Genomic DNA, 144,179 nt, shown 5'->3' with positions numbered 1-144,179 from the left:
TAAGCACAACAGTAATCCTCAATCCTGTTTATTTGGTAACTGTTTCTCTCCAACATTTCTGTTGGTTGCAAGGCTTCCTTTAAAAAAAAATTAAGAAGTTTATTTAAAATCTTTGCTAATGGCAGGATCTGGCTTGCTCTTGCTCTATTAAATTGTTTACCCCAATGTGGCATTTGCCTGCTATCAGTGCAGTTTTTTGGTTTTTTTTTTTTTGTTTGTTTTTTTACACATTTTCCCTGGTACCAGAGGTGTTCAGGCTCATCAGTTGTTGCCAAAGGTGAGAATGGATGACTACAGGACCATTCTCTCACCTCTGGTGAGCTAAACAGCTTCTGTATATCCTAATTAAGAAATATCACTGACTTGTGGTATAGTCTCTGCTAGGGGTATTTGTCATTGCTCTCTCTTTTTTTATGGGATATACACACATCTACCTGAAATTAAGCTACTCATTTTCCATATGGACAGCCACATTGTTTGACACTAGTTCTCTGTTAACTATGTGTCCTTTGAACATGAGCTGGACTTGGTTTGCATTAATTGTATATTGTAATAATAGTGTTTACAAAGAAGGGAAAACCAGAACTAAGGAGCAAATATAAGAGCAGGTTGCATGTTTGATTTTCAAATATATATATGTTATGTTTTATTGCATTTGATATGAAAAGCTGCCCTGCCTGGTGATGGCTATCTATATTTGTGAGTCCCCTGCGCTTGGGGGACCGGCTTCAACCCTGAGGAAAATATCTTAAATTCTGATGTGGGAACGCTCTAGCACTTAATAACCAACCTCTCGGGGGGCTGTCAAGGTTAATTAATGTTTGTGTACAGCACTTTGGACAAGGGAAATGCTGGACTGCATACGTGTTAATTATCATCATTGTTCTTTAAAGAAGTGCTATTTAGCATAATATAAGTAACAGTCAGAAGCAACTAAATACCAGGAAACAGTAAGACAGGAGAATTTGACAAAATACTAGAGATACAACTGTCCATTTTTCAAAAGAGCATTGAAGGATCTTCTGGGTTTGGGAAGAATTTTGAGACCACAAGCATGTTGCATAGACCAATCCAGTCATTAGAGGACGATTCAGAGCCTGAAAATATACAGTATGGACCATATTGTGTATGCAAGAGAAACAGAGTGAGATTCAAGACCTGGAAGTGTGCAAAATGGACTATATGAATTGGAGGACATGAGAGCCTGATCGAGTTAGGAGGACAGTGATGTCTGATGCCCTGTGTGCGTGATTCAGCAGTTAGACGTGGACAGTATTTTGTGGGTGCACATACTTGTGTCTAATTCAGATTTTGGAAGTGTGCAGAATGGGACATTCCATGTAGATACTGGGGGGCGGTGTCAAGCTGAAGTTTGTAATATGGACCAATCCATTTGTTTGGAGAGTCCATTACTATTCCACATGACTCATACCAGATGGGGGAACAAAGGTTGCCCAATACCCACACCTCTCATTGCTGCTGAGTTGGAAAGAAAAGGAAAAATTGAAAATAAAAATAAAAACAGAGAAAAGGCTGATATAGGCCATTTCCTTTCACCCCCTTCCCTCTTACCTTTCTTTTCCCCAGCACTGTTTCCAAATTAGACAGGACTTTTATTTACATGTTTAAAATTCATGCCACTGTGCTAAACTTGTGGTAAACCATGTCTCTGGAGTAAACCACAGCTTTGAAGATAGAAAATTCTTGAAAACATTATTTCATTGGCATTGCTAGTACATTTTATAAGCATTAGATCTATGATTCAAGTTATTTTGCAAGCAATGTTAGTTTGCTAAACTAATAAACATTTGGGAAAAAGATGACCCTCCCACCAAGCATTAATGATAAAATAAACATAAGAGGCCACTCAAAATACCAATTTGCAAACAACCTAAACCACTTGAAAAAATATAGTTTTTGTATTTGTGTTTTCTATGTTTCAGGAAATGTACTACGTACATCAAAAATAATCAGACATGGTATAAGATAAATGCAAAAAACCTGAAAACATTAAGATTGAAAATATAATCACAGAATGTGTAGGGGGCAATGGAATTCTGTGCAAGAAGTGGCATTTGTTTCTATATAAAAGATTTGCCAAACAATCTGTATTGTATTGTATGATGGAGTTACAATGTTACTGGACAAACAGAATGAAGTAAATGAAATATCTTTGGATTAGCAAATCAATTGATATAGTATTTTACTCTCAAAGAATAATCAAAAGTGGCTTGAAAATGAACATCTCATGGATTGGAAACTGGCTGAAGAACTATAAACAAAGAGTTATGATGAATAACAAAGCATCCAAATGGACCTGCCTACAGAGGTACTGCAGAGAACAACTTTACTAATGCTCTAGACGAGAATAAATGGCATGCTGATAAATTGTGTAGGTGTTACTAAACAGATGTTGTAAACAGTAATGGGAATAGAGACAATCCAAACAGAAAATTTAGAAACATGAACAGAAAATAAAACGAGATTCATCTTGGAAAAATAGTCTATTAATTGTAAGGAAAATATTCCAGAACATATGAGAGGAAGAGACCTGGGAAGCAGATATGCTGAAAGAGATCTAGAGATCTAGGGAATCCTCAGATCAAAGCAAAATCATGCTCTCAGAAATTCCAGAATGCTAATATAGAGTCCCATTTGTCCTTCATGGACGGAAGTACATCATTCACAGCTATTTGACTTTACCACGTTTCTTTTTCTTTTTACATTTGCTATAATATCAATAACATTCACAGAATGTGCATTTTTACTCCAGTAACTGTCTGTAACTGCTTTAAAAATGAATGTCAATACTTTATTAGTCACCATAAACAAAAGCATGTTTCCCACGTTAGTCATAATACAACAGTCTAGGATTGGTACAGTGCTAAATTTTGCCAATTTGAACCTCTTCTGAAAAGTGCTGAGTGCCCATTCCAGCCATTGAGAGCAGAGGATGTTCAGCAATTTACAAGATCAGATATGTAGCGTGCAACTCTCACTTAACTATCTGCAGCAATAACCATCAGACAAAATGATACCCGCTGTACATCAATCAATTTGTATAATAGAAAATAATTGTATTTATAATGAAAGTCTTTCAGAGATGTCATCTAGGTATTAATTTAGTAGAAGGATACTATTATTTCTTAACAAAGTGGTTTTTCCATTGACATGTCTCACAGTACTTCCAAGTTATCAGCGGAAAAGGCTGCTTATAGTAATCGGCATGATGAGATTGTTACCTGTCTGTCTCTAGCTTTTTGACATAACTATCTGAGATGGAAAGCTGCTGTTGCTTTTTGAAGCACCTGTGTATTATTTATCGGCTAATGTTAGGCCCTTATATTCCAAACAACAATAAAACAACTGAAATTATGAATGTGCAAATCAAACATAACCTTAGCCACCCTCAAACTCTTAGGCTAATAGTTTTAAGAAATGTTTGTTTGGTTATGCACTAGGATAGACCAGTATTCTGGAACATTTTCAGCCCCAATTTTGTTTATATTGTTTGTTTATAACAATTTGGGGCAACTGAGTGGAGCCAGGCAATTACAACTGCATCAGAAGATGTTTCTCTTCCCTGGCATGCACCAAAGATGCGAGCTAGCGGTTGGAATTATGACCCCCCTTGGTTTCAAAGGGAAGGAGCTGACAGCAGGGTGCAGGGCCGGCTCTAGGTTTTTGGCCGCCATAAGCAAAAAATTTGCCACCCCAAGCTCCGAGAGCGCAACTGCCCAAGCAAAAAAAAAAAAAAAAAGGGGGTGGCTGGAATGCCACCCCTGGAATTGTGCCATCCCAAGCACATGCTCGCTTTGCTGGTGCCTAGAGCCAGTCCTGGCAGGGTGTTCTCAAAAACCTGAGTTCTTTGGTTTTGGATTTCACTGATGCCCTGACTTGTGTTTTTTTTTTTTTTTTTAAGGCATGCTACACGTCCCATCTATTTTACCAGGCTTTTGAGGAGGGATCAGAGACACAAAGTGGCTGTATTATTTTTAGGGGTGATGGGGTACTGAAATGAGCAGTGGGGTCAGCACCTCCACCACTGGATGGTGTGTTCTATTTCTCTTAGTGTTAAGTTGATGTATCTGACCTGCAGTGTGGGGGTTAGCAGGAAGTTCTGTCCTGCCTGTCTGTGGTGGAGTTGGTATTTGCGGTGTTCCAATAAATCTCTATAAGTGAGTAGTGCAACTATTGACAGTGGCTTCAAGATGGCAAGACCACTTTTTCCTGAGAAGAAAATTACTTGGTCACACAGGGGAGACTGGAATCTGAGTATCTGACATACTTTGAGCTGCTGTTCCTGTGAATGAGTGGTCTAGTGAGAGAACAGCACAATACCTAGCAGTGGGTTTTTTTGGACGGCGATGCCAAAGAATTTTACCAGGAGCTTTCCAGTGAGAATATGGATCTCATAGACTGTTAGGTGAATATGACTGATATGAGAGGGGATTGGCCCTTTTGAAACACCAGAAGAAATGGCAAAACAGGATGCGGCAAGGAGAACCCCTGCATAGTCATTCGGGTGCATTGCAGAGCCCGTTTGATGGGGTTTTCTCTGCACCACCCAGGCCAGGAGATGGCTTGAGTGAAGCAGAACCTGCTGCACCAAAACTGTAACTGGCAATACAGCGGGCCTATGTCCGGTGGAAAGCCATGAGAGAATCCTGTGTGAGAAGTCAGTTTATAAACTGTTTAACGGGAGACCTTCAATGACCTTCAGGTGAAGGAAGAGAACATAGTGGATAAACCTCTGGACCAGATTTATATGGAGAGTTCAAAATGTGGAAGAAGAAATTGGTGTTTCCTTGAAGGTATCAGATGTTAATTCCCAGCCCCAGGATGATTCCTTTGCAGGTTTTCAAGAAAAGATTGCTAGGGAAGTGGCTAAAAAATTGGAAGAGGCCCAGGTGCAAGCTATTTGTAATCGTCCCATGTGTCAGAGGAGAAACTGTTTCTCAAGTGGCTCCTAGGCCAGACAATATTTGCAGGAGATGTGGCGACAAAGGCCATTTGAGACAGAATTGCCCAGGCAGAGGGAAGCCACACCAGGGGAAACTAGAAGTTGCTGATGCAATGGGGCCACCATCAGCAACTATTAGAACAGCTCACGTGAAATGCTGCCCAGATACTTGTCAGTATGTGTCTGGAAAAATCGATGGTTGGAAAACCACGATGCTGTTGGACACAGGTCTGAAATAAGTTTGATCCCTGGAGAACACCCAGTGCTGAAGAGGAAGACTATTTATACTGCAGGAGTTAAATTGGTGACTGTTAATCTACTGCAGACAACAGGAGAAATCCAGCTTCCATTGAACTTGGGTTCTCTGCCTACTGAATGGACTTTTGTTGTGGTGACCGATATTTCTAGTGCTGTTGAATTGGGAGCAGATTTCATCCACGGGAATCACAATCTCTTGTGGCATTAACAGAACACAAGTCACTGAACAATATTCAGATACCACTGCTGGAAGTGGGGGACAAGTCTTGGGGCCTGAGAGGTGCCTCTCTCATGCCTACAGGGTGACAGAGTAACTGCTCCCTGTGGTGGCTCAGAATAAAGCTGTGGTGAAGCCAGGTCATCAGGCAAGAATACCCTTATGGATAAATAACTGTTGCTGTGAATCTGTAGGAGTGTTTGAAGCTACAAATACCCGGTCAGGATTGCGTTTAGCAGAACCCTCTTTCTAGCAGGACCAAAGGGTGAGTTCTGGGTAAGAGCAATTAATGTGACTGACCAGGAAATGCAGTTAGTGGAAAAGATCAGATCATGTTCAAGGTAGGTGGTGTGTCAAAGCCTCTCACAGAGGCAGAAGTCAAGAGCTGTGAAGCAGCCTCGTCAGTAAAAGACCTAAGCAGAAGCAGCTGTAGAAGGCAATGAAAAGAAGTGATTACAACAGCACCTCTTACAGTATGCTAGTGTGTCTCCAAGAATAGTGAAGAGCTTGGGAGATATGACTGGGGTTACCATTAGATTGTGATTAAGCCAGGAAGTGCTTCTGTGCATCAGCCCCAAATTGGATTCCCCTAGCGTATCAGGTAGCAGTGAAAGAGCAGCTAAATTGCATGCTAGGGGATGGCTTGACTGAGCAATCTGCATCACCTTGGGCATCCCGCATTGTAACTGTGAAAAAGCCCAATGGAGACTTGAAGATATGCATTGGCTACAAGAGAATTAATTCACAGTTCAAGGTAGCTACTCTCTTCCTCACATAGCAGACACCCTGGATAAAATGTCAGGAGCAAAATATTTTAATTTTTGATTTGGTATCTGGATACCATCAAATTAAAGTGGCACCTGGTGACTGAAAGAATACTGCCTTTGTGACACCCTATGGGTTGTTTCAATTCTGCAGAGTGCCTTTTGGACTCGTGAATGCACCAGGGACATTCAAAGGGTAGTAAATGATCTAACACAATTTTTGAGAATTTGAGACCTGTTCATGTACTTAGATTATTTCATTGGTTTCCACAAACCATGAGAGGAACATTTGGTAGAAGTGGAAAGGATTCTAATTTTGAAGGAGTCAGAGTTTAAACTTGCGGGAAACATGTCAGTTTGTGAGGAATCACATCACTTTCCTAGGACATATAGTCAGTGAGAATAGGTTGGAATCCCAACCACAGAAACTGAATATTATCAGGGACTGGAGGGGTCCTACAACCCTGAACCAGGTACAATGGTTTGTAGGCCTCTGTGGATTCTATGGGAGATTTGTTTAAAAAAAAATACACTGAGCAGGGAGCACCAGGCAAGTAAGAGCGACTTTGTACAGTGCAACAGGAAAAAGCATTTGAATCACTGAAAAGGACTTCTAAACTATCTTGTACTTAAATTCCCAGATCCATCCCATCCATTCATGGACCGAAGGACGCCTATGGAGTTTGATTCACAAATTGTCTGAATATACATTCACAGCTCACCATAAACCTGGAAAGCAAAATGTGGTTGCGGATGCTCTCAGCCAGGTAAGGGCAGTGAGAATAGACTCAGCCTCACAAAACCAGGTTGTGGTCAATGTGTGCAATCAACAGATCTACCAAAGGAGACCCATACTGGGGAGGTTCAATGCAATTCAGGAACGATTATCAATTGATCCAGGTGCCAACTTGCTGGTGTATGAAAGTAACAGAAATGTCTTTCCAGCAGTCTTGCAGAGAACAGTATTGGAAAGTCTTCATGGTAATAAAGCAGCAGGCCATCGAGGGTATGAAAAAACACCGAGGCAGGTATCCAACAGATTTTTTTTGTTTGGTTGGACATGCCTGCAGATGCTAAGGATATTTTCCTATCTTACCTGTCAAGAAAGGAAAGCACTGGCAAGGAGAGGCAGAACTCCTTTAGGGGAAATGCGCCAACCTACTGAGCCCTGAGAGTTCATACAGATTGACTTGAAAGGCCTACTACCAGAAACATCACCTGGATATTGGTATTTCTTGGTAGCATGTGAGACCTTCTCAAAGTATGTGGTGGCACAGCCACTGAAGCATAAAAGGGCTTCAACAGGTACAGCTGCTTTGATGAAACATGCAGTGTTGCAGTTCGGCCCACTAAGCTGCATCTGCAGTGATCAGGGAAAGAATTTGAATCAGTTATTACACAATGATTGCTGATAATTCCAGATAACCAAAGTGAGGACCACTGTCACCCATTCTGTGAGCAATGGGAAGTGGAAAAAGTAAACTGCACCATTGGATCTAGGCTTTCACTCTGTGAAGATCAACAAGACTGTGATATGAAGACACCTTTTGTTGTCTTTGCATATAACACCAGCCAGGTCTCAAATATCCATTACTTTCTTACCAGAGTCCAAAAATAAATAATCTCATAAAGCCATGCCTCCCTGTGATTTGATGTTCAGGCAGCAAGAACAGGCAAGACACCCTGCACGTACACAGTTGAGAGATATGGTGAAGTCTTGTATCAGTGACCTGAGGAAACCATTCCATATAGTGGAGGAATGGATGAGCCACAAGCATGCTAACCACAAAACACCAGGAAAAAGGAAGGAGAGAAGGTATGGCTACACACCTGGAAAAAGCAGCCTGGAAAAAAATCCCATATTTACTCCTTTTTGGCAGGGATCTTACACATTAAGTAACAAACTAAACAACTTATCCTTGCTGATACAAAGTGACGAGCTCTTTGGAGAACTGGTGCACAGATTCATTGACAGAAAAGGGAGAACTCAACTGCCATTCCAGAGGGATGCAGAAGAGGATTTGGAGGTACCCCACCAGGTTCCTGTGACTCATGGTTAGAGATCGCCATCCAGTTATAGAGGAGGAATTGCCAGGGTGTCCTCAGAACCTCAACACACAGCAGTGTTCAGTAGACCGTCTGTCCACAACAAAGAGGCCTGACCTGGCAAACCCTGTCCTCGCTGATAATCTAGATACAACTACAAATGATGTCTCACTGACTGAATATAGGACTTGAGCGAGCAGGCAGGAAACCTGCATGGATGGTAGACTGCCTGGATTCCTAGGAGTTGTTGTTTTAAGCTCTTATTTTAATCAGAGGGGAAAAAGTTGTAACAATCAGCGTAGATCTCACCTCCGCCAATAGACGGTGTTGTACCTTTATATTAATGTTAAGTCGTTATCATGTGTGTTATGTTTTTACCTGATCTGGGGTTTTAGCTGAAAGTTCAGTCCTGCCTGTGTGCGCTGGAGTTGGTAGATACTTCAAAAATCCCTGTGATTCCATAAAGTGAGTATAATATATTCTTCTGTGCTCTGTGGTTCAGTGGGTTGATCAATTTTGTTATGTAGGCAGGCTTGATTTGATGGATTGCACATTTTACATTACGTGCAAGTGCCTGGAGTTTTAAAGAGTTTTTTTAACAAATCAAAGCACATACCTTAACTCTTTAAACCATTACTTGCTGTGCAGGGAAGGTGTTTCAATGTGAATTTTACAGTGTCACTAATAAAAATATATTACAGGATGCTATAGTGAAGTTCCAGACACCATGGGCCTACTTCTCATTTTCATTAAGGCCTCCTTACACTTCCTGGCAGTGTAAATGGGACTTAAAGGAACCCCTACTTAACAGTCCCTTTACACTGCTAATGGGATCTAAAGGGGTCTTAGTGTAAATGAGAAGCAGGGTCTTATACCTGACAATAGCAACTACTATGTAATACTCAGTACTGTGGAATTTGCAGTGTAAACTAGTCACACTATGGAATAGGGCAATTTTATTACTATGCCAATGGAAACCCTCAAACTAAAACAAAGGGCCATTTCCTCAGCTGGTGTAACTCAGTGTGACTCCTCACTATCACCGAAGTCAATGGAGGTATCCTAACACACATCAGCTCAGGATCTGGCCCACTGCTCCTTTTCAAATGTGTCTGTTAGGCTAGAATCTTCTGACTTACATCTATTCCGCCATTAAGGAAATGTGATTTATGAACATCCTGCAAGTTAAAAGTGAAGCAGAGGTTTCCTGAAACATTTTTTTTATGCATTTGTGCTCCAGTCTGGAAGAGATACTGGTGACAAACGAAAGACAAAATTGAAAAGGTTTGGGTCTGACTGACAGCTTGATATGGGAAATAACATCGTGTTGGCAGCTTTCTACTTTTCCTCAGTGACGCAATGAGGTGACATTGAATTATGGAATCCTTCAGCAAATAACGTTACAAAGCATTATATAAAGTACTGTGCTAAAAAGCGGATTATGTGACATCACTGTCAGTTCTGTTGAACATAGCAGAAGTCTTTTGATGATATGAAAAATGAGGGATTATTTCATGCTGCAAACCATTAACAAGCCTGCAAAGTATAGGATATACATTTACATGCATTTTCATTACGGTTCATTTGAAAGGAATTTTTCTGCAGACTTTTGGTTCCTTAAAATTGGCCTCTTAAGCACGTGACTTTGCCAGAATCTATAATTTACTCATTTTTCCGACAGGCTTCTGGAGATCAGCATTTTCCACTGATCTATAATTCTTCTAGCCAAAGGCAAACCTCTGCTTTACAGAAACAAGCAGTGAACCCTCAGTGGCGGCAGAATCAAGGTGCTAGTCCTTTGATTACCATTTCTAGTTGTAAATAGAGGAAACTGGCCAGCAAGTTAAAGTATGGATTGGATGAATGGACTATAAGGTGGATAGAAAGCTGGCTAGATAGTCAGGTTCAACGGGTAGTGATCAATGGCTCCACGTCTAGTTGGCAGTTGGTATCAAGCAGAGTGCCCCAGGGGTCAGTCCTGGGGCTGGTTTTGTTCAACATCTTCATTAATGATCTGGATGATGGGATGGATTGCACCCTCAGCAAGTTCGCGGATGACAGTAAGCTAGGGGGGAGAGAGAGAGGCTCCAGAGTGACCTAGATGAATTGGAGGATTGGGCCAAAAGAAATCTGAGGTTGAACAAGGACAAGTGCAGAGTCCTGCACTTAGGACCGAAGAATCCCATGTACTGCTACAGGCTGGGGACCGACTGGCTAAGCGGAAGTTCTGCAGAAAAGGACCTTGGGACAACGGTGGACAAGAAGCTGGATATGAATCAACAGTGTGCCCTTGTTGCCAAGAAGGCTAACAGAATATTGGGCTGCATTAGTAGGAGTGTTGCCAGCAGATTAAGGGAAATGATTATTCCCCTCTATTCAGCACTGGTGAGGCCACATCTGGAGAACTGCATCCAGTTTTGGGTCCTCCGCTACAGAAAGGATGTGGACAAATTGGAGAGAATCCAGCGGAGGGCAATGAAAATGATCAGGGGCCTGAGGCACATGACTTGCAAGGAGGGTCTGAGGGACCTGGGTTTATTTAGTCTTCAGAAGAGAAGAGTGAGGGGGGATTTGATAGCAGCCTTCAACTACTTGAAGGTGGGGCGGGGGGAGTGTTCCAAAGAGGATGGAGCTAGGCTGTTCTCAGTGGTGGCAGATGACAGAACAAGGAGCAATGGTCTCTAGTTGCAGTGGTGGAGGTCTAGGTTGGATATTAGGAAACACTATTTCACTAGGAGGGTAATGAAGCACTGGAAGGGTTACCTAGGGAGGTGGTGGAATCTCCATCCTTAGGGGTTTTTAAGGCCTGGCTTGACAAAGCCCTGGCTGGGATGATTTAGTTGGGCTTGGTCCTGCTTTGAGCAGGGGGTTGGACTAGATGACCTTCTGAGGTCTCTTCTAACCCTAATCTTCTATGATTCTATGAAAGGACTTTCTATTTAATAAATGCACAGCAAGCTTTGTGATCCTCATTTAAGCCCTTCTGTCAAGTCCTTGTGGGCTGGTAACTAATCTTACAGCCAATTGTTATTTGACAACTGCTAAAGTATACATGAGAGGTGTGAAGGCAATACACTTACATATTGGACATAGAAGATCGGTGCTGTAGGGCATTTCACAGTGATTAACTATATAGCAAGTTTTATCTTTCCATGGGTTTGCCTGTATTATGTGTACATTCTCCTATTTTTTCTATGCTAATACATCTTGATCCTGTTACACTGATGACCGCCTGTGATACCTCACATTAAATGAATTTTAAAGAGGTGTTGCATTCTATTGTTACAGTAAATGACACTACATGTGCCAATATCCACATCGACCGTGGTATTCTGCATGCATCCCTTTATTTTATATTGACTAATTATAAATTCCCAACCCTGTAAGCCCTCCACAGGGAGAACTCTCATTGAGAATTGGCCCCCAAGGTTCCAATATAAATGCATCAGAAAAACGTCAAGTTTCTTGAAGAAACACGTCTGGCTTTCAATGAAGTCCGCTTACTATTAAGTACAGTTTTTAGTACATCCAATTATTCCTTTGCCAAGAATTGTTGTTTCTGTCTGTTGTGCCTACTGTTCCTCCCACTCTCCATGCCAGTCGCATACCTCTCACCACCTCCTCCCTTTCCCTGGCTTCCTAACATCTGTCACATTGTTTCCATGCTTGGAAGTTTCCCTTCCCTCCTTTGCTGAGTGCCCCATCTTGTAATCATTTTCCTGTTTTTAAAATGTTTTCCCTCTCCCCTGTTGCTATGTGAAAGATGCACGCAAACAGAAGAAACTGTACTGGGAAACAGTGGAAGTGACTAGACCGCAAGGGTATGTGTACATTGTAGCTAGGAGTTGTAATTTCCAGCTCCGGTAGACATACATGCGCTAGCTCTGGTCCAGCTAACACACTAAAAATAGCAATGTGGCCACAGTGGCTCAGGCTAGTCATCTGAGTACAGTCCAGTCTTAGGTCCTAGTTATGTATTTGGGTGGCTAGCATATGCTGCCACAGGCACACGACTATTTTTAGTGCACTAGAGCTAGCAGGTATACATCTACCCAAGCTGGGAATTACACTTCCAAGCTGCGGTGTAGACATGAAGTAAACAAACTGGGGAAAAAAGAGGAAAAATATTTCTTCCCTCTATTCCCTTCCTGTTACAGTCAACCTTGGTGTTACTGCAAGGGTGAGGGACTAGGAAAGTCATGATTCAGCTTATGCCATTCCCAAGCAGGAACTAGTTGACCAATGCAAATAGTAACTTGTAACAGCTGCACAGGTCACTGACCACCAGTGGTTGAAATTATGGCAAAATCCCAGTGCAGCCATGGCTTCTGAGGCAGACACAGTGCCTTAACTCTTCATTCTGTGAACAAGAGGAAAATCAGAAGTGGATTGTTTCTCATTGTTCATACTGTTCTGTGCCTCTCTGCAGCCTGGTACAATTAGTTCAGTACAGCTGTGTTTCAAATTTAAAAATAGACAAAATAAGATAATTATCACTATAAAGCACGAAACTCATCTTTCTCAACTACTGAAGTGGAAAGAACTAGCAATTACACCTTATACAGCTACTTGGCGTTCATTTCTGAATAAATGGAAAGCCCTCTGGTACCAAAATTGTTCCTTGAAATTTTGTTTAACCTTTAAGTCCCCTAATATAAAACTTTCCAGTTCACAAAATGATTTAGATTTTGTGGGTACAGTATCATGAGAGGGAGCTAGTCCTGTATCAACTGTCCTGATGCAGCCCAATGACAGTTGCCTGCATTCCAGGTAATCAGGGCCCTGTATACACTACATGCAATGTTGGAACTTGCCACAGAACATGGCATTTTGCCACAACAGCACAGAACCCATGACTTTGGCCGTGGAATTCTCTTTTTTGGCCCAGCCCATAGTTCCTGTCCCTCTTGCCCTGGGAGCTGGGGAGAGGAGCTAGTCCAAAGCTCTCAGTCCCTCACACACCTAGGGTTTGTCTAGACCAAGGGTGGACAAACTTTTTGGCCGGAGGGCCACATCTGGGAATAGAAATTGTATGGCGGGCCATGAATGCTCACAAAATTGGGTTTGGAGTGCTGGAGGGGGTGAGGGCTCTGGTTGGGGGTGTAGGCACCAGGGTGGGGCCAGAAATGAAGAGCTCAGGGTGCAGAAGAGGGCTCTGGGCTCGGGTTGGGAGATGGTGGGTGGGGTGGGGGCTCTGGGGTGGGGCTGGGGATGAAGAGTTTGGGGTGTAGGAGGGTGCTCCGGGCTTGGACAGAGGGGTTCGGGGGGCGGGGGGGTTAGGGCACAAAAGCTCATTATCAAAGCTTTGTTCCCCATGCAGGTATTTAAGGGCCGTAATCAAGTCGCCTTCTCTTTGATGAACTAAATAGATCGAGCTCTTTGAGTCTATCACTACATTATCCTAGCAGATCAGCATTTAGTTTCAACTTCTGATCTGCCAATCTAGCTAGTTCAGTACTATGTGATCTGATGGATCTCTGAAGAAAAAAGGGAGCTTGCTACTGGCTTGGACAGCCCTTCTCCCTGGGTCTCCAGGCTTCTGCTGACCTCATCTTACCATGGCCTAGCTCTATGTGCATGGGGTAAGTAAGGCCCTTCATTTTCAGATTTTATTGATTTTGATTGAAAATTTCCTAGGTTTTACAAAATCTGTTTGTTTTTTACTGATTTTTCCTCCCTCCTACTGGCCCAGTTTTGGACCGCTCAAGTACATGAAAATACTGATTATGTTAAGAAAATCCAATCCATTACATTAGGTAGATGTGTTGATGTTAGTAATAAAGTCATCTAAGTGCAAATGTGAGGATGTCTGTAAAAGTAAGGCAATTTAGTGGAAAATACATACACACATACACACACGTTTGCATACATTTATGTACTGTTAATGTACAATTCATGAAATAAACTGCTTTTACTTTAAATACTCTTATTTTTCTCTATTTGTTGCTTTATTCTGTCCTCCCATCTGCCAATATTAACCCTGATATGTACCCAGAAAACTGAATTTTAGTTTTTCCTCTTATTTTCACTCATTTTTAATTTTTGAAATAAATACTGATAAATTACAAGGAAATTTTTAAACAAAATAAAAAATGAAAATGAAAGGCCTTGGGGGGAATGGAAAAGCTTTAAGTGAGCGTCAGTTGCTTCTCTCTCTCTCTCTCTGTTCCTATTACTATTTAGATGTGGTTCAAAGACTTACATCTGCCCTGGCAGTAGGTAGTAACTGGGTAGAGATGCCAACAGCAGCATACCACGTGGAGCCCTGTATACTATATAATCATTGTCGAGAGCAATGAAACAATTCAGCATGACAAAATGTGCAGAACAGAAATCTTTGAGCATGTGATGGAGTGTATAAACCACACACTGGCAACAAAGGGTTAACAGGATCCTGAGGTCCCAATTAGCCCACCTCGTGGCACTTGGAGGGAAGGCCAGACCCAGTGTAGTATTAGGCCTAGCAGAGGAGCAACTAGGGTTATCACCTGCCTAGTATTTGATCCGCCGGCCAGTTTTTTTTATGGATTTGCCAGTTGCCAGAAAAATAATATAATTTGCCAGGTTTTTTTTTACGTGGGTCAAAAGATTTGCATTATTATCACAATACACTGGGATATCTAATGTTAATGTCCAGCTAAAGATTCTGCAGCGTTCCCACTTCCACAGTTTAAGCAACAACTGATCAAAGCTGTTGAAAATACGCAGCTGTCTGCCCACTAACACACAAGTGCACCGCGCGTGTGTGTGAGAGGGTTTAAGTCAAATGACTGTGAGGAGACAAGCGATCATAGAATCATAGAATATCAGGGTCAGAAGGGACCTCAGGAGGTCATCTAGTCCAACCCCCTGCTCAAAGCAGAACCAATCCCCAATTTTTGCCCCAGATCCCTAAATGGCCCCCTCAAGGATTGAACTCACAACCCTGGGTTTAAGCAGGCCAGTGCTCAAACCACTGAGCTATCCCTCCACCCAATGTTATCAATCTTATCTATATGTGTTATCTCTCCAGACACTGTAAGTGACTGTTGAAGGGGGTTTTGTGGAGTTGCCTTGTGGCTGGGATTTGGGGTTGTGGTGGGCTTGCCTTGTAGAGTGAGAGGGTGTTGGGTTTTTTGCATTTCAGAGGTGGTAACCCTAGGAGGAATTGACTGGTTAGTGTAGAGGCAAGGCAGAGTTATAAAGGAGAAGGAAAGATGGAAGCATGCCCCACAACAGTGCTTAATTTGTAATGAAAGAAGTGCTGGGGCTTAAGTAATTTTTTTACTTTCGTAACTGTGGTGTTTAGATGCTGCTTGTAATTATTAGAACTGGGAGCACTGGCTGTTGGGAGTCTGAAAGGACAGGAAGGAGGGGGAGGAGTTGTGGACAGTTGTGCACAGACCACAGCCCTTTGATGATGTTGCTCACCACGAAAGGACTGGGAAGAGCAGGATATCGTATTGCTAGACTACTCTCTTTCAGTTATGAACCGGAATATAGGCCTGGAAACCAAAATGTGGTCGCTGATTGCCTTTCTCGCCTGCCTTTGCCTTCACCAGATGGTCCAGAGGAGAATAGGATGTAGTAGTTGTGCTTATTACAAGCACTCTCACTGCAGTTACAAGAGAACAATTTCAAGCTGCTTGTTCAGCGTGTCCAATTCAACAAAAACTACGGGAATTTCTGACAAAGAGATGGCCCAGTCACCCTAAAAACCTTGACCCAGTTTTGCTGTCTCATTTTAGAGTTCGGGATGAACTTTCTTTGCTTGATGGCTGTGTGCTATGAGGTACACAACGGCTACTTGTGCCAGAAGAATTACAGTCAAAACACATACACCTGGCACACAATACACATCAAGGAATTGTCAGAACCAAACAATGACTATGGGATCTATATTGGTGGCCAGGGATGGACTCTCAAACTGAAGCACTCATAAAATCCTGTGTCACTTGCCAAATGCATAAGACAGCAGTGACATGTACCCCTACATTACAGCCTGTTCCTCTTCCTGAACCTGCAAGGGAAAAAGTGGCGATTGACATTGTAGGACCCTCTGATACTGCTCCAAGTGATTGCTGTTATGCCATCACTCTAATAGAGTATTTCAGTAAATGACCTGAGGTAGCGTTTACATCGCAAATCTCTTCTGCCTCAGTAATTAAGTTCCTCTCTTCAGTCTTTAGCAGGGAAGGTAACCCCAAAGAACTGGTTTCAGTTAATGGTAGTCAATTTACTTTCCTGGAGTTTGAAACTTTTCTAGCAGAGAGGAACATTTTACACAGAAGGTCATCCTTATATTACCCTCAAGCCAATGGGGAAATCGAATGGTTTAACAGAAGTTTGAAAGAGAGTTTGCAAATGGCTAAACTGGAAGGGTGATTGTGGATAACCTTCACTACTGATTTCTTGCAAGCATACCAGGCTACACGACATACCACAACGCAAAGATCACCCGCAGAGTTACTGCACGGGAAACAGATGAATACTAAATTGAACATTGCTGGATTGTTACAGGCATGACCTGATGCCCCAGCCGAGGATGATGTGAGAAAAACAGTTGAACAGAACCAAACAAAGTATAAGGCTTTCACAGACAAGCGGCGGGGTGCTAAGGAACCAAAGCTTGAGTGTGGTTCCTTCGTTAGAATACGAAAACCTGGAATTTTACGAAAAGGGGACCATAAATTCACAGCTCCTCTTAAAATCATAGAGAAGAAGGGACCTTACACCTATCGACTTTCTGATGGGCGGGTATGGAATGCTTCTTATCTTGCACCTGCCTATGCACCAAGAGGAGATTATGCCAATCTGCATTGGATGACATCGTAGTACCACAGTATCAACACAACAAGACATTGCACTGGAACCGGGGCTTGAGAGACAGCCTGTCAGACCCAGATGACGACCTGTCTGGACTAGAGACTATGTTATGTAGTATCTACTGTTTTTCAGTGTAATATTTCTGCCAACAGTATAGTGTCTTGTTTCATATTTGTTCCTGTGGTTAGAACAACAATGTTTATTTTAATCGGGAGAGTTTCTTAAGAGAGGAGGGAATGTGGTGTTTAGATGCTGCTTGTAATTATTAGAACTGGGAGCACTGGCTGTTGGGAGTCTGAAAGGACAGGAAACAGGAAGGATGTGGCGGGGGGGAGTTGAGGAGGCTGAGTGAGAGCTACCAAGGGTGCAGCAGCAGCTTGGTAAAGAGGTTTCCACTTTAAGAATAAAGTCCTGTTGAAGTTTGTTAGTACCTTGCCTGGCTGTTACAACAATAACTGATGTGGCAAGCCCAGAGGTGCCGGAGCTCAGCCCTGGCATAAATTAAGCACTGGCCCTACAGTTTTCTGGTTGAGAGGCTTACAGGGAGCAGGAAGACTCCTGCATGGTCAGGGAGTGACCTGCAAAGGAAGTAGGAAAGCTTGCCTGTAGCAGAGCAAGATGGGTGGGTATGTGTGAGGAAGCCCTCTGCTGTGAGCCTAGAGAAGAGATCTAAGCCTGCCTTTGAACAAAATCACCTTTAGTGTACTGTAACACACAGGATATCATGACTCATGCTGTAATGAACCTGTAGGCTAATTACTGGACGCTATCAACACCATCCATTTCAGCATCCAGACATCAGAGGACTTCATAGCCTCCTGAGTACAGGGAAGTACAACCTGAAGTCAGAGGGGAGCAGGTTCAGGAGGGAGCCAGAGTCTGCATAAGCGCAGAAGCCCCAGGTCGGATAGCAGGCCACATGGGAGCTGGGACTGGAGGAGCTGAGAACTGGAACTCTGCATTGTCAACCCCAAGCTTCAAAAATCATGAGACAGCTTGAGACAGACATGTCCTTTTGCTGGCATTGAGAACAGCAGAAAAGATGTGAGAGGAGAACACAGGCCAGTAGCAGAGTGATTACACCAGGACTCATGCTGGTCATGAATTTTTCCACTGGAATGATTTTCCGATGGAAAATTCACTTTCCACAAAATCAAAATTTTCCACAGGAAAATTTCAGTTTTGCCAAAAAAAATTGATTTTTTTGTTGGAAAATTGTTCATAGCTTCACGGCTTCCCTGCTCCTTGACCACCCATTTGGTGGGCTGCTGGAAAGCCTGAGCTTCTAGGCTCCCCATCTGCCAAGCTACTAGGCTTCCTGAGCTGCCCAGCTCCCTATCTGTGGCAGGGCTCCAAGCAACTTAGAGTCTTGGAAACAATTTGAAAATGTTCAGAATAAAATGTTGTTTTTCCTTTTTCAAAATGACATTTTGGAATTCTCGGTCTGTGTGTGTGGGCGGAGGGAGGGGGGGGTTGCGTCGCGTCTTTTGGATCTGTGTGTTTCTTTTGGTTTTTTAATTTTGGAATTTCCCCTGGAATAGGATTTCCAGTTTCCAGCTAGCTCTAATCAGGACCTTTTTATTTTTTATACCCTGGACGGGATTGTCCCTAGAGGCTGAGTTAGGAACTGCTGAATTCCTCTCTTTTTAGTTGTAACTACTGAAGAAATGGTGCATAGGCATTTTATTGCTGGCTGCCTTAGTAACGTGGATAATCAGACAAACATGATCTGCCAATGTGATGCTGTGTAATATATTATGTAACAGGAGGAAAGCTGGCATATATGGGCCCATCAAGAATTACACATTAATAACAGGAATGTTATTGTAACTAAAATGGGAAGGTATTTGTGTTGCATTAAGAATAGAGCATCTTTGTTTTGTGGTTGATGAGCCTTAAATTTATGAGAAACAGAAAGCAGTGATTTTTCAGCATGTTGACATCAGCTGTCAAGAAAAAGTAAAGAAATCCCTTGTGAACAAGGGACCTTTTTCATCTGAAAATACTATATCCTGATAAAAAGCAATCACATTATCTACCTTGCTCAAGATTTATTTCAGGTGGTGGATTCAGCCTCTCTAATTCACAATCTGGATAGCTTTTACTGGAAGTGTGTTTAAGGACCCAGAGGGCCATATTTTTTTTTTTTTGTCAGTTTGTATTTTTAACATTCTGATGGCTTGTATTTTCACTTATCAGTCCCTAGATTTACCCTTTTCCATTCCTTTTAGAGGAATCTTTTATTATAACATCTTGCAGGGCTGTCAAGCTGTGACAGCCTGAATATGAGAGAGAGAGAGAGAGAGAGAGGGGAAAAAAAGTTATGGGTGAGATTTTTAAAGGTCCTGTTGAAACACAATACAAAATCCTTCGCCACAAGAGTGAGATAGACATCCTCCTGCTGACCATGGCTCCATGACGAAACAGTGACATTTTTCATGTAGTTGAAAAATGTAGTTGAGGGCCTGATCCTCATCAGGTGTAAATCAACCATGGTGCAAGCTATCTTGAAGTCTGTTAGTTCCACTGAAGTCAATGGTACTTTGTTGATTTACCTCAGTTAAGTAGGGGGTTTCTTGAATCATATTGTTTATGGGCTAAATAGCACTCTCCATGATTTATTTCTACTAGGGGACAGGAAGTTTCACATGTTCTGAAACGTGGAATTTCCAGTTGATTGTGGGGGAGCTGGTGGGGTTTGCTGTGCTGAGAGGAAGAGGGTTTGACTTCTGACACCCATAGATCTCTGGAGATACCCCAGAGGCTAGGCCCATCTCTTTGGAGACTCTGTGTCTCCAACTAGTTCCTACCTCATTTCTCTCTTGGCAGCTCCCACAGTGTTCCCCACCAGCTGTTGGTTCCCAAAGCCCACTTGTGGTATTGTCTCATTGTAAGGGAATCCAGGTTGACTGATTTGGCATTAACCACCTTGATAATGCCCCACCTCCATTATCTGATTGAATGGTGACAGTGCCATAAAGTACAACAGTCCTCTGCCTCAGCCCTCCCTGTGGTCACCTACAAGGCCACTGTACAGGCAAGCGTTGAGTTTGAAGCCAGCATTCTCCCCTCTTCTCATTCCCACTCCCAGATCTGCTGCTTTTCCCCCTCCTTCTACAAGAAGAGGAAAACATTTAGTGCAGTATGTGTGACCTAAAGAAGCTTGTACACTCAGTTTTTCACTTGTCTAACTGAAATCTTTGTTTTTCGCTAACAAAGAGATCAAGATCCTAAATGAATTTACATGATTATTTCTTTATTAGTTTTGCATACTGGCAGGCTAAATAGTATAATATTATGATAGTACAAATATGGTACATGTGCCATCACCTGGCTTCTTTGAATCACGATTGGATTCCTTTCTAAAAGATGCTGTAACTCAACTGCAACTTATAGGACTCGATGCAGGAGTCACTGGGGGAAATCCTCTGGCCTGTGTTATACAGGAGGTCAGACTACATGATCTTTCAGCCTTAAAGTCTATGAACTGTGAATTAAAATATTTAAAATATATGAATAAAAATAATTTAAAATATAAATAAATATATTAAAAAGCAAGTGTGCACCTGTATGTCCAGGCTTTACATACTACATAGGCATGTGTGAGCTTAGATAGTATTTTTCAAAGATTGTTATAACTTGCCTTTCTGCTACTAGCATAACATTGCAACTATGTGTAATGCATAAGCCAGAAAGAACTATGTTTGGGTATGTGCAGTGATCGGCCTTTGCCAACTTTTTTCTTTACATGTTCAATATAACTAATTTGATATTTTTGTCATGTGAATTCCATTAACATTAGAAGGAGACACAGAGTGAAATTTCCCCACCTGTTTATAGATGTAGGAGGTTTGCCTTTGCCTTCAACACTAAAGACAACACATCAGTTATGGTCAGTGTCAGTTTTGATTTTCTCTACAGTTATGTAAACTTTTTTTGTTTTGGTTTAATTCACATAGACTTGTGCTCCTATCTTCAATTGTCACCTTGTGCAACTGTAATATAATGGCAGTGTGGGTTTTGTCCCTCTCTAATGGCTGGTCAGCTGAGGGATAACAGCCTATTATAGTGACCCGATGGTGGAACTGTTCCTTTAGCTCAAGTTGGTGAGGCCTGTGCTTTCAGCTCTAAAGGTCCCAGTTTCAATCCTTGTTGCTCACTCAGGAAAGGGCTTGTTTTACAATTCAGTAGAAACCATCATAGCAAAAACATGCATTATTGCTAATTTGCAAAATCGTAAGTTGACCCAGAATTGAAACTGGACACTAAAGGGTTTCAAACATTTTTATGACCCTAATTTTCCACCTTAAACTTACTTTGGCCTATGCAGAACTATTATATAATTAAAGTAAAAAGAAATTAGCCTTCGAAAATCTACTTAATAGTCTTCCACTTTTATACTGTCTTTCAGTGGAATTATAGCTATGTATGTATGTATACCACATGAAACTGTGATGCCTTTTATTTACATTACACTGAACATGTTCATTTCTAAATATTCTCCCTGTGTGTAGAGTTCAGCAGCCATTTTGTTCTGAGAATTGCTGTAGCCTGTAACAGGAGAGAGGCACATACTGCACTCTCTCATGCAGACTTTACTTTTGTTCTTTCTTCATGTTGTTTTCCTTAAAATAAATACAAGTAATTTTAGAGAACCTGTGTTGCACGTTATGTATGGAAATGTAACAAGATTGATAGGTTCAAAATTTAACCTGCCTTTCCCCCACATTTGTTTGTAAAGACTATGTAATCTGTGCATATGTTTTTCCCCAAAAATACTACTTGTGGTTTTTTTATTAACTTAAGGGGGGAAACAAAACAAACAAACAAAAACCCAATCCTGGCACCCTATCATTTACCATGTACAATAACACTCATTATACTCCAGGATGGAGGAAAAACATTTAGCAAGGAAACCGATTTCAGTTTCAAGTTTCCAAACCATCATTATAAACAATGAGGCCAGAAAATATATTTAAAAACGTTAAAACACTTTGACAGCATAATTTTAGGTGAGATTCAAGAGGATATGTGGATAATGCTTGTTTCTTTATACTAACGCTGTCATCCTGCTTCTCTTGAAGTCAGTGGGACTTTAACTATAGATATCAAATAAAGTAGTGTCTGGAGCTCCATAATAATTAGTTTTCTGATTAAATCAAATGAGCAAAGGGTCATTGCTGTTTAAGTAAATACTTTCTGGCAGAAATCGAAACTTGAATTACTCCAAGATTTGAGCTTGATAAAAAGGTTTACTACTGAATCAATGTAAATATTAAACCCTCTTTAAAAAAAAAAAAGGCAGCAAATTATCAGCCCTCATGGTTTACTTTATTAAAAATTACAGTTATATAGCACAAAATGACCAACAAAAAATTAAACTAAATGCATCACCACTTGGAAAAGACTCATTGTGTGGTTTAAATACATTTTATAAAATTCTTTTCTTTCTGTTACATTACTTTTGTTGGCACTACACTTGAATTTTGTGTGCCAGAATAATCTTCCTGCTATAGTCCATATATATCTTGCTACTGAAAAGATTATTTTCACATACATTATTTTATTAGTCAGTGTTATGTTGCTCTGTTATAAAGAAATAACAATTTATTGAACATATGGAGTTTATTTTTCCCGTCCAAGAAGCAAAACACTTAGCCCTTGATTTAAAAAAACAGTGAAGGTAGCAAAAGCCTTGGGTGTCCAAACACTTAAGGACATGCATAACTTAATGCATTGGAGTACTCCCACTGAACCCAAAGGGAATAAAGCTATGCAAGTGCTTAGCATTAGCAGGGTTAGGGCCTAAATGACAACTGAGTAGTTTCCTCTTACATCCTTTACAAAACCTAAGCATTTAAAAATAGGAAAAATGAAAAGTTTAGGGCATGTTAAAACTTACATTGCCCACATTATATATAAAATATATTAGGGCTGTCAATTAATCACAGGTAACTCACGACATTAATTCAAAAAAAATTAATCACGATTAATTGCAGTTTTAATTGCACTGTTAAACAATAGAATACCGACTGAAATTTATTAAATATTTTTGGATTTTTTCTACATTTTTAAATATATTGATTTCAATTACAACACAGTATACAAAGTAGACACCGCTTACTTTCTGTTGTTATTTTTTGTTACAGATATTTGTACTGTAAAAATGGCAAACAAAAGAAATAGTATTTTTCAATTCACCTCATACAGATTGTCATAAATATAAAGGGAAGGGTAGACACCTTTAAATCCCTCCTGGCCAGAGGAAAAACCCTTTCACTTGTAAAGGGTTAAAAAGCTACGATAACCTTGCTGGCACCTGACCAAAATGACCAATGAGGAGACAAGATACTTTCAAAGCTGAAGTGGGGGGGGAACAAAGGGTTCTCTCTGTCTGTGCGATGCTTTTGCGGGGACCAGAGCAGGAATGCAGGTCAGAACTCCTGTAAAGAGTTAGTTAGATATGCGTTAGATTCTGTTTTGTTTAAATGGCTGATAAAATAAGTTGTGCTGAATGGAATGTCTATTCCTGTTTGTGTCTTTTTGTAACTTAAGGTTTTGCCTGGAGGGATTCTCTATGTTTTGAATCTGATTACCCTGTAAGGTATTTACCATCCTGATTTTACAGAGGTGATTCTTTTACTTTTTCTTTAATTAAAATTCTCTTTTAAGAACCTGATTACTTTTTTCATTGTTCTTAAGATCCAAGGGTTTGGGTCTGTGTTCACCTATGCAAATTGGTGAGGATTTTTATCAAGCCTTCCCCAGGAAAGGGGGTGTAGTGCTTGGGGGGATATTTTTGGGGGGAGACTTTCCAGTGGGCACTTCCCCTGTTCTTTGTGTAACACTTTGGTGGTGGCAGCTTTTAACCTAAGCTGGTAAGAATAAGCTTAGGGGTCTTTCATGCAGGTCCCCACATCTGTACCCTAGAGTTCAGAGTGGGGAAGGAACCTGGACATGGTGGCAGAGCGGTGGGATTAACTTGAAATCATTTTGAGATCAATTTGAGATTTTTTTTTGAACCAGAAGCACAGATTTTAAAAGGACCTTTTTTTTTTCCTTTGGGCTGCTTGAAAGCAGGTTTTAAGCTGAAAGCAGTTAGAGTTTTTTGTCTCTGCTTGGGGGCCAGAGCAGAGAGAAAAGGGATTTGTCTTTTGTGAGCTGGAGTTTTCTCTACCTAAAGGCAGGATAGTTAACCTCCTGCAGGGAAATTCACAAGTTCTTCACAGACCTGAAGAGAGGGCTTTTTTTTTTTTTTTTTTTTTTTAAGCTAAGAGCAACTAGAGGGTTTTTCTGTCTATTTGCCTGGAGACAAAGGTGTTAGTTTTTTTTTTTTTTTAAAGGATTTTTCTGTAGGCTGACGATCACTATCAGAGAACATCAGTATCCGGTTACAGCGCAACCTTTTTTTTTTTGACAAGCCAGGTTTTTCTTTGTTTGTTTGTTTTATTTCTAAGTCTTGGGTGTAAAGTTAGTTAAAAACAGAGAGGCAAACATGACAGAGCCCAAGGCAGAAACAGCCAAAGAGGCTGCCCACAGGAGAGAACTCGAGGCAGCGAAAGAGGCAGAAGAAAACCAAGAGGCTGCCCACAGGAGAGCTATGGAGGCAAAGGAAAAAGAAATGGAGGCAAGGGAAAGAGAAATATAGAGGAAGCATGAACTGGAGTTGGAGAAGGTAAGGGCTGAGCGGAATCTACTGGATAACCCTAACAATCCTTCCCCAACAATCTACAAATGGGAGCGACTATGTCCACAGTATGATGAATCCAGTGATATTGCTGAATATTTTCTCACCTTTGAGGGACTGTGCACTCTCCATAAAATTCCTGAAGCTCACAAGATGACTACATTGGTCTCAAAATTGACTGGAAGAGCTCTGGACATATTCAATAAAATGCCTATTGATGAGGCTTCTGACTATAATAAGTTCAACGATTTGGTTTTAAAGCAATTTCAAATTACATCTGAAACGTACAGAGTAAAATTTCGAACCCTTAAGAGAGGGCCTGGATGAAGTAATGTGGCTTATCTAAACCAGATGAAGGATCTATTAGATAAATGGGTCCAAGGAAGGGGTGTCACTAGCTTTGATGGAATGTGTGATTTGATAGCTCAGGAGCAATTCCTGAATATGTCCAAGGAGGAAATAAAACAGTGTTTATGGGATAAGGAAATGGACTCAGCAGAAAGTTTTGCTTCTTATGCTGATTGATATGACCAGTCCCAGACTGCCAGAGAGGCGGGGCAAGCCATAACAAAATGGGTGGAGGGTGGAGACAGGAACAACCCTGGTCGCAGTTGGAGCGGATACCAGAAGGGACAACCTCAGACCACACCCTACTACCAGGGGCAGTCCAAGGCCCCAACTACACACCAAAGAATACTCCAGACACCTTATCGTCCCGCCACACCATTCTCCAGCAACCCACCTCGCCCCAGTGACCCGTCAGCTGGATGATGTTTTAAATGTAATGAACCGGGGCATGTAAAGGCCAACTGCCCCAAGAACCCCAACAGATTACAGTTCATTGCACCAGAATCACACCAGAGGTCCTCAGGCCCAGATACCTCCCAGATACCCTCGGAGCAGAGGGAAACTGTGAGTGTGGGCGGGAAGAAGGTCACCGCGTGGAGGGAACCAGAGCACAAGTGTCTGCTATCCATGCTTCCTTAGTGGATCCCAGTTTAATCAACCCAGAGATCCAAGTGACAATTCAACCCTTCAGGTCCAACTCTTTCAATTTGCCTACAGCCAAGTTACCGGTCCAGTACAAGGGCTGGTCAGGAACGTGGACGTTTGCAGTCTATGATGATTATTCCATCCCCATGCTGTTGGGGGAAGACTTGGCCAATCATGTGAAGCTAGCCAAGAGGGTGGGAATGGTCATCCGCAGCCAGGCTAAGCAAGCCGTCACGCCTAGCTCTGTTCTGGAAACTTCTACCAGGACCCGGTCAGAGGTGATGGGAACCGGATCCCATGCCAATGTCTGCAACAGCAGTAGTGGATCCAGTCCCAGAGACCCAGACAGAGCCAGTCCCAGAACCAGAACCGGCGGAACAACCAGCACCAAACCCGTTGTCAGCACTGAATCCAGTACTTGCAACCCCAACACCAGAGGGCCCCACCGAACCTGAACCGGCAGCAGTCGATAACCCTACACAAGAGGCTCAGCCGGAGCCTGAACCCCAACATAGTGAACCAGCGGAGAGCGGTTCACAGTCAACGGAAACAGTCCCATCCCCTACATCGCTTCCAGAGGAACCAAGTGAAGGTCCACAATCCAGTGAGGAACTGATGTCTCCAGCATCAAGGGAACAGTTCCAGACCGAACAGGAAGCAGATGAAAGCCTCCAGAAAGCTTGGACAGCAGCACGGAGCAACCCACCGCCTCTCAGCTCTTCTAATCGATCCAGGTTTGTTGTAGAAAGAGGACTTTTATACAAGGAAACTCTTTCTGGTGGACACCAAGAAGACTGGCAACCTCAGAGACAGTTGGTAGTTCCAACTAAATACCGGGTCAAGCTCTTGAGCTTAGCCCACGATCATCCTAGTGGCCATGCTGGGGTGAACAGGACCAAAGACCGTTTGGGGAGGTCATTCCACTGGAGGGAATGGGCAAGGACGTTTCTACCTATGTCCGGTCTTGTGAGGTATGCCAAAGAGTGGGAAAACCCCAAGACCAGGTCAAAGCCCCTCTCCAGCCATGCCCCATTACTGAGGTTCTATTTCAGCGAGTAGCTGTGGATATTCTGGGTCCTTTTCTGAAAAAGACACCCAGAGGAAAGCAGTACATACTGACTTTCATGGATTTTGCCACCCAATGGCCGGAAGCAGTAGCTCAAAGCAACACCAGGGCTAAAAGTGTGTGCCAGGCACTAACAGACATTTTTGCCAGGGTAGGTTGGCCCTCCGACATCCTCACAGATGCAGGAACTAATTTCCTGGAAGGAACTATGGAAAGCCTTTTGGGAAGCTCATGGGGTGAATCACTTGGTTGCCACCCCTTACCATCATCAAACAAATGGCCTGGTGGAGAAATTTAATGGAACTTTGGGGGCCATGATACGTAAATTCGTAAATGAGCACTCCAATGATTGGGACCTAGTGTTGCAGCAGTTGCTCTTTGCCTACAGAGCTGTACTACATCCCAGTTTAGGGTTTTCACCATTTGAACTTGTATATGGCCGCAAGGTTAAGGGGCCATTACAGTTGGTGAAGCAGCAATGGGAGGGGTTTACACCTTCTCCAGGAACTAACATTCTGGACTTTGTAACCAACCTACAAAACACCCTCCGAACCTCTTTAGCCCTTGCTAAAGAAAACCTACAGGATGCTCAAAAAGAGCAAAAAGCCTGGTATGATAAACATGCCAGAGAGCGTTCCTTCAAAGTAGGGGACAAGGTCATGGTCTTAAAGGCACTCTAGGCCCATAAAATGGAAGCATCATGGGAAGGGTCATTCCCAGTCCAGGAGCACCTGGGAGCTGTTAATTATCTCATAGCATTCTCCACCTCCACCCGAAAGCCTAAGGTGTACCATATTAATTCTCTAAAGCCCTTTTATTCCAGAGAAAGTTTTGTCAGTTTACAGCCCAGGGAGGAGATGACGCTGAGTGGCCTAAAGGGTCTACTATGAAGGGAAAAGTGCTGGAAGAGGTGAACCTCTCCATGACCCTGGGGCATATGCAGCGACAGCAGATCAAGGAGCTGTGCACTAGCTATGCGCCGACGTTCTCAGCCACCCCAGGACTGACTGAACGGGCATACCACTCCATTGACACAGGTAATGCTCACCCAATTAAAGTCCAACCTTACCGGGTGTCTCCTCAAGCTAAAACTGCTATAGAACGGGAGATCCAGGATATGCTACAGATGGGTGTAATCCGCCCCTCTGGCAGTGCATGGGCATCTCCAGTGGTTCTAGTTCCCAAACCAGATGGGGAGATATGTTTTTGCGTGGACTACCGTAAGCTAAATGCTGTAACTTGCCCAGACAACTATCAAATGCCACGCACAGATGAACTATTAGAGAAACTGGGACGGGTCCAGTTCATCTCTACCTTGGACTTAACCAAGGGGTACTGGCAGGTACCGCTAGATGAATCCACCAAGGAAAGGTCAGCCTTCACCACACATGTCGGGCTGTATGAATTTAATGTACTCCCTTTCGGGCTGCGGAATGCACCCGCCACCTTCCAAAGACTTGTAGATGGTCTCCTAGCGGGATTAGGAGAATATGCAGTTGCCTACCTTAACGATGTGGCCATATTTTCGGATTCCTGGGCAGACCACCTGGAACATCTACAAAAAGTCTTCGAGCGCATAAGGGAGGCAGGACTAACTGTTAAGGCTAAGAAGTGTCAAATAGGCCTAAACAGAGTGACTTACCTTGGACACCAGGTGGGTCAAGGAACTATCAACCCCCTACAGGCCAAAGTGGATGCTATCCAAAAGTGGCCTGTCTCAAAGTCAAAGAAACAGGTCCTATCCTTAGGCTTGGCTGGATATTACAGGCGATTTGTACAGCAATACAGCCAAATCGCCGTCCCACTGACAGACCTAACCAAAAAGAAACAGCCAAATGCCGTTCAGTGGACCGAAGAGTATCAGAATGCCTTTAACCAGCTTAAAGCAACACTCATGTCTGACCCTGTGCTAAGGGCCCCAGACTTTGACAAACCGTTCCTAGTAACCACAGATGTGTCCAAGCATGGTATGGGAGCAGTTTTAATGCAGGAAGGACCGGATCAAGAATTCCACCCAGTAGTGTTTCTCAGCAAGAAGCTGCCTGAGAGGGAAAGCAACTGGTCAGTCAGTGAAAAAGAAAGTTACGCCATTGTCTACACTGTGGAAAAGCTACGCCCATACGTTTGGGGACAGCGTTTCCACCTGCAAACCAACCATGCTGCGCTACAGTGGCTTCATACCTCCACAGGAAATAACAAAAAATTTATTTGGTGGAGTTTAGCTCTCCAAGATTTTGATTTCGACATACAATACTCTCAGGAGCTTCTAACAAAGTGGCTGATGCACTCTCCTGTGAAAGTTTCCCAGAATCAACTGGTTAAAATCGTCCTTGAGATGTGAAAAATATCGTTAGTCTTTATATACTTGGTAGTATATTTAGAGGTGCATGTGTCTTATTAACTCTGTTTTTTCCTAGAGCTCCAGGAAGAAATCCCAGCCAGCGTTTCACCCTATCTGTGATTTGGGGGGCGTGTCATAAATATAAAGGGAAGGGTAAACACCTTTAAATCCCTCCTGGCCAGAGGAAAAACCTTTTCACCTCTAAAGGGTTAAGAAGCTAAGATAACCTCGCTGGCACCTGACTAAAATGACCAATGAGGAGACAAGATACTTTCAAAGCTGGAGGGAGGGGGAACAAAGGGTTCTCTCTGTCTGTGTGATGCTTTTGCGGGGACCAGAGCAGGAATGCAGGTCAGAACTCCTGTAAAGAGTTAGTAAGCAATCTAGTTAGATAGGTGTTAGTCTGTTTTGTTTAAATGGCTGATAAAGTAAGTTTTGTTGAATGGAATGTATATTCCTGTTTGTGTCTTTTTGTAACTTAAGGTTTTGCCTTGAGGGATTCTCTATGTTTTGAATCTGATTACCCTGTAAGGTATTTACCATCCTGATTTTACAGAGGTGATTCTTTTACTTTTTCTTTAATTAAAATTCTCTTTTAAGAACCTGATTGCTTTTTCATTGTTCTTAAGATCGAAGGGTTTGGGTCTGTGTTCGCCTAGGCAAATTGGTGAGGATTTTTATCAAGCCTTCCCTAGGAAAGGGGGTGTAGTGCTTGGGGGGATATTTTTTGGGGGGGAGACGTTTCCAAGTGGGCACTTCCCCTGTTCTTTGTGTAACACTTTGGTGGTGGCAGCTTTTAACCTAAGCTGGTAAGAATAAGTTTAGGGGGTCTTTCATGCAGGTCCCCACATCTGTACCCTAGAGTTCAGAGTAGGGAAGGAACCTTGACACAGGTACTGTAGTGCAATGTCTTTATCTTGAAAGTGCAACTTACAAATATAGATTTATTTATTTTTTGGTTACATAACTGCACTCAAAACCAAAACAGAGTAAAACTTTAGAGCCTACAAGTCCACTCAGTCCTACTTCTTCTTCAGCTAATCACTCAGACAAACAAGCTTAACATTTGCAGGAGATAATGCTGCCCGCTTCTTATTTACAATTTCAGCTTAAAGTGAGAACAGGCGTTCGCATGGCGCTTTTGTAGCTAGCATGTCAAGGTATTTATGTGCCAGATATGCTTAACATTTGTATACCCCTTCATGCTTCGGCCACCATTCTAGAGAACGTGCTGATGATGCTCGTTAAAAAAATAATGCATTAATTAAATTTGTGAATGAATTCCGTGGGGGAGAATTGAATGTCTCCTACTCTGTTTTACCTACATTCTGCCATATATTTCATATTATAGCAGTATCGGATGATGACCCAGCACAGCACATGTTCGTTTTAAGAACACTTTTACTGCAGATTTGACAAAACGCAAAGAAAGTACCAATGTGAGATTTCTAAAGATAGCTACAGCACTCAACCCAAGGTTTAAGAATCTGAAGTGCCTTCCAAAATCTGAGAGGGATAGGTGTGGAGCATGCTTTCAGAAGTCTTAAAAGAGCAACACTCCAATGCAGAAACTAGAGAACCCGAACCACCAAGAAAGAAAATCAACCTTCTGCTGGTGGCATCTGACTGAAGTGATGAGAATGAACATGCATCTGCCCACACTGCTTTGGATGGTTATCGAGTTGAACCTGCTATCAGCATGGAAGCATGTCCTCTGGCATGGTGGTTGAAGCATGAAAGGACATATGAATCTTTAGTACATCTGGCACATAAATATCTTGCAATGCTAGCTACAACAGTGCCATGTGAATGCCTGTTCTCACTTTCAGGTGATATTGTAAACAAGAAGCTGGCAGCATTATCTCCTGCATTGTCTGAGTGATTGGCTGAACAAGAAGTAGGACTGAGTGGACTTGTAGGCTCAGAAGTTTTACATTGTTTTATTTTTGAATGCTGCTATTTTTTGTACATAATTCTTCATTTTTAAGTTCAACTTTCATGATAAAGACATTGCACTACAGTACTTGTATGAGGGGAATTGAAATACTATTTCTTTTGTTACAGTGCAAATGTTTGTAATCAAAAATAAAGTGAGCACTGTATACTTTGTATTCAGGGTTGTAAGTGAAATCAATATATTTGAAAATGTAGAAAATATCCCAAACTATTTAAAAAAATGATAAATCGCACTGTTAAGCAATGATAGAGTATCGCCCGATGAATCGCAATTAATTTTTTGAATCGCTTGACAGCCCTAAAATATATAATATAAACATATGGGGTTGGATTCATTGCAATTGTGCACTCCAGCTGCTTTGCACTGCTCTGGCAACGTGAAAGAGCTGTAAACGTGGCTTAACGGGCCACCCAGGGTACGTCTACACTGCAATTAGACATGCATGATGGGCCCAGGCCAGCCTTTGTAGGGCTTGGGCTAAGGGGCTGTTTAATTGCAGTGTAGACATTTGGACTTGGGCTGGAGCCTGAACTCTGGGATCCTTCCACCTCGCAGGACCCGAGAGTTCAGGCCCCAGCCCGAGCCTGAAAGTCTACACTGCAACTGAACAGCCCCTTAGCCCAAGCCCAAGTCAGCTGTCATGGGCCAGCCGTGGGTTTTTAGTTGCAGTGAAATCATACTCTTAATGTAATAGTAGGGGCTGGGTTTACAGCTGCTTTGTCATGCTAGAGCAGTGTAATGTAGCCAGTGCACCAGAGAATTTGGTCCAGTATTATCCAGGACAAAAAATAGCATCGTTCTTCTCAACACAACAACCTGAACTGTGGCCCAAAATAAATATTATTTTTCACAAGCAATTCCCAAATGTAAACACAGCACAAAATCCCTTCTGGAAACAAAAAGCAAAATAAAGTACACATTACTGATGCACGTTGATCAGCCTCTAATGCAAGATATGTCACCCACTGTTGCATCTTAAATCAACAGTTCTGCCCTTTTCCTGTTAATTAATCTATACAACATTCTTGTCAACAGCAGCAAGCATAAGTACTTTACCAGAACTTCTGCTGTTACTTGAGGTATATATTAAACAGACATGATTAGCTCAAATATGCTGGGTTATGTGGAATCCCTGTCCCACGAGCTGACAGTTTAAGTTTCTATTTTCTTTGACTTTGCTCAGAAATGTGGAGTTCTGGCAGGTAAATCCTAGGTTGGTGTTTTGAAGGCCCTTGGAAACATAGGCTTTGTAGTGAGCAGCTGCATTTGAGTCATGACCCTCAGCAACATTTGTTCCTCAGGCCCTGGGCTGCTGTCACATGCAGGGCAATGCCAAGAGACAAGAAGAGAAGCTCTCAAGGAGCTGGGCCAGTTCTTCACAGTGCATATTTCTTCAACAAATCTAACCCATTTTCTAGTCACAAATTATTCAAAAATACTAGACAGCTGGTGTTATATAAACGTATTTCAGCTGATGAGTTGCTCATAAACTTCTCAATGTGTCAATCGCTTCAGGTATTCACTGTTTGTAATGGGTCTGATCCAGCAAGGTGCTAAACGCTTCAGGGGGAGGGGGGAAATGATGAGCACCCTCTATTTGTCTCAGACCAGCCCCAGTTTGTAACGTGTGGTTCATCACTCTAGACACACAGCACTGTTTCTGCTCCCTGAGTGGAGGATTCTCAAGCCTATAGGCAAGCTTATTTCTGGCATTTCCTCACTTTTGAGTGCTCAACTTTGCAACTTTAATAATGTTGTTCTAATGTAGGTTTTGTGTGCAACTTTCTAGGTTTTTAAAAAAAGCAAACTGAAAAAACATCCCAGTTCCATTCTCCTCACAACCCTGGGTTTAGCAGGCCAATGTTCAAACCACTGAGCTATCCCTCCCCCGTCAGTCTTGAATACGGCTGAACCATTAGATCTTAAAAGTTCCAGAAAAATTCAGTCTGATGCAGATAACCATCATGGGAGATTTCAGAACAAACAGTTAAAATCTGGGATGTAATAAGCAACTGAAAATAGGACCTAATAATGGAAAGTTCTGAACAACCTTAATAATAGTCTGTGCTACCAGTCTCCTCTATAATGTACTGTAGACGAGTGCAGCACCAGCTGGCATGTCCCCTTGTGGCTGGGTGCAAAGTTTCAGGACTGGCTCATCAGCTGTGCCAACTTTCACAATTTTTTTCACTTGTGACATGATTTTGGCTGGTGCCGGAGCCAGTCTCGCAATGACAGGAGAAGTTCCAACTCGTTAGTGAATTTGAGCTCTCTGGGTGGCTGCCTACCCTATTTGCCCACCCCCTAGGGCTGAGCAACCAATCAGAGCTTCTACAAGAACAGTGTGGTCTCCTGGTCCTCCTCCCCTGGGCAAGCTGAAGCTGCTCTCACAGGGGGAAGGAGGGAGCTACAAAGCCCAGCAACTCAGTGCAGCTCTGCACCCTCTCCTCTTGTGAGCAATGGGAACAGGATGGTGGCACTGCTCCTTCTCCGCATAGCCCCACCAGGCCTGGGAGAGAGGGATAAAAAACCCAGTTGGAGCAGAGGTGAGGCAGGGTGGGGGCGAACTGATGTGGGGGTTGAACTAATGAAGGGCTGGGTGATGAAGAGATGGGGGTTGCACTGACAGGTTGGGGGTCGAGGGGGGTGCTGAACAGATGGGGAGGGGGCTGAGTGGGTGAAGGATTAATTGCTGGGCAGATGTGAGAGTGAGAGCTCTTTCAGCAGGGGCCAAAATCACCTTACCCAGTCAATCTGGGAACGAGGGCAGCACTATCTGTCACGCACGCACTGGGGATGGGGAGGGGGTGTTAAGTAATCAACAGACAGACCAAAAACACAATAATCTTAAAAAACATCATGATTTGGGGGGGTCTAACTCCTGGTTTTTGATCTCTTGAGGTTGGCAGTACTGTGTGGCAAGCAGCCAAGGTCCATCCACTCAGTTCCCTTGCTTCCTCCCTGAACCACTTCCTGCCTGGGCCTGTCTCCAGGCCTTTCCCCACTGTCCCTTCCTGGGATCAGTATATGTTCTGTTTTTAACTGCAGACGTGTAACCAGAAAACTAAACCTGATTTATGCCTTGTAATTGAAAGGCTCTATTCTGAAGCAATTGAGCGACTCTTATGAGGTCCTCTGAGAGTCCTGTCCTCTCACTGACTTCCGCAGCAAGGGTTGGGTCCTAACTCCTCAGAAGTTTCTTGAAGAGGATCCTAAATGCCCCTGAAATGAGCTCAAATTAGAGTCACTGAGTTAGATTACTGATCGGTGGCTGTCTGCTGTTGGATGACAATTCAGCCTAATCAAGTACAAGTTTAAACTTAAAATGTGCATATTCTGGAAATACTTGAATACTTGGTGGTATGTTTCCTAAAAGATGGCCTCCCATTTTACAGGGGCACCTGCATTTTGTGCCCATAATTGAATTGTAGACACTGTTCTAAGTTCTTGGATTGCTAGCCACTTGATTGTGAGCATAAATCGGGTAGATGAAGAAACAAGTACTCAGATTTACTCTAGACATTATACCCATAAATTGGGAAAACTAGACCTAAGCTTATCTGAAACGTTACCCTTTAAAGTCTAATACTTGGCTCATATGCCAGGTCCCTCATAGATGAATTGCCAGTTCTTAACTTTAAAACTGTAATTTTTAATTTGTAGCTGAAAGCTGAAAGTGTAGTTTTAATCTGTAAAGTGACTGTACAAAAATGGCACCTTGTCCCTACACAGATTTTCTCCATGTGTGTATGAAAAGTCCTAGCTGCTTACTTTAGTGACACAAATGATGTTTTACTACTTTTAATGCTGCCAGACCAGTAGAGCCAGTACATTTCTGGGAGAGGGAGCTGTAGGCTGCCCTTGTGCATCAGCAGCAGAATTGGGTCACACTTTATATTAGCAGTACATTTATAAAGAGTCAATAAATGATTAACAGCTGCTATAAGTTAAGATGAATATGAGCACTGCACTAGAAAATGTTATAGATGGTTTTAAGCCTTGTTTATTGGACTTTAAAACAACAGATTAACTGTTTGTTAAGACATCCATTAATTTTTTATTAACCCTTTTTATAAACTACTTACTAATCTGTCCTTACTAGAGTGGGTCAGGGGGAAAAATATTTCACTGCAAATTTTGATTTTTTTCAAAAAAACAATATTTATTTGACAAAAAAAACTTTTTTCTTTCACTCAAAAATGTCCACAGAAAGCAGACATTTTCCAAGAAAAATTTCATTTTGTCAAAAGTCCAATTTTCTATCAAGCAGTTTTGATTAAATGTTTTCAACTAGCCTAGCCCATACTATATAAAGTGTGACTGACAAGGGTTTAGTGAATTCCATATTAGTTACATTGTGCAAACCCATTAAAGCATGGTGTGAAGATAGGGTTGCCAACTTTCTAATGCCACATCCGAACACCCTAGCCCCGCCATGCCCCTTCCTTACCCCTTCCCCAAGGCCCTGCCCCCTGCTCATTACATTCCCCCTCCCTCGGTGGCTCACTCTTCCCCACCCTCACTCACTTTCAATGGGCTGGGGCAGGGGATTGGGGTGTGGGAGGGGATGAGGTCTCCATCTGTGAGCACAGACTCTGGGATGGGGCCAGGGATGAGGGGTTTGGGGTGGGCTCAGGGCTGGGGCAGAGGGTTGGGGCTCGGGGTTGGAGTGCGGGCTTTCCTCTAGTGGCTCCTGGTCAGTGATGCAGCAAGGGGGCTAAGGAAGGCTTCCTGCCTTTCCTGGCACCGTGGACCAAGCTGCGCCCCTGAAGTGGCCAGCAGGTCTGGCTCCTAGGCGGAGGCATGGCAGGCAGCTCTGCACACTGCTCTTGCCCGCAAGCAGTGCCCCCACAGCTCCCATTGGCCATGGTTCCCAGCCAATGGGAGTGCGGAGGTGCTGCTTGGGGCGGGGGCAGCGTGCGGAGCCCCGTGGCCCTCCTGCCTAGGAGCCAGTCCTCCTTGCCGCTTCCAGGTGCCTCGTGGAGCCAGGACAGGTAGGGACTAGCCTGCCTTAGCTCCACAGCCCCGCCGACCAGACTTTTAATGGCCTGGTCAGCACCTGCCAGGGTCCTTTTTCGACTGGGTGTTCTGGTTTAAAACTGGACACCTGGTCACCCTATGTGAAGAGGTATAATTGAAGACATAATTTGGTTAAGGGAGGCTTATTGCTGGTCATGATGCATGAGAAGGAAAGAACACAGCTTGATTTTTGGACCCCAACTTGAGTTTAAAGGGTTGCCATTTAGAAAAAAAAAATCTGAGACAATTTGATCTGGAAATCGTTGAAATACAAACAGGGAAACTCACAATGACATTTGCATACAGTCACTTTTCATAGTGGAACTGCACTTTAAAGTGTCACAGTTGAGAAGGCACCAGTGGTTGTGATGCCTCAACTGTTCAGAGTGGTGCGTGTACCGTCTCTTGGGGCTGAATTCTGGCCTTAGATACATGCATACAACTCCCATTGACTTCATGCGTATAGTAGAGTACAGTTTGGCCAAGATAATGAAATCTGGTAAGTCTGAATAGGCTGCTGTGTTGTTTTGTGTGCAAATGACTTTGTGAAGCTATTTAAATTGCTTTATTCTTGGGATATCAATAATTGACTTAAGCTGCTACCAGTAGCCTGCATTACTCTGTGTGTTAATTCACCCACTGTATCATGTAAATTGTTCAAGGCCACATTAAAAAGGCTCTCCACATTGATTTCTGTGATGCAGTGGATGTGATTCAGTGTTAGGAAATCTATACATGCAATGGAAATCTATACTTTTTATGCAATTGTTTTTACTTGGAGTTTAGATGTACTTAGTTATAATCAATGCAAGCTGCTTTTAGCATACAGTACAAACCAAAGAACAACACGAGATTGTGTGTGATCTCTACATTTGAACTAACTAAAAATAAGAGTAAAAACAGGAAGCTTTTGGGAATCCATCTCTTCATCAGGCCCTGGGAAAGCAAAGCCATGGGTTGAAGTGTATATTTCCCATGGATTGATGAGAAAAGAGTGTGCTTCTTGAAAGCATTTTTTTTTATGTTTATTTTCCAGTTAGCTAAATAGAAGGGATCACCTATGTAATGATGTATGTCTGACAGAGACAATGATCATATCTCAGTACAAACCACAGAAACCTCCTGAAATCATCAAACCACAGCAGGCCAACAATAATCATTCTTAAGCCTTTTATTATGAGCAATAGTAATAATGTATAAGAATTAGTAGCAAAGTGTAAATTTTCATATAGTCTGCGTATGCGTTGACACTGGGCCAAATCCTGAGGACATTACTCAGGCCTGGGCTATACACAACAATTGTTTTAACTACATTGATTTAGAAACCAATTTTAATTGACATAGTGCAACTTTTGTGTGTCAACAATGTCCTTATGCAGGCAAACTTCACTTTGTATATATTTCACTTAATTTCACACAGCATCACAAATCTATGTGTTCATTACAGGAGTCATTCTCATTGAGGGCCAGATTGTGCCAGCCTATGTATGGGTGTGCAAAATCTGAATCAGAAACCCTAGCCTAAATTTAATTGAGGTCCAAGCACTCTCCACAGTGCATGGCTCAAATGGAAAAAACATAACTGTAAAATGGAGTTAAGTGCCTGACACTTCCCAGTGCTCTCACTTTCCCATTTGATACTATGAAGTTATTAATCAGATAGCACAAAATGATAAGATTGCCTTGGTTCGAAATGTTGTTTGGAAGAACCCCACATTCATCTCAGCTGAACAAAATTAACTGCTCCACATTTAAACATGTTCGAATATTTTGGGGATTTTTAATCAAGAGGTTTGCAGATTGTGATGGGGTGGACAAGGCCCTGAGGCCCCCTGCTGGAGGCCTTGTGGCTCTGCCACACCCTGCTCCAGAAAAGGGCAGTAGAGAGGTCCTCCAAGCTGCCTAGAGTGGCTGTGTGGGACGCTATCAATCAGCGCCCAGCAGGCTAGTGTAAGAAGAGCTGCTAGAGCTGGAGAAGAGTGGATGATGCGTTGGACTAGCTGCTAGACTCCATCAGGACAAGGCCCTGAGGTAAGGTTGAAGAATGTGCTGAAGCCACGGGGATATGGCCTTGGGAATTTTTGCAGCAACACAGTGTATTTAAAGGGACATGGTGGATGGCTGCTATCTATGGGGTCCCTGGGCTGGGACCCAGAGTAGAGGTGGGGCCTGGGTCCTCCCCACTGGTCACTGGGAAAGTGGCTGGACTTTGATGCACCCTAGGGTTGCCAGGCATCCATCACTGCCCTCACCGCGAGCACCGGCTCTGCAGCTCCCATTGGCCGTGAACCATGGCCAATTGGAGCTGCGGGGGCGGCACCTGCAGGCAGGGGCAGCGTGAGGAGCCCCTAACCATCCTCGGCCTAGGAGCCAGAGGGACATGCTGCCACTTCCTGGGAGCCACCTGAGGTCAGTGCCCCCTGGAGCCCACACCCCGACACCCCTCCTGCACCCCTACCCCAGCCCTGTGCCTCCTCCTGCTCTCTGAACCCCTTGGCCCCAGCCTGGAGCCCCCTTCTGCACCCCAAACCTCTCATCCCCAGCCCCACGTAGAGCCCGCACCCCCAACCGGAACCCTCACCCCCTCCTGCACCCCAACCCCCTGCCCCAGCCAGGTGAAAGTGAGCAAGGGTAGAGGAGAGCGAGCAACGGAGGGAGGGGGGATGGAATGAGCGAGGGGCGGGGCCTTGGAGAAAGGGTGGAGCAGGGCAGGGCAGGGGGCGGGCAAGGGTGGTTGGTTTTCTGCAATTACAAAGTTGTCAACCCTAAATACCACAGAAGGGGAACTGAACTCTTTTAGTGGCCCAGCTGAAGAACGGGGGCCAGAAAGGCCAAGAGGGGCAAAGAGCCTCCAGGGAGAGAGCCCTGAGGGATGTGGCCCACACCAGGGCTGGGGACTGCTGTAAGAACAGGGATAATTTGAGGGAAACCAGAAGGGGCTGAGAAACAGTTTAGGCCAGGGTACTGTGATAGGCCCTGCTGGACTGATTGAAGAGTGAGCCCTAGGATAAGGCTGCAGATCAAAAGACCTAACAGAGGGTGCTGAAATAGGCCCACTGTTGGACTTATACCTTGGAAGGGGTTTGCTTTGCTTTTATCACACAGACAGACTGTGTGTGACTCGGCCGGAGGGCTGAGTCACTGAAGACCCACCACAAACAGAGAGAGTGTGTAGGCTAATGCACTGAGACGGGGTGCTCGCGAGAGGTGAGTGCACTCCATTACACAGATAGTTTGTACAGTAGCTAAGCATTAATTAAACTTTCCAAGAGGGGTGCTTCTTCTGTGTACGTAGGGTCCACTCTATGAGGCAGAACAAATGAAATTTACAAAGAATTGGTCCCTTTAGAAAAAGAATCCAGGAGTGCAGCTATCAAAAGATATCTAGGGAGAGGGTTGCATGGAGCAAGGCGGGACAAGGATTCCAAATAAAGGCCCTGATCCTGCAAACTCTTAAACATGTGCTTAACTTTACACAGATCCTGGGGGGGCGCGGATCACTGTTCATGTAGTGCTCCCCGTCAGTACTCAGCCCAGGCCAGGGAAGCTAATGATCAAACCAGCTGACTAAATTCAGTGATGAATCCTGGTCATGTGCTACCTGATCTCAGATTCGTTAGATTTGTTACTTACATCGCAATATCGTCTAAGAAGTTCTGGACAGGGTACAAAGATATAGGAAACACAGTCCTTGCCCCCAAAGAATATACAATGTAAATAGATGAAGAAAAGAAGATTGGATACAATACACAAGCAAATATATCACGGTGATTACTTACATGCATGTTTTTAAAACTCCCGTGAGTTTTAAACCTGAGGTACGTTGCGCATACACTAAGAAGTTACTCATGTGATTAAAGTGTTTGTGAGCTCAGGGCCAAAGTTATACTAAGATTCATTAGAGAGGGGAGTGTTTCAGAGGAAGCAGTCAGAGAAGGCTAATAATAGAAGCTAGTGGAGGATGCCAGCAGGTTCTTGAGGCGGGCATAGCCTATAGGTAGGCTTGGAAGCATTTGATTTTTGTCAGTAAATGGCAGTTTCACCACACACAAACCAATGAAAAATATTTCCATCAATAATCATTGGAATATACGGATAGGTAAAGTAAGAAAATGCTGCTTGGGAACGTATTAGAGTTTGATTTTTAAGGCTTTTTTACTTTCTGTAGTTTGACATGATATTGACAATTTGTATTTTACCTGTTATAAGGCTGTTATAACTTTTTGTATCTCAACATCTACTGTCATTGAATAATTATTGCCTGACCTCCCCATAAGTTCCTGCAACCGTGAAAATTTAAATAGATTAAAAAAAAATGCTTAACCCATAATTTCAGGCAAACAGTGAAAATTAAAATTGATAAAAATGAAAAAGCTTAAAAATAAACAGCAATGATATCTGTTGAAATTTAAAAAAAAAAAAAAATTCTGCCAAGCCTACCTCTAGGGAAAAGGAGAAGGTGGTATCAGAAAGAGAGCTAAGGGTGGGTGAAATGGACACCTGGGCCAATAGAAAAGGAGCTGGGAGAGGTATGTCTGGGGGTGGAGGGGAGCTTTCAAGCAAGAAGAGAAAGGGGTGGAAGGGGAAATGAGGGGCGGGAAACCTGGATCTGGAGGTCAGAAAGCTGTAATGGCTGTGGTAACACAGAATCCTGGAGCAGGGTGCATTCTTGAGGTCTAATGGAGCAGTCTGACAAACCTTCCAGGCTCACTAGCAACTGTGTGCTGTGAAGGACATTTCATAATCTGTTGTGTGTGGCAGCTAGGGAACTGTAGGTGTGCCATGGCTACCCTGAGTTAATGATTATGAAGTGCTCAGTGCCCCATGTCAGTTTGAGTCATTGCAATGGGACTGGTGCTGTTTCCTGGCTCCTACTGCCTGTGTGTTGTTGGGAGAATGAGTTTGACCTTCCTGCAGACCTGCTAAAGGAGAGGAAAGTAGTGATTCTTTCTGGTGGCCTCTGAAAAGCATTACCGGGGGAGTGGGTCACAGATCATGGCAAACACCCTTTCCTGGGAAACCAACAGGGCTGCTGTGAGTGGAATCCAAGACCATGTACTCTGGATCCCCAGAGGGTTTCAAGCCCCTGGAGCCTGAACAAAGTCCAGCCACTACTCTACTCTTGGGGTCCAGAGGAGCATTTTCAGGGCACAGACCTTCTGTCTGGCACTGCCCTCTGAGTGTTGAAACCCACTGTCCAGACGCCTAGCCCTTCTGGGTACAGCACTGACCCTTCAGACTCCCCAGTACTTGAACATATCCCTCTCCCAGAGCTCTACCCGAAGGTGTGAAGCTGCTGGTTTACACTTTAACTCGCTAAAGAACATGCAGCAGTTGTGAAGCGGTCAACACAGACATTGCCCAATCTAATATCTTTATACAATCATAGAACCATTGGGTTAGAAGGGACCGCAAGAGTCATCTAGTCTAACCCCCTGCCAAGATGCAGGATTTGTTGTGTCTAAACCATGCAAGACCGATGGCAATCCAGCCTCCTTTTGAAAACCTCCAGTGAAGGAGCTTCCCCAACATTGCTAGGCAGTCTGTTCCATTGCCCTACTGTTCTTACCGTTAAGGAAGATTTTCCTGAGATTTAATCTAAATCTGCTATGATTTAGTTTGAACCCCCTGCCTCATGTCCTACCCTCTGTGGTAAGAGACAGCAATTTTTCTCCATCTTTTTTTATGGCAGCCTTTCAAGTATTTGAAGACCGTTATCATGTCCCCCCACCTTAATCTCCTCTTTCCCAAACAAAACATACCCAGTTCCTTCAGCCTTTGTTCTCAGGTTCTCCAGCTACTCTTCAATTCCCAAGATATGAAAGGGTTTTGTTCCTTCAATAGGAAAACCAGGGATCTGTTTGTCAGAGTTTTAATTTTGGCTGCCTCTGAAGAATTATGATGGTAATTATGAAGGAAAATAACAGGAAATGGACTGATAGAGGCTGAAGAATAAATAAAAGAGCATAAAGTTTACTTATCATGTAAAGCACAGAAGAGTACTGATTATCCAAACCAATCAAACATCCTACATGTCCCTCACTACCTCACCCTTCTTTTCGGAGTTCTTGGGATGTCATCAATGTTCACACAGGCAAGCAGGGTCCTCTGCCCCGTTCCTTACCCTGCCCCTGCAGTAGCCTCATTCCTCTTACTCTGGTGCAAAATGGTTCTCTTCCCCAGAAGCACCAACTTAGTGATTTGCCAGGGGATGCTCAACCCCTGCTTCCCCCAAGTCCTCACCCCTGCCCTGCCTCTTCCAGCCCCGGCTCCACTCGCCTTTTCCTGCACTGTTCTGCCCCCTCCCCCGAGCACGCCCTACCCCCGTTCCTGCCCCCCAGTGCCTCCTGCACACCACTGAACAGCTGATCACTGTTGGGCAGGAGGCGCTGGGGGGGAAGGGGATGTGCTGATCAGCGGGGCTGCGGGTGCTGAGCACTCACTTTTTTTTTTCTGTGGGTGGTCCAGCCCCAGAGCACCCACAGAGTCGCGCCTATGCTCTCTCTAGCTCCACCCTGTGAGTCCCTTAATAGACTCCTGCTAACATCACTTGCTTCTTTTGTTCTCCTCCTGGTAACTTTCCATTACTTCCAAGCCCCACTCCTTTCAGACAAGAGGAAGAAGTGTCATCTTCTAGCTAAAGCATACTCATTATCCCATGGTGTTTTACTTTGGATAGAGTGCTGCTCACTCACCCGTTGTCTCTGGCCTGGCAGAGGCATGGTACAACCCTGTGGCTTATTCACAGTGGAGCCACATACTCCACTTTCCACATACAGGCTTTCCAGAACGCAGTAATTTCATGGTACAATTTCAGCATTGCCAACCCTAAATGTTCAAAAATCGTGAGTCAGGCTCACCAAAAATCATGAGATTATGTAAAAAAATAATAGATTTGGTGTTCTTTTTATTTGTCTTCTGTTTTTTGAGCCTTTAGCGTGCCCTGGGGTCACTAGTTGAAGCTTTCTCCACAACCAGGAAGGCTAGAAACTTATTTTTTCTTTGGGAATGAAGGCTGAAATCATTGCATAGCCATTTGACCCCAGGAGCTGGGGTTTTTAGGAAAACAATAATTATCATAACTCATGACAAAATCATGAGAGTTGGCAACAATGCAATTTCATAAAATCTACAATTCAGAAGTGGTACAGACAAGGGGGTGAGTAATGCTCAGCACCCCTGGAAGATGCAGGGGGCTGATACAGCACGTGCATCCAGCACACATACAAGCTATAAGTCAACCCTTTGCTTTTGACGAAAGAGAAATGGCCTGGGGTAGAGGGAGTGTTGTTTATCATAAATGCTCATGTTCGCTATGAACCTGAGCCTCCATGCAAACAAGCCAGTGCAACCCCTCTAGACTGAACCAGTAGAGTTCATGGATCCCCACCAGCAATGGTTTACATAGCAAACCATTTATAACTGCCAGCTGCCATAAAAACTAAAGAATAAGAACTGGGCCTAGCAACGAGGTGTCTCCCACACATATCACAGTCCAGACTCAGCTCTATGATGCTCACTTCGTTCTGGCCTGCTGGCACAAAGCAGCAGTAAACTCTGTGGAACTGAACAGTGGCAGATTCCCTTTGTGCTTCTGGTGGTGAACAGCTGCTGTTGTAGCTCCCATCTCACTGCCAACAGATCCCAGCAAAAAAGGAAAATGTCTAGGAGACAGGGACACGTCCAAGTCAGCCCTTGCTCTAGTGATCACCCCAGCAACCAGAAATGCTCATTAGAGAAGCCTCAGGGGTTGCCGCTCAATTTATGTGGGGGACCAGGCTAACAGCCAGACAGGTCCAGGATCAGGGGAGGGCATGAAGATGTCATAAAGCCGCTGTTGCCAGCAACCCCTGCAAACTTCAGCTGTGCCAGGTGTGGTTCAGTTCTGCCTGGGATCTGGTCCTAAATTTAGCCACTTAGAATGTATGAGCGGTATTAGATTGTTAGGAAGTGAAGGCTGATGCACCAGATCTACTTGTAAATACGATTGCCTCTAGGTTTTCAAGTTCTTATATTTGACCCACACTATGACTTCATTGACATGAAGCTTTTGTGACCTTTGTTAAGTTAGTATGCAGGACAACGTATTTTGGTGTAGATTTAGAAGAATCATGTATATTGAGTTTATTCTTGTAAATAAATACAACTTCCTAACTTCCAAACTGTAATTTATTTATATTGGATGCACTCTTTTCCTTGGAAAGGAACCTCCACTAGTGCTAAAATGGATGGAAAGCTTGTTTAAAAAAAAAATTGTATTTAGTTCACCATGGGTTTCACTGACATGGCAGATTTACAGGGGTCATATTTCCATGTAGATGGATTTGCTCATGAGCTAATTCTCCTGTGTTTTATTCACAAACATGATTTTTTCCCTTCAATATCCATGCTTTTCTGGCCCCCAAACAACAAAGTCATTGTCGCCAAAGCAACAAAAATTCTCCTCTCTGTTAATATTTCTGTTGTCTTGTGAGCCTGTTACATTTTTGTAGGGCAGGGCTGGAGTATGTTCTTAGTATATATTTGTGATATTTTGCATAGTTGAATAGTTGAAGGAAAGTTTGGAACAATGATACATGCAAAACAGGAATCCCCAAGCTGATATTTGAAATCGACATGCAAAAACACCATTTGTCAAATACAGCCCAGACCCTGATTATGTAATTTGGATGGTTTTAGTGCTGAGCCCCTGGCTTCCTTCCAGGTTCCTTAAAGAATCCAAATTGAAAAAAATATACACAGCCTTAAAAAAATTGACTGTAAAGCCCTGAAGTCTCCATTGGGAAAATCTATTTTTTCTGTTTTCCATTTTTAGCCATTCTCGGTTGGTTGGTTGGTTGGTTTATATGCTTTGAGATTAAGAGCTCTAAGGTGTGGAAACTTCTAGCTGCCAATTCTAATGCAGGTCTTTTTACAGGCACTTGCGCCTCAGGATGGCTGTACATTGTGGCTGTGTACTGTATGTTCACTATGTGTCCATTCCATCATTTGGCTACAGTACTATTTGTGCTGTAGTTTAAGAGAAGCATGGTTTAAAAACTGTTGTTTCCTCTGAGTCACTTACAGCTATATATCTTCAGCACAAAACATTCTGTTTGCTTTTCTGGCAGCGCAGAAAAATAATCCAAGGTTAACAAAAGGTGTATAAAAGTCTGCATAAGGGAAGTAGCAGAACTGAAACAGAATTTTTTACATTCACAGCATCCACAGAGGAGCACTTCTCTGATTTTCAGACATATCATGCAGCAGGTTTTTTTAATCTATTTATTTTAGTTACTATGTGAAAAGGTCAATAAACATTCAGTAAATATTGCAGGAAATGTGGCTACAGTACTACAGAAAGGAACACAACTAAGCATGTGTGGGCATTTAGGAAAGCTTGGTAACATTTCCTTTGCAAAATAAATAAGCCTAATTTCCAAAACATCACCAAGAATATCATCATTTGCAAACGTTTCTTGGGAATAGCCTGCCAAAATTACTAAAAATATTCTAGATTTTGAGCAGACATTTTATACAGCTCCCTAATCCAATATTTTTGTTCCCTCCTTTTTAGTATTTATATTACAATTGTGCCTGGAGACCCCACTCAAGGATCAGAATTCCATTGTACTAGGGTTACCATATTTGAACATTCAAAAAAGAGGACACTCCACGGGGTGGTGGGGGGGAGTATTTGCTCGTGCCCCCCCGGCCCTGCCCCCATTCCACTCCTTCCCCAAAGTCTCCGCCCCCTCCCTGCCCCATTGGATCCCTTCCCCAAATTCCCGCCCCAGCCCCGCCTCCTCCCCTGAGCATGCCACGTTCCCCCTCCTCTTCCTCCCTCCAAGCCATGTGAAACAGCTGTTTCGCAGCACAGGTGCTGGGAGCTAGGGGGAAAATGTGGGCACTCTCTCGAGTGATCAGCATTCACTTTCTTTCTCGAATTATCAACATTCACTCTCTTTCTTGAATGATCAACTCTTCTTTGGGGAAAAATAATAATGGCAAAATCCCAGACATTTGTAGATATTTAAAAATTCCTCCTGGATGGCGATTGAAGAACTAAAAAGCCGGACATGTCCAGGAAAATACGGACGTATGGTAACCTTAATTGTACTGGGTACTGTAGCTCTTAAGGAGATGGTTCTTGCCCCAAAGAGCTTACAGTTTTGGGCCCAAAGCCTAAAAAGACTTACAGATGTGCTTACTTTTAACCCATGTGCTTAAAGATAAACATGTCTGGAAGCAGAGGCAGATTAAGCTTTTGTGGGGCCCTGGGCCAGAGCAAGTGAGGGGGCCCCTCCCTACCCCTTCTGCCTGCAGTCCTCCCTCCTCTCCCCATGCTCCTGCTGGGGAAATGGGGTTGGGGTGTGGAGGCTTGCTCCGCTCTGCCTGCCCAGCGCTCCTGCCAGGGAGCTGGGTTGGGGCACAAGAGAGCCAGGCAGGCGAAGCAGGGCAACCCCCGCGCCCAGACCCCGCTCCCTGGCAGGAGCACCAGGCGGAGGGGTCGGAGTATGGGGGTGCCCATTGTTCCAGGCCGTGGCCCTTGGCACGGACCCCATTGGCCCAGTGGCTAATCCACCACTGTCTGGAAGTTTTTGCAGGACTGGGGTCTTGGTTATGACAAGATGCAACAGGCAGATGAAATAAACAGATGTGAGCAGAGAGGGAGCAGGGAGTGGGTGAGGAAACAGTGAAATAAGCAACTTTTGCATTGCAAGCAGCAGTCACAGCTTGCCACCTGTTTTGGTACATAGTTGGTTCATACTCAGCTTATTTTTGGTGACGCAGGATTTTATTTTTATCAAACTTAAAAAATTTAAATTGTGTACTGGCTTGAGTTTTTGAATATGGCCATCTGTTTGCAAATCAGTGCTGATACCAAGAATGCATCACTTCAGCTCCTCTATAAGAATTCAATGAATAGGAAACATCTTAACTCATGAGATTTTAATGTATACAAAACTCTGCAGTAAACGTATGTACAATTCTTTCTCCAGGGCTGGTGGAGGCAGTGATGGGTCTTGCAGGGACTGGGAAGGTATGCACCACATCATCCAAAAGCAACCCCTTCAGTCACCTCGTGAGTATTGTTAGATGGCATCAAAGTTAGCCCTATCCAGTTGTCCATGACCTGAAAGACTTGTTGATGACTTAGGGCAGGAAGAAAGGGTTAATAGCAGAAAATATGCAAATACAGCATCTCTGTGAGAATGAGGAAGAAGTATTTATACCATATCCTGCCCATTAATAAATTAATCACTCTTACACCAGTTTTATACTTGTGTGATTCCACTGACTTGCAGAAATGAGGAGTCAGGTGGGAGAAGTCCTGAGCGCACACAGGCAACACATAAATTATGCTACTCCAGGAAGCAGTGTAGTTGTTTAGATTTTCAGAGCAGTTTAGGAACCTTAGCTACTCATCCTCCATTTGAAATTAATGGGAAACTGACTTTCTGAATAGAAGTAATGGACACATTGAGTTCTGGAGTAAAATTCTTGTGATGTTGCAAGAGTTTTCAGCTACAAATGTGTACAAAAGGCAGAGGCTACTCTTTATGTGCATTTTTGTGCCAGCATTCAGCTAGGGCTCAAGATTAATCTCTGAAAAGTACCTGTACTCTTACCCTTCCACTTCAATTCCTCAGCTCCCTGCTTCATGACCTTTTCAATGTCAGCACTGGGTGTCCTAGAAATACCATAGATAGATAGCAGGGGTCCCATTGGATGAGAGACATTATTCCACAGCAAATGATCCCAAACAATGTATCAATTGTCACATGTCAAAACTAGGCCAAAATGATTTATTACTATTCTTTAAGATGAGTGTGGTAGTGCCTAGAGACGTTAACCAGGTTGAGGCTTCTTTGTGCACACGGTGGTACAAACATAGTAAATGACAGCCCCTAGCTCAAATAATTTTACATATAACTCTTCTCCTAGATCCAAAGTTAATGTACAGCTAGTGTCCAGTGAGAGGGTAAGTTATAAAAAAAGCAGTATGGGGCTTGAGCACTTTGAATCATGTAGCATATAGTGAAATAGATGCAGTAGCTGACATGTCAGAAGTAGTTAAAAACATGGTGGAAGCAACTGATTCCAAAGTAGTGTTACACATTTACACTAATTTTTACACATTCACACAAACAAAACACCACTAAATAGCCACTTCTGGTTGCCAAAGAACTTAGGCTTCTCTTCACTGTAGTATGTGAAGGAGTGCAAAAACAAGATAATTGCGTCTAAATAGGGCTGGAATGTGGGAATACAGACCATGGAAAAGTGGCTATGGGGTGTGCCCACTTCACCCCACTATCTAGCCATCAAGAGCCCTTCTGTGTCAACAGCATATTGCATAACCTCCATATGGGACAGGTTCCTGTCCTCCCCCTGGGAGGAAGCGTTGGGGAACAAACATGTTCTGTCCAATGTTCCCTTCTCTAATTGTAATTTATGCTGCTTCCCTTTTTACGAAATGTGATCGCCCAGGTTGGACGGGGACACAGGAGCGCCGCTGGGAGCTACAGATGGGAGTGAGCCAGTATTGCACGCAGCAGAACCAACTGGCGTGTGGCTAGACAGAGGCAGCGTGCACCTGACACCCGAGCCAGGGATTCTGGCCCTGATTTTCCTAACTGGCCCCCAAGTCTGCAGATCGTTCGGGTTATGTCCTCTCGGTGGGGGGGCTAGACGGAAAGGGGAGATTGTGGCCTCTGCAATGTATTTAAAAGCAGCAGCCTTTGCTTTATAAACCAGCCTGTGTTCCAGCTGGGCAAGTGGTGCAGTCCAGCGGCTCGAGCACATCCCTGGGCTATTTATAAACAGACCGCAACATCTCGGTATTCAACCGGACCCGGGGGGGCGGGGAATCCTTCGAAAATACGTGACAGCTGAATGGGGCCTGCGTAAAATCTGACCCCTTTTGCAGCAGCTGCTGGACCGAGTGTGGCACGGCCCTGGATTGCAGATGCCGTGTGTGCCCGCGGGGAGGCTGCGAATTAACAGGTACTAGCGGCCTCGCTCCGATTCGTGACAGCGTCAGAATCGGCCTCCCCTGCGCACGGAGTGGCGCCCGCTCACGCAGGCAGGGGCCGCATCCCCTGCCCAGGCTCGGCCCCCCGGGAACGCGCGGGGCACGGCGCGCCCGGGCAGCGCGAGCCCCGCGGCGGGGACACCTGCCGCTGCAGCGCCACCGCCCCCCGGCGGCCGGCAACTGCGCCGGCGGCGCGCTGAGCATGCGCAGTGGCCACAGCCACACCGCGGCGCTCCGCGTGGGAGGACAGGGAAAGCGCTCCCGAGCGGTGTGCGGGCGGAGCCATCTGGCCGAGTGGGCGGGGCAGCTGTGCTGGTCTGCCGGGGGCGGGGCCAGCGGAGCGGGTGTCCGACGCGCTCTGGTCCCGCGCGCTCGCTCGCAGCCTCACTGTCCATGGTGCAGCCGCCGCGCGGGGTCCTCAGCGCCCGCCGCCGCGGAGGGATGAGCCAGTGACCCCAGCGGGAGTTCGGGGAAAGGAGCTTGATGGAAGCGATGTCCCCGCAACAGGATCACGTCGGGCAGGGGCGCTCGTCCTCTGTGAGCGGGGAGTCCAGAGCCTCCGCAGCCTCCGAGAGCAAGAAGGTGAGAGAGAGAGAGAGCGAGCCCCTCACACACACCCCCTCCAATGCACCCGGGCAGCGGAGAGCCCCGAGCCCCTCATCGCCTCCGATGCACCAGGGTAGTGGAGAGCCCCTCCCTCCCATGCACCTAGGTAGTGAAGACCCTCGAGCCCCTTATCACCCCCCCCGATGCACCCGGGCAGCGCAGAGCCCCTCCCCCGCAAAAAAACCTAAGTAGTGAAGAGCCTCGAGCCCCTTACTCCCTCCCGCCCCCCCGTTGCACCCGGGCAGCGGAGAGCCGCGAGCCGCCCCCGCCCCCCCGTTGCACCCGGGCAGCGGAGAGCCGCGAGCCGCCCCCGCCCCCCCGTTGCACCCGGGCAGCGGAGAGCCGCGAGCCGCCCCCGCCCCCCCGTTGCACCCGGGCAGCGGAGAGCCGCGAGCCGCCCCCGCCCCCCCGTTGCACCCGGGCAGCGGAGAGCCGCGAGCCGCCCCCGCCCCCCCATGCACCCGGGCAGCGGAGAGCCGCGAGGACACCCCCATACTCCCTCCTCCCGGGCGGGCAGGGAGCGAGCGATCCCTCATTCCCTCCCCCCAGTTCCCAGGTATCAGTGCGGAGGAGGAAGCCCCGCTTCCCCATCCCTTAGCCTGTGCCCCTGTTCCGAGATGATACGCCCCGGGCCCCATTGCGTTAACGCCCCTCCCTCTCCCATGGCACCCCCGTCCCCGGCCCTGTGTTTGCAGGATGTCCCCGGACTCCCCCTCGGGTTGGCGCTGGCCGCGCGGTGCAGCTGGGTGTACGGTTGTGCTTTGCCGGATCCGCTCTGGCCCCGGCTGAACGAGCCATTCATTTAAAGTCATCGCCAAGAAGACCCGCGAAGTCCAGCCGGCCGCCCGCTGCGTCCCCCCGAGTGTGTGACTTAGGGCAAGAAGAGGACGCTGCTTGTTTGAATCCAGGAGTGTTTGTCACCCTCGGCACGGGTCGGTTTCCTGTGCTGAGTCTGCCTGCGACAGCGATGATTGCCGTTAGCTGTTTTCTCTAGTAATTTGCCATAATGATCCACGCTGTGTCTAAGGGAAAAGCTACGGGGTTTGTTTCAAAGGAGCTGTTGACATGAACATGAATGATAGTGGCACAAATCAGAGATGTCCGTATATGTTCGGTGGTGATTGTTACTGATTCGATCGACGCCGGATTGACTCAGAATAGCCCCTTGTTCTGTAATTACTTTGCTCCTGGTCTGCGTTGTCCGGCCGGGGCCAGCGGGGGAGGACTCTGGACGTTGCCCCACGCACTTTTAAATTGAAAGAAACAAGAAAGGGGTTTCCGAGGAAGAAAATGAGCGCTAATAGTGTTCCATCAGCTATAGGAAAATCGGACACAGCTTGATATCCAAAGCCATCTTCAAAATCTCTTTCAAAATCAGTTAGGGTTTGTTTGTTTCCTTGCCTGATTATGTTGGATGCTAAATTTCCATTCTAATATACAGCCAGTTAAATTGTCTCTGCCGTATTCTTACCACAATGTAAAATAGGATCTCCTTTTTCATTTTAGCTCAGCATATTGTGCATTATTTTTCCATTTGAAGCTCACTGAGAGAATCCAGGTTTCGGAGTGGTAGCAGTGTTAATCTGTATCAGCAAAAACAAGGAGGAGTCCTTGTGGTACCTTAGAGACTAACAAATTTATTTGGGCATAAGCTTTCGTGGGCTAAAACCCACTTCATCAGATGCATGGAGTTTGGATAGGGATCTCTTCTTACTTACAGAGTTTGCATTAAAATGTCGTTAAATTCATGCAAACAAATACCTTTTCCTTAGAGAATTACACCGAATACTGCCAGATTGGTTCTTGGGATTATGATGCCTGGCTGGGTTGGGAATGTCCTTCATAAATCTTTCCAGCCCTAATTGTATCAGGTTAGGAGGGGAGTGAAACCTCTTTGCTAAAGGACATGCTTGTATTCAATCTTGTGCTTAGGCATGGAACTTTATTGGCCACAAGAGCAGTGCGGCGCTGTAGGGCAGCTACAAATCTTAGTCTCTCCATAATGCTGCTCCACGTGAAGAAACAATCCTTATGGCCAGAAAGCTTTTATGTTACATCTCAATTGCAGGGGCAATAAAAAGTGTTGTATTTTCTATCTGACAATGAATGCAACCAGACTGAAAGTGCATGCTGCAGTACTGCTCTGACCCAGTTCAGTGGCAGCAAGTAAAAATTTATAGATAAAACAAGTATCGGGGTAGCTGTAGATAGATAAAACAAGTATCGGAGGGTGCATCTCTATCCACAAAGCCAACAAGGAGTCCGGTGGCACCTTAAAGACTAACAGATTTATTTGGGCATAAGCTTTCGTGGGTAAAAAACCCACTTCTTCAGATGCATAGAGTGAAAATTACAGATGCAGGCATTATTATACTGACACATGAAGAGAAGGGAGTTACCTCACAAGTGGAGAACCAGTGTTGATGCCCTGTTCTTAGCACCTTAGAGACTAACCAGTTTATCTGAGCGTGAGCTGTAGCTTACGAAAGCTTATGCTCAAATAAATGGGTTAGTCGCTAAGGTGCCACAAGTACTCCTTTTCATTTTCTGAATGTAATCTCTGTGCATATTGTATCTTGCCACCTATGAAAGCCGAAATGCCCTCTGAAATGAAGGGGGAACAAGAACAATAGAATGATAGGAAGCTTCAAATGCTGTGAGATTCAAAGTATTTTACTACAGCCTCCTTTGTGTAATTCAGCATTTTGGATGTAAATAATATAAAGTAATAGAGTGCATTGTTGTTAATGGTGATACTGTCCAAACACTCAAGGACAGCCCTTGCTCCAAGGAGGTTACAGGCTGAGGAACTTTACCGCCCAAATTCTGCTCAGCCTCCAGCCAGTGCTGAGAGGGAGCAAGGATGCTGGTTAGCATGACCACTTCCCACAGATCCTGACAGCCATGTCAGGATTCCATCTAGTGGAGGCACACAAAGTGGGATATGTATGTTTGAAAAGAAGCAGCTTGTGCCTCTAGCTTGTAAATGCTGCAGATGGCATGTAGCATTCTAGGTGAGGGTAAGGTTGGTCACGCTCTCGACTTTGCATATATTGGCCTTTGAGTTGATGATGTGGTGGCTTTTATAGGTTCACGTCCTTAGTGCTCTTTAAGTACTGCACTAGAAACCTGTTCTGCTGCTGCATGAGTGAGGAAGAGGCTTCCTATGATCTTGCTATACTAGTTCAACAGAGGTCAAGGCCTGGCCCTAGTTTTGCATGGAATGGAATCTCAAATGAGGTATCGTTACTGCTTAGATACTACAGTGATGGATACTCTGTAAGTACCTATATATCATGGTATTTATCTTACAGTGTGTGTATAACAGAAGAATGGATGGAATCCTTGTTGTTACAGTGGGAGATAAACTTCCTTGTGTGCTGGTTACATATGAAATTCTGTGGGAGAGCAAGTTGGTAATAGATCAATATAGAGACTGGTGACAGTCTCAAAGATCAAAATAGTGCTAATGGAGATATGATATTTAAGATTAAAGATGTTAAAATAGCTTTAACCTCTTGACATGAACCCTCTCAAAATAAAAGAGAGACTATCAGTAGCCACTAAATAACTCATTCTTCTTATCATGACTGTATTTTACTCAGTCTGAATTAAGCTTACTTAGCAGAAATAGTTATGCTCTTCTGTGTTTCTCAGAACTCTATTTTATCTTAAGTTATTAGTTTGCATGTAGATGTCAAAGCAGATAGAAGGAGTGTGTGATCTCTGTTGAACCACAGGGCTGGAAGATGGAAGCTGCCTACGTTTTGCTCCCAGCTCTACCATCTACTTGTGTGTGACTTTGTGCAAATAGCAGAATTTCTGCATGCCTCATCTTCTCTAGATGCAAAAATGGATATAAGTAGTTACCTACCTCAGAGACTTTGTGAGGCATCGTCAATCGATGTTTGAGACATGTGAAATACTTTGCACTTCTACATTTGACATAGAAGTGCAAAGTATTATTGTTATGCTTGTGAAAAATCCAAAGCCAGTTTCTAAGCTGGTGTAAATTGGTACAGTGCCATTGACGTCAGAGGAGCTGTGCCAATTTACACCAGCTGAGGACCTGACTTTTGAGGGCTAGTCTATACATGGTTTTTGTGCTGATTTGAGGATATTTGTTTCTAAAACAATATAGTTAAATTGATGCAATTGCTGTTATCACGGGTATGGCTGTTGCTTACTATGCTAAGGAAGGAAGAATTCAGGTGATGCAGAAACTTGTACTTGGTGGATATAGTTAAAAAACTAGGGAGCAATATTAGAATAAGCAGGGGCAAGTATAACCTCCCCCTTTCACTGCCTCTTCATCCCCCTGTAAAAATAGGCAAATACATTTTGTTGTTTTCTCTCTATACCTGCCAACACCCCAATTGCATTGCTTGTATGTTGTATCCCTTTCCTATGCCCTTATATATTTTTTTTTATTTTGGAGTGTAAGCTCTTTGGGGCACTGTTTATATCTTCCCTTAAATTTGTATCATGCCTAGCACAAAGGGGTAAGATTTTGGGTGCTACTATAATAATATTACTGCTAATGATAACTGGAATCTTGGCTGCCTAGGGACACTTCTCACACTACACTTTTATCCTTGTAATGGAAAATTACTGCATAAGTTTAAGGTGATATGAGCAATTTTAAGTCAAGTGCGGACTGAAAATAGCATGTAGTTAAGATTAACTAAATCATTAATCCACTTGCTGTTTAGAAATGAGCCAGTTATATGGCATGTATTGATTTATGATAACGTAGCACTGTACCTCAGTGCCCAGCAATGTTGCTTTAGTCAAGGGTCCAGGATTAATGATTCTTTTTTGAGGGTGGCCATCCATGGGAAAAGTAGAAAGTTTTATGTCTGGAGAATAAAATGATGTCCCAGTTCCTGAGTTTCCTGGCCTTGTTTTTTCACTCCAAGGTAGTAGCAGTCCTCAATAAAAACTGTAGTCCCCAGTACCTAGGAATTGCATATGTCACATCTTGTATGGACTCTGAGTTGCTTGCAGTATCTAGGTACAAGGGGAATGACTTAAGGAAGCAGAGACAGCCTGAACCCAAATTTCTGTTTTTTATATTAGCTTAAGGCTATTAGAATCCTTTGCTTCTCATGCATGTGTCTAGCAGATTCCTATGTACAATCTGTACTCACAGGTAAGCTCTCATTTATGCTCTGGTAGTATTTATGACTCCTTTGTCTCCTCTTCTTCACCTGGAGACAGGTTAGCTGCATATTTACATTCTGTAGCCTGACACATGTAACCAAAGGCAGAGATACCTTGGAACCTAGCTGTGACCTGCTCCATATATGTCAGTACATCAGAGAAGCGAATGCACTCGGCACAATGAGCAAACATATCAGACACCCGAGGAAGGTGACATGAGACACATGCTTAGTGGATGCATATCGTAGCTCCTGAGACCCTTCCGACCTTTCAGAAAATCCTGCCAGAGATTAAATTAAAGCTTGGGTGTGTGAGAGAGTGAGGATCTCCCCATATTCTTTCAAATGATGGGAAGAAACTAGGCTTTAAGATGTATGTAATAGGATGGGATTCACAGCTTTCACGCCCGCCTGCATTTTATTAGTTCCCCAAATGGGATTTCTGCTGCATCAGTACTTCTCCAGTAGCCACTTGACATAGAGAAGAACTATATGAGGTTTGTCAGTTTTAAACTGCCGCTGGGAAAGCCCTGCACTACAGGAGCACGGACACAACTGTACCAAGTGTTAATCCTCCTCTTGCTGTGTGTGTATATGCGCACACTTGCCCGGTAGCAGAATAACTGGACTAAAGTAGAAGAGGAGGATAGCAAGGAAGTGCTGAAACACTGTTGGCAATAGGACTTGCTGATTTAGCATTCCGTTTTCCCTACAACCCCTTTCTCCAGTTTTTTGTTAATATTCCTCCTTCGCACCAGCATTTGAAACGACATAATAGGTGAGATCTGCCTGCCAGATGTAAATTAAAGCATTAAGAGTTTTTGATCTAGGGTAGTAGTATGACTGCTGATAGCATATCTCTTCTTGCTCATAATTTCTCTTACTGATCTTCTGTTTTCCTACCCCAACTTTGCTTTTAGTCTCTGTCTCTTACTGTGCACTCTGCCACCCGTTCATCCTCTTGTATTGATGTCTCTCCTCTCATGCCTCTCTAATTGTTTTCTCTTTAGTTAAACCTCTTAAATTGACTTTATTTTTGGGAAAGTCCTTGTAAGTAAATAAGTAAAAGTATGTTGTCAGTGTAAACAGTCACTCAGTAGTTTGCTAAATATTCACTTGATCTACCTTTATGGTAGATGAGCCTTGAGAAGGACATTTTACATTCTGTAAATTTATGGAGCATCCAAACACACTCTCACTACAGGCTAACCTAATAACAGCTGAACTGTCAACTCATGAAGCAATCAGAATCATTCTGATTAAAAGAGGTCAAGAATGGGGTAGAAAGTTATAAACAGCCCTGTTGTCCTACTGAAGAAATAGTGAACTTCTTGGGGTTTAATTTATTTATATTCAATGCGTACTGTATGACTTTGACAAATATTAGATTAAGGCATGCAGAAAAGAGAAATAAACGACATAAAGGGCTTATTACCTACTAAGTTATAAATGGCCTAGTGCAGCAGTTCTTAAACTGGGTCAGGACTCTGTTTTAATGGAGTCACCAGGGCTGGCTTATACTTGCTAGGGCCTGGGGCCAGAGCCAGAGTCCCAGTGCCCCGGGCCAAAGCTGAAGCCCAAGCCCAACTGCTTCAGCCCTGGACAGCGGGGCTTAGGTTACAGGCCCGCTGCCTGGGGCTGAAGCCCTTGGGTTTTGGCTTTGCCCCATTTCTCCCACCCTCACCTAGGGCAGTTGGGCTTGGGCTTTGGCCCCCCCACCTCAGGCAGAAGGGCTCGGGCAACCTCAGTCCCTCCTCCTGGGGTCGTGTGGTAATTTTTGTTGTCAGAAAGGGGTCGTGGTGCAATGAAGTTTGAGAAACCCTGGCTTAGTGATACCTCTGCAATCTAGCTGTGAAATATACTCAGAGTGCTGATGCACAAGTAGATCTTGAAAGATAAACTGTTGGACAGTGAGCAATATTTTGGGGCTTTTTTTTAGTCTTAGTAAAACAGTTATTTGTAAATCTTGGTACAGGCTTCCTTAAAAGTCTGTAAACATGAATTAAGTATAACGTAACTAAACCATAAAGCGTGTATGCCCTGATATTTTTGTTGTTACTTCAAACATCAAGAGGGCAGAATTTGTACGAATGAAATCATTAACTGTTCTTATTGACTTAAAACTCACTCTATAAAATCTTTGTTTAAAGCGGGTTTCTTTTCATTAAAAGAAAAGCAAAGAGTTGAAGGGTCCAGATTTACCACCCAAAAGAGCAAAATCCTCTGCTTGCAGAACAAGTATAGCAGTGATAGTGTGGGTGAAGGTTGCAGTAGCTAGCCACTGTGCTTCAATCCTGACCCGCTTTTAGGGATGGAGAAGTTAATTCAGTTTCCAGACACGTACAATCCTTTTGATTCTAGTGAGTGAGCCAACAAGGGTGTCTGCCTTTTACAGAGGTGGTGTTTGTGTTGTGGTCACCTATCCACTAGGGATAGATTGAGATTTTCGTCCCCTTTCACATAGATCACTGAATCATCCTCAGATGGTATTGATTTTTCCTCTGGGTTCAGACCATTGGCTTAGAGACCAAAGGTTCCATATTTCATTATCAAGCTTGCAAGCCCTTCTGTTCCCATCGTCTCCTTAAAAAGAAAGTGTCTTACAGTTAAAAAAAAATCTGACATTCTTGCATTGTATGTTGCTGGGATACATCAGCAATATTCATTCTGTGAACACACATACATTCTGTAAACTTGATTCTGCTCTAATTTTGTCATTGATTTAAATGGGAGCTGGACCAGATCTTTGGTTTCTTTAGGACACAACAAGGTTCATGTATTAATCTAAATATGGTATTGAGTGAGCTTAGATTATTTGAGCATGAAAAAAAACATTATGCTAGGATGATCACAAAAGAAGTAAATCAAAACTTAGTTGCACGTTGAGGGCTAGGGGTCTGTGTGTAGAATAAGCTGAGGATCAGGGCCTTAAATAGTTTAATAGTATCAGTATTATGTGAGACTGGAGCGTAATATGTAAAAATACTACATAAATCAGAATGGTAGAGCTATCAAATAGCTGAAAAAGGATGTGTGTTCATTTCACTAACCTGGAAAAGAGTGATCAGACACCTATTTTGCTTCTCGAGATGCTCATAAAAATTATAAACACTGTACCACTTACATCTGGTATCTTAATTATTTTTCCCCACAAAAGAAATCATATGTGCAATGAATTCTTTTGTGTGTTCTCTACTTAACAAATGCCCTGTTGATCTCTTTTCAGGCCTAATATAATGAAATACTATGCAGAAATCATAAGAAAGTGCTGTATTTTCAGTTAGGTTTGTTTTTTAAAAAAAAAAAAAAAAAAAAAAAAAAAAGCTCCACTCAAGAACTGTCATACATTAGCTTTCTCACAGAATGGAGATTAATACCATAATTGAGCAACACAATATAAAGTGACTGTCCACTTAAACTACTTGCCAAAATTAGTTTAATGCTTGAATTTAGGAATAGACTTCCCTGGAGCAGATGACTAGGTTGATACTCGGAGTAAAGGCTGGCAGTTTTACTGCTCATCCTTCCATCAATAAGATTACAAGATCTAATTTTTTAAATGATTTGGGCCAGAACCTGTAAATTATCATAACTCAGTTGAATTCTATGGAGCTATGCTAGTTTATATCTGGTGAGGATCTGGCATTGTACGTACAGTTTCTTTGCAGTGATAACACTTTAATATGGTATTATAACCCCAACAGAAAACTTTAAGGTGAAATTAAGATTACAGGTTCATTTCTGTGGTTTGAGTTTTAAAAAAAAATAGAAACTCAAGAAACATAGCGATAAGGTAGAATTTAGAAGAAATCCACACCTATGAAAGTATGTAAATGTAAGTGAAGTACAGTACCTTAACTCTGCCCCTTACAGATGCCAGCCTACCATCTTTGCCATGCAGAGTACTAAAAATGTGCATCAAATAGGGCTCCGTGTCTGTCACGGAGGTCACAAAAGTCACGGATTCCGTGACTTTTCGTGACCTCTGTGACTTCTGTAGCAGCCAGTGTGGCTGACCTCAGGGCCGCCCAAGCAGCTGGTTCTGGGGCCAACTGCTCATGTGGCCCCGGGGACAGCCGTTCTGGCCGCTGCTTAGGAGGCTCCGGTCAGCTAGCCCCATCTCCTGAGCAGCTGCTGCTTGGCGGTCTCCGCCAGTGGTCCCAAGGTGGCCAGAGCAGCTGCTGTCAGCAGCCCCCAGCAGCGATCCTGGGGCAGCCAGAGCAGCTGCAGTTTGCTTGGCAGCCCCCAGCGGCTGGTGCCACTGCCCACCTGCCCAGCAGCGACCCTCTCTTCCCCTTCCCCTCCCCCCAAGATTGAGTATGGGGTATTTATAGTACAACTCATGGACAGGTCACAGGCCATGAATTTTTGTTTATTGCCCGTGACCTGTCCATGAGTTTTACTAAAAATACCCATGACTAAATCGTAGCCTTATTCATAGGATATTGATTTTATAATGTTCCATATCTGCATGCCTCTGCCAGTGAGGATTTGTTACCATACTACTTTCCTTTATTTATATAAATGTTAGAATTTCATGATCTGGACGTATGGGATTTGTATATGGAGAAATGCTGGCTCTGTGTCTGTTGTCGCTCCTCCCCCTAATCCCTTGCCCTCTGCTTGCTCTTCATGCCGTACAGATCCTCTCAGGTCTCCTAAGTGCTGCCAGCAGGAGACCTCAGGGTGTGTATATGCATATACAAACACAGGTGGGGAAGCTAGAGATAACAAACGTCTTGGGTGCAGTTCGCTAGAGCAGGAAGCTGTCTCATTCCCCCACAGAATAAATGAAGTAAATTAACTTAATTTTGATTGTTTCCCACTCTCAATTCTTTAAACTAGGAATCTGTCTAAATAAATAAAAATTAGAAGAACTTTATAGCTGTGTTGAGCAGTACTTTTGAAATGTTTTCATTTACAAAGAGCTGGCCTGACTAACTTCACTCTTGGTTGGGAAATTCTCCTTTTTCCTATGACAAGCCTCTTTAGCGATCTATTTATGTTTTGAGGCCTCTCTGCAAGGCTAGAGACTTGAAAGCTTATGTCTACAGCAGTGATTTGAGTCCTATTCTGAACTTACTGGAGTCTGATACTCATTTCTTATTATTCTACCATGGAGTATTGCATAGTTTTTCCTCTCAGTGAAGAATGTAATATGAACCTGCCCTAAAAAGTTTTATGCTATATTAAGAATACAAATTGTCAGAAGAATCAATAGTCCTCTAAAATGTTTAATAGTATTTAGTGGTTATTGTTAGCATAAAGGAAGAAAATCCTGGATCATGATTGACTGAAAAGTCATGGGATGAATCTTAAGAGTTTTATTTTTGTTTGTTCTCCGTGGTCACCAATCCTGAGATCTGGAACAATGTTAAAGGAAAATTCTAGTGTTTTTATATCAAAGCTTGTAAGGACAGACACATGTCTTAGAAGCTATAGACTAGGGGCATATCTCTCAACCTTCAGTGCATGACACAGTCAATCCAAATGTGTGACAAATGACCAAAATGTGGAATACCTGGGTTTTGCTGCACAATGTGCCACGTTAGACAAGTTATAGTGATTTTGTGTAAGCTATAGAATCTGTATTTAAGAACACATCTTCACTAGGTGAATTAAATACACCAGTTTTTTTAAAAGAAACTGGAAAAAACAAATTCTACCATGACTACCAGGGTTGGGGTGGATCCTGGTTGCACATCAGTAGAGTTGGAACCCTCCAGCCGTTTGGATCACCAGCACAGACCTCTATTAGTTGAGCTAAAATAGTAACTTATCTTTTCTGAGGGCCAGCCATTAGAGGGGGATGTCACACATGCTTTGCCAACTAATTACTAGACATCAGAAGAATGTTGGAGAGGTCAGGAAATCTAGGGTTTTTTCCTGGCTGTTTGAGGGGGGTGGTAGTGGTTAGAACAGTGGTCTGTTTGAAAGTCAATGTAATGTGTACTCGTAAATCCTTTGGGTGCTTTTGAAAATCTCCTCCTTGGGGAAGAATAATCTTATTTGTTTTTCACTTTATTGTAATACTCAGCTTCACGCAATAGAAAAATATGTTGCTCTCTAGAACTACTTCTATTTTTCTCTTTTCCCCCCTCTTTCTTCACCATCCTTTCTTTCTCTATATCTTCCTTAAAAAGCCTTTTCTTTTTGCGGATACAGAGTAACACGGCTGCTACTCTGAAATATATCTTCCTTGTCTGTCTTCCCTCGTTTATTCCTTCCCTGTAGTAATCCCCAATTTGTTCCCTGCCTTCTGTGAGTTTCACTGTCATTTGCTTTCCCATTCTATCCAATAATCAGCAATTAAATAGTTAATACTGACACTTAGTGTTATCAGTCTTTAGAGATAGCACTCCAGTTAGACTAATGGAGACAGGAGCTAAATGTCTGTATACATTCAGTTAGTGTTTAAAATCTCACCTCTGATTCCTTTTGTTTCTCTTTCCAATCAGAAGATGAAGAGCCTGGCTCAGAGACGTCAGTCTGCACCATCTCTGGTCCTCAGCAAAGCACTTAACAAGTCCAGAACTATCACCAGGTGAGTTGATCTATTTTGCGTTGATGTATTTTGCTGGTTGTGCTTTTTCCAGTTTCTGAGCCCAAATCCTGAGATGTTTTTGACAAGCAATTATCCATACCAGGCTAAATTATGTCTTCAGGCACAGCCATATTGAGGAGTAGTAGGAGGTGCCTTCACTGCTAACTACATTGGCATAATATCTACTGGAAGGCATAATGCATCCAGAGGTGCTGCGTGGAATGCATGGAGAGGTGGCTCTTGCTACAACTTTTAAAAGGCATTTTCAGTGCCGCTCTCTAGCACAGCTATCCTAGTGCTGGCTGATATGCCAAGGAGGCAAGCATAGCTGCTCTCCAGCCACACCCAGGCCTGCCTTATTTGAGCTCCTCAGCCCATCAGCTAGCATTCGTCAACCCCATTCCTTTTGCACTGGAAACCAAATCATGGCTGCCTGCTCTGGTGATGGAATGAGCGGGGAAGGAGGGGGAATGGTTCCCTCTTTCATTCTCTCCCCCCCCGTGCAGCACAAAGTATAATTCAGTATCCGTTGCTGTATGAGCTAAGTTTCTGTGATACATTACTGTATATAACTCTCCTCTTACGCTATGTTGGCATCTTATTAACAATTCAGTAGACTTTAAACCTGCAAAGTACCAATGTTTATGAAATAGTGAACAGTTAAGTAGAATGTTATGTCAGACTAAATGGAGAATCTTACTGAGAAGCATAACTGAGGAAAGTTAAAGCACAACTACGCAAAGAATCACTTTCTCCCACACTGTGGTATGGAATTGAGGGAATTAATGTGTGGGCCTTGGAAAATTTGCTGTTTGATCTACTTAATACCTGGATCCATGTTTATCATCCAGTGGAATTCCAGAGCATTTGGAAAATCTGAAAAGAATAATGAGAAAATATCAAAGTTGCAGAAGAACAAAGGAAAGTAAATTGAAAGTACTAGACGCTGCTACAGGTCTTTTTTTGTCTTTGAATCAAAAGGAGAAACATAGAAAAAAACCTCTAAATGGTGTTTACACTACTTCGTGCAGTCTACATGGGATTGGAAGCCTGGAACTCATGGGTTCTGGCCCTGGCTCTGACACTTCCTCTGTAACCGTGAGCCAGTCACTTAACTGCTCTGTTTTAGTTTCTAGGTTACTTACCTTCCTCATTAAGGGGTTAGTTATGACTCAGAGTCTATGGTAACTCATATTTATGATCTGTTATTTACTATTTCCTCACCATCTTGGCAACTACCTTAAAATTTGATTTCACAGAACACTTTTTCATGCAGAATTGAATTTCTCAAAGCAGAGAGGGGTGTGCATCTTCCTATATACTGTGAGTGGTGACAGCTTGAGGGTGTGATTAGACACACAGAGACAGGCTCCCACAATACTTAGTCTTCACAGTTTTCCTCAGCTTGTTGGCATCTAGCTCAACATCTGTCCATCCCTTTAATGGTCCCGTGTCTAGAGCCAGCTGTATCTGCAGTAGCTCAGTATCCTCTCCTTGGAAGGGATAAGCAAGGGCTCAGCTTAATTAATGTCTGGTGCTTTCAATATGTACAGAACTATATAAAAGAACTAAGTGTTATATCCCACTGTCCTCAGATAATGGACTTTTCCAATAGTATGGGTCTCATTTATAATGATCCCCTCCAAAAGTCAATCATTAGGAGCCATTTCTACCAACAGAGAGTCCTAAAATTTTAGGACCTGCTCTGTTGAGTTCAGTGACAGAACTTTCCTTCACTATAATAGAAGCAGGCTTGTGCCCTTAGAAAGGAATACAAGGTAACCCTTTGGATCGTCCGGTATTTTCATTTTTCACTAGGATTGTAATTTCTGTATTACCCTATTCAGCTTTCCTCTTCTGTTGCACAAAATGCATTCCTCTTCTTCAATAAACGGGATGAGTTTGAACTTCCTGCTCTGCTTGTTGTGTAAATGTTTAACTCTTGTGAAGTGTTCTCTCATTTTAAAAGAGAGCTAAAGAACAAAAAAACAACTGTTTTCTAATCTCCAAATATTTTCTCTCTCAGCTATTTTAGCACTTAGTTCCCTTTTGTTGTAAGCAAAATCCATTATTCTCCTTCTGGCGGTGATCCCCAATGCCAGTACTCCAATACTCTGATTTGTTAATGGTTGATTAATCACTTGTAGATAATAAGATCCCATGCAAAGTTAGCATACATCTGTGAGGTATTTTATATTAATCGTCTCACCTCAACAGCTGGTTCGCCTCAATATTTGTTGAAATTAATGAGCAAGTGCAAAGATTTTTATAAGGGCAGGAAATACTTCGAAACATGAGTCGGTTCATATTTCAATAGCAGTTTATATATCTCAGGTGTCCTCAGACTACATACGACACAACTTAATAAAAATGCAAGTGCAGGGCAAACTTGCCTTCAGGCAATGTAAAGATTATTCACAGTACTTCCCCCCCCCCCCCCCCCCCCCCCCCCCCCCCCCCCCCCAAGAAACCGTTCTGATGTCTGGAGGTAGCTGTTTTAGCATTCAGTGAATTACTTATGGCAATTGGCAGAAATTTGGCGTTTAGAAGAGTCTGAATGGTTTATAAGATGGTTGCTATAGTGCTGTGATCTAGGGCTGTGTGGCTGTTACTCTAGATTTACACTGGTGTAATCCCATTAATACCAATGGAATTACTCTGGATTTTCACCAGAATAACAGTAGAATATGGCCTATTGTCTCCAAAGGATGAAAATATTCGGAATGTTCTTTCGCTCCTATTTTTGGTTTTTGTCTTCTCCATACAACCCAGCCTGTCTGTCTTCACAAAGTAACACTGGATGATCATGCTAGCACTTTTTTCAGGTAATTTAGATGGCTGCATTTGAAGTACTTTGAGCAGGTTTTACACTAGAAATATAATGAAAAGACTGCCCCAGTGTATCGTGACCTTGATATGGAGCAGCTTAAGTGTTCCCAGGGTCCTGAGAGCAGTGCCGTTGGGAGTCTTGCACTCCTGGCAGGTTCACCCAAAGTGGAAAAGTAAGCTTCCAGATGAACACCGAAAAATAACGAAACAGAGTGAGGAGCAGCAATCGTGGCCAGAGAACTTGAGAGACATGACCTCAACAATGATGCACTGAGTGAGACCTGACATGTAGAAGGACAGCTCAAGGAACAACGTGGTAGTTACACTTTGTTCTGGAAAGGAACAGGTGACGATGAGGGACGAATCCAGGGCATTGGTTTTGCCATAAAAAAAAAAAATCGTCAGCCAACTCTCGGAATTATCACTTAGCGTCAGTGAATGACTCATGACCCTCTGCCTTAAACTTGCCAAGAACCAGCATGCAACACTCATCAGTGCATAAACTCCAACCCTTGATGCTGATGAGGAAACCACAGAAGGATTCTACACCAACCTTGACCAGATTTTCTCCATCATCCCCATAGAGGACACACTCCTACTCCCTTGAAGATTTTAATGCAAGAGTTGGACGTGACTCTGAGCTCTGGAATGGCATGATCGGAAAGGAAGGAGTGGGTGAAACCAATTCTAACGGAAATCTTCTGACAAAATGCACAGAACACAACCTAATTATCACGAACACTAGGTTCCACCAAAAGAACAAGTACAAGACATCATGAGAACACCTGGGGTCTAAGTATTGGCATCTGATCAACTATGTCATTGTCCGTGATTGTGAAGACGTTTACATCACCAAAGTGATGACAGGTGCTGAAAATTGTTGGATGGACAGTCACTGCATCTGCTCCATTACTTCTATCAAACTTGCATCAAAACAACAAATGTGGAAGAAATCAACCAGATGGAAGATCAGTGTTGAGAGTCTCAAGGACCCAACTAAATGTGACCTTTTCTGACAGTGCCTCCCTGAGAAACTGATGAATACCAAAACTGAGATGTAGAGCCCCGAAGATCACTGGAAAGCACTCAAATCAGCTGTGTATGCTGCATGTGAGAGAACACTGGGCTTCTCAGCCAGGAAACACCAACATTGGTTTGATGAGAAGGATCAGGAAATCCAAGATCTGATCAACTGTAAGCACAAGGCCTTTTGTGCTTGGCAGAATGACATCAATTCCAAGCAGAAGCCATATGTCCACCATCAACTCAAAGCTGAGGTTCAAAGGAAAATACATGAAATGAAGAACAAGTGGTGGGAGAACAAAGCAAAGGAGATCCCAACAACTCGCAAACACCCATGATGTGCACAGATTCTTCAACGCCACTAAAGCCCTCTATGGACCCAGCACCCAAGAGCTAACCCCCCTTAGATCCAGGGATGGATCCAACCTCCTCAGGGACAATGAATTGACCAATGAACGATGGAAAGAATACTTTGAAGACCTCCTTAATCACAACTCCAATGTTGACAAAAGCATCTTTGATGGGATGTTGAGGGGTTAAGTCAAGGATGACCTTAGAACCCCACCAACACTCATTAAGGTAAAAGAAGCCATCAAGCAGATGAAGAACAATAAGGCATCTGGACCTGATGGAATCCCCACCAAAATCTTCAAAGAAGGAGGAGGAGAACTGTATCACCAGCTTCATGCCCTAATGTTCAAGATTTGGAATTCAGAAGAAATCCCAGACGATCTTAGGGATGCCATGATCATGACCATCTGCAAGAAAGAAGACAGATCGGATTGTGGAAACTATTGAGGAATTGCCCCGTTGTCCACTTCCAGAAAGATTCTTGCCAGAATTCTCCTCAACTGGCTGCTTCCTCTTACCGAGGAAATCCTCCCAGAATTGCAATGCAGATTCAGATTATCTCAAGGTACCACCGACATGATCTTCACCACCCACCAACTTCAAGAAAAATGCTGCAAACAACATCAGCCTCTGTATATGATCTTTACTGACCTCACAAAAACATTAGACTCTTATCAGTTGTGAGAATCTGTGGAGAGTTCTCCTTAAATTTGGATGCCCACCAAAAATTGTTGATGTCTTCTGACTCCTCCATGACAACATGTCCGTGATGGTGGTCAGCAACGGCTCCAAAATGGACCCCTTCCTAGACAAGACAGGAGTCAAGCAAGGCTGCGTCTTGCTTCAGCCCTTTTTTTCCATCTTCCTTGCTGTCATCTTCCTTCTCGTTGTGGACTTGACATTCAAAACAAAAGGGACAGCAAGCTCTTCAACCTCAGTCGCCTCTGATCCAAGACCAAGATTATCACTAAATCAGTCATTGAACTCCCATTTGCAGACAACTATGCCCTGTGTGCCCACTTGGAAGAAGATCTTCAAAAAAATAGTCGACATTTTCTCTGAGGCCTACAACCAACTCAGCCTCACACTCAACATCAGAAAACTGAAGTACTCCGCAACAGCCTCCGAATCACTGGGATCCTGCTCCTATAATTCAGATCAGTAGAGAGACTCTGGAGAAAGTTGATCACTTCCTTTACCTCAGCACCCATCTGTCATAGAATGCTGACATCGATCAGGAAATTCAACACTGTTGTCAATGTGCCAGTGCAGTTTTCACACATTTGAGAAAATGTCTTCAAAGATTGTGACATCAGTAATCAAACCAAGCTTTTCATGTACCAGCCCATTGTTATCCCTGCATTCTTGTATGGTGCTGAAACCTGGGTCACGTACAGTAGACACCTCAATATTCTTGAACAATGCCATCAACAGTGCCTCTGCAAGATCATCTGAATCAAGCGGGATGACCAATGCACCAACATCAGCGTTCTGTCCCAAGTCAAAACCTCCAGCATTGAAGCTATGATCATATACCACCAACTCCATTGGACTGATCATGTTCTTTGAATGCCAAACAATTGACTTCCAAAGCAGGCCAACGGACAAGGGGCAGACAAAAGGTGCTTCAAAGACACCCTCAAAGCCAACCTGAAGAAGTGCAATATTGACAAACCAAATTCAGATCAATTATATTTGGCCCTGAGAATGGTGTGCAGCTGAAATCATCTCGTTTACTACTAGGTATCATTGTGGTTCAATTAAGATTGCATGACTTTCTGAATGACCTGTTCTAGAGATCCACCAGAATTTATGGGTTTGAAAAGGGAATTACTGGGTGAAATCTGACGGTCTGTGTTATCTGTGAGGTCATACTAGATGGTTATTGTGATCCCTTTTGGCCTTGAAATCTATGAGTCTCAAAACTCTTTTGAATCTTAGAATCATAAAATATGAGGGTTGGAATGGACCTCAGGAGGTCATCTAGTCAAACCCCCTGCTCAAAGCAGGACCAATCCCCAACTAAATCATCCCAGCCAGGGCTTTGTCAAGCCTGACCTTAAAAACCTCTAAGGAAGGAGATTCCATCACCTTCCTAGGTAACCCATTGCAGTGCTTCACCACCTTCCTAAGTGCAGGACTTTGCACTTGTCCTTGTTGAACCTCCGCAGATTTCTTTTGGCCCAATCCTCTAATTTATCTAGGTCCCTCTGTATCCTATTCCTACCCTCCAGCATATCTACCGCTCCTCCCAGTTTAGTGTCATCTGCAAACTTGCTGAGGGTGCAATCCACGCCATCCTCCAGATCAGGGGTCAGCAACCTATGGCACACGTGCCAAAGGCGGCACGCGAGATGATTTTGAGTGGCACTCACACTGCCCGGGTCCTGGCCACTGCTCCCAGGGGCTCTCCTGTCAGCCTGGTGTCCTACCGCTGTCCCCCTGCCACCCAGGGTCCCATCCGCCAGCCCCCGCTCAGTCTGCTTGCAGTCCCGGCCACCGGTCCCAGGCGCTCTGCTGCCATCCTGGGTCCTGGCCGCTGGCCCGGGGCTCTGAAGCCTCCCCTAGCTGTGGCCCACTGGCCCCATCCTGGGGCAGTGAGGGGTGCAGACAGGGGCAAGAGGGAGTGCAGCTCAGCACCCCCACCTTAAAAATTGTTTCAGTGCTACTGTACTGGGATATTTTAAAGTCCTGATTTGCTGCTTACATCACTTTTGCGTCACGTGGAACAGCATATTGCATTTGATGATGTGCGTGCCATCTGTTGTGATTTTTTTCCCACTGTAAGTTGAGGGGTACGTTTGACAAAATGTCAGCTCCTAAGAAAGTAAAGTTAGATGTCCGTTCATTTCACTTCACAGCAACATTTGGTGGCTAAGTCGTGGCAAGGTTTTGGTGCGCTTTGTAAACTGTTTTGATGCAGTCAAGGCCTTTTTGTCAGAAAAAGGATAAAACTACCCCAAACTGGATGATGACAAATGGCTGTGTAAGATCACGTTTCTAACTGACATCACTGCTCACCTAAACGAACTTAACCTCCGTCTCCAGGGTCCAGGGCAAAGGGTTCTGGATCTTTATGAAACCTGGAAGGCATTTGTTGTAAAACTAGCAGTTTTTCTTGGGATATTCGATCTTCGACTTTCTGCTACTTCCAACACATAAGAGCTATCGACACATTGCACTGTTAGTATCGACGAGATTGGAATGTACATGCAAGAACTGGAATCAGAATTTTCTGACATATTTCAAGATTTCCAGCAATTTGGCCCAATGGTTTCTTTTCTAATTAAACCTGAAAAGTTCAAAGAAAGCGACTTGGATTTGTCTGTATTTCAGTGGATGGGTGTTGAAGCGTTCAAAATGCAGCTCATTCAGTAAAAAAGCTCAGAATTTTGGGCATCAAAGTTTGGAGATCTGCGGAGTGCACTTAAAGCTACTGAGAGAGATCATGGGGCCTCTATTCTGACCTGCTGGACGTCCCTGCCAGTGAAATTTAACTGTTTGAGGAAAACTGCATTTGTAATGCTTTCAGCATTTGGATCCACATACCTGTGTGAAATCTGTCCCTCTCGGAGCCAGTTAACAACTGATCACTCAGAAGCCTGTATGCAGCTTAAAATATCCAAATATGTGCCAGACAATTGAAAACTCAGCAAGGAAAAGCAAGGGCAAGGATCACACTAAACTGATAAGATCTGCATTTTAATTTAATTTTAAATGAAGCTTCTTAAACATTTAGAAAACCTTATTTACTTTACATACAACAACAGTTTAGTTATATACTATAGAGACCTTCTAAAAACCTTAAAATGTATTACTGGCACGCGAAACCTTAAATTAGAGTGAATACATGAAGACTTGGCACACTACTTCTGAAAAGTTGCCGACCCCTGCTCCAGATCATTAATGAAGATATTGAACAAAACTGGCCCATGACTGACCCTTGGGGCACTCCGCTTGATACTGGCTGCCAACTAGACATGGAGCCATTGATCACTACCCGTTGAGCCCGGTGACAAGTCTCAAGCCAACTCATTTTTTCAGACAGGAATATTGTTTGGAGGGATAAGAGACATTAGATGTTAGTATAGCTATCAGGTTTCTGAGCCTTCAGTGAGCTCTTGTGAAGTGACACCTACTCCCACTTTGAGCACATGGTAGGTCTGGAACTTAAGTATGTATTATCATTATTATATATAATTTGTATTAATGTAGCATCTAGATCATGGAGCAGAAACCCATTGTGCTAGGTGCTGTACAAACATGGAACCAAAGACCATCCCCACCCTAGAAGAGCTCACAATCTGAGTAGAAGACAAGATCCAGCAGACGGATACTGACAGGGGAGTACAAGGACACAATGAGACAATATTGGTCAGCATGACAGGCAGCGGTCTCAGTGCTCTAGCAGCCTACCCATTATCAAGATTTTTTTTTTAACCATCACAGCAGAGAAGAGTTGAAGGAGGGATCTGAAGGAGAATAATGAAGTAGCTTTGCAGATATTTTAGGGGACTCCTCTCAAGAGTGAGGGACAGGATAGGAGAAAGCATGAAGGTGCTGGTTTGAAAATATAACAACGGAGGCTGGCATCATGGGCCAGTATTGACATCATTATCTATTTCCTTTTTCTAATTATCAGTTTCAGCAGAACATTGAGGGTCAATTGTGAAACGCCCATTGATTTCAACAGGTGCAGAGTTAGGAAACACTTGAGTGCTTTTTGAAAAACACCCCCCTAATTGTTATGCTTCTAAATGAAGCTGACTCCTTCTCCCAAGAGAAAAAGGCAGAACTCTTGCAAGCTGTAACACACTGATATAATTTCAGGAGATTTTAGAAACAGTTTTATTTTTAAAAAAAGAAAAGGAGTACTTGTGGCACCTTAGAGACTAACCAATTTATTTGAGCATGAGCTTTCGTGAGCTACAGCTCACTTCATCCGATGAAGTGAGCTGTAGCTCACGAAAGCTCATGCTCAAATAAATTGGTTAGTCTCTAAGGTGCCACAAGTACTCCTTTTCTTTTTGCGAATACAGACTAACACGGCTGTTACTCTGAAACCAGTTTTATTTTTGGATCTACTTGACAGTTTGCAAATAGACTCCTGCATGTTCAAGTGAAATGGTTAGAAATGAAACTACCCTGTGCTATTCAGTATTTTGATAGACTAGGAGCAAAGATTGTGTTAAATGTTTAAAATAATATTTTTAGAAGGCTTCTGAGTGGACCTCAGAAAGAAATAGATTAGAAAATAATCCTCATTTGGATTTTTAGGTTTATATCTGAAGCTGTATGGGGAAAAAATATAGATTTAAGGAATTTCCTAGGGTTTTTTTTCCACCCCTTCCATTAAGTAGAATCAAAGTTTCATGTTTTGTGGAAACACTGCTCCTTTTCCTAAATCACAATAAATGATTCTGACACGTTATCTTTGAAGGGTTCTGGCTAAATGCTAAGTATTCCTAGATAACAAAGATCGTATGTGTTATCTAGTAATACATGCCACTCGGCTCTAGGCAAATACATTGTGTTCCCAAAGTCTTGGACAGTCTGTTCCTAAAGTATTAATCAGAAGATAGTGGATGAGCCAATCTGTGTGACTAGAGGAAGACAAAAATAGAGATTTAATAAATGTAAATTGCCAGAAAGCCTTTACTATTCCCTCTTCCCTGGGAAGATCAGTATTCAGTTTTTTATCGAAATCAGGGTGTGAGGAGGAGGGGAATAAAGGCCGATGTTAATTAACGTGTTAAACTTTTATTTCAGTTTGCAACCGTGTGCTGTATTTTCATTTTCTTTTTAGATAAAACACAGCCTGTGCATGTTTGGTGATGGTTAACACCTCACATTACTATTAATATTAGATTCTGCTCCCATTTGACTTCAGTGATGCAGGCCCATAGTGCATTTCATCCCAAAATATTTTTCAATCACGTTCATGTAGAGGAATTGCTTCACTTGGCGCTGAGACATAGCCAACTCTGGAATGTGGCAGCTATTTACTACAGCAGCATTGCTACCCAACTTCTTAGGACAGGCTGTGAAGAAGAATATTGTAATGGGAAGGGATAGTCTTTTTGTTCTTTTTTCAGAGTAGCAGCCGTGTTAGTCTGTATCCGCAAAAAGAAAAGGAGTACTTGTGGCACCTTAGAGACTAACCAATTTATTTGAGCATAAGCTTTCGTGCGCTATCAGATGAAGTGAGCTGTACTTATGCTCAAATGAATTTGTTAGTCTCTAAGGTGCCACAAGTACTCCTTTTCTTTTTGTTCTTTGTTTGTACAGCGCTTAGCAGAGTGGGACCCTGGTGCTACAGGGATACCAGTAATAAATATTAATCAGTCAAACTGCAATCCCAGTTACAGTGGGAGTTTTAGGTATGCACAAAATGTGTGTGTGTGTTACTGATGTAATCAAATCTTAATCATTGTATTTGTAAAGCAGCCCCTGCCAAGTGCTGGGGTGTGGTGGGGGAGGAAATCTGTGCAAAACTGAAACAGTACACAATATTGTTAACACATCAAATTTAGGGATACTGTTACAGGAAAAGAGGGCAAAAATGAAGATGAGCAAGAAAGGTAATCTTGGGGCTAGGTGAGGTCACGCTAAGAAATACCTTTATGGGAAACTGGGAAGATTTAAGGCCTTTAAGCGAGGAAGAATTGTCAGAGATGGATGTTGAGTAAACAAATTCCACATTCCAGAGCCCACCACAAGCGAAGGTGTGATCCCTGAAATGCAGAGATAACAATTAGAAGTGGGCTCAGGGAGGAGATTTTTGCTGTACCTGGGTCCTACACGATAAGTGCTTTTGAAACAGCAGTGGCAGGTTAAAGTTAGTCTGTCACTTTACAAGCAATTGGCGTGAATAATTGATGGGTGTTAGTTCATTATGTTTGCTGAAACCAGTGAGCAAATGTGTGTCTGTATTCTGAGCTGCAAGTGATGGAGAAGCCCTGCAGAGAGCCAGTCTGAGAGAATTACACTAATTTAACCTCTTGGGTCATCAGGGCAATGGTGGCTGTCACAGGAGAAATAAGGTTGTGACGCACAACTGAAGAAACACCTCTTTCACTGCCCGTCTGGACGTGGAAAGGGCATGGTCAAAAGTGACCCCAAGATTCTTCACCTCCTGAATTTTTCCCATCAGTAAGAGACACAGAAGAGGAGCAAACCCCCTCATATGGATCATCCCTCTCCAACAACAGATTTTGTCTCCTCAGGGTTAAAGGTGATATAGCTGGCAGTATTGTCCAAGCATTCCTCCAAAGCAGAAATGGAATTTGCGGGATTCCAGGGACAGGAAAAACACAATTGCAGACCTATGATTCTGCATTCCTGGGTTTAGAGTGATTTGTCCAAGAGACATCATATGTATTGAACAACATGGGAAAGAAGAGACATTTTGCAGAACAATGAGAAGGGGAGGGAAAAATGTGAACAAAAATTCCCAAATCAAAGGATTAACTGCTGCCAACTCTTGTGATTTTTATCACATATTTCATAATGTTCTTTCTTTCTTAGACCCCTAGATCCTGGAGTCATGTGATAATGAGAATCTCAGCTTTCATTTGAAAAACAAAACGGAACACCCCGCAAAAGTTTCTAGCCTTTATGGTTATGGAAAAAACTTGAAAAACTGAACCCTAAAGACTCAAACCACAAGGCACACAAAAAAACCCACCATTTAAAACTTGATTTTAAAATCCTCCCCCTGCCCCATGATTCATGAACTCTTGGAGTTTGCAGTACTGGATTAAAGACCTGATCCAACTCTTACTAAAGTCAATGGGTACCTTTCCATTGCTTCAGCGGGAAATGATTCAAGCTTCCAAAAAGAAAAGGACCTGTTATGGGACATACCACTGAATCAAGCTCTAGATAAGCTCTGATTCAGAAGTGTACTTAAGCATGTTCCTAACTTTTAGCATGTGAATAATCCCATTGACTTTAGTGGGGCAACTTGCAGATTTACAGTAGGCACTTGCTTAGTGCCTTGCTGAATAGAGACTTCGCTTAAGTTTGTGATAAGCAATGTACTGCTTAAGCTTTAATGCAAATATGCAGAAAGTGAATGACAAAATATATGTAGCCACTTCTATAAAGTGTCATTCTTCTCTCAGGTGAGCTCAAAATGATCACATTCCCGCTTTACATATAAAGTTTTGTGATTAAGACACTTCCATAGTACCTCAAAATAATATTAGTATTAGGGTTGATTGGAAAATTTTTGAACTAACCCTATTCCCCTTGGAAATGAGATTTATACAATTTTTCTGTGGGAAAATGTCTATTTTGGAAGAATTTGCCGTTAGGAAGATCAAAATGAAACATTTCAGGCTAGGTCAACATTAATCTCTGTGTGCCCCTGAGCTGCCATGGAGCCCCATGGGAGTTGTAGTCCCCTGCAGATCAGCGCCCCCTCTAGTTCTCTTTTGAATCCTGCTATAGTCTTGACTTTCACAACATCCTCTGGCAAAGAATTCCACAGGTTGATGGTGCATTGTGTGAAGAAATACTTCCTTTTGTTTTAAACCTGCTGCCTATTAATTTCATTTGGTGACCCCTAATTCTTGTGTTAAGAGAAGGAATAAATAACACTTCCTTATTTACTTTCTCCACACCAGTCATGATTTTATAGACCTCTGTCATATCCCCCCTTAATCATCTCTTTTCCAAGCTGAAAAGTCCTTCAATCCAATTCTCCTTTAGAATTTTGACTGTTTTAAGTCAAAGATGGTGAGTGGTTACATCCCGTAAAAGGAAGGTTCTAAACTCTCATTGTACTGTACCCACATGCTTTTAGATTGTTCTTTGGAGAAGAGACTAGTCATTTGACAAAATGAGTAATCGTTCAGCACCTGTATATCTCTGATTTTTGTTAATAATGTCTCAGTCAAATGACTGTGTTTATGCATAGCAGTTGGTCAGTGACAGACCTGAAGAAATCGGGGACTGACAGTTTCTTGTGACATTTTGTCTTAGGTAAATAAGGGGAAAGCAACTAATGATATGCAGTCATCGGTGTCCACAGCTCTGAAAATCGCCAGGATTAAATATTTGTTGAATTCTGGACTTATGTTGTGATGCATCACCTCTCTGGGTCACATTCGGCTGGAACATAAAGTGGTGCTGCCTCTAATGAGTTCTAACTATGCAACAAGTACAATAATCTACTTTTATCTTTCTTTAAAATGGTCTCTTCTCTGAACGCTTCTCAGATTCCTAGGTCTGCATGGTAGGGTTACATGTGGACTTCAAGAATATTTTCTGTTTTTTGTCTCCCTAATGGAGGGGGACAGTAAGGTGTGAGTCATCCCTGAACTAGAGCCTGCAATGGCTCATTCCTGTGCTAGGCTTCAGCCAATCTACAAGCCAGGAGCTGGTCTGGTGACACTCAGGATGGGTATGTCAAGGCTGATTCCCCACTCTGGCACTTTGAGTGCAGAAGGTGGGGGCCCACAAGGATTCTAAAAATTAATACTGGCCACTCCAGGTATTAAACGCCCAAGGTTACAGATTTTCTGTGACCTTGGATGGGTAGATGCTGCCACCACCCAAGTGCAAAATCCCTTTGAGGACCCAGGAAGGCGTACTTGGGATTTCCTTCCTGTGGGGTATCCTTTAAGCCCTTTCACCCCTCCTCTGGGGAAGAGCTGAGAAAGAAAAACAAAGGAAATCAGCTGTTGCTACCAGCTAATTAAACAACATGTGCACAAACCTCTTAGGACACACAAATCCAATCCTGTTCTTAAAAAAGGTAAATTTTATTAAAAACAAAAAGAAAGAAAATACGTCTGGAAACTCAGGCTATTGCTAGATTTAAAAAAAAACACACAAGGATTAAGCACCAAGAATAACGTTCTTGAGGTCCAGCTTAAAGGTTACAAGCAAAACAAAAGCATTTGGGGTTAGCACAGCCATAAGGTCCACAAGCCATAAAGAAATAAAGAGAGAAACCTAATCGCATCTTCCTAGACATTTCCTGATCTACTTACATACGTGGGATTTCAAATGAGTAGTTTCTTGGTATGATATTGATGATTTTTCATATCTGGCCCCAAGTTTCTTATAGCATAGTTGCTCTGTCTTTGCTTCTCCCCGAGAACAACAGACAGACAGACAAAAGGGGAAGCTTGTTTCAATTTTAAAAAGTTCTAGCCTTCCCATTGGCTCTTTTGGCCAGGTGACCACTCACTTCCTTTTACCTATGCATAGCAGTGAGACTTTTAACCCTTTACAGGTAAAGCAAGTGGAAAACAGCTACTAAGAGGGATTTTATAGCTAACTGGGTCCATAAAAGGGAGTCGTCCCCGTCCCCCTCCCCCCCCCCCCCCCCCCGCCTTTTATTTATCACAGGGTATATAAGCCTCACAGGAGAAACAGCAACTAAGTCTGCTCAAAGTCACTTCATGGCTTGGGATTCTCTGCTGCCTGATAGTGGTAAAAGACTCCACAAGCCTTAGCCTGCTCCAGCCTTGCTTCTGCTCCAGCCATATTCCTAGTCCTGCTCCAGCCTTGCTCTTACTTCAGCCCTGTTCTGGAGTCTTGATTCTGGCTCTGACCACTAGGCCTGACCATCCCCACCACAGTTTCTGACTGCGACACTGCTTAGAATAAATATTCCTGGGTGCCTTTCCCCCATTCCCTGCCTTTTCCTGATGCCCTATTAATTAAGCTGTGGTAGAAATCTTTGTCAAAAGGTTGGGTTTTGCGTTGTACCCTGAAAATAGTCAGACTCTGGATTTGTCCCGGCTCCCCTGGGAACTTGTTTTATCACGGATTCCTTTTGACTGACAACAGTTTCTCTAGCTTGCACATGCTTTCTCCTGAGTTCTGTGAACAGTGTTTTCCAAGAGGAGAACATCTGGCTTGGTGGGTGATGTATAAAGTCAAATACCCGTTTTTCACCAGAGTCAATAACCAGACACTGGCATAGATCTGGCAAACCAAAAGTGGCAACCAATATAAAAATAGTTGCCATTCAAAAAGTTCTTATCATGCTGCCCCTCAGAGCACACGAGGCCTAATTCTCCACTGCCTTACACATTATCTGCACCCACTCTACACATGTGTGATTGTACAAAGGTGCAAGGCTGTGAAAAATTAGGCCTTGTATGTCTTCTCTCCCCCTACCTATATTAGCATCAGATAGGAATCTTCAAAGAAATAGGTCTAGATCCCTGTAAAAAAGACTAATTTCATATATAGGAATTGTAAGGAAGTCAGCAGATGGACACAGTTGAAACTAATTTGTCTACTGCAGCTCAAAAGGAATCTGGGTCATACACATGCAATAGCTAGCAAAGCCAGAGGTATCAAGTAAATCTCCTCACTGCAAAGGGATCATTCGTATCCCATGGGACTAGCATCAGAATATGGTTTAAAGCCCTTGAAATAAGCCAAAGACAGATTCATTCCCATTAACACTGGGATTAAGTTCAACAAGGTGGCAATTAAATCTTCAATGGGATATTAGTTTGAGTCCCAGCCAGACTGGCATCATGTTGAAATGCACAATAGTTTCTCAAACTAGCTAAAGAGATGAGGCCAGATCTTCAGTTTCAGTTTTCAGTGGAGCTATACTGAATTTACATCATAGAGTCCCACTGCTGTTTGGTACTCACAAACCGGTGTCGGTTGACAGGTAGCAACAGACTGCTGTGAAAGCAGAAAAAAACTCCCATCTCCTGATGATGGGGATGGGGTCATGTCTTACTAAAGTGGTGGGAGGAGATGCTGATCAATAGCTGACCTTCTGCAGTGTGGGTCAATTCACCCACCGGATATCCTCCTGCCACTGTCATGCACTAACCTTCTGTCACCCTCTCACTCAGCCAGAACACGGTCTCTTCTGGCCTCTCCAGGTGATGTGAGACCCCAGTTGACTGAGTCTGCATAGGAGAGGAAACTGGTCTCTAAGTACTGGAGCTCAGTGTAATTCTCAATCACCATCATCCTCAGGTGTCTTTTCCCTTTCTCTCCTATATTGCCCAGCTGTGGCTCCCAACTAGAGTGACCAGATGTCCTGATTTTTATAGGAACAGTCCTGATATTTGGGGCTTTCACAACATCCCCTGGCAATGAGTTCCACAGACTGACTATGCGTTGTGTGAAGAAGTACTTCCTTTTGTTTGTTTTTAAACCTGCTGCCTATTAATTTCATTGGGTGACCTCTGGTTCTTGTGTTATGAGAAGGAGTAAATAACACTTCCTTATTCACTTTCTCTACACCATTCATGATTGTATAGGCCTCTATCATATCCCCCCTTAGTCGTCTCTTTTCTAAACTGAAAAGTCCCAGTCTTTTTAATCTCTCCTCCTACAGAAGCTGTTCCATATCCTTAATCGTTTTTGTTGCTCTTTTCTGTACCTTTTCCAATTCAAATATATTTTTTGTGATGGAGTGACCAGAACAGCATGCAGTATTCAAGGTGTTTTTTGCAGGTATCTGGGACGTGCAAAAGAGGAAGGGACATCAAGAGGTCATGGAACAGGCTCCCACTGATCCTAACAAGCTTGAGGACATCAGTAGGCAGCCATGTGGCACTGCTGTCGCTTCAACCACTCTGAATTGAGCCCTGCTGCAGGAGCCACCTGCACCAGCTGTACGAGGCTCTTTCAGTCCAGTGAGCTTCCCAAAGCATTCCGGAGTAAAGTTGGACCAGCAGCTGTTTCATAGACTGTTTGTTGCTTTGCCTGTTTAAAAGGCAATGGGACGGGTAGTGGGTGGGCCAACAACTATCTCCAGAACAGACACCCGGCTGAGGGTGTCCTCTTGAAAGGGGTGGGGGAGGGGGTGCTTCCTCTGTAGCCCTTACGGAGCCTGGTGACCTGTGGTTGGGAGCCCTGAATATCCAAAGACGAACCATCATCAGAACAGGGTAGTGGGAATTAATCTGTCCTTTTTAAACACAGTGGGCCAAGTTCATCTGCACTGTAATGCCACTGACTTCAGTGGAGTTTCAGCAGTGATTTATCAGTCTGATAAGTGCTGAATCAATGAACTCTTCACATCAGCGGGCTGACAACTTAAACAATCCGGAAGAGTTCCAGTCTGGCTACTTAAAATGAACTAAGAGATTGGCTGGGGAAAGAGAGTCAGGTTTGAATGGCCATTTGGACAGACTGGTAAAGCTTAGCAGCCTATGGCAGGACAAAGTGCATGATGGCTTTAGCTCCTCCTCACTAACTGACACGATGGTACGTGTCCTAAAGGTGGCTGATTCAGGTTTTATAAGATCATATAAAGTATCCAATTAAAGCAGGAAAGGGTTAAATAGTAACAAAAGTGGACATAATATAGAATCCTGTTAATCCTGAGAGAAGGAAATTAAAGGAAACAGGTAAAAAGAGTGAACAGAACCAGCATTAATATTAGAATATGTAATGTAGGGATTTATCTCTTAGCAATCCTGTTGTAGGCTTTTTATATTTTATTACTTTGATACTTTATAAATCAGTACGTTTAGTCATCCAAGACTCCTGAAAAAGGGGAATCTGCCAAAAGGCCTGAAAATTAACAGCTGCTGAAATCTACTTTAATTTTACCTGTCCAGACTCATATGTCTTTTACTGCTTTGGACCTTGACCAAGTGATTGTTTTTTGTTTTTTTTTTTTAAATACAGTGGCCTAACTGGAGACCGTTTCCATGTGGTGCAGCTTGGGGAGGAGAGAGATTTAGGAGAGCAGCTGGAGAATGGAATATTCAGTGGCTGAAAGGGAATGAAAGGCTCATTGGTATGGGACTCTGCTAGGGGCTGAGCAGCCTGCCTAGCATTAACATACACCACTTTATTATCTGGTAACCCTGCTAGGCGATTAGTCTGTGGTAAGAAGCTTAGCAGTAATCTAGAACTATTCTGGATATTTTCTCTACTACTTAAATAAAAGTAATTTATGTAGCTGTCCAAGTCCTGCCTTACCAGGCGCTTGTTTCCTGGTAGATGTGGGCAGTGGGATATGCTAATCATTGCCACAAACAGTCCCACTGCACCTTGTAAACATTTGGCGGCTGATTTGTAGTATGAAACGGTTGTTTTGGTGAGCATGTGAATTCTGCCCCTCAGGGCTGCTGTATACTGTGTTAGCTGCACTGACTCTTGAGTGGCCTTCCATGTAGCTGGGATCACCAAAGTGTGGTTATCCCTTTACCCGGTCATGGGATGGATGGATGGGGGTGGTGTAGAATTGGTGTAGCTGGTTCTACACCACCTATGATTCTCCTACGCTAGGGGAATCTCCTATGGGAAATTATGGGCTAAGTCATGATGGGGACCAGGATCCAGCCCTCTATATTTTTTTTTTTTGTTTTGGTCCTTTCTATTTTTACTTTGTGCAAAAATCACTTTTTTTTGTGACAAGGGGAGTAGAAGGAACAAAGAAATCTTTGCCTGTTTAAATAACTCCTGGAACGGCATCTCCCTGATGTCACTGCTATGGGAATGCCGTTCAAGGTGGTGCTGCTGCTACGTCACTAAATAAAAATTTAAATGGCAGTTGTGAACTGAGGATCTATTTTTCTGAAGGCTAAAAAGTCATCATTGCCTTCTACATGCAACAATGTCCTTGCTTAAACTTTCCCTCCATCGTAAGCCCTCTGACTTTGTAGTTGATCAGTATTGAAACTCTGTAGCAAAGTTTGCAGATCATCCACATAGCAGGTATTTGAAGTCTCAAGTGTTCGTTAGTGCTTTGAATAACTTGAGCTAAATTCTTTTCTGGTGTAAATTGTCAGAGCTCCATTGGAATGTACCATGCTAACTTGCACCAACAGAGAATTTGGCTCTTTGTGTTAAACTTGCAGAGTAAACACCTTGCAGCTGTTTGTTAAAGCTTTGTAAAAAAACAACAACAAAAAACCTGGAAGTAAACCAAGCCACATGTGTATTTTCCTGACTCTAGGCACCACACTACAGTGCATTCCTGTTGCACAGAGAATGTTGTCATTTCAGCTGTGTAAAAATGACTTCAGTGAAGTTTGTTTTCATTTAAGCTGCCAGACATCAATGGCAAAAGGTGTGGAGATATATTTTTAAATAACATATTTCACACTAATAGCTATGTGAGTATTCTATTGGATTTCTGGTTCCTTCATTGCCTTTCAGGAGAGTACAAAAGAAACATACTTTACACAGTTTGACTTCATAACCCTTGCCAGTAATTCAGTGTAATAATATTTTGGCATAATGCAAAGATGAGACTTTAAGTACTTGTACAATTAGTTTTTTTCAATATGTGGTTGAATTAAAACCAGAAAACCAGTACTGGTCCAGTGAATGAATGAAATATAAGTGATATTTAAAATAGAACTGCGTTCAAACATTACATCCTGTTCAGGAAGAAATAGAAATACTAATACTCCAAGAATAAGGGTGCGTTGGTTGGTTGGTTTTCAGTTTTTAATACAGGACAAATCTCTCAAGCTTAATTGTATGGAAGCTACTGTAAGCTGGGTCTGAATGAGCTCTCCCCTGACATCTAGTGTTGAACTGGGGAAGAGGACTTCAGGAGCTGACCTTCTTTGCATGGGCACACTTACCTTGGCTAGGCGCTCAGCATGATGGGACTGCTCTGCCCAAATGATCACTTTTGGCTGGTGTTGGATCACAGGTTACTTTTTGTTATCAGGAGCAGGGGTACTAAAGGCTTGTTATCCTTGTGAGAATCAAGGGCAGCAGAACTGTGTTTGGCATACCCTGGTTGAGAGACTCATCCTCATCAAAACTGCACTCGCTAGGCAGGGGACATGGGTGCCAAAGCCCAGTGAGTGGAGAGAGGGTGGGGATAGGTACTTTTATCTGGTGGTGTTGGTGCAAGGGTCCTAGACACTATTTGACCCTTTCCCTCTCCAGTGTGTAATAACACAGCTGATTAAGATTCAACTGAGAGTCTTGTTGCACACCAACAGAGCTGAAATCACTGATAACCAGGTCTTCGCATTCGGCTTGCTTTGGGACAGTGTCTCTGCCCAGTCTCCACTAGCAGTGAGGCTCCCCCACTAACACTGAAATCACCGAGAGCTGTGTTGAGTGGTGGGACCTCAAGACATCCCAGAGGGTGCAGAGTGGAGCAGCGAGCGGCCAGCAAGGTGGCTGATACCAGAGCAAGCACCTGGATGGCAGAGCAAGCACAGTGCTCCCCCCACCAGGGTGGGAGGTGAGCTCACGCAGATGTACCTCTAAACTGCGGGTCTTCACTGACCAAGGACAACAGCTGTGAGTGAGGTGCAGTGGAGGGAGAAGGGAGAGGCAAGTTAAAGGAACTTTCGTTTGCTGGACTTCAGAACCTGAGGCAAAAGGACACTGTCCAACATATTCTGGGGTGGGTCTTTTGCTCATGGTTCTATGTTTATGAATCCTTCATGCAGCATTTTCCCAAATTAATTCTGGGTTACTTCCCTCCTTTTATTAAGAGTTTATTTTCTACCCTCAAACTCTGTATTTGTAAGAAGAGAAGTATTGCCTCTTAGAGGCACCCAGGTGGTGGTATGTAGTTGTCCCAGGTTACTGGGAGGGTGGGGCTCGAGCCGGTTTGGTGTTGTATTGTTGAAAAGGAACCCGTAGATATTGAATCTGGCCCTTGTTGCTGCCAACTCTGACTGGCAGAAGGGTTACACTACTGTATATGACTATATATAGTGGTTAAGGAAATCTGCAGTGTGTGCTGCACAAAATAAATTAATTAGCTTTTTAGAATTCAGCACTGGTATCACAATGAACTACTTGAGCTATGTCAGATTTACTGCTGACTAACTCTCAAAAATGGATTGGTTGCTCTGACGATGAAAATGTTTGCGCTTGTGTATCCAAGTCTCCTGTATTACTAGTCAGTTTAATATTACAGCAGCATTGTAGTTTTCCACAATCACCTCTTCCACTTATCTCTTTCAGGGGAAAAAAATACCCTTGTGGGCAGATCTGTGCTTATTCTTGGCCGCATGGTATGATATATGTATTATAATATAAAATGCGGTTCAAGCTTTATATATAAACCCCTAACTCAGTGGAGAGTTGCAATGGGAAAAGGCACCACCTCATTCTCTGCATGCTTGTCAAAGATAAATGTGCCTGTAGAGAACCCAATCTAACTGGACCAACCAACAAAACCAATCTTGACTTAGTCAGTGGGAGCAGTGAATGTTCAGCACCTTTTAGGCCCCAATCCTACAAATTGTTCTATGTGGACAGATCCCTGTGTGGAGTCCCACTGAAGGCAATGGGACCTCTGAGTCCTCAGCACCCGAAGTGAGTGGAGCTCTGTGTGGGCATAGGCTCTGCAGAACAAATACCAGGAACAGGCCTATCTTTAGGCTCCCACCTTTCAAAATCTTATCCTGTGTGCAGAAGACCTGTGGGGAACAAGGTAGCAGGAGCATAGCAAAGACCTATCTAGTTGGATATCATTAGTATTTCAAAGCCATAAAACATTTGCCAGTTTTTCGCCTTTTCCTCCTAATTGGTATCTCCGGCTGGTTTGAGAAAATGAGAAGCTGCGTAAACTGGGCTTTGATAGTTATACAGCTGTTCTTTAAAGACTGGATTACCTGCTGGGAAGTCTCAGGAATAGTCCTGCTCTGTGTAAAACAGTCTTCTGTTTCTCTCTCTAATTCTTTTTGACACGGCAAGTGAGCCTCTTCAGGCTGTGTGTGCTCTAACGACTTATCCACATGCTAGGGGCCAAATTTACCACTGGTGTTCACAGGCCTGATTCCTTTATCTCACGTCTGCTTATGCCCATGGTGAATTTGATCCCATCACAGAAGAAACTCTCATTACGTTTTTACACATATTGCATGATGGTCTGCTACCATGATATTGTCAAGACGGTCATAATACATGAGCAAGACATTAGCCAAACTATCATTTTACTGTTACAATGAAACAGGATAAGTGTTGAGGTCTTGAAATGTTAACATTTGTTTTGAGTGCAATATAAACAGTGTATGGATGGGTACTTTCTGCTGTGTTATGGGTTTGGAGGTTTTTCCCCCTCATCTGAGGGCTGCAATCTAAACTAGAGCTCTGTCTTTTGGTTTGTTCAAGTACAGTTGTTGTTAATTAGTTGTTAGTGACCCTGAATGCAAAAACTCCAGCCAGGAAATATGGGTAGAATTTCTGTGCATTAAAAAGTATTTCTAACAGGGAGCCAACATGGTTCCTAAGCTCCAGTTAGCAGTGCATGCCTGCCTCATATTTCTTCTAACAAGTCTTGGATTAAGCTTATGTTGAAGGCTTTTTCTCAAAGGAAGTCTTGTGCGATTGAGGACATGAAAATGAGACAATAACAGCACAAAGGTGGTTACCTGCAGTGGCAGAGCCAGGTTTTGCAACTGGATGGTCAATATGTCATTGGTGGTGGGCTGGAGAGCGAGCCTGCCTTGTACTCATCCAACAGCATCAGCTCCCGTCCCGAGGGGTGGGGCTGGGCTCACCACTCTAGGCATTGTGACCTAGTGCAAAGGGTTACAGTGACATGGGACCCTGTATGACATGTCACAAAGCCCAGAGTGGGGAGCTGGCCCCACCCTATATGACAGGAGCTGCTGCTGCCGAATGAGTGAGGGGCAGTCTCACTCTCCTGTTCCGTATGAAAATTTATGTTGTACTCCTCCTCTTGTGTATTGCATAATATGCCTGGGAAAAGTGCCACACATCCATCTAAAGGCCTCTCCTGCTCCCTTATTAACTCCACCACTGATCACTTGATCTGCTTACAAAATAAGCTCTGTTTACAAAAAAAAAGTCTTGGACCCAACTTCATCTCCTCTGGCCAAGGGCTTGAGAATTAGAACAGTGTGTGCTGGTGCAGACCCAGCGTGTGCGGCAAACCCTGTTGCGTTGGCTAAAACGATTGGTTAATGAGAAAAATGACATTGCTAGCCGAGCAAGTGCAGGGCCCCAGGAGGTTTGGATTGCATGAGAGTGGGCTGGGGTGCTGTCTCAGCACTATTTAAGTGGCTCTCTCAATGTAAGGAAAATGTGTATATTAAAATATTTATTACATTCAAATAAAAAAATTGTTGTGTTTTTTTCATTTTCCCCCTCCTGTTGCCCTCCAGTGGGGAAAGGTGGGAGAGGAAATGTTTCTTCCTCTTTCTGTCTTACCCCCTCCACTTTCACACATTTCTCTCCCCCGCCCCCCATTTAAAAAGCCACCAGGCTTCTGAGCAGGGCTGAGCAGAGTTGGGCAACAGTGTGGTAAAAACATTGCTGCCTGCCTGATGGCCTGTTTACACCAGTGGACTGGTGGTGGTAATAGGTGGGAAATTCTTGGTAGCAGAGTCTAACAGCTAATGTCGTTCAAGGAAGTGGCATGCCTACACTGGCAGAGCTCCTGCTGTCGGTGTACACCTCGTCTACACTAGGGGGCTATGCCAACATAGGAACTGCAGTGGAAACACAGCTATTAGTCTCCAGATACTTATTGTTTTTGCCTGTCTCTAAGGCCTGGTCTACAACTTAAATTCACACCCCTGAGACACATGATTAAGCTGACCGAAGCCCCAGTACAGGCACTGCTAGGTCGGGAGAGAATTTTTCCGGTGATGTAGCTACTGCTTCTCAAGGGGGTGGATTTACTACAGCAACGAAAAAAAAAAAACCCTTCTGTTGACATAGCAAGTAGTACACTACAGTGCTACAGCGGTGCCCTAAAAGGTCTGAATTGCTTCCCTTCCTCTCAGTGGATTGCTAAACATAGAGCCTAATGATGACAAAGTAAATACCAACATGATTGACTTTTTCAGGGCTGGTCACATTAGCAGAAACCTCTAGTTACTCTGGGACTGTGCAAGGAGCTCGTGTGACAGAGAGAACCTGGAAAATGAAAACTCAATTGCTAGGATTAAAAGTTTGCCAACTTTGGTTTTCCTAAAGGCAAATAAATGGCTCCCCACAGACACCCAGTGATTGGCCTTTGAGATGTGAAAGAAATCCTTTACATTTGTGGGGGCGCGGGCAGGGGTGGGGAGAAGGAACCTACAGATTAATTTGTAACTCTAAAGGGAATTGATTTATGTGCTAGGGCTGCTACAAGCTCCCTTCTAGCCAGCTGCCAACGCACTAAGGGGTAGCTCATAGCATAAGAATCTTCAAAGTCTACATAACTAAGCATAGAACTGCAAGGAACTCAGAGGTTCTGTGATAAATAAAGTGGTGGGGTAGCTCCCTTTGATGGACACCCAGCCAGCCAGTTAGCTGTAAAATTCCTCTTAGTAGCTGTTCTCTGCTTGCTTTACCTGTAAAGGGTTAACAAGCCCACATGTAAAAGAAAAGGAAGTGGGCACCTGACCAAAAGAGCCAATGGGAAGGTAGAACTTTTTAAAATTGGGGGGAAAAAACTTTCCTTTGTCTGTTGTTCTCTGGAGAAAGAGACACAGAACAGCAATGCTGTGTAAGGCTTGAATCAGGTATGAAAATTCATCAGATCATACCCAAAATTACTTAATTGAAACCCCCCAAATATGTAAGTAAATTAGGAATGTTTAGCTAGACGCGATCAGGTTTATTTTCTTTATTTTGGCTTGTGGATCTCCTCTGTGCTACCCCAGATGCTTTTGTTTGCTTGTAACCTTTAAGCTGAACCCCTAAGAAAGCTATTTTGGGTGCTTAATTTTTGTAGTTGTTTTAAGATCTAGTAAAAACCCTAAGTTCCAGATGTATTTTTTTTCCTCTTTGTTTTTAATAAAATTTACCCTTTTTAAGAACAGGATTGGATTTTTGGTGTTCTAAGAGGTTTGTGCATGTTGTTTGATTAGCTGGTAGCCACAGCTAATTTCCTTTGTTTTCTTTCTCAGCTCTTTCCTGGAGGGGGGCGTGAAAGGGCTTGAGGGTACCCCACAGGGAGGAATTCCCAAGTGCGCCTTCCTGGGTTCAAAGGGGAGTTTTTTGTGTTTGGGGGGTGGCAGCGTTTACCAAGCCAAGGTCAGAAAAAAGCTGTAACCTCGGAAATGTAATACAAGCCTGGAGTGTCAAGTATTAATTTTTAGAATCCTTGCAGGCCCCCACCTTCTGCACTCACAGTGACAGACTGGGGATTCAGCCTTGACAGGTTCTAATCTTGACGCTGACTCAGTGCCCTTAGTCAAGCCACTTAATCCTTCTGCCTTAGCATTCTCATCTGTGAAATGTACATAATATCCACGGGATGGGATGGTGGTGGTAAACAAATATTCATTGCGGTGACTGATTTAGTTAATTTTTGTTTTAAAAAGCACTATATATGTGTTAAAGTTCAGTAGAAAGCACTCACCACCCATCCAGTGGCTGGGGTTAGTAGATCCCAGACTTCCAATTATTTTGACAATTGTCTTTAAGAAAACTACTTTTTTAATATTGGAAACAATGCAGAAATTGTAACATCAGCAGCTGGGTACCAGTTCTCCTGAATTCGTTGGTGGCTAAAAGATTCCCTTTTTACATACAGTGTAAAAGGTTAGACCAACCCTCGGCACGATGATATGACCAGGTGGACAGGAGTCAGTTACATGGGAGGGGAAAATCCTCCCAAAATGGTTAACACTAGCTCCATCCCTATTTCGGTACATCCTGACAGTAACTGTAACATATTTAGCAGATCTGTAAGATGGAATACCTTCAGTAGTTGTTCTCCTAGCAGCACTGTAAAGGAGAGTGGAAGGATTTTGTTTGTTGTTCCTGAAACTTATTCACAAAATTTAAAAATCATCTGAAGATGCATCAGGATTTAGGATAGAAGACTGGGAGTCAGGAAATGTGGCCTCTATTCTTGACTTTACTCTTTGTCTTTGGGCAAGACACCTAACCATGCAGTGCCTTAGATTCATTTATAGGTTAAATAGGAATAATTCTTACCTACCTTTGTAAAGGGCTTCAGTTATATAAGAGCAAAATGTTGTTTTATTTCATTAGATACCAATTATGCAAATTCATGGTGTCTATACTCTTAGGGAAAACTGACACACATAACTGCAAAGTTCTTATTCTGGAGAGGAGGCTAGAAGAGAAGATAGACTCTCTGAGATTAACCTAAAGCTCAGGTCCAAAGTCCATTGAAGTCAATGTAAAGCCTCCTTTGATGTCAGCGGGGTTAGGATCAGGGCCTTATTACTTAATAGATGCAATGTTAAGTGTCTGTGTAGAGTACAATACTAATATTTTGCTCTGTTTCCCCTGTGAATAAACATTAAAAACTGCATCTCTGTTGCACTCTGAATGAAAATAAACATCTCAGTACTTACATTGTAAAGATATGGTTAGCTCGGAAACCCTCATGACAGCCATGGGGGTGAGAAACATTGGTTGGCTGTGTTTTTGTGCTTCCTAGTAAAGAAGCTGTCCTAATGAAGTGGGCATTGAGATGTTTGTTTTCATACTGAGTGCAATGTCATTGTATCTTTCAACAGTTAGCTGATTCTTCATGCTGACTGTGAGTAGCCCCTACACCTCAGATTGTAAAGCTCTTTAAAATGATGCTGAACAGGTGCATATTTTGATTCATTTAAAAATAGCAAGTGAAATCCAGGCTGTCCTGAAGCCAATGGAAAAATGTCCATTAACTTCAGTGGGGCCAGGATTTCACCCCATCATTTGAATTCATCCTTGAATAATTCAAAGAACAGCTTTGTGGACTTTCTTCAAACTTTGCAGCAAAGTTCACCTCTTGACTAAGAACATGCTTTGGAAACTTCTGCTGCAAGGATAATATGTTTTGAAAGTAATAAGCAACTGACAATAGAGAGTTAGAATGGAAATGCCACCTGAACCTTAACAATAGCATTACAGAAGCAATGCTACACAAAGAGAAACAGGTTTAGATGTTCTCTTTGAAGGATATCTTTCTAGGAAAAATGGAATTGGATATTGCAGTAAACAGAATTTGTCTGCCAAACAGATTACTAGAAAGTTGACTATTATTCTATTATTTTTTAAAAAACTGTAGTAATAAAAGTAACCGGTCATAAAATAATTTGTAAAAGAACAGGGCAAAAGTCTTTTTAAAATAATTCTCAGCCATTGATCTAGCAAGAAAGCAATAATGCCCTCATTGAAAAGTGATCAGTGATTTTTGAGTATGTCTATTAAAAGTGGCCTAATTTTCAGAGATGAGCGTTCCAAGGTGTACCAAGCTGATCAACCAAAAACTGAGGGTCCAAAATAACCACTCATTTAAGAAAATTTAGGCCTACAAGTATAGTTAAACTGTGTATTTTAATGATTTTCTGACATGAAAGAATGCCAGTACAGTGGAACTTTGGTTTCATTCATCTCCTGTAACAGGAACAGTTCAACTATATGGATCAAAAATTACTTTCCAAAAGATATTTGTATCAGTGTTGGAGAGTTTTCCGTTCCCTCGCTATCGTTGGTCAATGGGGCTTTTGGTTATAAGGGGCCAATTGAAAGTAATGTCTTTGATTTTTCTTTGTTTTCAAAGAATGTCACCTTTGTTTAGTGCCACTGGTAAGCAGTGTTGCAGCATGTGGGAACGCTGGTTGGGTGAAAAAGAGCCCTGATAGTCAAGGTGCAGGTCCCATTTGGATAAATAGCTTAGGTTTTTGCATGTCTTCAAACTAGAAACAAATATAATCTGCCTGACCTCCAACAGCATTGACATGCCTAATAGAACTTTCTCTGTTTACCTGCATGATGGAGTTTTTTGCTACTATGCCGTATTGTGATTTGGGAAGTTCTGTGGTTTCTGAATCTGAGGTGGTGGTCATTCCTCTACAATGATCAAAATGCATCTTGCCCATATTGAGCCATACAAGCCTGATCCTGAAGGGTGCCTTAGATTCATTTATAGGTTAAATAGGAATAATTCTTACCTACCTTTGTAAAGGGCTTCAGATATATATTATTTTCATGGACTAGAGGTGGGCAAGTTGCCCGAGGTGCAGTTCCGGTCCCTGGTTTTCCAGTACTCAGTCTTGAGCCACTTAATCTGGTCCCTACATTGGTCACTGGACCAGTTAATTTATAACCCAGCCAGCTTCTGAGAGGTATAGAGAGGACAAAGGAAGTTGACCCATAGGACTGTGGGATACTTTTGGTAGACTCCCAGGACCTGCGTTGGAGGGGGCTGCATTTACAGTGTAAAGTAATAGGGCTTGAATATTGGATATTGACTGGCTTGACTCTGGCTCAAATCCTCCACCCCCACAGGGTCCTAGGACCCTGGGTCTGAGCCAGAGTCAGAGATATGTATGTGGACGGAATGGGAATTTGGGCTCAAGTCTGAGTCTGAGCCCAGGTTTGCATTTCAGTTTCTGCATACCCCTAAGGGTATGTCTACACTGCAATTAAATGCCCACAGCTAGGCCTGTCAGCTGACTCAGGCTACGGGGCTGTTTAAGTGCAGTGTAGATATTCGGGCTCAGGCTGGAGCCCGTGTTCTGGAACCCTCTGCCCTCATTGGGTTCTAGAGCCTGGCTGAAGCCTGAGCCTGAACATCTGTAGCCCGAGACCTGCGAGACTGAGTCAGGTGACATGAGCCACTTGCAGGTGGTTAGCTGCAGTGTAGACATACCCTCACAGGCTTATGTTTGGTTTGGTTATAATAACATAACAGCATGTTTTTATTCTAACAATTGTCATTACTCACTTCAAAGATAAGTGGGCGTTGCATCTGCATTGCGTCCACCCTGATGGAGGAACTCTGCCAGCCCAAAGCATTAATTATTTCTGCTTCATTTTCTGGACTGAACACTAGATGAGTGAGTTTATATAATGGAATCCCTGATAACATAGCCACAAGTGTTTTAATATGCTGAATAACCAAAGTCCGAGGACTTCAAAGGACAGGAGTCAATGAAATGGTTCTCGAGTGTTTCCACAGTTGCCCTCCCCTGAAGTAGTGAAACTCCCGTTTTGAAGCGCTTAACCCAATGTTCAGATCTGACCTGACTGAAAATCCTGGAATATCACAACTCTTGGTGTGTGGTTGTTTAGGTGACAACTTGAGGATAATCCCTGTGTCTGAGGTAATGACTTCTCCTGATTCTAAATACATTCCAATACTGAGCCCTCAGTACTGTGTTAGGATAGAGTTTCTAAACATAAGGGTCACAAACAGGGGTCACAGCCACCCAAGGGTGCTGGAACAATTTGTATATTGGGGATGCTGAAAGCCATTCAACCAAACTGTAAATCCTGTATATGATGGAAACCACTTCAAACCAGGGGGTGCGAGAGCAGCCCCAACACCTGTAGTTCCAGCACCTATGCAGCCACCTTGCTCTCCCCCTATTACCAGATGGAGTCGGGGGTGTGTGTGTGTGTGTGTGTGTTTGGGGGAGGGGAAATGGGAGAGGAGTACTGGATAAGGGTTGGGAACCGCTGTGCTAAGTGTTTGACGTGTAAGGAGATTGGTCCCTTACTGGGTGCCCTTGACACCCTTCAGTATTACTGGAGGGGGTGTGCTGTGCTGCAGCTCTGACCCTGAGAAGGAATTCCAGCTTAGCTACCATTACTTCAGGGGGCTCCTGAGCAGCCCACACTGGCACAGCCCTTGGAGCGGGTTCAGCATTCTCTCCTGCACCCCTTGCCTGCCCAGCTAGCTGGCTAGTTCAGGGTGAATAGGGCCATGCCATTTTTGGGCAATTAATGCCTATAGGGGCACTAGGAAGCAGCAGGGTTGGCAGCACTCCCAAGCCATGCTGTGGCTGGCCCCTGTCTGGGGAGAAGGTGGGGCTGAAGAGTGGCTCATTGCACCCTCCCTCACCTTGCCCACTCACATAGTGACCTTTCTACGGTTGCATTATACTAATGTGAGCTCTTTCTTCTCTCACCCCCGCATCTTTTGACACCCCTACGGCATAGGAAGGATTAGGCCCCACTCCCACAGCAAGTAACTTTTTAAAAATTTTTTGCATTGTTCATTTTTAAAGCTCCTGCTCCTCCCTCTTTCCCCCTTGCCTAGAGGGGAGTTGAAAGTGGAGGGAAACTCCCCAAAAAATGAAGGAATGATTTTTAAAAATGCAGGTCTTCAGCCACGACTAGGCTAAATATTGACATTCCCTGGCAGCTCCTCACCGCCTCCTTGCAGATCAGTGAAAGTGAGTCACGCTCACGTAGGCTGATCAAAGTGCTTGTCCTTTCAGCACCAGCTGTCGGATTTCCTAAATCAGCATTACTGCTGAAGCCCTCCAAGTAATCCAAGTGCAGGCAAGGAGTTACAAACACAGGGAAGCAGCCAGATTGTGCAAGAGATTTGGGAAGGCCTGTGACCTTATTTGAGAACACTTTCTCTGCTTGCAGTCGTCTTCTTCCCGGTCTCTCCTGTGGCTATCCTCTTACAAGGTCCATCCTTCTGCCACTGACGTCAGTAGGAGTTCGCCATCGCTTTTGATAGGAGCAGGAACAGGCTTAGTCGGAAAACTCTTTACTTCTGCTTCGCTCTGCCCCGTTTATTCGTAGCAAAATAAAAGGCCACACACCCTGGCATGCATTTTTCAAAAGTGCTGAGCACCCTCAATTCCAGTTGAAGTAACTGGGAGCTGCAGGTGCTCAGCATTGCTGAGAATCAGGCCCTATCTGCATCACATGTATTTCACGTTCTCTGCAGTGGCAACAAGATTGCGTAGCAGATATAGAATTATATCTTGCAAGAGGCTGAGCACCTTCTGAATGGTACTGAATATCTTTAACCGCTGCTGGCTTCACTGGGAACTAAGGCTGCTCAGCGCCTCCTGGAAAATCTCATCATCTTGTAGGAATGGAAACTTGGCTTTATTAATATATAGGGAGTTACACTTGTAAAGAGCCAGTGCAAAATGACCTTTTCTGAATCCGTTTGAAAACTCTGCCATGAATTTACAACAAGGATCTGACCATAAACTATTGATATGAGTGATAAATGCAATGGGAAAATATTTTAGATTTGGTTAATAAAACAGTATTAAAGGCAAGCTGCCAAATTCTGTGTAGTTTAGGTCTTACATTATACATACTTTGAAAGTTGCATGGTCTGTCACTAGTACATCCTGACCTGATTGATTCATGTTTATTTTTTCAGTATTGGTCACTGTGACTCTGAATAACTTTCTAAAATTGCAAACTCATACTGAAAGTCCCACACACAAAGGTGTGCTCAGATGTTCCCTGCTCCAAGGAATATTCATTTATGGGGAACCTATAATAGGTGCAGTATTTTGTTAATAGTCTGATACAGAGTTGCAGGGGTTGTGTTTTAAATTATTTGCTAAATTGCTAACAATGTGCTTGGTGCTGTACAAGATGCATGGGTGACAGTGCTGCTAAGCTATGCAAAGCAAAAGTCAGCGTCCCTGTAATATTTTAGTTCATCTGTGAATTAATTAAATGTTCTGTCTTTTCAGCAATTGGTGTGGGAAATCTCTGCCATTCTTTGTTATCTATGATATGCTGATTTTCTTTCCTTTGTTCCTGCTGCAGGGAAAGCTGTTTCTCCCCAATCAGTCCGGAAGCATGTCCCCTCGTGCAGTCCTTTATCTGCCCCAACAGAGCCTTTGTACTTGATGGTCATGTGCAGTTGAAGACGGGCCTTCAGACCCAGGAACGGCACCTTTTCCTCTTCACAGACATCCTTGTTGTTGCCAAGTCCAAGTAAGTATCATTCCTAAGGGAATACTCTTGCAGAGCAGCATCCCTCCTCAGTGCAGCGTCCCGTGAATTTCCCTAATTGAATCTTCAGTAGTGAATCTTCCCTGGATTTCATGAGAGCTTCTTAGTCTGCCAATGGGAGTTGAGCTCCTAACTCCCTTAAGTTCTTTTGTACACTCACAAATCAGTCTATCAATTCAGACCAGAGTATGGTAAAGGAATCATAAACATGTATGTTAATTCAATGTGGGTGGGTATTTTGGAAGTGATGTCTTAAGCTGAGCGTGGAAATGTTATGTAGTGGATAGAGTGGGCGTTAAGCATCTTGAGTTCCATTCCCAGCTCTGTCTGTAGCCGGCTGTCCAAACGCTGACAAGTCATTTAAGCGTCTTGGATCTCAGTTAATTCATTTGAGAAATGTGTATAATACCACTACCTACATCACATGGTGTTAAAGATTTAATACATGTCTGGGAAGTCATTTGATATCCTCAGATGATTAACATATCTATGGAAAATTTAATATTATGGTATTACAGTGAGCATTTCTGTCCTCTTTGAATTATCTTCCATATACTGTTTCTGGTGCAGCAAAGTAGAAGGTGGTAGTATTGAGGAGTCTGGGTAGCTGTTCATGTGTAATCAGGCTTGTTGTTGAGCTCAGATTATTCACTCTACCATTCACAATTAAATCAAATTTACAAGATGGATCTAGCATGCTAGCCTCTTGCAGCAGTTGTGGTTTAAGGCAAATCTTGAGTGTGCTTTTACTTGTTTGTGCATTAAGGAAAAATAGGGTCCCACTGTGCTGGGTTCTGCATAAGCAATGTACTAACTCATGTATGGAGTAACTTACTCCATGTGTATTTATTATTTGTAGTAGATTTGTATTACCATAGTGCCTACATGGCCTCTAGGAAATGGTAGCTGAATACACAGCACTTTAATTTAACATGGAGGAGAGTCTAAAATTTCTGAAGGAGTTGGAAAAATGTGTGTTTTTCCATGTGTGAATTTGATACAAGTTAAACCAGCTCAAAGTAATTTAGGGTTTAAAGAGGAATAAACGGAGCGGGACTCTGGTAATAAGAAAATGATCCTCCTTTTCTACTGGTTGTTAAAGATAGTAATAAGAACAGTATTTTGAATATTACTTGGTGTGTCTTGACGTACCAATTGGGATATGATCTCTCAAGCTGTTCTATCAGCAATTAATATTTGAATCCTATATCGCAAATGGGCACTATTTAAACAGTCAGCAGCTGCCAAAAGTTATCCTGCAGTATTATCTGAGATACTGTAGTTATTTCCTATTCTAAGTAGTATATAGAGGAAACCTGGGGTGTATCATGTGCCAACATATGGTGATAAATGTTGACTTCTTAACGTCTGATGTGAACTTAAGACTGTGGTGCACCAAAGTAAAATCTGAACTGAAATGAGGATCCTGTTGAATTTGACTCAGCTACAAAATTATTTCCCCAAAATGGCTAATCTGTAATATTCTTCTGTGTTAAGTACTTGCCTAGTTTTGGGGGCTGCATGTGTCTAAGACAGCAAACTATGGCCCGTGGGCCACATCCGGCCCGTGGGACCGTCCTGCCCGGCCCCTGAGCTCTCGGCCGGGGAGGCTACTCTGCCCCCTCCCTTGCTATCCTCCCTCCTCCACAGCTATGCTGCCGCACGGACAACACTCTGGCTCACCGCTCCTGTTGGGCAGAGTGGCTGGCTCCGGCATGGTAAGGGGGCGGGGAGCAGGGGGTCCCCAGGGGCAGACAGGGGACAGGGAGCAGGGGGCGATTGGATGGGGCAGAGATTCTGGGGGGGGCGATCAGGGGATGGGGAGTAGGTGGGGTGGTTAGGGGCAGGGGTCCTGGGAGGGGGCGGTCAGGGGTCAAGGAGCAGGGGGGGTTGGATGGGTCGGGGGTTCTGAGGGGTGTGTAAAGTGGGAAGGGGTGGATGGGGGCGGGGGCCAGGCCGTTTGGGGAGGCACAGCCTTCCCTACCCGGCCCCCCATACAGTTGCGCAATGCCGATGTGGCCCTCAGGCCAAAAAGTTTGCCTACCGCTGGTCTAAGAGAAGGCTTTGTCTTTCTTTGGACAAGTGTTCATACACCCCATCATGCTCCCCTTCATATTTATGTTGAGTAGAACCTTCCTTGCATTTTGCATAATACGTCCTGCTCAAAGTGACTAAGAATGGCAGAATTAAGAACTTTAGGGTTATTTGTTGGTTTGTGTCCACTTTTATGCAAAGCATTGATTTAAGCAACTTGTTTCCTACCTTTTACTCATTTCCCCCTTCTCCCGCCCCTTTGTCCCCCAAGCCTCTGATTCTATAGAATCTGAGCACAGGATTTTGTATATAAAGGAGGGAGAGGTTTAAGGAACAGAAGATACTGCTTCGCTTCACTACGTGATATTGGTACTCTTTGAATCTAGGCACATACTTTCTTATGGAGCTAGTCTGGAAGTAGAAGGGTCCCTGTGTCACAAAGACAAATCACTATCTTATTCTGTTTCCTATCACTCATGCAGAACTAGCTCTCTCACTCGTATGACTCCAGCTTCGTTTTCTCATGTCCCAGAGCACTTGCATAACAGACCTTGCATTCAAGGTGTGTGTGAGAGGGAAGGAGTTGAGGAGAGAAAGCATTGGTGAGAGACCTGGGAAAGGTGAAAGAAAGAGACGGGAACATCCAGATAAGGAGGCTGTGTGTTTCCTGTGCCTGTAATAAAGGATTAGGAGCCTGTAATAAAGGATTAGGAGCCAGGAATACCCTAGTTTCTAACAGAGCCACTGATTTATTTTTATCACCTTGGATGAGGTAATTTGAGCTCTTTGTGTCTCATTTAACCCACATATAAGATTGGGTACAATGCAAAATTTGATTCTGTGAATAAACTGTCCTGGCTTTTACGTGAGGAAAAAATCCAAGCTTTATAGTGAGTTTTTTTTTTTTTTTTTTTTTTTTTTAAACCCAGACAATCAAGTTATATTTACCGCCTTTGAAGAAAATTGAGATAATTTTGAGGCAATTTTCTTCTGCTGAGCAGCAAGTTGCTCAATCTGGACTGGAGGTAAAGAGACTAGTTGATGCCCAGTATGTAATGGGTGCCCTGCTCAGCAGGGAAAAGCAATTGAATGGCTTGTTGGCATTGTGGATAAAACTCAGTTTTTTAGAATATGTACATATCAAGATGGAAAGCATTTGTTGTGTTTATGTAACACAATGCCACCAAAACCCCGTGCACACTCTGAATACAGAAGGCATCCTGTTTAGCAACCATCAGACAACATCTTGTATTTCAACCAAAGGTTGGAATTTCATTGACTGTGATCCCACCAGCAGTCACTCTTCCTGCTGAAGGCTTTTGATGCCACACAGAAGAATCAGATCCCTCTTTAGGCTGACCCAGTTTTATGCAAGAGCTGCAGTCTCAGATAGATAGTAATCCACTTATCAAGTGAGGCAAACTCCACAGCAACAATATCCAGGCAATACTTTACAGAGCTACAAAGTCAGCTTGTTAAAAGCAAAATAACTCTGAGAGGGCCACACAAGGGTCCCTTTCAGCTACTTTCACTATCGCCAAAGTGGAATATCAAAGCCTTAAACTTAGTCCATAATTGTGCTGTATCCAGGCTGACCAGATGGCCTGATTTTATAGCGACAATCCCGATATTTGGGGCTTTGGCTTATATAAGCACCTATTACCCCTGACCCCCGTCCCGATTTTTCACTCTTGCTGTCTAGTCACCCTAGCTATGTCTTTGGGCCCACACAAATGCTCCTGTTCTGCTGCAGCCACGTGAGGATTTAAGCCATGTTTACTCACTGTTGGTCAGCTGTAGCTCCACAGCTGATAGTTTACAGGTGTTTCTCCTCTGCCAGCCTTGTGAAAGGAGAACATGTGAGAATCCAGATCTATTGAGACGAGGGGGAAAAGAGAATACGCCAGTTAGCTGATTGAAAGATCTGTGATCTCCAAACCAGCGTTTCTAGGTGCATTGTGTTGGTAGCGAGTTCCTTACCTTACACATTTGTTGCCATGTGCCAACAGCTACAGATATTTTAATGCAGTTTGTGTCTTTCTGTTTTTAACAAAGATTTCTAATGATTGCTCACAGGTGTGTTGGATGGGAATGTAGAGATAGAAGATTCTCCCTCTACGCACACATTTGGTTACTGTTCTGAAGTTTGGCTGCTTTGGGGGAAATTAGTAGGAGGGTAAATAAATGGAATGATGGTAGCAATTTCCCAATGGATCCATTAACATTTTTGTCAGAAGCGCCTATTAAGGAGATTAACTAACCTAGTGAGAAGTTAATCTTCCATCTGTTAATAGCAGCAAGGTACTGAATTGCCATTTACTGAAAGCAAAAGGAACTATACTTGCCACGCTGGTATGAGATGGTGTACCTGCACATTCATGTAGGGCCCAGTTGTGCACCATCTAAAGTCAGCAGTTTTGCTTCACTGGGAGCAGGATGGTGTCCTATATCTGCAATGTAAAAACAAGCATATTTTGGAATGGTCTCAGTTTATGTTCTTGAAAAGAAAATCAATCTCTCCTTCAGTCTCTCCAATCAGTCTCTTGATTCTGAACTGACCAGAAAACTGTGATATTTGGCAAGAGTCTCAAAACTGGGTGCCTAAAGTTAGGCTCTAATGACAGTATTTAAGCACTTAAATAAGTGGCGTAATGTTCAAAAGTGCTCACCTCTCTCTGACTGCAGAAAGGACCTGGCAGATGGGGATGAAAATGCGGGGGAGGGCTGCCTGTGAATGCGGGGACAAAGGGATAGGAGGGGGAGAGAGGAGAATTACTGAGACTCAGTGGGTGGGGAGCCAGCTCCAGTCTGGGAAGGAGGTTCCGGGGGATTCCTACCTGCTCTACAGTCCAATCCTGGGGGCTGCAATGTTGGGCCCCACTCTTGTGTCCGATTTTACATAGGGGTGGAGCCCGCACAGTATTTCCATTGCAAAGGCACCAGAGCTCCCTGGTTCCACTGGCCTATGGATGACGTAACACTTCTCTGGCTCTGTTGACTTTAATGGGAGCGACTTAGTGCTCAGCATGTCTGAAAACCAGGCCACTTACTCAGGTACCTAAATATGGATAATAGTTGACAACTCTGGCTAACCCAGGCAGATGGTGGGGAATTTACACCATCGACTCCACTCCACCAATTCTGGTCAGTAAAGCATCTCTGTGTTTGTGTGGGCCCCTGCCAACATTCACTCTTGGTTTTGTGGGGATCCAGCATTGTGCATTGTAAATGTTGAGAGAGTAAAATACTAGGCAAAGTTTGCACTTTACCAGAAAATGGAAAAGGAAAGACTGGACCAAAAAATGAATTCCTGATGTAGCGCTACAGGTGTCACTGGAGTTACACCAGAGAGAACTTTATTTTATTAGATCTTATGCTTAGTCCATTAGACTTCACTCCTATACTTGTATTTGTAAATTTTTAAACAGTTCATTCCAAGGTCACACTATGCACAATAACTCAATATTTTTGACAGTAGCTCTTACTTGCTCTGTAAAAAAAAAAATCCAATCATTTTATGAGCAAATAGAATCAAATATTACAAATTTAAGAAAGGTCAGATGCACAGTGGTTTACGAATCTTTATGGCAGAATAAAAATAAAGATATGATTTTAATATGTAACTTCAAAATATTCTACGGACATTCTACTACTTTATGCTAGTGGCTGTAGAGATATGCATGCAGGATCCTTTTTACATTCATCTGTGGATATTCACATTAATGCCAGGTCATCTGTGGTGCAGTATCCAGCTGTCATGGTTTTCAGAATTTAAACTGAAAATGTCAGAAATCAGAGCAGTGTGAATTGAGCACAATCCTTGTAAACCCTTGAGGTTCAAGTCCTGTTCCATTTCAGACTTAAATAGTTCAATCTGACCTAAATTAAATACCTTGTAAATGAGACTAACCCTGAAGAAGGTATTCCAGATCCTCCACAGTTCTAAAACTGTTTATTTAGTGTATGTATTTATAGAGCACTAATCTATGCACCATCCCCATTCACCTTCACGATTGTGAGCTGAGATCATGTACTCTTGTTTGCAGTGCTTGGCTTAAAACATCCTGGTGGCAGGCAGGGCAAATTCTGGGAAGGGCCCTCATCTCTTGAAATCTCTTTCTCTGCTTGTCCAGAAGAGGTGGCGTTGGACTTTGTAAACCCATCTGTTAACTCGGCCTTTTGCCTGTGGGGTGGTGGTGATTACAGTGCTTGCTTGTAGTGACTGTGGGTTGCATCTATAGAGTTGAGTTTGCTGATATCAGCTAATTTTTTATGCTTTTAATAATTTCGATATAGTGCAGGGCTAGGACAGCCAAGAGACATCTGCTTGTGGAATGGAAAGTAAATTGTATTTATCTGTAAGCAGAGAAGCCCAATAAAAGATTGTATTTCTCTAACTGAAGAAGTATAGTCTCTTCATTAGCTCTGATGGAAGTTACACGTCAGCAACACCGTATTTAATAAGTTGGGTTTCTCTGTTTTCGTGTGTCTCATAGCTGGCATTTCTGCCAACAGGTCACCATCTCATTTCAAACTAAAGAGCCAAGTGCGTCTCTCTGAGATGTGGACGGCATCCTGCATGGAAGAGGTCTATGAGGGCAGCACTAACCCGGAAAGGTCCTTCGTTATAGGCTGGCCCACCACCAACTGTGTTGCTAATTTTAGGTAGGAATTGAAATGTGTATTTCCTGCTTTATTAAATTTAGGTAGGTTAGTAATGTAATAAAAATATTACAGCTGACGTATTGTCTATGCACAGGCCTGGAAGTCAGGATCTCCATAGCTCCGACATAGATTCCCTCTGTTGCCTTGAGACAAGTCAGCTAACCTCTTTGCCTCAGTTTCCAGATCTCAAAAAGAGTGGCAGTGGTACTTACCTAGCTCTTATGGGTGCGGAGAAAATTGAAGATTTGGCAAAGTGCTGTGTGATTTGTGTTGTGTACGTGCTTGGTGTTAACTGTCTGTCTTGGTTTTTAAAATACATTTCTGTAAATACCTTGACTACTTAGTAATTATCGAACAGGCACAGCCAGGCTGTGTCAGCCCTTTCCAGGGGTCAAAGAGTCTATCATATGCACCTGCGAAGGGGCGGAGTTTGCATTGAGTGCAAGCAAGAATCATTCAGTAATATGTTGACCCAGTTCCCTTTTTTTAAACTCTGCCAGAGAAAATAAGTTCAAAATTCCTCCTAAAACAGAAACTCTGAATATTAACAGGCATGAGCATTTAAATCTGCTTCTGCACAGTCTTCGTTGTGAGGGCACACTAGGGCCATTAAGGCAGTTCTGGCCATTAGGCCAATTTTAGTCTCTGCAGAAAGGCCAAGGGAGGGGATCTTTGCCCAATAAATCTGTATTGCCCAGCTAAGATAATTGGGCTGAGTACCGGAAACTGGATTTTTCCCCTTAATGGAGAGCAAGAGATGAGACCTCTAGTTCTGTTTTTATATCATATTGTCTGTAACCCAAGAGACTGTTCTGCATAAACTGTTCTCTGTAGTACTGACTTTTTTTTTTTAACAGAATAGGGCTGAAACAAAGCTGAAATTTCGATTTAATTAAACTCTTGCCAATAAAAATGAGCTTTGATTTAGAGACAGTAGCCTATCCTTTAAAGCTAGAAGGAAATAGTCTGGTGTGACAGTGACAGCCTAGTCAAAAGGGAATCCTAGATTGTATGTAAGTGGAGTGATTTCATGTCCAGAGGTAAATAGGGGATCTGAAGAGTTTTATACAAGTCGCTAAGTAGAGATAAGTTACAAGAGAATCTGCCACGCAATGAAACCAAAACCAAAGTTCAAATATTTATCAAGTGTTTGTTCCTGAAGGAGGAAAATTGACCAGGGGTTATAGTTCCCTAAATAGCAACCTCAAAAATTTGGAGAACTGATTTTCAAAAGCAGCAGTGGGAAAAATCTTTTCTTCATCGAGGGCAGGATTTAGATCAAGAAAGTTTGAAGTAAAATTAGGTTAGGCTCCTTATTACTGTAATTATCCTAATAAAAGAACAATCATACATGTAACTGGATAGCTTAGTACGCTTCAAAGTGTATGGGTGAGATAAAAGTTAAAAAATCTTGTATAAAATGGGTCCTCAGTCCTCACTGGGGCCTTTTAAGTACTAACCTACTGTAAACAATTAATAAGACAAAGCAACAGAACGGGAGGAGCTTCACCAATCTTTATACCAGCAATACCCTTAAACTCAGGAATCAAACACCTGTGTGTAAAGTTATCCTGTTTTTTGTTTGCATTTTAGCAGCCTGTAGCTTAGGAGCCTAACTTTGTTTCCATTGACTTCATTGGCAAACTTTAACTTTTGTGGTGAAAAATTGAACGCTAGGACTTTACCCCAATACAGATCATATTTTTTCAATTTGCAAGGAAGCAGGTTTTCACTGAAAGTTGCAAATCATGTCAGAAGTTGTCAAGGACTCCCCTTAGACAGTTGCCCCGTGGTGTAGGTTCGCTTCAGGTTTACAGAAAACAAATTTCAGAGTAACAGCCGTGTTAGTCTGTATTCGCAAAAAAAAAAGGAGTACTTGTGGCACCTTAGAGACTGTTTCATGCAGTTGATAGATTTCCACTCCATACGGCTAAATGCAGTGCCTTGCATAATGACAGGTTTCAGAGTAACAGCCGTGTTAGTCTGTAAGGTGCCACAAGTACTCCTCTTCTTTTTGAGAAAACAAATTAACACTGAACTCAAAATAGCCACCTGGGCATTAAAGACTATTATTTGTTGTGGATTTTCACAGAGATCCAGAGCAAATGCTGTCAAGGTTAGACCCCTGACTGGTTACTTGGGTTAGGGCAGAGAGAGAGTGAGCCTTTTCTGTCTTGGCTTCACCCAGAACTGATCCCTAGTAGACGTAACCAGTCCTTTTAATCTGGTCTGCTTGGCCCTGATTGGCCTCTACCTTCTCCTGGCTCTTCTAGGCACCAGAGGACCAACTCTGTCTGGTTCTCTTTTGGCAACCTCTGGAGCTCTAAACTCACTGCTCTCCCCTTCTAACAGGACAACTCCTTAGGACAGGGGCCGGCTCTAGGGGTCAGTAAGAGCCTGGTCACTCTGTCACAACAGTTCTTTAACAGTTGGTGGTTGTTCGTGGATATGCCAGTGAATATCTATGCTCGTCCATCTTGGTTCTTATCGGTTTTACTTTGGCACTTGCATGCTGGCTGACTTCTATATTTGTCACTGTTTTGTAATCCTTGCAGTTCCCCAGAGCAGAAGGAAAAGTGGCTCTCTTCCTTGCAAAGGTACTTTTATTTTCCTACTTTTATAATAATCATAGAAGAGATGGAAAAGACTCATTCACTCATCAAAACTATCTGTTGCTAATGCAGGATTGTTCCCTATAGTGGACTTTCCAGTAAGAATGGGCAAAATCCATGCTAGTTTTGGTTTTTCCAAACCTAATCAGTCAAGGGGGATTTTGGGGAAGGCTTGAGTACATGGATCTGGTTCTGTCCCATTTCAAATAGAGATGAGCAGAAACTTCATTGGCTGGGATTTTGTATTCCAAGTCAAAGTTCTAGGAGTTCAGATCTGCGTCTGTTTGTCTGGCTCCCCAGAGTTCATGGGTTGGGGGTGGATCAATCATTCTTACCTGGAATTATTTAGACTTCCCACTTGTTTTGTCCAGTTGTTTTAAATGTTCTAAGCAATGGGGCTTCAACCAGCTCCCTTAGGAGACTATTTTACAGCCTAATGCATCTTGGTGATGGGAAGTTTCTTCTGGTATTTGGCATAAATTTACCCATTCTTAATTTCATCCCATTCCCCTTAGTGATGTCACCCTGTATCGTCCTCAAATACAGCTCCTCTCCTTCCTTGCTATTTACACCCTATTTATCCTTTGGCAGTTGTCAATGGTCCCAGGTAGACACTGGATTATCCCATAATGATGACAATTTAATGTACCAGTCACTGGGTTTATCCTCACTTGTTAGGGTAGTTTCCTCCTTTGAGCTGGATCTCTCCCTCCAACAGCAAAACCCATGAGAGAAAGAAAGCTGCACAAAGGAGTCCCCTGTGAGGATTGTCCTGACCGGTTGGAAATAGACCACAGGTCCCACCAGTGCCATTGGAGTGGAGGTCATGTACCACTATATGGCTGGCTCTGTGCCACCAGCTGCTCTGGCCCTGGCCCTGGCAGTGAGGCTCCAGTGGGGGCTGTTTTACCAGGACCTCTTCTACCCACAGATGATCCCCAGGACCCTCCTAGGGGGGATCCCTGCCATGGAGGGGGCTTTGCGGAAAAGGTTGTGCAGCCCTGGGATGCGTATTTTTCTATTGGGGAATCTCCATCAGGTGGAGGAGTGGTATTCCCAGATCTATGGGGCACCCTCCAAATAATCTGGGGCAAGGAGAGGGCAGTGGTGTGGAAATGACCGAGACCCCACTTCTGTCCAGAAGAGAGGGAGACCCATGTGTGGACGGATTTCCTTCGTATGCAAATCTGAGGGAAATGATTGGGCCCTTTACTGCCAGAAGGATGCTTTTTATTTTGATGGGCTGCCCAAAAAGCAAACCATTGTGAAAGCAGCATTTAAGTTTCAGAGGGGCTTTAAACCTTGCTTGTCTATTGCTTATACTGGTTTCCACCACCTATCAGCTTTATTCATGCAAAAGTGTAATATTTTATTGGAAACCCTGGTCGGCATCCAAATGGATAATTATTCTAACAACATAGATGCATCATTTCCCCCTAAGAGCTTTGTGCATATGATAACCTTGCAATCAACTCTCTTCTTTATACAGTATTATTTGGGTTACTAAATCAAAATGTTACCAATTTTGTTAATAACAATGAAAATGGTGTGGTCTTTGCTTGTTTTGTTAGTCGAATCAAAGAAGAAAAAGAAAAAGACTATCCCAAGAGCATTCCGCTGAAGATCATTGCGAAGGATGTTGGCAATTGTGCATATGTAAGTGTTCCTGTGCTGAAAAAGGGGACTAAGACTTAATTGGAAAAGACCTGAGTGGTGCTGAGCACCCATAATTCCAAGTGACGTCAGTGGGAGTTTAGGGCCCCAGCCCCGCTCAGGATCCAGCCCACTATAACAAATAGGGCCATGGTGAATAATGAGCTGAACATGAGCTCCCTCTGTGATGCTGTGGCCAAAAGGAGTAATGTGATCTTTGGATGAATAAACAGGAGAATCATTTTACCTTTATATGTGGCATGGATGCATCCGTGTCTAGAATTCTGTCCCCAGTTCTGGTGCCCACAATTCAAAAAGGATGTTGATAAATTGGAGAGGGTGCAGAGAACAGAATAGCCACAAGAATGATTAAAGGATTGGAACGTAAGAATGGCCATACTGGGTCAGATCAATGGTCCATCTAGCCCAGTATCCTGGCTAGATCCCAGTATCAGTGGCCAATGCCAGGTGCTTCACAGGGAATGAAAAGAACAGGTAATCATTGAGAGATCAGTCCCCTGTCATTCGCTCCCAACTTCTGGCAAACAGAAGCTAGGAACACAGAGCATGGGATTGCGTCCCTGACCATCCTGGCTAATGGCCATTGATGGACCTATCCTCCATGAACTTATCTAATTCTTTTTTGAACCCTGTTATAGTTTTGGCCTTCACAACATCCCTTGGCAACAAGTTCCACAGGTTGACTGTGTGTTGTTTTGTTTTCAAGCTGTTGCCTATTAATTTCATTGGTGACCCCTAGTTCTTGTGTTATGTAAAGAAGTAAACAGCACTTCCGTATTCACTTTCTCCACACCAGTTAAGATTTTATAGACTTCTATCATATCCCCCTTAGTCGTGTCTTTTCCAAGCTGAAAAGTCTGTCTTTTAATCTCTCCTTATATGGAAGCTGTTCCATACCCCCTAATCATTTTTGTTGCCCTTCTCCTGTACCATTTCCAATTCTAATACATTTTTTTTTAATGGGGTGACTAGATCAGCACATAGTATTCAAGATGTGGACATATCATGGATTTAAATAGAGGCATTATGATATTTTCTGTCTTATTATCTGTCCCTTTCCTAATGGTTCCCAACATTCTGTTACCTTTTTTGACTGCTGCTGCACATTGAGTGGAAGTTTTCAGAGAACTATCCACCGTGACTCTAAGATCTCTCTTGAGTGGTAACAGCTAATTTAGATCCCATCATTTTGTATGTATAGTTGGGATTGTTTTCCAGTGTGCATTACTTTGCATTTATTATGATTTTAAGGAAAACATGCCTTATAACAGGGTTTCTCAAACTTCATTGCACCGTGCCCCCTTCCTGACAACAAAAAATAGTACATGACCCTGGGAAGGGGGACTGAAGCCTGAGCCCCACCGCCCAGGGTAGGCAGGCCAAAGCCCAAGCCCCGCCACTCTGGGGGGCACCAAAGCTTGAGGGCTTCAGCCCTGGGTGGTGGGGCTTGGACCTTGACTTCAGTCCCAACCCCCAGCAAGTCTAATGCTAGCCCTCGTGACCCTATTGGGGTCCCAACCCACAGTTTGAGAACCATTGCCTTATAGTGATAGACTCAAGGAGGTCAGTCTATTTAGCTTAAAAAAGAGAAGGTTACAGGATGACGTGGGGAACAAATATTTAACGGGGTCTTCAGTCTAGCAGAGAAAGGTATAATGTGATCCAATGGCTGGAAGGTGAAGCTAGAGAAATTCAGACGGGAAATAAGGTGTACATTTTTAACAGTGAGGACAATTAACCATTGGAACAGTTTAGCAAGAGTCATGGTGAATTTCCTCAATCAGTGACAAATCTTTAATCAAGATTGAATATTTTTCTGAAAGATGCGCTCTAGAAATTATTTTGGGGAAGTCCTATGGCCTGTGCTGTACAGGAGGTCAGACTAGATGATCACAGGGGTCCTTTCTAGCCCTGGAATCTATGAATCTGTGAAACATTTCCTCTCTATTCAAGACATGCAATCATGTCTTAAAAATACTGTTCTGGAACAGAAACACTTTCATGGATCAAGTGCACATCTCAATAAGTAGAAAGCAAAGCTGGAGAGTCTACAGTTCAGAGCAATCCTTCTGAAGTAGTTTAGACGTTAGCCCATTCAGAGACGCTCTGGTTTTACTCTCAGGCCTGATTTAGATACAAAGTTGTACTGATTCATCTGAAAGGGTGATTTTTGGACTGATTTAGTTAAACTGATATGACTTGATGCCTGGACACTGTTAAATCTGGCTTCCATCAGCTTACCCATGGATCAGTGTTCATATCGCACTCCCCGCCAGTATCCGGCCCAAGCCGGGAAAGCTAATGATTCAACCAGCGGGCCAGATTCGGTGGTGAATCCTGGTCATGTGCCACCTGAGGCACATAGCTCATATGCTAAGACCTGTATCAATACATTTTCAGGAAAAAACTAAACTGATACAACAAATTTTAAATCAATATAAGAATGCATCGGGGGTTGCACCATTTTAACTTCGTTTTTACCCAATTTAAGTTGAACAAGTTCACTTTCTGTATGTAGACAAGCCTTCCAAGAAACACTAGCATCCATAGATCCGTCCATCCATCCTGTCTGTTTTTATCCTCTCCCCTCTAAATGCTGCTTTAAAAATCTGTGTTTTATGTTCAAGAGCCTAAAAGGCAGTTGCTGAGGCAATTTGTTTTTGTAGAAGTAAGTCCCTTAAGGAGACTTTTCTACCAGAAGAGGCAATCTGCAGTTGTTAGAATATTATTCTGAATAAGTCCAGACATAAAGTATTCCCCCGTCCATGGGAAATCATTGAGAGCACAACAGCTAGAATTACTGGATCCCTAAACCCAATGTTAATAGTGATGCAAACAGTGGCAGTTTGGGTTGAAGGAAGTAAATCAAGCTGTGCTCAGATATTTCTGAAAAGGGGTCTATAAATCTTCTATGTGTGTTCAGAGTGGGGCAATAGCTCAGAACCTTTCTGGCTAAAATTAGTTCATGAGACAGAGTTGGGTGCCCGAGCCTGATAGTCCTGGAAATGAAATACAACAGTCTAGATATTATCAGTGATGAAGTAAAGGCATAGCAGATGGAAACTTCATAATCTAAATACCTCTTATGATGCTACAGTCTCTTGTGTACTAAAGGAGCTGGGGGTCCCAGGGAATTGTTTCATTTTGGGTGAGGAGGGACATGTAGCACAAAAACATTTTATTATATTCTAGCCCAAAGCAAAACGTATGCAAATGTGTTGAACTACTCCTAAGTGCCAGATGCCATTGCTTTGGGGAAATGTTAAATTTTTTATGGTATGAGCATTCAGATACATCCTGAAGCAAATATACAGTATTCTCACTACTTTCCTTTGATTGCCATGGCAGCTTGTTACTATCAGGGGCTTAGACAGAAGGACATTCCAGATCTTTTATTTAAGGCAAAACGTCATGGGTTTGTTTTATCTGGAAATGTTGTGTCCAGTTTAAAACTGATGTGCTGTATGTGTCAGCAGGGTCTAGCAAACTGATTCTGGGCAAGGAGTCAAGAGTTCAAATCCCAGGTTTGACACCTACTCTCGCTGTGACACTGGACCTCTGTGACTCTTTTCCCCCCATCTGTAAAATGGGGTCAGTAACACTTATCTACCTCTCAGTGGTATTGAGAATTAATTAGGTCATGCTTGTACAGTGTGTGTGTGAAATGTAGTGCTCTGGGTAAGGCTACATCTACTCTAGAAGTGCTAAAGAGGCACAGCTGCACTGATGCAGCTGTGCCACTGTAGCACTTCTGGTAAAGACTCTCTAAGGCGACGGGAGAGAGCTCTCCTGTCAGCTTAATTACTCCATCCCCCATGAGAAGCGGTAGCTATGTTGGTGGAGAAGCTCTCCTGCTGACATAGCACTGTCTACACCGGCCTGAGTGACGTAAGTTATACCAAAGTAAGTTCTAGTGCAGACAAGGTCTAAGTATTTTTTGCTTGGAGCTGGGTAAGAGGCAAGGGCATAACGATTGATTGCAATGGGCTGGAGGGAGGACTTGAAGATAAGATTAGAAACCATGTGTCAGGGTAACATAAAATATAAGACACGTCATGGAGGATGTTCCCCTCAAAAGGCAGGAATAATATTGATGTCCAGCAGTCAGTGAAACTGGTGTTGCAATATCATTCAAGGAAGAACAGCTTCCAGGAAGCAGGACTTCCAGGAATGATTAAAATCAAAGCACAGCAGTGCATACAGAAGAGGGACTTCAAGGTGGTCAGAGTGCTCAGCTCATCCCCTGTGTCAAACCAATGTCCTCTTTCTATTCATTATACACATCACTTCCTGAATAGGGATAGTATGCTTCATATTGTTTATCAGTAAGTTTGAAGTACGTTATGGAGGTAAAAATATGACTGGATTAGAGATTCCTGAGAGGAAGCATTTCTGCTATCAAACAGAATTTGGCTTTGATGCATATACATGGGAAGTGGGTGATGGATAGAGATGTCACTACTACTATCCTCTCTGGCTAGATCTGCAGTTGAAAAGTGAGTTATTAAATGTTAATACACTGAGCATTTGTTCCATTGAACGCACTCACTTTATCCATTCTGAAGTGTTCCATTCTTTCCTTCTTATATCTATATGTCCCTGCATTAATGCACCTTTTATTTGTCTTGTGTAGAGGGAAAGTGCAGTTCTTAGCGGCTGATTCAGCTGTGTGTTTTAATGCAGGAGTCTCAACCATGAAATCATAACCAACCTGCCCTTCCCATATCGGTGTTTGGAAAGTGGGGCTGGGTCCAGGTATGGACAGGTCTGAGAGCTTGTTCTTATGCACAAAAAGTACATATTGTTTATTAGCGAACATCTTAACAGAGTATCTTGCACGGAGTGTTTTTTCAGCACTGTAATTTACCACTATTCTCGTGTGAAGTCATTGGGAGGCTGTTCTTGGCAAATACTGTAGTCTAGAATGCCAATTTTCTTTTCCCTTTTTTTTTCTCTCCACAGTCGAAAACGCTCACTGTAACCAATGCTGATACAGTGAATGATGTGATTCTCACAGCCCTGCAGCAGCTGGGGATTAACGTAAGTCCTTACAATCAGATTTGATGACTTTATTTATTTATTTATTTATTATCAAATCTTTACTTTTTACCCAAATTGAAGACATTGACTCCAATTACATCGGTTACCATAAGAGACCAGTGATTCTTAACTGCCTTGGAGGCACATATTAGTATAGTGCTTTTCATCTACGGATCACCAAATGCATTACAGGTATTGAGAGAGCCTCCCAACACCCCGATGAGATACATCCCGCATTTGTGGTGGTTATTAAATTTATTTTGCAGATGGGTGAAGTGGGGTGATCACAAGTTAAGAGCTCCATACAACTCCTGTAGAAGACTGAAATTCACCTTGGGAGTTGGCTCTGGCCTTATTGGCCTGATTTGTTTTCAAAGTTGGACGTGCACCATTACATTTGCAAATATGCGTGTACGGCTGTGTGCCTAAATCTCACATCCAAGTACTGCTCTTTGATATCTAAACTGGGTAGTTGTCTGCATGTCCTCTTTGGTATGGAATTGCATGTGTAACACCGACAGGTCTCGGTGGTTGGTGGGTGGGATTGAACCTGGGACCTCTGGAGCTAAATGCATGAGCCTCTACTGCATGAGCTAAAAGCCAACTGGCTGTTAGCTAAGGTGGTAGAGCAGACTCATTAATCTCTCTCTAAGTGGTCTCGGTGCCACTAGATGGGACACAACACCACACCCAGTAGGTGTGTGGGTTACATGCTTCCCTTAGCTGAGGAAGCGCGTCCCAAGCTTCAGAGACTTCCCAGTTGAAATCCAGGACGAGCCCCCGCTTGTAACGGCGACAGAGCCCGGTCGTTGGTGGGCGAGATCGAACCTGGGACCGCTGAAGCTTAGTGCATGAGCCTCTACTGGATGAGCTAAAAGCCACATGGCCCTTAGCTAAGGCTGTATAGCAGACTCATTAATCTCTAAGTGGTCTCAATGCCATTAGATCGAATAGAGCACCACACCCAGGAGGTGTGTGGGTTACACATGCACCTACATCGGAAGTTTTTCCTTAATGACTTGTCCAAGACCACACAGTGAGCGTCAGGGTCAGGAATAGATGTCAGGAGTTCAGACTTCCCTATCCCTCGTCTCTCACTATTTTTCAAAGTGTCTCTGACCTGTACTGGCAGTAGTGGAAGTCTGTGGATGAGCGTTCACTGACTGGGTGGTTAATTTCCTTCTTTCAAGTGGAACAAAAATAGAAATAATGTTAAGTGAAACATTACAGCTCTTCAGATATAAGCCTTTTAAAAATGGTTTGGTCGTGTGTGTGTGTCCGTGTCCTGAAACTTGGGTCCGGCCAAGGTGCTCTCAGCAAAGGTTCAATTATGGAAAGTTAAGTATGGCTGAATGCCACCTTCATGTTCCCTTGGGTTTGCAAAGGGTCCCGACACGATTTAGAGCAACTTTAGGGCCGCTGTAATTTACACCAGCTGTTGGGACTTCCAAGGGACTATTCTTGGCCAGGGATTTCTTGAGCACAATACTCAACCAAACCTCCCAGCATGTCTCAAACACCCCTGTTACACCAAATCAGAAGCTCTACACCACGTGAGGATTTCCCCTTCTGCCTAATTAGGGTAGCTCTGGGATCCTTTTGAGCCGCTACACCGCAAAGAGGTTGTAGCGCAAGTCGAAATCTGGCGCACTTTCTCTCCCAACCCACAGTGCAACATAAGGGAGCTGATGCAGCATGACAGTTACAAGTCCAACAATACGTTTTCTTAATGCACTTTATTTTTACCCACTATTACGCTTGCACATGTCTGCAGAGAAATCATCGGGCCATGAAGATACTGACACTGCAAAGGAGTGTTTTCGTTGGTATGAGGGGAGGAGTTGATAACAAACTGCTTCACTGTTAACCTCACATTAGTATTCCATTGTACGTACTGTACCTGAGGTTTTGCCCTGGTTTAATGTATCAATTTGAGCAGGAAAAAATGAAAATCTATCTGGACAATTTAGACTCTTGGTTGCTATACTACTCTTCTAAGTAAAACAGCACAAATTTTCTCTTCGTCTTGGTGGCCTAACAGCTGTTTTATTATGGGTATATCACACACCAGCAATCATCTGAGACCAGCTTAAAAAGAGAAAACACAAGCCCCATCCGATAATTGTTTCTGTTAGATAGGTTGCTTTTCCTTACATAACATGACACACAGGAACAAGCATCTGAAAAGTAGGGAGAGGATTTTTCAATGGCAATTAAAGGAAACACATTTCCCATCTTGTGTGAGTAATGACGCTATTACTGTACCTGACCTTGCTGCATTTTGTGCAGTGTACTTTTTTCTGGGAAAACTGCTGCTAATTCCTGCAAAGTGTCAATCTTTTTTCTTTCTGAGCCGTGCCCCACCCCCCAACATGCTATAAAAACTCCATGGCCAGTCTGTGCTACAACAACTGGTTTTCTGCATATAAAAGCCAGGGCCTCCATTAGGGGGTACCAAGCAGGGCAGTTGCCTGGGGCCCCATGCTCAAAGCTACATTGCTCAAGCTTCAGCTTTAGCCCCAGGTGGTGAGCCTCAGGGCCCTGGACTTCAGCCCCATGTGCAGGGCCTTCGGCTTTCTGCCCTGGTCCCCAGCGAGTCTAATACTGGCCCTGCTTGAGGCCCCCCTGAAACCTGCTCATGGCCCCTTAGGTGGCCCCGGACCCCTGGTTGAGAACCACTGGTCTAAACTATCAAGCTAGTCAGGAAAGGGGGTTTGGGGGTTGGAAGGTTCCTTCAAATTTTGAGTTCCTAGTGTTTCAGTAACACCAGGACTGTCACAACTGTGCAAGCAAATGGCCTTGTATTGCCTACAGGGGCAGCATTTGTGATTGGGAAGGGCAGTCCCTCAAAACTGAGTTCACCAACCCTTCCCCCTCCCCCCATGTCTACTTCCTATATATTTTACAAAGAAAAAGTAAATATTTTTGTGCTGTTCAGCTTGTACGTATTTGTTCCTGGCTTCTGGCCGTGAGGCACCAGGGATGTCTCCAGAGTCTATTTATTTTCCTTCTTCCACCTGCTAACTAGCTTGGCAGCAGTTCTGATGTGGCCCAGAAAACTATACTACTGTCAGTCGCAATGAAAGTGGCTATGGCTTTCTGGGGTGGATCCAGATTATCATCGGTGGGCGCAGGAGAAAAATACAAACTGGCTCAAGAGCACTGGGGACACAGGTAGAAGATCCAGATGAAATGAGACGGGAGGTGGTGGTAAATCTATTTGGAAGAAGGGTGGACTCTGTCTTAGATCTAAATAAAGTACCACTGGGTATTTGCCAGATTTCTGCAGCCAGATTTCTGCAGCCAGGACGCTCTCTGATTAAGAATGCTGTAGCACAGAGGTTCCCAAATTTTCGCCTGTGTGACCCCATTTTGAGACTTACTGTTTCCTGTGACCCCAGACAGCAATGAAGTAACATAGTGCCCAAGGAATCCAAGGAGTTTACACATTAAGTACATTATTTAATGCTCTCTAATGTGACACATGAGCTTGCGTGTTGCGACACAGCTTCTCAAAGTCTGGCAGCATGGTAGAAGTTGCACATCTAATCTCCGATGTGACATCAATGGTAGATCAATACTGAGACTTGATGGACACGAGTGTCCTGAATCCAACTTCACACAATTATGTGCTTGCAAAGGGCACCATCAGTTTCAAGGCACATGTTGAGAGTGCAGGATATTCATTCTTGACAGTGAACCAGATCTCTGGGGCAGAAAAATGGGCATACGTTTTTTGCACCCAATCATATTTTGTCACCTCCAAGTCAGGGTAAACTGTCTCCCCTCTGGTCTGGCTACTGTGTAGAGAGAATTGCCAGTCTGTGAACTGCGAGTCTGAAAGAGGCCTCTAGAAATGAAGGACTCCAAGCAGTCATTCATGCTGCTTGGAGCTAGTCCTTAACACCTCATATTGGACAGGATAATAATGCAAATACATCAGAAGTTTGGATGTTCTCATTTGGGAATTACAGGCATAGTCACCCTCTGGAGAGTCCCCTTGCTCATAGTCTCAAGACACAGACTCTCATATTACTGTAAGAAACCTAATACATCCCTCTCCTAATGGCTGGTCATTTTGATTTTAAAGGGCTCTGAAAAAGACTATCAGCTGTGGGTGAATTCGGGAAAAGAAGATGCTCCTTACCCACTTATTGGTGAGTTTTTGGGACGGATTTGTTTTACTTCATTAACTGTCATATTAAAAGTAAATAAGAAATGTGGTTTCCTATTTTTAATACTTTCCTGTCCTGTGGATTTCCCTATCTTAAGGGTGACCCAAGACACTGTTGAGTTCTTTGATCCTTTTTTGCAGGAGAGCTCTCTTGTGTTGTACACTCTTAGCAATTGGAAAGTACCATTTCTTTCTCCCTAAGATTTGTTATAAACCTTGATCTAGCCCCTCAAATCACACACCTTCTCTCTCTCATAGAACCAACCTGGTTTGTCATGTTTTCTCCTATATTGCCATAGCATATATACAGTATTCTCAGTCTCGAACAGAAACAGAGAACAACAATGTGCAGGTTTTTCCCATTCTCCTCTCACAAACCTAACTGCAGCTAAGTCATAGCATTCCTTCTCAGAGCAGCCTTAACTACAAATGCTTTACTGGCATCAGACAATATTCTTATTTATAAAATGTCTTAACGTGTGCATCTTATAGACAATGTAAACTGTTTTGTCTTTGAAAAGTACCAGACTGTCATTCAGCATATTGTATGTAGTTTAGTTCAGACATAACTGCTGATGTGGCTTTATCTATAGTATCATAGAATGTAGAAAAGGAAAAGACCTTTCAGTTCATTGAATCTCTCCTTCTGCATGTGCAGAATATAATCCTTTCAACAGGGCCAGCTCTAGGATTTTTGCCGTCCCAAGCAAAAAAAATTTTTGGCCGCCCCCTTTTTTTTTGTGCCCCTCTGCCCCCAGCTCCGCCCCTTCCCAACCCCTTCCCCAAATCCGTGGCCCTGCCTCCTCCCCCGGGCGTGCCGCATTTTCCACCCCCCCTTGCTTCCTGCTCGCGCCCTCTCCCCCACAGCTCCCCACCCTAGCTCACCTCCGCTCCGTCTGCTCCCCTGAACACGCCGCCGCTTTGCTTCTCCCCCCCTCCCTCTCAGGCAAGGGAGAGGCAGTGCGTTCAGGGGAGCAGGCGGAGCGGAGGTGAGCGCAGGAAGTAACGGGGGGGGTAGAGAAACCGCTCCCCGCCCCAGCTTGCCTCCTCTCCACCACCGCCGCCTCCCCCAAGCGTGCTGCCACTCGGCTTCTCCCTCCTTCCCTCACAGTCTTGCCACGCGAAACCGTTCGCGCGCGGCAAGCCTGGGGGGGGGAGGAGAAGCGGAGCGGCGGTAGCGTGCTCAGGGGAGCAGTTGGAGGCGGAGCGGAGGCAAGCTGGGGCGGCGGGGGCATATTTCTAGGGGCAGCATGGCCGGCGCCGGGATGCCGCCCCAGGAAATGTGCCGCCCCAAGCACCTGCTTGTTTTGCTGGTGCCTAGAGCCAGCCCTGCCTTTCAACAGAAGACATATTGGATGTTAAACTGATAACAGATTTAAAAATTTTATTAAGATGATGTTTAAAAAAAGTGAACGGTACGGAGTTTAAGCATAGAGGTCTCTGGTTATCAGGGAATAACGTACAGATTATCAAGGGCTGCAAAGTTTGGTTTAAGATCGGATGGTGTAAGGAATACATAATCTGCAATATTTCCGATTGGGGGTAAAAGGTTAACTGGTCAAAGTACAGACATTGAGATATGAGGATATGTTGCTCATGTAATGGCTATGTTAAACTGATACTACGCTTGATATTAACCCAAAGGTTTGCTTGGAGAATTTAAGGGCCCAGTTTTTATCTTTCTGCCTGCTGATGTGTATCTAACTGCAAGAGGCAGAACAAAGCTGAAACAATCATCCTTAATCAAGATTGCATCCACAAACAGATTTCAGGTTACGCCTGGTCTACATACAGTTACACCAATTTAATTAATTCATTTTAACATCACACCTTCAGTTCAACTTCTGTGTGTAGAAAAGCCCTGAGGTAGTTCTTCTATTGAAGTGTTTGTATGATTACACCGAAATGAATAGATACTGAATAGTCCCTGAAGACTCCAATTGACCATGGACAACTAGTTTCAGTTAATTGCGTGATTAACATTTCCTTTCTATTTCAACATCCTACAGGAACTGGAACTGTGTCCCCTTTGCCTGCACTGATGGGTGTCCCAGTTACCAAGGCCAGGGAGGGGAGGTCACTTTCATATTGAATCTAACGCTTTTTGTGTGTTCAGCAAATAATGGTTACCAAAGCAGATAATGGCTAGCAGGACTTTCATTTCTTGCCAGCTCCATGTGGAAAACCAGTACCTAGATTTTCAGCCAAGAAAATAAAGCAGTAAAAAGAATAAATGCTGGATTCCAAAATTGTCAGTTGTAATTTTCTGCTGGGCGTTTGAACAATTTGACTAACAAAATTGGCCCGAATTTTCTTGTACCCACTGTAACATTGGCTACAGTGGAGTCAAAGATGACTTATGCCAGCAGAAATGAGAGGAGAATCAGAGTAGCTTTATCCTGAGGTTACCAACAGAGACATTTGCAAGCCAGTGTATAAAAATCTGTTTTTCTCTAAAGTAGATTGAATTTTGCTGGTCCCCAGTCAGGCCGAAATAGATGATTCTGATTTCTCTTTGAGCAGGACACGAATATCCCTTTGGAATTAAAATGAGCCACATTCGAGATGCTGTGCCCCAGACACAGGAATCGAAAGACTGTGCCTACCCTCTCGACCTTCATGGGTCCTTCTTAATGGAACAGCTGCCCCGAGAGCTGCAGTGCCAGTTTATACTGAAGCCAAGTCGTCTGGCTTTGTGCGAGCAACTGAATGGTGAGTTGCTCCCCTTACAGAGGCGTCCTTCATTGAGAGAGTCTTCAGGTTCTCTCTCTGTTATAGAAAGCAGTCATGTGGTGGTGGCACGAGATGTGGGGAAGAAGGTCCAGATGTACGTTTCAGCTATATGAGAGATTTTACACTAGAATTCTCTCTTCTTTGAGTTCACTGTATTTTTTACACTTTTTTTTTTGAGCCAGGTTAAGTTTTTATGAAAATGCCTATCAAATGGTTGTTCCAAAACCAACAAAGCAATGGCCAAATCTCCTCCAGGCAGCCTGCTCGCTTATTTTAAGTTTATTTGCTGATCAGAAAAATCATGTCTCCACAGGCTTTGCTTTTCTGTAATGGGGCTGGACAGTTTTGTGGTTAAGACTCTGGAGTGGGACTCAGGAAATTTGGATTCAATTCTTGGCTATGCCTCACAGTTTCTGCATCACCTCAGACAAGCCCCTTAGTCCTTGGTGCAGCAAGGTGCTAACTTTAAGCACCTATTTCAATGGGACGATTCACACTTTTTTTTTAATTCGCTTATTATTAATTTAAAATATATATATACAGAAAAAACAAGCATAACATACTATACAGAAACTTCTCATAATACAAAAACGTTTCATGTTAACCATTTGCTGCCTAACCTTAGCTATACTTGAAACATTTAATTATATCTATAATACGAATGATTAAAATATAAAGCAGCTATTTGTATTCCATGATTTACAAACAAAATTGGTTTATAAAAATCCAACTAGTCAAAGAAAAATTATGAAGTTCAGATAAAGAAGAGAAGCCAAGTTCTGAGGAGGGGGATAGAGATGGGAGGGAAGGAAACGGGCTGAGTGGAGGGGGAAGCGAGGGGCACCCATGCATTTCTAGCATGTGATTGTGTACACTGGGGCTGACCTGACTTGTCTCAAAAAGTGTCCAACGCCTCATTAAAATCTCCTGCTATGACGATTGATTCAAGTGGGATATTAATTAGTTGGGGGGGGGGGGGAAATCTTGGATCACCTATATTGGTCCATATATATTAATCAGAGTGTATATAGAGCAGTGGTTTTCAAACTTTTTTTCTGGTGACCCAGTTGAAGAAAACTGTTAATGCCCATGACCCAGTGGAACTGGGAATGAGGGGTTTGGGGTGTGGGAGGGGCTTAGGGCTGGGAGAGGGTTGGGGTGTGGGAGGGGGTCAGGGCTCTGGGCTGAGATGCAGGCTCTGGGGTGGGGCCGGGGTGAGGGGTTTGGAGTGCAGGAGGGGGCTCTGGGTTTCGGGGGGGGGGCTCAGGGCTGGGGCAGGGGGTTGGGGAGCAGGAGGGGGGTCAAGACTCTGGGCTGGGGTGCAGGCTCTGGGCTGGGGCTGGGATGAGGGGTTTGGGGTGCAGGAAGGGGCTCCAGGTTTCGGGGGCGGGCTCAGGGCTGGGGCAGGGGATTGGGGCACAGGCTTACCTCAGGCGGTTCCTGGTGAGTGGTGGAGCGGGGGTGCTAAGGCAGGCTTCCTACCTGTACTGGCACCTCAGACCGCGCTGCGCCCTGGAAGCAGCTAGCAGCAGGTCCAGCTCCTAAGCGGAGGTGCACAAACAGTTCCGCGTGGCTCTCACCTGCAGGCACCGATCCCCACCCCTCCAGCTCCGATAGACTGGTTCCCGGCCAATGGGAGTGCGGAGCTGGTGCTCAGGGCAGGGGCAGCACTCCGATTGGCCAGGAACCAGTCTACGGGGCACAACGCAGTGTCAGAACAGGTATGAGCTAGCCTGCCTTAGCCAGGCAACACCACTGACGAGACTTTTAAAGACCCAGTTGGCTGTGCTGACCAGAGCTGCCGTGACTGAGTGCCTTACATTATGCAACCCAGTACTGGGTCACAACCCGCAGTTTGAAAACCACTGATAGTCAGAAATCTTAGCCTTCTCCAGCAAAAATCTACCACCTTCATCTTTATTTACATTTAGAATTTGTAAATTGAGTCTTTTGTGAAACAATATTACTACACCTTTGGCTGCAGAGGAGAAATTGTTAAACATCCTTCCCCCCCCCGCCCCCATCTAACCCCTCCACAATTTCTCTGCCTCCAAGTCATTAAGGTATGTTTCCTATAGGAAGATAATATCTGCTTTCAGTGTTTTTAGGTGGGTGACCGTTCTTTTTCTTTTTATCAAATGATTAACTCCTTTTATAGTCCAGGAAACACTATTTATAATATTAGCCATAAGAAGTGTTTAGGTCAAATATCTCTTTATCAGGCACCTGAATAGTGTCATTGCTTGGGTCATTGTTACTTCCAGATCTTAGGAATGGTAAGTCTGGGTTTCCCTTCACTGCCGTGGGGGCATGAGGGGAAGGGGAAAGGGGAGAAGGTAAGGCAGACCTGGAAAGTTAAGATAGGTATAATGTGGGAAACAAATAGGAAAAACTGAATAAAAAGAAATGAAATGGTCAAAACTGACCAAGGATCACTTAAAAATACATAACTCTTATCCAAATGGAACTAGTACCTCAGTCCAGGAGGTTTACAAGGGGGTGACCTTGTCACTCGCTCCCCCTACCTCTCCAAAACACCCATGTGGGGGATAGCTGATTTCCCTCTAACTTTATAAAGAAGAAATAGTCTCATATTAAGGGAGGGAATGCTTTCTGCACTATTCACAACAACAAAAGGGGAAGAAGGCTAGTGTCTAAAGAACAAGTCTATAGTAGATACATAAGAAAGGTATACAAATAGTTTAACCTTATTCTAACATAACGGGATCATTTGCAGATAAGTGTTCATTGGCAGAACAGTTCTGCCTAAACTTTACCCCCTAGTTTTTTTGTCCACACTTAAGTATTGTGTGAACTTCATTGCCCAATAGCTACATCAGCAATGTAAATCAGCTTAACATTTATTTCAACTCATTTAACGAAAATAACTAAAAAAAAAAAAAACCCACCTGAACTAATATTATTAGAAAAGACAACTGACCGTCGCATACTAACACAGTCTCAGTAATTTGGTGAATCATAACCAGCAATAATGATTATTCTTGGATAGGTTTTTAGGAGATCAGATTTATTCACCATGGAGAATTGAAAAGATTCACCATTAAACTAGTTTCAGAGTAGCAGCCGTGTTAGTCTGTATCCGCAAAAAGAAAAGGAGTACTTGTGGTACCTTAGAGACTCAAATTTATTTGAGCATAAGCTTTCGTGAGCTACAGCTCACTTCATCTGAAATCTTTATTCCATTGTTTAGATCTGGTATCTCTTTTATAAATGTACATTTAGGGTAAATCGGTTGAATATTTCCAGATTTACTATAAACCCTGAATTTCTGAATTAGATGGGGATGAAACCAAGTAAAATCATCAGGCAGGAAGATTTTTTTTAAAAGTGGGTGGGGGAGGTGGTAAGGGGTTGGAAAACGGACCAGGAGGGAGAGTGCCTCAGATAGAAAACAGCATCACACTGCTCTGTTGAGCCTTGCCGATCCATAGGTGTAAGGGGCCCCTGGTCCGGTGCAACGATTTGCTTGGAGTCAGGACCTCAAGGTAGATGGTGCTCCCTGTGCACTGGAATCATGAGTATCTTGCCTTCCTCTTTAACTTTTAAAGTAGCAGGGAAGGAAATGAAGTAGTCCAAACCCAATCCTTTGGCTAGGGCTCTTGATCTATTTAATTTAGCCCTTTTTTCCAGCATGTGCTTGGTGTAATCCAGGGAAATCATCAGCCTGTGTCTTTTCCATGTTAGATTTTTCAGTTCATGGGCTTTTTTAAGAATGAGTTCCTTAATATTGTATTTTTAAAATCTTATAATTATGGCCCGGGGCTTTGCATTTGGAGGGGGTTTGGCGCAAGAGAGCGGTGAGCACTCAAAATTTCTGAGTTTGATTGGGGCCAGAGACAAAAGTGCTGGCAGTATGGTGGATAAAAATTCAACAGGCCTCCCTTTTTCCAGTCCCTCTGGGAGACCCATGAGTCTCAGATTCTTCCCTCAAGATCCTTAACCACCTTCTGTGGTGCTTTAATAGTTCTTTCCTATTGCTCTGCAGTTATATGCATTCTACTCACTGTGTCTTCTTGTGAGGAGATTCTGTTCTCAGCGTCCTCTAGTCTTGATGCCAAGCCTCGCAAATTAGTGTGGAGCGTACTAGTAATATGTTTGATCACCATTGTATCATCATATCTTTTTCTGAAGATCATCTGTTGACTTGAGATTTGTTGTAGCCAGTCCATATTTGCATCTGGTTTCAGAGAGGCAGCCTCTCCCTGGTCAGCCATCCTGGCTGCAAGGGGGCTGCCGAACAGCTTCTGCTTTTTGGTATTTTGTAGAAAGTCTGGAAATGGAGCAGCATCCATAACGGTATTACATCGAAAGAAAAGAGTTGTAGAATAATATCCGATGAAAATTAGATGGCAGGAGGGGAAGTGATGGCTGTGGATTTTTGGCGGTGAGGAAGGAAGCTGTTAAGCGAGGCATCTACTGTCCTCCAAGTTTCAGAGTAACAGCTGTGTTAGTCTGTATTCGCAAAAAGAAAAGGAGTACTTGTGGCACCTTAGAGACTAACCAATTTATCTGAGCATAAGCTTTCGTGAGCTACAGCTCACTTCATCGGATACATACTGTGGAAAATACAGAAGATGTTCTTATACATACAAACCGTGAAAAAATGGGTGTTTACCACTACAAAAGGTTTTCTCTCCCCCACTCCACTCTCCTGCTGGTAATAGCTTATCTAAAGTGATTACTCTCCTTACAATGTGTATGATAATCAAGGTGGGCCATTTCCAGCACAAATCCAGGTTTTCTCCTCCTCCCCCCCCCCCCCCCCCCCGCCCCACAAACCCACTCTCCTGTTGGTAATAGCTTATCTAAAGTGATCACTCTCCTTACAATGTGTGTGATAATCAAGGTGGGCCATTTCCAGCACAAATCCAGGTTTTCTCCTCCTACCCCCCGCCCCCAAACCCACTCTCCTGTTGGTAATAGCTTATCTAAAGTGATCACTCTCCTTACAATGTGTGTGATAATCAAGGTGGGCCATTTCCAGCACAAATCCAGGGTTTAACAAGAACATCTGAGGAGGGGGGGGGATAGGAAAAAACAAGGGGCTCGGCAGCTCTCCAACACCACTTTCTACAAGCCATTACCCTCTGATCCCACTGAGAGTTACCAAAAGAAACTACAGCATTTGCTCAAGAAACTCCCTGAAAAAGCACAAGATCAAATCCGCACAGGCACACCCCTGGAATCTCGACCTGGGATATTCTATCTACTACCCAAGATCCATAAACCTGGAAATCCTGGACGCCCCATCATCTCAGGCATTGGCATCCTGACAGCAGGATTGTCTGGCTATGTAGACTCCCTCCTCAGGCCCTACGCTACCAGCACTCCCAGCTACCTTCGAGACACCACTGACTTCCTGAGGAAACTACAATCCATCGGTGATCTTCCTGATAACACCATCCTGGCCACTATGGATGTAGAAGCCCTCTACACCAACATTCCACACAAAGATGGACTACAAGCTGTCAAGAACACTATCCCCGATAATGTCACGGCTAACCTGGTGGCTGAACTTTGTGACTTTGTCCTTACTCATAACTCTATTACATTTGGGGACAATGTATACCTTCAAATCAGCGGCACTGCTATGGGTACCCGCATGGCCCCACAGTATGCCAACATTTTTATGGCTGACTTAGAACAACGCTTCCTCAACTCTCGTCCCCTAACGCCCCTACTCTACTTGCGCTATATTGATAATATCTTCATCATCTGGACCCATGGAAAAGAAGCCCTTGAGGAATTCCTCCATGATTTCAACAATTTCCATCCCACCATCAACCTCAGCCTGGTCCAGTCCACACAAGAGATCCACTTCCTGGACACTACAGTGCTAATAAACGATGGTCACATAAACACCACCCTATACCGGAAACCTACTGACCTCTATTCCTACCTACATGCCTCCAGCTTTCACCCTGACCACACCACACAATCCATTGTCTACAGCCAAGCTCTGCGATACAACCGCATTTGCTCCAACCCCTCAGACAAACACCTACAAGATCTCTATCAAGCATTCTTACAACTAGAGTACCCACCTGCGGAAGTGAAGAAACAGATTGATAGAGCCAGAAGAGTTCCCAGAAGTCACCTGCTACAGGACAGGCCTAACAAAGAAAATAACAGAACGCCACTAGCCATCACCTTCAGCCCCCAACTAAAACCCCTCCAACGCATTATTAAGGATCTACAACCTATCCTGAAGGATGACCCAACACTCTCACAAATCTTGGGAGACAGGCCAGTCCTTGCCTACAGACAGCCCCCCAACCTGAAGCGAATACTCACCCGCAACCACATACCACACAACAGAACCACTAACCCAGAAACCTATCCTTGCAACAAAGCCCGTTGCCAACTGTGCCCACATATCTATTCAGGGGACACCATCACAGGGCCTAATAACATCAGACACACTATCAGAGGCTCGTTCACCTGCACATCTACCAATGTGATATATGCCATCATGTGCCAGCAATGCTCCTCTGCCATGTACATTGGTCAAACTGGACAGTCTCTATGTAAAAGAATAAATGGACACAAATCAGATGTCAAGAATTATAACATTCATAAACCAGTTGGAGAACACTTCAATCTCTCTGGTCACGCGATTACAGACATGAAAGTTGCGATATTACAACAGAAAAACTTCAAAACCAGACTCCAGCGAGAGACTGTTGAATTGGAATTCATTTGCAAATTGGATACAATTAACTTAGGCTTGAATAGAGACTGGGAGTGGCTAAGTCATTATGCAAGGTAACCTATTTCCCCTTGTTTTTTCCTCCCCCTCCCCCTCCCCCCGACGTTCTTGTTAAACCCTGGATTTGTGCTGGAAATGGCCCACCTTGATTATCATACACATTGTAAGGAGAGTGATCACTTTAGATAAGCTATTACCAGCAGGAGAGTGGGGTGGGGGGAGAGAAAACTTTTTGTAGTGGTAAACACCATTTTTTCACGGTTTGTATGTATAAGAACATCTTCTGTATTTTCCACAGTATGCATCCGATGAAGTGAGCTGTAGCTCACAAAAGCTTATGCTCAAATAAATTGGTTAGTCTCTAAGGTGCCACAAGTACTCCTTTTCTTTTTGTCCTCCAAGTGGCTCCCAGAAGTGGACTACTCACATTCTTAAGGTTAAGCATGTACTTTAAGTACATCTCTGCTTCCATTAATGGGAATAATAATACTCTTGTCTGTATAGGGCCCAACCCTGCATACTCTTGCACACACTGAGTGACCTCAGTGAGACAGACTACTCAGAGTGCCTAAAGTTAAGCACACGAGTAAGATTTTGCAGGGCTGGGGCCTTAGCCTGTAGATTCATTGGGGCAGGGACTCCCTTAATATGTTTTTTTTACTGCAGTTAGCATCCTGGGACCCTGATCTCAGTTGTCACTTCTTTGTGCTACTGTAGTATTAATAATCGTATAAAATCATATATATGTAGAATTTCTGCACGTGCCTCACCAATTATTTTTATTTCCTGGATATCATTTCTCAGAGTGTATGCCTAGAACACCATTTTTAATGTATCTAGAAATTAAATATACGAGGGTTTGGTATGTGTATGTATTGCACATTACACAGGAAATTTAACTGCATTTTATATATCGTAAAATAATTTCCTTTCTCCCCCTCAATGTTATGCAGCATCTATTACTTCATGGTATATTTTAGGAATGAGGCAATTAGTAAACCGGTTGTGATTAGGTTTATAGGCCCAGCTTGGCAGCTGACATTGACTGGCAAGAGAAAATAGAAATGCAAATCAACTCTCTCAAGTTCTGATGCAGACCCATTATCAATAGCGCTGTGTAAACTATTGGAGAAAGCAAGACTGCCTCTGGATCTGAGGCTTGGGGCAGCCCATGGATGATGCACAAGCATTGTGCAAAGTGGCAGTAAGAGAGGCTATTTATTTATTTTTCCACTCTCCTCCTCAGATGATTGAGCAATACATCATTTTAAATTGCTTTATCTGTTTGCAAACCTGATTAACTTGTATGCTGCAGGATCCACTCTCCTTTTCTCTTCTTGGCTCCACTCACAGATTAGTTTAGGAAATGGATAAGGAGAGCAGCACAGAGGCTAGTAGCTGACCTTAGGCTGATCTTGAAATCAGAGGGGCCAAAGGCTATGTGGTGGTTGTTGTTGTTATGTAACCGCTAGGCACAATTCTATCTATGTACCAGAAGAATTCACAACAAAGGGCGAGATTTGTCTGTGCTGTATGTAAGGTAACAGGTGGTCTGGTTCATAATGCTGCACCTCACTATTGTAGGATTAATCTCAATTTATTCTCTTTTCCATGAAATAGGATAAAATAGTTGACTTGGAAACTGAGTTTATACAGTGTCCCCTAAAACTTACAACTGAATTTGTAGCCAGTTAGGGATACAATTGGCTCTAAACATGGTGGTTGTCCACACACAACATGGTTAACATACAATTAGCAAGCACAGAAGCATAAGTGTTTCAATCATGTATCACTCTAGGTCACTGGCAGAGGTGAAATACTTTCACATTGCATAGACTATATCCCCTAATAGCGCCATTCTATACAAGTTGGCCTCTCCGCATCCTCCTCCATCACTGTGCATTAGGACATATTTGAGTCCACTGAGCCATGTGGTACTGGTGCCACAATCCCCCTACTGAGGCAGTATGGAAATCATTGCCTGGATTTTCCCATAATGCCCAGGTACACACAGAGGCAGCCTGGTAGGTGGTGACATGTGAACACAGTTAACAAACGATTGTAATGTGAAAAAAAGTTGCTGTGTGGACAGAATTCAACTCTGTGTGTTGTAACTGAGTCAGGTGGCTGTGCCACGACCTGGTTACGAAAGCATAGTCTACGTACAGCGTGGAAAGGACCTACACGTGTGTGTTCCTTCTTTAGGGGCCTTATAGCACGTCACATCGCTAGCTAAGTTGGTTGCAACAACGATTAAAAATGCTTGTAAGCTCTTGTCTATCAAATGAATATCATAAACATGTATTTGCTTAACATTTAACTTCAAATATTTGAACAGTGTGAACTGTTTGTCTGGCATCCAAATTGTTCTGTAATCATCTGGTAAAAAGGAGACCAGAGTACAATAGATTGGTCGCATCACAAAAATAGTCTCATAAACTGTGGAAGCATTCAGTAATTAAAGATTTGGTCCAAAAAGACCCCAGATGGTTCAATAAGTTCCAGAGGTTTTTTTAGTATTCACACTGTTTCTTAGTAGTTCATGAAATGGGGGAAATCCAGTCACATTGTGTAGCACCATGTTGATTAGAACACTGCATGTGAATAGGACTCCCTGCGCCTAACTTAAAATGTGGACAACATGTCCTGAACATGTCAGTATCGCCAGATTCACTAACACTGAACTTATTTGCAACAAAGGTGCTATAATGTGTTCCCCATTTTGGTCCAGAAGAACCCAGTGGCACCAGATTGTTCTCAAAATGGCATTGTCCACATACAGTGTGACCTCCCATCCAGCTCCATGGAGGATGCCATTTTAAAGAGCAAAACAGTGTCCTCCGTGCAGTGTGGCCTCTCGCACAGTGCGTGCATGGCCATGCTGGCAGGGACTGAGTACCTGAACTTAAAATATCCAGACTGCACCACTGCCTAGAGGAGGAGACCCTAGGAGTACAAAGTTTGTGTTCCAAAGTATGAAAGTACTGCCTTCAGTACAATGAATACGCTGCCTGTCTTTCAGCCATGTCGGTGCTTCTCTCTGTATTTTAACTTAGCACATGTTTAAGCAAAGAAAGACCTTACATGTCCCTCCATCCCCCAACTCTTTTGCTTGATATCTCCCATTTCCTTTTGAGCTGTAAATGAACTAATATTGCGGTAGCTTTACTGTCCTTAAAATCTCTTTGTGGCCACAGGATGTTTCTTCCTGATGTTCAGACATTGTCAATTTTTGACACAATGCTGGTGTTTCATTGTTTTAGGTAACTTGTTGGTTTCTGTCCCAATGTTTTCAAGAACGTTGAATTGGTACTCTTCAGATAGGAAGAAATCTTCTCCTGGCTTGACGGTGAGATTTAAGTGCTAACAAGCCAGTGACCAGGTGGAACAGCTGTTTCTCCAGGGCTTTGTTCTCTGGTGGTGGCTCTACAGAAAGTGTTTTTGACAGGGATATACCAGCATCCGAAGTAGACCTCATAACACTGGGCTTAGGACTCCTGCTTAGTTTGACCAGTGAGTTATTGCCTTGCGGAGCTGGAGATAAAGAAAAGTTTGCATTGAGATTGTGGCAGCAGAGTAGCTGAGCCAAAGGAAAGGGTGAAATTTTGTTAGTTGCAACATTGTTCATTTACTTAGATACATTTCTGAAATTTCATAACAGTTTTTCACCAGAGTGGGGGTGACCTGTCTAAATTCCAGATTGGGTAATAATTCTGCTTACCTAAATTCCCCTTATAGTTTTACCTCTGTTCTACTCACTGATCTAGACAATTAACAATAATAATAATTGTTGGAGTGCACTGTTAAACACATGCTGTTTCTCTCCCAAATGGTGGCTGTATTTCCTTGAAATGGTCTTTTTTCATTTGCATAATTTTTTAAATGCTTTGGCCTATTGGAATTGAAGGAAATAACAAGAAGCTAGTAATTGTTCCTAATTTTTAAGATAAATTCCCTTAAGTTTTAATATATTATTCCTTACTCTCCAAAATAGAAACTCTCCTTAATTGTTCCTTTCAATGGGCTCAATATATTTATTGCAAGAACAGAGCTTAAGTATATACTCGCTATTGTAAGAACAGAACTCTCAGTGTAGTAAACCTTAGATATGCCTATATCTTGTTCAACCATAACAAAAATTGAGATTTTAGGCATTAGAGGTTAGTTCCTTTCTTCCAAAGCGTGACATGTGAAAGCACAATCTTAAACTTTGTCAGGCTTTCTTTCATGAAGCTTTGGTTCATTTTAAATTTATATCCTTATTTTTTTTATGGAAAGTATTTTTCATCAGGTTGTAATGTTAAAACGTTCAAGTTTTGAGTTACTCTAACTTTCCTGTCAAATTGTAATGAAATGAATTCCCCTACTCCCAATGGGAATGTAATCTCCTACAATGGAATGATGTATAACAGAAGTCACTAGTGATGCTAAAAGCATGTGTGATAAAGTACATGATATAGAAGTCTATATTGTACTGAAATCCATGGTTATAGAAGTACCATACCTGGATTCTAGCAATGTAGAACCCTTCCGTGGGATGAAAGAGCCAACATATGGAAAGGTTCATAGAGGTTTAAGGATCCTGTAAACCTGAATCAGATGACTTTGGAGACAAAAGAAAAGGGAAAGTGTGTGTCTGTTTTTCTAGCTCATATTTCCACCTTAAAATTGCCAACACAGCCCTCCAAAATACCCTTTGCTGTTAAGCCAGAATTTATATAGAATGACATAGATAAACATGAGGGAATCCCTTTTCTATTTAAGATTGCCTTGCTTTCCTTCTCTTTGCTGCAAAGAAGAGCTTCCATCAGTAGTGCAGTTTGGAGTTTTCACTGTTACCATACCTCATGAAAACCATCAAAATGAATGAAGAATAACCAAGCCCGTTGGTGTGTTGGCATCGTGATGAAGTGCCAGCTGGAAGATATTGATTACAGAGCAGGCACTGGTTCTTGAGCATTGGTCAGCAAATGCTTGGAACAAGTACACAGATATGCTCACTCTGGGAAAAAGAGTTGAAAAAGCAACTCTGGGTTTTTCTATTGGCTTTTAATACTCCTTCCCCCTTCAGCTTACGCACTGATGTTAGTTGTGCAGAGGCTGCTCCAGCCCATTGCCAGTGGGAACTGGAATGCCAAGATACAGCAGCCAGCACAAGAAGAATCTCTTCTTTAAAAAAGAGGCTCTGTGGTTTTTGTGCAGGTGGATGGGAACAATCAAGATGCATGTAAACTCAGTGGACTGATTTTCTTAATCCTACATTTAGAGGTAAGAGTTCCGGCTGCAGCTTAGTAATGCAGTGCAGATCTGTGTGATCCTTTTTGAGTGCTTGGATGATAAGGCATGTTCTCTGCGTGTGCATGTACCGGGATGCACACTAATGGAATAGGCTGAGCCAGACCAAGGAATTAGTTGTGTTCATGAAACTTTTTGCATCTGAAACTATAGCAACTACTACAAAACAGATATTGGAAACAGAACTGAAATACATTTCTTCTAATAAACACCTTACTTTTCCCCCAGAACTAAGCCAAAAGCCATTTAAAAGGAAAAGATCGATCATAAACTGGGCCTTTTGGCGTGGTCCAGGCACTCAGCTGGACAATATACCACTGTCTCCAACGTCTCCTGTTCCAGGGAAACTCTTTGGTCTGTCGCTGCCAACCATCTGTGAGAATGACAATCTGCCCAAACCTGTCTTGGTAAGTCACGGATTCTGGGCTGGCTATTAAATATTTGGGATTTCTTTGCATAGTAAACAAGAAGGTTGGGGGTTAGGTAGCGAGGACACTGAAATGATCCTCAGTAGAGAAACCAGGAGGAAACATTCTCTCCAGTTTTGAGACAGAACTTTGGCTGTCAACACAAATTGCAGTAAATGTTTGTAAAATGTGGTCAGACCTGGTTAATACAAATCAGTCTGCAAATTGTATGTAATCAGGCTGAAGCTTTTTAAAAACTAATCTATCTTTTCTGTATCGGCCTGGTTCTGTAACTCTTACTCATGCAAGTAGTCCCATTGAGTACTCCTCGGTAGGAGTATGTACTACTCAACAGAAGTGTTATGGAATCAGGCTCCTAAGTCTGAGGGCCAGATCTTCAGCTGGTGTAAATCAGGGGAGATCCTGTGAAGTCAGTGAAGCTACATCAGTTTACACCAGTGGAGGATCTGGCTCTTATGCTTGCCCTTGGTATGTTCTCCCCACATCACCCAGGGATGTTCATACCAGGACTCTTCAGTACATTCCAGAGCACTTTTTGTTTTCTAGCTGCAGTCTTTACGAATTTTGATAATTTTAGGGTATCCAATTTAACCCTCCAGAGATGAGCTGCAGTTTATCTTAGGAATCTGTTCTGGAACTATTGGGTCCTTCAAGCCCAGTGCAGCCACTGATGTGTTCTGAGAATCTCTCTCAAACTTGAATCCTTTTGGAACTGTTGTTTGGGAAAAGTAAAGTTACTAGGTGCACGGACACCACTTGGTACAATTAGTAGTTTGAGTCTGAAAAACTTGTTTAAATCCCAAAAAGTAACATTCACGCAGCATCCTTGGAGAATGAAACATGGCATCTGGGATGCTGTATGGAGAAGGCAAATCTGAGGGTGTTAAAGCCCCACGCAGGTTGAGAGTCTCTGCATTAAAGCATTATAACCTGCATTCTAAATTCAAAGGGTTGTTTTAGTTTTTACCCTACAGAAAGCAAGTCAAACCATTAACTCGTCACCCTAAAACATTGACCAGTTTTGTTTGACCAAACCTTTGTTCTCAAGTTGAGAACTTGCCTTGTAGGATTGAGCTCTTTTTTAACAAATGAGCTCTAAATCTTTGCAAAGAAAAGCCAGCAATACTCATAGCAGTATTTCTCGTGAATGGTGCCCCTCTAAAGGTATTTGCACGTAGATGGACAGTTGGCTCCCAACTTACAAAAGAGGAGGAATGTTAAAGAAGTAGACTATAAAAATAGTTTCCATTTGGCATATTTGCATTGCTGCACTTCAGGAAGACCTCCTCAGCAGCCCAGACTGCGAAATTAGCCAAAACCTACTTCTCAGCCATTACAGTTATTATAACTCAATTTAATGATGATATGTTCTCCACCAGCCACCATTCCCCTGCTGTTGGCTCAGAGATCCTTACTTAAAACAAACAGTACTTGGCTGCTTTGTGACCTACTTATTTTCCTTGTTCTGAATAGTTTGGTCTTCAGACAAACGTGTGTGTATGTGTGTGTATATATCACTATTTTAAAAAATTCCTAAGCAAAACACTCCGTGGAGTAAAGTACAGGTCACACAGAGTAAGGGTGGCAGAGTAAGGGCTGACTCTTAATTAGGATTTAGAAGTGCAGATTAATATGAAATGAGAAGCCTACTAGCTATGATAAAATTATGTTAGGCTGTTCAGGCTACAAATTGATCATCAGCTGAGTCAGAAACCTTAGCACATAGTTTGCAGCATTGCTGCAACAAACAGGTGAATGGACGTTTGACACCTCCCTGTGAAGCATCTGGCTGTAGCCAGTGTCAGACAGGATACTACACTAGATAGACTATTGCTCTCTTCCTGTACAGCAGTATAAACTGGCTAATGTTTGCACAGTGCTTTGAAGAGGTAATGTGCTAGATCAGTGTTGAGTAGTAATATTATATTGGGTGAGGATATTCGCACAGCTTGTTTGAAGAACTCAGTGCCCCAGACCGTAGCTTTAATGAGGGTTGGGTGGCAAAGCCCCTGGAGTAGAGAATATACCCTGATGTGTTTTTGACTTGTGAACCTTTGTAGGACGTGCTTGCACAAGTGGAAAAGGATAAAACCACATCTTAATAGTTAACAGATAAAGAATCTGTATGTAAGGAAGGCTATCTGGCTTTTTGATTTTGCACAGGACATGCTTTCCTTCCTTTACAAAGAGGGGCCTTTTACCAGGGGTATTTTCAGACGCTCAGCAAATGCAAAATCCTGCCGAGAGCTTAAGGAGAAGCTTAATTTGGGAGCTGAAGTGCACCTAGCTTGTGAATCCATATTTGTGACAGCCTCCGTGTTTAAGGTATGCAAAGAGCTTTACTCCTCTCTCCCTGAGTGCGGGGGGTGGGAGGAGGGATATGACAACTAGTCAATTTGTTTTCTGCAATAGGAGTTTATTTAAAAAAAAAAACAAAAAAAAACTTGCCTCCGATCTCATTTAGAACCTGATCCTCCAAGTCTTCTAGCTCTCCTTAAAGGCAGTGGGAGTTCTTTGCAGGGTTAGGCTCTTATTCTGTAAAGATGCTATAAACCTACAAGACTCTTGAGGGTATTGTGCTTCCCAAAATATTCAGGTTCATTTCTCTGTGGATTATCTTTGCATAAGGACTAGTATGTTAGTAATGGTATTGTTTCATGCAGAGAACATCCATAATTCATAACTAGCCTATCTGGGAGGTTTGGGAGAGTTTAGTCTGATTGTGTATTTGTATATAAATCTCAAATATGGACTGGCGTATTTGCCCTGTTTTTTTATGACCCTTCACATGTTTACATACAATGGGAGCTTGTAATCTCCATTGCTATATGTTCAAATAGCGTCTCTAGTAGGATTTTTTTAACAGAGAATGCTATTCCTCTTGCCGCCATTTCTGATGCCTATGAGTTGTTGCCTCTCATCTTGTTGCAATGGTCCGCCCTCTAGTGGTTGGAGGCCTTAAAATGTGCTGCTGTTACTACCGGCAGTAAATGGAAATTCTCCATTAGCTCAAGAGATCTTGAACAATTCAAGCAATGAAGTTACATCCTTGCCTTGGGGTTTGCATGGAATCAGATTCCTCCTCATGCTGTGCTGTTGCTGGTAATGTTCACTGGAAAAGAGAGATGCTCTCTAGATAATATGTAGACGTAAGGAAAAGCACACCACCTCTTTTTAAAGAGATCAAATGGTGGTTGTGGGAAACAGCATCTGCTGGTTTTGGAGTGCACAGAGGAGAAGAAAATAAGACCTGCATGTGGAATAATATCTGTGCGTGTAAAGACGGTGAAATATCTTTCCCCAAAATTTTTCACAAAAGTGTTTTGGTTTCACCCTTGTAAATTGGTTGACACTCCTCAGATTTTGTTTTTCTGCACAATTTGACATGAGTTTCTTTTTCTTCAGCTAGAACGTTTGAAATTTGTATTCTCAATATCAAAGACATTGAATGAATTTGACTCATGCTTGCACCTTTGCATACCACTTTAGACCTTCAAAATACTGCCTAAATGGAGTCAAAATGGTACTGATCCTCTGCCCTGGCATACGTTTCACCTCACTTTGCCCATTTTTCACATCACAATAGGGTTTGTTTTGTTTGTGGGAAAGTGGCCTGTTTAAGGTTTAAAACAAACGTATGAAACAGGGCAAAATTTTGGGGGTGAAATGAGCCCACGTATTTTGTTTGTAGCAAAAGGGGGGAGAAAAAGCATTGTAGTACTTTTTTCCATTTCATTGCAAATATTTTGCACATCTAGTGCTCAATCCGTCAAAGTGCTGAGCAGCGTGGCCCTCACCCAGCAAAACACTTCAACATGCGCTTAACTTTAAGCATCTGAGTTATCCTATTGGCTCCAATGGGACTATTCGTGTCCCTCAAGTTAAGCAACTGCTGAAGTGCTTTGATGGATCAGGACCCTGTTTGTTACCGCAAATTTTAAGTGGCAATCATAATTTTCACTGCAGTCGTCCCAAAAATAGTTGTGGGAAAAGGGGGTGTACATGTCTGATGTCAAAGAAAAGCCTGTTTGTGTAATATGCATCGTAGACGTGGTTCAAAAGTTCATGTGGCAAAGTCAGAGTGATCGGCTGAGTAAGTGCTAGTTGTACATTTAAGCTGCGAGGAGAGCGAATTTTCCTGCCACTGGAAAACTTGACAGAGAACTGAATTAATGTACCATGCTCCGGGCGGACTTGTCCCCTGATTCACTTTGCTTTAATGTTCTTTGGGAGTGTCCATCTCAGACCTTGTATCTAAAGAGTTTCCCTAAGGTGTGGGTCAAACATCAGTGAAGAATATTTCCTGCCACTTGAATGAGGGAGCCATGCAATATGCAGCTACTCTGGTTCATTATTTATACGAACATTGGAGACCAGGATTGAGCTTTGTGTCTGTAGTTCAGGGAAGTACAAGTCTTACTTTGAAGAGAATGTGCAGGCAGAACTAACTAACTTTAATTTTTATAATCAAAATCAATCTGTTCTTCAGCAGTACTGTGACGGTCACAAACTGAACACAAAATAATTAGTGCATAAGCACATGGTAATATGGGCCCAATTCAGCACCACTGAAGCCAATGGAATTTTTACCAATGATTTCAATGGCTCAGGATCAGGCCCTATAGGAAAATTATTGTAAAACGTATCGCTTGTCTACACTAGACATTTGTACTACTTTAACTATACTGGTACAGTTAAGGTGGCACCGCCAACTTGTGACTACAGCTATATCAGTATAAAGGTGCTTTATACGAGTGTAGCTACTCCCATACAGGACGGGGAATAACTACCAGTATAAGTTGCCCTTATACTGTTATAACTACATCCACACTAGGACTTTTACCGGCATAACTACTTCGGTTAAAAATTACCACCCCCAAACCAGTGTCGTTTTACCAGTAAATCGTTTAAGCATAGACCAGGTCTTGCTGTGACACGTGTAGGAAAGCAGCTGTGCTTTTGTAGTCTTCTCTTCATTCTTGGAGTGCAGCAAGGGTGTGCTCCTTGCTTAGCCAGATCCGCGACAAGCACTGGGAACATTTTGCTGGGATAAATGGGGATTGAAGATTTTGCTGGGATCAGGTGATGAGCAAACTGCAGGCGTCTCCCAGTATCCAAATAACTGGCCCCCGAGCTAATTCTCTGGTGCAGTGAAAACAGATAAAGCATCAGAAACGCATCCCGGTGGACAGAAACGGTTCAGGAGAGGGTATGAAAATATTCATCCTCAACATAATTCAAAATTTTTCTTAATGTGAAGAGATTTACTGCTTGCCTCAGCGGCTCCATGCACCCCGGCCCGTGCTGTCCCAGCAGTGCCGCGCGTTCTCTCTGCCCCGCGCCGCTTCTCTTTTCCCCTCCCCCGCCTGGTGGGCTCACGCGGTTTTGTTGTTCCTCTCTTGGAATCAGGATTTTCTTCGGAACATCCCAGGCAGTATTTTTTCATCCCAGCTCTGTGATAAGTGGGTCTCTGTGATGGACCAAGGGAACCATGAAGAGAAGATAAACGGCGTCCAAAGGTAGAGTTATTTATACTGTCTCTCTGCAAAGTCCACAGAAGCGGAACCCTGCAAATGGGATTTTTGACAGGCCCCAGTTAAGGAAAGCATTTAAATATGTGCTTTAGTTACACCCCCCCCCACCCCCCCCCCCCAGTTCAGAAGACACATAAGCACGTGCTCAAGTCCCATTGGCCTAAATGGGACTTAAGTCCGTGCGACAGGTTAAGCACAAGCTGAAGTGCTTTCCTGTATAGGGGCGCTTTCCTAAATCCTGTCCTCAGTACCTGTGTGCCTGCTGTGGGAGTACATGCCGGTAAGCGGATTTCAGTCATTTCCTTTCACCAAGTCCACAGGAGGAGAGTGTTTATAAATATGCTCTCGAAGACCAGGACTTCTGCCTGCTGCCAAAATGGGCTGAGTTTGATTTGGGTGGTGCAGGAGCTTTGGCAAAAGGGGCGCAGCAACAATTCAGTTCCGCTCCTCTTTACTTTATTTTATTCTTTTTGCATCCGTTTCAAACTTCAGTGGCTGTTCTGAAGCCAAGATTGTGTCCTAGTGAAATATTGGAGTCTGGCAATGGCGGAGGCCCCATTGCCGAGGACGTTAAAATTAGACTGGGCAAAGCACTAGTCCGTTTGTCCCAGGGACGAGCATGCGGCATGCAGGCAGGAGGGTGGACTAGGCGACCTATTAAATGGAGCCCTGCCAATTTACGTTAACAACTGGGTATCCAAAGCAAATGACTGAATTTTGAAATGGAGTAAACCAGTGAGTTGACAACTAATTGAACAAAAAAACCAAATAAAGGTCACAAATTGTACATGTGCATTTATGTGACAGTGCAGTGTTAATTATTTCTTAGACTAGTTCACAGTGTATCAACCACTATTCTGAATTACACCATATTAGAGGAACGCACTGAAGTTTGAGTAATGAGAGATCACTGTGGTACCTGCTGGGTCTTTTCTGAGAAGCTTTTGAACTAGAAACCATTTCCCGCTCTAATCACGAGTCCACATTCGCTCCCTCCGATTTCTGTGGTTTCATCAGATGCTAACTCTAGTGAGTGTGGGGGGGAAGTGCTTTCTAAAATTGCTTTTTATGGGTTTTTTTTTCCAGGCTAATAGAGCAACTCCCCAGAGCCAATGTGGTTCTTTTACGTTACCTCTTTGGAGTACTACACAGTATAGAAAAGCAATCTGAAGATAACCAGATGACTGCATTTAATCTAGCTGTGTGCATCGCACCCAGCATGCTGTGGCCTCCTGCTCCCTCTAGCCCTGAAACAGAAAGCGAATTCACCAAAAAGGTGAGTGAAACCACAGTTTTGCTAAGGAATCTCTATGTTCAGAAAGGTGGTGGTGATTAGCACCAATACAGATCAGTGCTTGTCCTCTTCAGAGCCCTCTGCAAACATTAAATAATTCATCCCCACTCTGTCCCTGAAACAGAGGGAGTGAGATTATAAATATCCAGTGCATTTGTAACTATCACTTCCTCCTAGAGGTGCTGTTTAATTAAGCTGGTCTTAGAACAGTTTTCTCTGTATAATCGTAGGAATGGAGGGTGAAAAGTGACCTTGAAAAATTATCATGTCCAGCCCTCTGTGCTGAAGCAGGACCAAATAAACCTGTAAGGAGGTCGGGGTGGAAAAGATGCAGAGGAAGGAGCCAGCCGGCAGTCAGTTGGCTTGGGGCTTCGGGGAGCATTGGCCCCAAGGAGAAGATTGTAAATGGCAGTAGGGAAGGAGCCAAGTGGGATCCAAGCACAATCAATCTATCCAATTACCTCCTTGGCAAGATGGTGTTGCTGAAGAGGGTGGGATCTGGCACCATTTGGAAGCTGTTCATAAAGGCAACAATATGGATGAGCCGAATGAGAAGGATGCAAAAGCAGAAACTTTTAAATACTAGTTTGAAAATCCATCCATTGTAGGTTCATTTCCAGCTTTGGGGGAAGAAGGGTGTAGATGCAGAGGCCCTGTTATGGCAAAATTGGAGGCAGTTGCCTAAAGGTAAAAGAAATTGCATCTGCTGGAAGCCCATTTATCCTTAAGAAACTAACCTAGTTCTAGAAGTGTGTCGCTGGGGGACTGGCTGTTTTCATAGGGCTTGGATGTGGTGATCTGCTAGGGGTTACTGTGCCATAAAAGTGGGGGAGTTCCTGGCTACTGGGAGGTAAAGGCAGGTCAGGATGCGTGGATGGAGCAAGTACCACTCCATTCCCCTCCACACATGCCCTGTCCTCCCAATGTGATCACCTGCCATCATCTGCCAGTTTCCTACCCTTCCTCTGGTCTGTGCTCCAGCCTGGGAGAAGCTGCTGACCTTGGAAGGCCATGCTGTGGGTGGGAAGAACTGGTGCAGAAATGACTGCATGCCAGAGCCAGCGGGTGAGAGGAGGTAGACAGGGAGCATGAGGCCTGCAGGGATGGTGTGGGAAGTGATCTGGTGCTTAGTGAAGGGGGCTAGAGTTAGCAGAGGCTCAGTCTGTGCAGAGGGAGAGCAGGAACTATGGTGAGGGAGGCTACAATGGTAGTGAGAGGGGAAAACACCGGGGGCAGTGCTAGAGTGCTCGTCTTCTGTCTCTTATAGTGCAGAGCCCTTTATTACTCTTAGTGTTAATATGAGCACAGGGAGAGCAAGGATTGGTTTCATAATGAGAGGTACCTACATAGGGCCATTCAGATGTTCCAGGGAGTCTTGAATGATCTTATAGATTTGGCTGTTCCTTTATCAATCTCCTAACAGTTGTGTTGAGACCAATGGCTGGAAGTTGAAGGGAGACAAATTCAGACTGGAAATAAAGTGGACATTTTTAACAGTGAGGGTAATCAACCATTGGAACAACTTACCAAGGGCTGGTGGATTCTACATCACTGGCACTTTTTACATCACAGGTGGATGTTTTTCTAAAAGGTGTGCTTTAGCTCAGACAGGGAGTATTTGGGGGAAGTTCTATGGCCTGTGTTACACAGGAGGTCAGACTAGATGATCACAGTAGTCCGTCTGGCCTGAGAAACTCTGAAACATGTCCAGAGGAGAAACCCATCTAGACCTGCTTTGGAACAAATCACTACCTGCAAAATTTAGCACGTGCTGGGTAAATCCAAGGCTGGAGCACCATATAGAGTATCGGCAGAGAGCCTGTAACATGATATTTGGGAGCAACCTTTTCATTCAAAGGAAAAGCACATAGGATTGGTTTTGTTACCAATCTATACTCCTCTCAGCTCAATAGTTCAAGATCTGTATAGAGATCTCATTGCCATTGCTTTGTTGCAGGTTTCTATTCTGGTACAGTTTCTAATTGAAAATTGCTGCAGGATTTTTGGAGAGGAAATTTCAACCCTCTTTGGGGACATACTGATACGATGTGACAACAGAGAGGATGGCTCAGGTAACATATGTTTCATTCATATTAGCTAAACCCAGCCAGTCAGAAGATTCGGTACATTCTTAGGAAGGCTGTTATTTTCCATTCATATAATGTGTCCATCCAAAATATTCAGATGTACACAAATGTGTACGCAAACATGCACTCTCCCTTCGTCAGTGATGGTGATAGTTATGTGATTTTTATCATGCACCTTATACTATTTCAGTCGCTCTTTTCACTCCTTTTGGCATGATGTACATAACTCACTTTGCCACTCCTGAGTAATATGGTTGTCCCAAACTTCTCATGTAGTCTCTCTAGTGTAATGTGGCTAAATTCTCCCTTGGTTACACCACTTAAAATCTATGGGCTTGAGCCTAGTTGCTATGCTGTAACTGAAACTAGAATCTCTCTTAATATATTGGATATAAACTGTCTACGTTCTGGAGCACAATAAAATTACACCCTGGTTTCTTCACATATCAGAGCAATTGAATTGAATGTTCATAACATTACTGATTTAATAGCCTGTAATTGATGTATTATCCATAGGTTGATTACTAGGGAGTATCCATAAATCCATCCCTGTTCAGCACGGCACTTAAGCATGTATTTAAGTCCCAATGCTGCACTGGGGAATAATAAAATTAATTTCTATTCCATCTTAAAATGATCATTTTGGAAGAATTCTAAACTTCTTCCCATTTGGCCATGTGTCAGTTTTAGGGACTTTCCAAGGACAAACAATTACCTAAGGGAAAGAATGCTTTTGAAACAAAATGTAACTCTGTCGTTTGATCATGGACATGCTAATGCTGCTTTCATCCTCTTGCAGATTTCTCTTCCTTTCATCTGAATGATTCTTCTTATGACAGTTTGGAAAATGAGCTGAATGATGATGTTGACTCTTCATTTAGTGACTTGATCAAAAAACGAGGTCAAGATAACAGGAGCCGGGACTCAGTTTTGACTCTGAGTGATTGTGACTTGGACCAGCCTGAGGTGGAAGAAATTAAAATTCAGCTGCCACCCAAATCAAAACCAGTGCGAATTTCTACTGGATCACACCATGAATCTGCGTTACAGGATCACTCTGAGAATGAGTCTCTTTGCTCCAGTACCTCTGGCTGCTCATCAGTAATGGTCCCAGATGCTCCCAAAAGCTTGAGAAGACAGAGACGCTGCTCAGAGCCAACGATTGGCCTTTTTGCCTCTAAGTTCAGCCATCTCAGTGGGGTTCATGAGAATGCCGTACGTAAAGCCAGCTGTGATGCAGTGCTGTCGCACGTAGATGAAGACTGTCTCAAGCAGCTTCGTTCATTACAGGTGGAAGGGCAAAAGCTTATTAATCAGAGTTTGGTTATGGGTATTGATGTAGGTCAGAGTGGCACCGTGGGCCAAAATGGTGAAAAGAAAGACTTGTCCAATTGCCTCCTGCCCCCACCCCTGCTGAGATTAAATATTTGCTCAAGAACTAGCTGTTCTAGTTTATCTTCTCCCGGAACGTCCCCATCTGGGTCCTCAATGAGTTCCTTGGACAGTGCTTTCTCTCAGTTTTCAGACAATTCAGTATTTACTCCAACTGAGACCTCCTCTCCTTTGGATTGTGCTTTTCAGCCTCAAAAGAAACATGGAGAGCTTTCTCCTGAATTTAACCCTTTCTCTGGAGTACACCTGGGTGCTGGCCTCAGTTCTTTTCCTAACCAAGCCAGCAGCAGCAGCTCCGTTTGTGTTAGAAAAGAGAGTCAAAAAAGCCCTGTAACTCTTCATCCCAGCACATGGCTAAAGAACGGAGCCTCCACGATGAAAAATTGGACTCTCCGAAAAAAGGAAAGAGTGTCCAAGCAAGAGGAGAAAAAGAAGAGTGTTGTTAAAATAACTTTGGAACCACAAACGGATTCTTCAGATGCATCAGAAGATAACTTATGTCAAGAACAACGGCAAGTTTTAAAAACACTTATGTCAACAGGAGGAATTAATACTGCGGAAACAGTGCAGGAGGGCAACTTTTCTTCTTCCCGGGGGAGTGGGCAGCTATGCAGCTCTCCACTTTGTTCAGGGGAAGCCAAAGACAAGAGACTAAAGGCGTTGGGGCTTTTGGCTGAGCAAAGCAAGGAGGAGGAAGAGGAAGAGGCAAACTCTCTATTTGTTCAGTCACATAAAAGACAGCTGTCCAACACTTTCACTCAGTGCACAAATCCAAGGGCTGAGCATGCTCCTGAGCCAGAGGATGTCAGTGCTGGACGTGAACTTTTCATCAAGGACAGCTTAAGTAAGACTGTGATTTCCACAGACTTAGGAGGCCAGCAAGTGACAAACTCCAAGAACAACAAATCTTTGCCAAGCACTGAATCAAAAAATATTGATGATGAGTCTAAAAGGGGCTTCTCTCGGTCTCCAAAAACCACAAAGGCAGTTGATGACTGTTTGTTTAAACCTGATGTTAATAAATGTCTTCAGAAATCAGAGGAAGGGACCAAGACCATGTTCCAAAATAAAAAGGAATGGCCAAACAAGCATTGCAGCGATCCCCAGTTTGAAGAGCTTGACCAAAGGTTTTTTGCCGAGGAATCTTACGTTTAAAATCACCACCTTTGGGACTAATGTCGGATCTGCTTAGGGTTTGATATCCCAAGAGACGAATTTTCACTGTGGGGGGGCTACAGAACTCATCCTGTCATTATGGGAATTATCAAATTAACTTCCCCACATACTAATATTGTGATTAACTATCTTCCTAGAATCTGGGAAGGTCCCAGGAAATTGTTAAGAGAAGCACTCAGATCCAAGACACTAGCGAGTGCAGTAGTGTGTTTGATATAGAGTCCTCCTCTTGACCACTCATGTTAAGCCTTGTAGATGTAAGTCGGTGTCCTTTGTGGTTTTGATGCAGTATACATGGTCAGCATAGATTCCATAACTGTGGTATTCTACTACTGGTTTGAAACTATGATGGTTTTTACTTTCATTGCCCTCCAAGGAAGAAGTGTCGTGCTTTGTCTGTTAACAAGGTAACTGTACAGTAGTTCCAGTCCTCTCCATCTTGCAGCAAAAGAAGAAAAACAATGTAAGCTTGAAAAAGAAATGACATTAAATGCTGAAGCTTGTAACTAACAACTCCCAACTCTGTGTGTATCGTTTATTGTGCTCCATTGGGTGTTCTTTTTATGTTTAAGTTGTGAATATTTTATTAATATTGCTGTAAAATGGCATGTATCATTGCAAGCAGAACACATGTAATTTTATTATGCGCCATCTAAATCATCTTATAATATATTAAAAGTAATGCATTATCTAAAATGCTTTGAGTTTGTATAATATATCTTGATAAATTTTGCTATTATATATGGTCTGAAATAAATGTGTATTTTTGTACTTGCAGAAACTGCTGCTAACTTTACAAATTCCGTTTTTGTTGTTACGGCACTGGTATTGGTGTATGCATTCAATGCTGTACATTAAATAAAATCCATTCTGTCATAAAGTCAACCAAAACAATTTTCCAAATAACCCTTCAGTTCTTTGGCTTTAAAGTCACATTTATTTACCAGTGGATTGTGATGTTAATGATGATGCTTAAAAACCTACTTTGTTTTCCTGTTTTTTTAATCTCTAGATTTTGACATTTGCTTCTGTAGTAAATGCTTTTGTTTTGTTTACTAGAAAGAGATGGTATATTTCAGTTTTGGCAAAGAGAACAAGCTGCAATGTGAATACAATGCAATGGAACTTCGGAGGTCAGTGCTACGGGTTCTTTCTTGCCTAGTGATATCAATGGGAATTTTGCATGGGAAAGGATTGCAGGATTTAGCCGTTACTTTCTGTACAGCACCATGCATATAAAGTGTATCTCAAACATATTGCAGAACTCAACAACCTGATAATATAGTTAAAGAATAATTCCTCTTCCCCTTCTGCTATTCCCTAAGAGGCATATTCAAGAGGCATCCGATGAAGTGAGCTGTAGCTCACGAAAGCTTATGCTCAAATAAATTCGTTAGTCTCTAAGGTGCCACAAGTCCTCCTTTTCTTTTTGTGAATACAGACTAACACGGCTGCTACTCTGCAACCTGTCATATTCAAGGGAGATTCAGGCGTTTTCAGCGAGCTCTAAAATGAGATGAAGAGTCAAGGATAGGGAGAAGCAAAAGGGCCTTTTCAGATAACGTTGTTTGCAGTGTTGTAGCCAAATTGGTCCCAGGCTATTTCAGATAATGGACGTTTGGCTGGGTAATGGATCCTGTATGAATATTGGCCCAATTTTACAGAAGGCTAGAGGGAAGGCCAGTGCTTCTGGAATAGTATTGATTCAGTTAGTAACATTCCCTGTTTAAAAATGGCTTTCGCCCACTTCAGATAGTATTGATCAGTATAATAATTTCAACACTGTGTCATATTCTGTCACACTGGGGCAAGATTCCAAAAGCACCAATGGCACTGAGGCGCCTAAGACTCTGAGGTGTTTTTGAAAATGTTACCCACTGTCTAATGCTACAAGCAGCTGCAAAGAGCAGTCTGTGGAAGCTCTGCATCATTTCACCAGGCAGAGCATGCAATCTGTCTGCATATCTGTCAGCTGGAACGACTAAATATGTTTAGGAATGTCTCTTGTATTGAAAATATCTATTCCAAGGCTTACCATTTTGGGACCTGATCTTGCAAATAGTTTATACCCACGATTGTAGCTACATCTACGGAGACCCACTGAAGACACCAAGACTTCAGGCAAGTAAAACTATACTTGCAGATATAACTGTTTGTGGGATCAGGCTTGTAACCACCATCTGTTCTCCCTCATAGTCTCATATATAGCTACAGTTACTTGATTAGAAGTGTAATACACAAAATCTGACCTTAAAACCTTCTCGTTCACAAGGATAAATTCATGTGTGTGTGTTCTGGGTCCTCGTATTTAACAGCACTACAACTCATCTCCCTTTTTAAAAGAAAAGAGAAAGCCCTGATGCTAGTTTTAAATGACAGAAGGAGCCACTCTGCATTCCTTTTCAAACTGGTCAAAATTGCATTGCCAGGCAATTTTCAATCAAGTAGCAAACATTGATTCATTGCACCAATAATAAGTGTTAATAAAAACAGTCTTTGCAACATAAGCATTTTGTATTACCAGTCATATCTTACCACAGTGATTTTTCCCTCCTAGTCTAAAGTAAAAGTACATTCAGTGCTGCCTGGATGTGAAACAGATTGAGTTTGCTCTTGAGCTATGTGTCCCGCATAGTGCTTTCAATATTACGAATACAGTGAACAAGCTGGATGTTGGATCAGTACAGTTTAAAATGTAGAGTGGACAGTAAAAGTCATATACTCTGACACTGCCACCTCCAACATAACCACTGAGAAACTTGATTGGATCCACAAGCTGGACAGCTTTAGGATAAAGGGGGAGTGCATAGTGGGATAAGCTCCGCCTCCCTCTGGGTGCTCTGCTGACCATTGGCCAGCTAGAGAGATGTGAGCTGATTGTTTCTTGCTTCCCACAATCATTTCTTTAAATCCTGGCCTGGGTTTTATCAGCCTCTTGTTCCATTTTAAGTTGAACCCAACCTCCATCCTCAGGGTTATATGGTACAGGGTGCAGTGGGTCTGACTGATCACATGTGTAAGAGGTTAGGAAGGATTTTTTTCTCAGGGGCCAATTGGGCTGTGGCCTAGTGGGTTTTTTTGCCTTCCTCAAACCCTCATGGAGACACCGCGAGGTGAAATGGTGTCAGAGTTGAATGTGCGGAATCATGTGAATGTTAGTTCATCACAACTTGTGTCCAGTGCAGATTAAAAAGCCAAACAGCCAGTGACCAGGCAGTAAGAAACATGGGATTTTGTTGGTGGACGCCAGATCTATGGAAAAAGGAAGACTGAAGTCCTTGCGGACAGGGATCCTTGCCTAGTACCTTCTGCCCCCTTTGCAGGGGGACATTGAGAGGATTCAGCAGAACAAGCTGAATCCTTGGAGTAGGCAGTGAAGAGTCCATGGTTGATGCCCTGAGTTATGGCTCTGTGGCAGGTGCCTTGTAATCATGCATTAGATTCCCCTAAATGTGTAGCATGGGGAGATGGGGCAGACAGTGCCTCTCTCCCATGTTAAATTCTAATAAAGTTATAGCCTGCCATTTAAAATCCATCCCTCTGTCTGTCCTCACTCACAGACATTGTCCTGATCAGTTGCAAAGGCCCTGCTTTAGAGAAGCACTTACACAAATGCTTAAGTCCATCCCTGTTCTGGAATGCACTTAAGCATGTGCTTTCCTGAGTTGGTGCTAAAAATAATAGTGCTTAGGACTTTATATAGCACTTTACATCTTCAAAGTGCTGTTCGAGCAATAACTAACCCCTGAGAGGTGAGCAACTAATTATCCCCATACAGAGCTTACAGGAGAGCTCTGCTTTTAAAAGTGGCTCCAAAAATGGCATTGTGGGGTTGCATGTTTGTGGCTCACTGATTCTATATCAGATTTGCTCAGTGTACAATTACAAAAAAAAAATTTCTAACTCAGCTCTGCAAACTCCACATGGCATCTGAGAATCAAGCTGGGTTCTTCCCTTTTTACACATCATCACAAGGGTCTGCATGGCAAGTTGTACCATCTGTTCTCCTGGGCCATTCCAGCTGCCCCAATCCCAGGCTGAGTCTGCAGGGTGGGCTGTAGTTAACAACAACAACAA

The 144,179-nt window shown here is 43.2% G+C and overlaps 1 protein-coding gene across 2 annotated transcripts; it reads left to right on the top strand.

The window, feature by feature from the left end:
- The first annotated feature begins 49,086 nt into the window (after window positions 1-49,086).
- On the top strand, window positions 49,087-140,410 carry ARHGAP20 (Rho GTPase activating protein 20). 2 transcript variants are annotated; one of them, XM_043530121.1, is made up of 15 exons: window positions 49,087-49,106; window positions 61,361-61,446; window positions 93,046-93,216; window positions 99,784-99,933; window positions 102,489-102,530; window positions 104,117-104,201; window positions 109,182-109,259; window positions 113,350-113,416; window positions 115,957-116,145; window positions 128,420-128,598; window positions 130,783-130,944; window positions 134,029-134,138; window positions 135,240-135,429; window positions 137,405-137,519; window positions 138,334-140,410. In XM_043530121.1, the coding sequence occupies exons 2-15, from the start codon at window positions 61,364-61,366 to the stop codon at window positions 140,079-140,081; spliced, it is 3,369 nt and encodes a 1,122-aa protein (XP_043386056.1). In that variant the 5' UTR covers window positions 49,087-49,106; window positions 61,361-61,363; the 3' UTR covers window positions 140,082-140,410. The 2 variants fall into 2 exon arrangements, with proteins under 2 accessions (XP_043386056.1, XP_037746433.1); XM_037890505.2 differs by lacking the exon at window positions 49,087-49,106 and adding an exon at window positions 49,407-49,716.
- The last annotated feature ends 3,769 nt before the right edge of the window (window positions 140,411-144,179 follow it).

This window comes from Chelonia mydas, chromosome 1 (assembly GCF_015237465.2).
Source record: "Chelonia mydas isolate rCheMyd1 chromosome 1, rCheMyd1.pri.v2, whole genome shotgun sequence".
Classification (NCBI taxonomy): Eukaryota; Metazoa; Chordata; order Testudines; family Cheloniidae; genus Chelonia; species Chelonia mydas.
The sequence above is the reverse complement of the archived record's forward strand: the minus strand, read 5'-3'. Positions and strand labels throughout refer to the sequence as shown.

What these genes read in the sequence shown, in the direction of transcription:
- ARHGAP20 (XM_037890505.2), top strand. Translation starts at nt 49,618, where the DNA reads ATGGAAGCGATGTCCCCGCAACAGGATCACGTCGGGCAGGGGCGCTCG. An exon ending in AACTGTGTTGCTAATTTTAG is followed by an intron (nt 99,934 to 102,488) that starts GTAGGAATTGAA and finishes TAATCCTTGCAG; the next exon opens with TTCCCCAGAGCAGAAGGAAA. An exon ending in TGCAGCAGCTGGGGATTAAC is followed by an intron (nt 109,260 to 113,349) that starts GTAAGTCCTTAC and finishes TTGATTTTAAAG; the next exon opens with GGCTCTGAAAAAGACTATCA.